At 35.8% G+C, this 144,179-nt stretch overlaps 4 protein-coding genes across 5 annotated transcripts; 3 read left to right on the top strand and 1 right to left on the bottom strand.

Annotated features, from left to right (window-relative positions):
• The first annotated feature begins 1,327 nt into the window (after nucleotides 1-1,327).
• On the top strand, nucleotides 1,328-30,179 carry psmd14 (proteasome 26S subunit, non-ATPase 14). Its single transcript, XM_088930775.1, has 11 exons — nucleotides 1,328-1,456; nucleotides 8,365-8,416; nucleotides 16,533-16,604; nucleotides 17,078-17,197; nucleotides 17,716-17,786; nucleotides 18,425-18,575; nucleotides 25,355-25,462; nucleotides 27,483-27,557; nucleotides 28,373-28,498; nucleotides 29,005-29,067; nucleotides 29,598-30,179. The coding sequence occupies exons 2-11, from the start codon at nucleotides 8,369-8,371 to the stop codon at nucleotides 29,694-29,696; spliced, it is 933 nt and encodes a 310-aa protein (XP_088786901.1). The 5' UTR covers nucleotides 1,328-1,456; nucleotides 8,365-8,368; the 3' UTR covers nucleotides 29,697-30,179.
• Nucleotides 30,180-32,974: 2,795 nt separating this feature from the next.
• On the top strand, nucleotides 32,975-39,660 carry tbr1b (T-box brain transcription factor 1b). The gene is made up of 6 exons (XM_088930154.1): nucleotides 32,975-33,720; nucleotides 34,494-34,648; nucleotides 34,961-35,082; nucleotides 35,408-35,566; nucleotides 35,932-35,993; nucleotides 37,813-39,660. Exons 1-6 carry the CDS (start codon nucleotides 33,029-33,031, stop codon nucleotides 38,654-38,656), a joined length of 2,034 nt encoding a protein of 677 aa, XP_088786280.1. The 5' UTR covers nucleotides 32,975-33,028; the 3' UTR covers nucleotides 38,657-39,660.
• A 12,002-nt stretch (nucleotides 39,661-51,662) lies between these two features.
• On the top strand, nucleotides 51,663-118,139 carry LOC148822045 (sodium-driven chloride bicarbonate exchanger-like). 2 transcript variants are annotated; one of them, XM_088930153.1, is made up of 27 exons: nucleotides 51,663-51,877; nucleotides 57,790-57,819; nucleotides 73,360-73,441; nucleotides 78,293-78,439; nucleotides 79,878-80,016; nucleotides 80,737-80,897; nucleotides 84,860-85,048; nucleotides 87,305-87,393; nucleotides 94,758-94,915; nucleotides 95,976-96,063; nucleotides 98,181-98,327; nucleotides 98,568-98,668; nucleotides 101,129-101,303; nucleotides 101,680-101,813; nucleotides 102,591-102,836; nucleotides 103,121-103,226; nucleotides 104,864-105,025; nucleotides 105,453-105,566; nucleotides 105,957-106,118; nucleotides 108,322-108,573; nucleotides 108,969-109,037; nucleotides 109,302-109,475; nucleotides 109,979-110,101; nucleotides 110,520-110,584; nucleotides 111,015-111,128; nucleotides 112,881-112,919; nucleotides 114,349-118,139. In XM_088930153.1, the coding sequence occupies exons 1-26, from the start codon at nucleotides 51,830-51,832 to the stop codon at nucleotides 112,891-112,893; spliced, it is 3,288 nt and encodes a 1,095-aa protein (XP_088786279.1). In that variant the 5' UTR covers nucleotides 51,663-51,829; the 3' UTR covers nucleotides 112,894-112,919; nucleotides 114,349-118,139. The 2 variants fall into 2 exon arrangements, with proteins under 2 accessions (XP_088786279.1, XP_088786278.1); XM_088930152.1 differs by lacking the exon at nucleotides 112,881-112,919.
• Nucleotides 118,140-118,822: 683 nt separating this feature from the next.
• On the bottom strand, nucleotides 118,823-143,965 carry LOC148822044 (adenylate cyclase type 10-like). Its single transcript, XM_088930546.1, has 32 exons — nucleotides 143,815-143,965; nucleotides 143,034-143,138; nucleotides 141,907-141,945; nucleotides 141,487-141,630; nucleotides 140,632-140,837; nucleotides 139,301-139,391; nucleotides 139,132-139,220; nucleotides 137,881-138,072; nucleotides 137,446-137,567; nucleotides 134,970-135,046; nucleotides 133,767-133,956; nucleotides 133,144-133,199; nucleotides 132,549-132,720; nucleotides 131,511-131,703; nucleotides 131,260-131,346; nucleotides 130,091-130,371; nucleotides 129,624-129,817; nucleotides 129,382-129,516; nucleotides 128,900-129,181; nucleotides 128,184-128,501; nucleotides 127,749-127,812; nucleotides 126,954-127,167; nucleotides 126,727-126,867; nucleotides 126,004-126,170; nucleotides 124,978-125,134; nucleotides 123,965-124,169; nucleotides 123,776-123,872; nucleotides 123,217-123,332; nucleotides 122,794-122,911; nucleotides 122,224-122,419; nucleotides 121,485-121,673; nucleotides 118,823-119,056 (listed from the first exon to the last, which is right to left on the bottom strand). The coding sequence occupies exons 1-32, from the start codon at nucleotides 143,963-143,965 to the stop codon at nucleotides 118,823-118,825; spliced, it is 5,022 nt and encodes a 1,673-aa protein (XP_088786672.1).
• Between the last annotated feature and the right edge of the window lie 214 nt (nucleotides 143,966-144,179).

The raw sequence follows: 144,179 nt of genomic DNA, 5'->3' as shown, positions 1-144,179 counted from the left end.
CTAATTTTGTATTTCATACCGGTATCCTGCACCCCAATAATTTGATGGAGATTATATAAAACATGAATTAATATCTTTGTATCTTAATAAATATCTAGCGGTGTGAGAAGATCTTCAGGCGTTATTTACCTAATATTAAGGTCAGTCTGAAAGATCTTAAAATGAGCACGATTTTCCGGCGTTTTTACAATTTTTTACATGCCTTATGTTTATAGTAGTTGCTAGTATTAATTGGTATGTTGTAAAACACTGCACAAAATAGGTGAGGTCGGATGCACTTTACATTAAAGCATATGTACATTCGTATGCCCTTTTGAGTACAGTACATATGTCATATTCCTAGATATTAATTAAGGCTAGAGAGAAATCCTACCAGATCTGTCAGAAATGTGCCTGATCCTGACACTACGACAAACATCAATTTGCATTCAGAATAGCCCAAGTTACACAGGAATGCCGGCAAGTATTTTAACAGCAACGCGCACACGAATATGTGGAACACACACAAAATAATCCTTTCTACATTGATTTAGAATAACTACTGTGGGGAAATATAACAATGATTTTACGCGACTTATTAATCAATTTTTATTTATAAAATTGCATATTGCTATTTATTTCCATATTAAACATGTTTGGGTCTCTTCATATTCACACTTTTTATACAATACTTTTTGATTAACAAGAATGTTAATTAAACCTATTTTCGAACGAACCTGTTTTTAGGACTAAATGGCTGTTCTTACAATAAAAGGGTTAATAAAATTCCTAATCCAGAAAAGATTCATCCTGAATTATCAAATGATGGTAATGTCATAATTTCTTCGTCATTTAATTAAATTTACAACTTTTTTACTTGTAAGCCACAAAGCTGTTTCCTTATCCCCGTTTAATTATCATTCTTTAAACTTAGATCCACTCTCATCCAATGGAAGCGACGTCAGGAACTGATGAAAAGTAAATTGAATAAATGCGTCCAGCACATTATGTTAAATGTGTGTGCATCTATCGATCGCACAGTGCTTCATTTTTCCTTGTCTCTATGATGCGCACGAAACCGGCGTCTGTTTACAATCTGTTTCATTTATCTTCCATCTATTGGTTTATATCAGTGTGCTTAAATCTGAACTCTTCACAAAAAAAAGCTTTTCTTAAACGAAAACAACATTTTACAGTTCAAACGACAGTACCAGGTTCATCATAATTTACGCGTGCAAAATAAGATGTTACTACGCACAAAAACAAGTATCTAAGTGTGACACTTGGCTCTCAGCCTTCTGTTTATGAAGGCTTAATTTCTTCAACACTTACGGAATCAATAGTAGGTGACCCGGAAGTGTTTCCTGCGCCGGCGAGGTTGTTTTGAATGAAATCCGGCTGATTCATTGCAGACGCTAAACGGGGTTTACACGTTTAGATACCTGAGCGGATTTTGCGTTTTGTTGCCTTTTTACAGGTAATGTATTTTTTTTTATACAACCTGCTTCAGGAGAATATTATATGTGTATAGATTATGACTGTGTAAAATGTGCAGATCCGGGGATAATTGTAGAAATGTTTCGAAGGCCTAGTCGTTACCAAGAGTAAAATGGGCATTTGTAACTACGGCCTACATAAAATCCATTTGAATTCTGTCAAGCTATCCATCAACGAAATGTTTAGAAACGGTGTTCTTAGACGTGCGTGATATAAAAACGGTTGAAATGTATTTGTGTTTGTTGTTACTTATGTTATGCAGGTTGTATTGACAACACTGTTAAGACTGCTGACGATATATATATACACCTGACATCACTTATATTTCAGTTGAAGTATTCTAATACAAAGGGCTGAACCTGTCCATTTATAATGTAAAATTCACAATTTAACGTACCTTATGGATACTTCTAGTGTAACGTGAAGTTAGGGAAATGAGATTAAGTGGTAGTGTCAGGATTTTTCAGTTATTGGTTTCTTCGCAGTATTAACATATAACTTTTGCTGTGTAGTATTTTTACCTCAGTGTTTAGCTGTCATTTAAAACGAATAATAATAGATTGTGAGAGTTTTCTTCTGCCGTTGGTGTCTACGATACACTTCGTTAGTTTAGCTTTGAGGTGACTAAGCAATCTACAGCAAGTATAGGGTCAGTTTTTTTAAAGTAAAATTGCAATAACCTTTAACCCCGCTATAATTTGTATGTTTTGATTTCCATTTCAATTGATAATGTTAAGAATTATAATTTGTGGGTGTCCTTCAATTTGTTGACAATATATAATCTCACACTACACGTAATATTTTTTAAGCCGATAAATCAGTCTTCAGTACTGAAGTAATGTTTAGCTGAGTGCTAAATACTATAGAGCCTGGACAATACGTGTCAGCATTGCAGTGACATTATCATGTAAATATCTAATAATTTTTAGCAAGGTCTGGCATCATTATACAAGGTGAAAATAGTACTTCATCACCAAAATGTAGAAAATACAATATTTTCATTAATTTTTCACATTGACTTATTTCTCCTTGTTTGTATGATTACTTAGGTGTTGTAGACAATTAATAAATGTGTATACATTTGTGATTTTAATTTTGTAATATAGTTGACACATAGTGACACAGCAATATTGCTGCCCTGTTGCATGATCTCATCAAATCCCCAAAACTAAGCAGTGTTTGTCTGGTCATTACTGGGATAGGAGACCTAATGAAACCAGCTTTCTGCTACTATTGTTGCTGGTGGACCAGTAGGTGGCACTCTTCTCTGTAGACCAGAGTTTTTAGACCAATTCTCCAGTATGGTTACAGGAGAGATTGTGCTATGGGTGATTTTGTCCTTTGAAGGAGACCTTAAACCTGACTGCTTGGTCATTATATGTCCCCTAGTGGTGTTTAGATGATGTGGGTTCTAAACTGAGCTGTCGTGGCTAATTCCATTCTGGACTTGTGTAATGTTGCCTCCCTAAATCTCCCTTAATTCAATAAAGTAATTTGTAAGTACTTCACCAGATTTGCTGTGGGGCATCTGTGTTGGGTACTGGTTCTGGACTCATAAGTGGCAATTTGTAGTTTGAAATTCCAGATGCAGTCATGCAGTTTTATCTCGCCCACATTCCTTCACTTGTATTGCTCCAATAAAATGTCCCACTGTATTGGGTACAAATGTTAAGACGTGTTAATAGTAGTGCTGCTCTTCAGTTTTAGCTGAATTGGTTGTGCTTTGGTATCCTTTGAAATAAAAAGCACTATACAAATTCATAATTTATCATGACTTAATATGTCTTGCAGGTTGTGCTATATAGCTTCATGTATTTTTTTTTAATGTGCCATATTTATGCTGCTCTGATTTGAAGACTAACCATGAAGCATGTTTCTTTTTTGTGTGGTAACTCTTAATGGGTTTTATGATATTAAGAAACATGCTTTGGCCTTTCTTGAGTACAGTTAAGGTTTCCTCAAGTTTATTTCCTCAAAATCTGTTCCTTATATTTTGTGCTTGGTACACACTTGTTATTTTATGCAGTGGTCATTGTAATAGTCATGTACAGTTTTTTTTTAAGTTTGTGTCCTGAATTATTTTTATAAATTTACTCTGCTGAAATGCATGTTAGTGGGGATTTCAATAAGGGGTTACTTTTCAACACTTATGTCTTGAAAAGTGACACACCTGGTTGTGGGTTTGTGCCATATTCTGTATATAGTAAGAACAGTACCATAAACTAGTGTTTGATCTTTAGATAGTATTGAGAGAGAAAACTGGGCCTAGATGGTGAGCAAGCATTGCTTTCTCTTATCAGCCTTTGGTATTGTTTCAGTTGTGAAGTACTAATTTATCCCATGTTTCCCTTTTTTGTCCTTAACTTTTTAAACCAGGAGTTAAAACCAATACTCTGGATTATAGTTTCAGGAATTTAAGGGCCTAATCTGGATAGAACAATGATGTAACCTGACAAACACAAAAGATTGTAGGTCTGTAAAACTGTAGGTTTGGGTTTCCTAGCTATTCAGCCAGTGAAAGTGCCCACCCAGAGCTCAACAGTCTGGATATTGCTGTTTCATTAGCCAGTATCAATGACGGTGGCCCCTGTGGCTTGCTTGAGCACCTGTGAGCTTGTAGTGTTATCTGTCCTTCCAGTAGTGCTTCAGCTCTCTTGTTAGTGATGCATGATCACATTGTTTTTAATAAGAGAAGGTTATACATATCAAGCTATGTCTTGGAGAGACTATCTCTGTCTCTCCTTTTTAAGTGCAAGCTATATTTAAGAGCTGCAAATTCTAGATTGTAGAGGGTAAAAAGTTACAAAACTGTCAGAACAAAAATGCAGTTTTTCTATATAAGGCGTACAAATGAGAGAAGGCCCATCTTGTATGACTGTAGCTTATAGAATGCAAGGAATCTATCTGTTTAACCATTTCTTCATGGTTCCCAGGGAATGTTCTTTTTATTGTTAAACTTTGTAAAAAAAATAGAAATAAATGGTGTCTTGATACCTCTCGGTAATGCTGAGATGAACTAGAATAGGGCTTATCAACCATTCAGAAGGGGCCAAGGTATCAAGGGTGAGCCCATTCAGTTATTTTTATGGATTTGTGTGCCATTGATACTTTTTGAATGTCAGGAATACCTCTACTTAAATTTTTAGTAATTAAAACATGATATTAAAATTAATTTATTGATTTTAGATCTTATGTGCATGCCTTACCATTTAGTGTGATCCTTATACTTGCTTTACCTTTCTGAGTTCTCTAAACTTAAGCTTATAGCTTGACACTTTAAAGGGGAACTGTGATGCTATTTTTACATGTTAGGGTTAGAAAGAATCAGCATTGCTGAGTGAATTTCAAACTACAATAAAAGTAAAATGTACATAGTAACTTGTGAAACCTCCAATTTACATCACAAAATAGATACAAATTTCCAGGAATGCACATCACTATTCTCTGCTGTTTAGAACTAGGCAACAAAGCTTCCGGTGACATGCTGCAGCCTTATTACACTGTAAACAAGCAGGCTTGTGAATCCATCTCTGTGAATACAGTAGAAATATTGTTCTCAATTTTGCTGTGATTTTACTAATAAATAGAATTTACTTGTTAACTCTCCATGCAGATCACATTGGAAACTTTCTGTACTGAAATATCTGCTGCTAATACCAGGAATTAAGTAATACCTGTACTTAATTTGCACATTATATCACATTACATTAGTCATTACAGTGACTAGTGAGCAGGAAGGGCCATGTCGCGATTCATGAGAACTCTCCCTCTTTAAATATGAGAGAATGTGGACGTCCATCTCCTTCAGCTTCAAGGCAAACCGAGGAACAGAAAATTTGCTATCTTCACCCCTGTAGTCATTACATTATTGAGATCATAATTTGAAATCTTGGCACAAAGATTTTTTCAATAATAAGATGAAAATTTACTGTGGGATGCCAGTGTGATCCGCAGCGATCTTTGCAAAAACCTTCTATTTTCTCATAGCAAGGGCACTGGCAGTTGTCACAGAAAATATTCCACGACATAATACATACGTGTCTTAGCTCTTTCTCACTCTGTAGTTGTACCTTGCATGGTTTTTAGACATTACAGCTCTTCTCGAATTCCATCTGAGTCACAGAACCTTGCAAGAATTGCTAATTGCGGTACGTCGTTTATATCAATGCACTCATGTGCAACACTAAATACTTCATCTTTTAATGCCAGTGTCTGTTGATTGTTACCATTTTTCAGCCATTTCACTTATGCATCACTCCTCTGATCTAGCAGACATTGGTACGTTTAATAGTCTCCGCCTTGTCTGCACAGCTTAGAGCCCGAACACATGGTCTTGTGTTGAACAAATCCATAATCATCTCTCTAAAAGGGCAGAAATGAGCCAACATCTAACTTTCATAGCAGCTGCCATTTTGTCCAAAATGTTTGTCTTTACACTTAAGTGTAAAAAAATGTATCAGCTGCAATGATTGTGAGCTTTTCTGTGAAAACGATAAGCTTACCCCGTTAAAAACAGTGCAGTAAAATGTCAATTGCATCATTTTTTCTTTACCAAAGAGCCATTATTGGGAACGTCAAGTATTGCTTTATTCATTTTTAACTTACTTTCTTTGTTAATTAGACTTTTATTGCAAGTGCACATTGTTAAAAATCCCTTTGTGAGCCAATAATAGCACGCATGCCTTAGGTTGCTGACTTCTGTCCCAGAGGTTACTAGAGTGATGGAAATCACTGGTGTTTAAGTTTTTAAGGCAAACCTTTCACCAAGCCCATGGAATGTAGAAATGGATTGGAATGTAGAAACGCAGAAAGTAATTTACACCTTCAATTTAATGTCCACTTAGCACACCATCAGTGTTTAGCTAGTGTTAGGAAGAAACCACTCTTCAAAAGTGGGTCTGAAATAAGATTATCATGTCTGTGACTTGACTGCCTTGCTCTATTTTTATACTTTTAATGTGTGTGGATTCAGTTGTGATCACCTGATAATTTCTATAATGTATAATTACTAAAAAAGCATCCTGTGGTGGGGGGACAAAATAGCAATGGGAAGAAAGAAAACAGTACAGCTAAGAGAATGGAAAGATAATAGTTAACGTAACGAGAGAATATGGAAGTGCAGGTACAAAATACAGAAGATAAATGCTGATGTTGACATCCCTGTTTCTTCTTCATATTGTGAACTGTTCATAGATCCGTGCAAAATTAATGTGAATTTTCCACTGCTTAGTCAGTAAAATAAAACCGTACTGAGCCTGACCTGATCAATAAGGCACTAAGAGATTGTGTAATAGTAATTCTGCATGCACTCATATTTTAATACATGATTCTGTTAGTGCCTTTATGTGTTTTTAAGCAGTCAATTCATTAGAGAGTGAAGAACATGATGAGAAGGGTTACATTTGTTCAGCAGATCGTTTGTGCTAAGTACTAGTTCTGGGTACCTCAAAAGGTAATTTCTATCTCTGAGTGAAAAAAATCTTAGTAATCCCTGCTCAAAGAAAATGAGACCCGCCTTCTGCCTCGGTATATGGGGTCTCTAGATGAAGACTGTGTTTGTGAGCTACAGTGGGACAAATACCAAATACCAAAATTACCAAAAAATAAGGTCAAAATAAAAAACACAACATAAGTGCTTATGTTTTTTTTTAAATATAAATCTGTGAATTCTTTGTACATCTCCTGTTTATTTCACTTATCTTTGTTGGCTCAATAACTTTGCCTTCTACAGGGTTATATCGCAACAACTAAATCGTATTAGAACTATCCAGAGCCCCTCCTGGTCATTTTTCAATGGCTGTTCTAAGGACTACAGCAGTATTATGTAGGTCACCGTACATGGTGAAACACTGCTGTCAACATGGTCTGTCAGATACTGGAAGTACTATTGCATCACCATTTAATTCATCCAGTCCACTCCTGGAAAAGCGCACAGCTTTTCCTAGAATTAGTGTGAACACCTCCTCTTATTTTATTCCACTCTGCATCTGAAAAACAGTGCCTGAAGCAGGCTGAAGTTGAACAGAAGGAATGACGATAATGAACGTGACACCTGTGTAATTCACTTTTTCAATTAAAACAGATGGAAGAATGAATTTTCTTAATTAATCTTAATACTGATTTGAAGACAATTATATGAAATTCTCTGAATTTGTGTTACAACAAGCATTCATTTTACTCACTTTTTACTTTAAAATGCACATTTATCCAGAAATCCAAATTTTATGACAAGTGGTAAGCTTGGATTGTGTACTGTTAGGTTTATTTATTAAAAAGTCTTAAAATCAGGGTCTGGTTTGTGATCGATTATTACAGACATCTCTTCTTGAAGCTGCACTGAACTGTTATGGTATCCAGTAGTAACATACATAAAGCTGTGCTTTACATGACGTGAAATACAAATTAAACACTCATTTGTTTAGAGATTTATATCATTTGACACCACATATCACATGAGGTATTGATTATATCTGACAAGCTGCAAGATAATTAACATCAGAGTTACTAATCAAGATTTCTCCCTAATGTGTAGTGAAACCTTATTTTTCACTTAATTTTAAAATAAGAGTTGCCTTAGGTATTCCAAAGCTATTACTTTGGAAGGAGAGGCAGCCTTCAAAAGCATGAAGAGTACAACTCATCTGGTTGAGAAAACTCTATAGGTATAGCCCTGCAGTAAACCAAGGTAACCTTCAAAACAAAGCAAAAAATGATTCTGTTAATTAGCAAGGAAGGCAGATTCTTGAATTAGAATGTGGTGTTAATTAACAGGAAATCTGATGTTGTGTAGTAATTACCACCAATATTTTTGACATTTAAAGATTGAAGGTGAATTACTGTGTTGAAAGTTGCAGGCATAATAACTTTTGCATTTCTCCTCTTTTAAAGAAACATGGACAGACTCCTGAGGCTTGGTGGTGGGATGCCTGGACTGGGTCAGGTGAGGTGTCAGTTTTCCCCCAGCAATTTCCCTTTGCTCTCAAGTTTAAGTGACGTGTGGAATAGTTTCTTTGAAATAAGCAGATGGAAGCTGAACATTACAGTGTAAGAAATAGAATCGACCACAATGTCTTTTGTCCTTGGATATGATACATATTTCACTGAAATAAGCCCATTAATAGTGAAAGTGTGTAGATGTGTCTACAGTTTGTGGCAATGCCATTTTCACAGTTTAGAAGGTCACTTAATGTAGTCTGAAATAACTAGAAACATAAAACGGACAAAACTAGAGTGCCACCTCTCAAACTCAGATGTACAGCAATTTTAAGAGTAACAGTGTGTAATGCATGTGCTGCTTTGCAAGTCATTGAATTGGCAGCAACAGTCTCTGAGGGTGCCATGGGTCGCATTCAAATTGAATCACAACCTATTGATACCTTGTATGGACGGAAAGCAAGGAATTGTCGCTATCCCCTTGTTTGTTTCTGTGGTGATTTTAAAACTCTGATCTTGGAGAGTAATTTTGGCAGATACAGAATGTGATGACAGAGGTAGCGGCGAGATCTCAACAAGAATCCCAAAGGAGATTCTCCAAGTCTGGGGGGGCTGCCTGGATGGCATCTAAACATTATGCCAGACTTGTGAACTGGGTAATTTATGTAAGGCTATTGTGTCATGAGCATGTCCGATAACAGACTGCTTTTTAATTCTGACATTGAATTTCTTTCCACTTATAGCATTCTACAGCCACTTAAAGTGGGATGTTATATAGTTAAGCAAAGCAACAGGTACTGTCAAACTGTTCTATGTCAGCAGTACAGTGAAATAATTTTAAAAAAGTAGGACAATTCTTCCTATTCGCTAAATGTCTTATACAGCCTATATATATATACACATTTTAAATGCAAAACTTTCCTGTTGTGCCTTGTCTTAATTGTCTTCAGAAAAAGAAATGGGACAATTCCAAAAGTGAAATACATTCAAGTGTTAAACAGAGTTTTATATTTATAGTTGATGAGTCTGGAAAAGATTAATTTGAATTTTTTTTTATTATACTTTACTTATGCACTACAATATATTCAAAGTATTTTCAGGTGTTTATCTTTGTTGTGCATTGAGTTTTGATTGTGTAAATGCTGCGTCGGGACATTCTAAGCCAATCTGTAAACTGTTAAGTATGAGTACACTCAACGTTCATCTCTCAGGCTTCACAAATATAAGTGTTGTGGTAGAAGCCTTCTGTTTGTGTGCTTGATCCTGAAATACAAATAAACACAAACACTATAAAAACTGAAGAATTACACCCAGGTGTAAAACTGATCTAAAGGCAGAAACAAAAATGTTACTCCTTAGCTTAGAATAATTTTATCATTTGTAATTAGTATAATTGTATAGTTGCTAGCCTAGAATTAGATTAGATTTTTTGGGGGGAAGAAAAAGGGTTAACATGAGAATCCATTGTAATGTGGTAATGGAAATTATTTTTTATGAAACATTCCATAATTTGAGCACTTTCTTGCTCTGGAATGTATAATGCAATTCTTCAAAGAATGAATATGATATTGTGATTCTTAGTAAATTCAGTTTTTGATTTTTTTTACAATGTTCCAGCTACTGTAGCTATATTTTGAAACAGTGCCTGTTACTGTGGTGCTAAGTGTTAATTGCAGTTTGATCTCCAAAGGTGAATACAAATGCAGCATACTTTTCCATATGTTTTAGTTGATGTATTCAAATCTTAATGAGTTCTCTGAAATGCAGATCTACAGTCAGCTAAGCGAGCTTTAATCAAATAAATGCTTTGAATATATTTAATTGTTGCACTCAGGATTTTAGATTTCACCTGGAATTGTTAACCTGAAATGCAATAAAGTAATGAAAATTATATTGCAGAATTTTTTTGTCTTGACTGCCAGTTATGTTTTGTGCCTATACTTTTATAAAGCTGGAAAGACCTATAGCAAGCCATGCATTTAAAGGGTTAAGACAGCATGAAAGAATTCATTTCCAGTTTAATGACCTAGCCTTGCTGGGCTAGGACGACAGGGAACATGCTCCTGACTTGTACTGAATTTGCCAATTAACACCTCCAATAACAGGTTGCCTCTGAATATCACAGAAGCGGTGAGAGGAGGAATTGGTTTACATGCAGTTTGTTTTCCGCTTTTGCTCTTTGAATATTCAGTACTTTCAAAGATTTAAATCTACTATTATCTTCTGCTTCATGAGAATGAGATGCATTTTGTGTGAACCAGAATTTTGGAAATGTCCTTGTTCCAATCAAATGAAGAGGAGTGTTGATTTGGAAAGGCTGGATTTAGATCTTTATTTTCTTAAAAAGAAAGATGCACTCTGTAGAAAAATAACAAAATGTAAGGCTGTCATGAAACTGTGCAGTAGTTAACTACATGACCGCTATTTTTGATAAATGTCAAACCAGGGAAAAGAACTAGACATATATTTAAAAAAGTAAAAGACATAATAAGATATGTTTAAAACATTTTAGTCTCACCAAAGTAGGAAGACATTACTCTTTCTTTTTCTGGTGGAATATTATATCTCTTACTGATTATTTCCGAGTGGTTTCTTATGCATTTATGTGCTTTTCCGTGTATGTTTGTAACACTGGACTGGTGTGCTAAACAACACTTTAGGCGGGTGTGAATTTTCCAACACACCAGGTGAAAATCACAATGGGCATAGTGTTCCTTTGAGTCCCTTTTACAGGTAGAAGTGCTTAGAGAGGTTAATGATTAAAAAATAGAGCAAATGCAGAAACACCTTTGGAAGTGTGTAATGTGGACATTCCTATTCTGCAACGTCTTGGTATTAATAAAATAATCATTGTATGCTGCTTCATGTGAGTGTAAAGTAAATAGTGCCAGTGACCCAGTCTCACAATAACACCTTGGCTCGCAATTAATCAGCAGGTATTTTATTAAAATATAATAATCAAAGAATGGCTCAATAATTGATACCGGTTCACACCATGGGAAAGGTGGAGTAATCTATCTAATAGCGTTAACAAATTTGCAGAGAAGGACTTTGTGGATAACACTTTGAGGTGCTAGCTTTGTGCTGTTACGATGACAAATGCCTTTTCTTAACACTTTGTCAACAAGAGCAGCTTCAGGCAGTCCAAATACCACATTCTATTTCTAGTGGTTTTACTTAAATATTTAAGAGCAAGATTATCATTTCAACCACTGTTGAAAAAATAAAAAACACACTTTCCAAAATGTATTATGATATCAAATAAAGGCAATTTATCCTTTTGATATATGTAGCTTTTATATATAGATGTGATCTGTATTACTAAGGTTTACCCACAAATCCAGCTATTTAGTAGAGTGTTAATAAACCATCTGGCTGGGGCAAAGTTTAAAGCCATGCTGGCAGACCAGTTTACTGACTGACACTTCCTCACAGTAGTGGGTGGAGGGCTTCATTAATGCCCAAGTTTTTCTCCCAGAATCTGCTAGTATATTTTATGAGCCATGCTGCTTGATCTTGATGATGATGACAATGATTTCTGAAAGAATAAATGATATTCAGTCCTTTTATAAAAAGTGCTACATATTCTGAAGTTATTTTAAGTAAACAATTATTTTGTGAAATTTGAGACGACATTACATTTTTTTTTGCATGGCAGTCAGAGTCATTGTAAATCTGGCTTCATCCGCCTTTCTTGGTGAGAGGAAACATTTTACGTTTCTTAATCCTGAAGCTGTGAAAATGGCATACCATATGTAATGTTGCTGGTTTCTGTTTGTCTAATCAGTCCTCTGGAGATCTATCACTCTTGTGCCAATGAGCATGCTGTTTCTTTGTCTTTGTGGTTTGTGGTTTTATCAAACATTTGAGTTGCATGAGTTGTATATTTTAAAATGTTAATCATTTGCTATTTAATGCTTAGAATAAACAGGTATTTTAATTAGCTTTCTAAATTGATAGCTTTTTTTCTGGTAAAAAGTATGCCTAAATGAAGACCCAAAACAGCAGTTAGTGCTTTAGACCTGAAGCACAAATGTTGTTCTTAATGTGTACTACCTATAAATGTATTAACACTGTTAATAACAAATAATTCTATCTAGCTCGGTATCAGCCTCTGATCTCTTAAACAAGTCTGTCTAGTTTTGTTTAAATCGCATTGACCACCAGTTAACTAGCTGAGAAAAATGCAAGCTTTCCGTATTGAAAATTGAATAAGTATAAGCATTCCATGAGGACACTTTGGCAAGGTGTACAGATAAGGAATTTTATACTTTTCCTCAGTCGGAAAACAATTAGGAAGTATCCTGTGAAATCGTCAGCCAGTTCTAAGGGGATGTGATGGTGAATCACTTCTTCTGCCACATGTATGGTTAGGAAGTCAGAATCGTGACTTTTTGCTTAAATCTAAAACAAGTACATATTAGACTTAATAAATATCTAACTTAAAATGAGCAACATATGTATCATTTAGCGTGAAATCTAAAAAGAGGTTTTTGTAACTTTCTATTTGCCCTGGAAAAGTGCATTAGAGGATGAATTTTCTGTTTATCCACATACATTTGAATAAAGCAGAGCTTTACTGGTTAGGGTGCTAAACATAATATTGAAAAGAATTTGATGTATAACCTTTTGAAGATTAATTTATATGATAAAGTTTTGGGCTCTCTATACCTTGTGGTTTTATTTACTAAAGGTTTTTTAACCTTATAGTAAAAAAGTGATTTGTGTTTTTTGTCACAAGATAGAAGACAAAAATAGAATGTTTAAAAAATTTTAGTGAAATTAGTCAAATAAACATACAACATCTACAAAGCCATTACTGGTTGATATTTAATCAGTATTGTTTGTATCTATTTTAATAGCTAGTCTTCAGAAGTTCTTGGTTTGGTATTAAAATTCCTTTGACTAAAAATTCTCCCGGTCGGTCCAAGCATGTGCAGTGATTAGTCAATGTACAAGACCATTATTTTCTTTTTTTTTTAATTGAATCACCTTTATTTTTATGATACTTTTCCAATCTAAACAAGCCAATTGTGTGTTTTTCCTCAAATTGTTGCCGCAATTTACACAACGGCAGAAAGGAAAATGAGAAAGTGAAGGCAGGCTCTTCTAAGCCGCCTACCAATGAGACATTTGGTTTCTAACACTTCTGACTTGTCATAGCCCAGTAAAGGAGGTACAGCCCTCACCAATAGCACCACATGCGTGTATGCATCTAGGTGGCTACAGTGGTCTCTGTGAATCAAGCGTTCTCACTAATCCCACCTACTTTTGATAATTGTGTACCGCCGATTGCGGGATCGTGCCAGTCGGCTAGTGACGTGACTCAGGCTTGAACCTGTGATCGTCAAGCTCACCCCACACTCAAATGAGCACATTTACGGGTTGAGCGACTTGGGAGGTTTTGCACTTTTTAAATCCTGTGTATACTATGACACTGTAAAGCTGATTATTTTATCATTGAAATGGCTTTCTTCAATGACATTGATTGTTGGTTTTAATCTCTTTAGGCTACTTTGCATTAGCTTGTGTTATTTGTTCAAACGGTTTTGCTCTTAATTAAAACGGAAGAGCTCCTTTGTCTTCCCTTTTCTGTCACACCCTCCTAGTTTGAAGACATTTGTATTTTGGCACCTGAAAAACAGCTGCATTTCATTAATCGCAAGCACATGGCCAATCACAAATTGACGTTGTTTTTACATCTGATTACTTAGTGTCACGGACATTTCCTGGAGTTTATACAGTGATCTCACTGTAATTTCTGACCAGTAAAGGGAAATTTAACTGATTCTTTGAAACTTTGAAAAACTAAGATATGCATTTTAAATAAAAAGTGGTGAAAGCCTATAGGGCTGGGCGATAATTCGATAACGATAATTATCGCGATATAATTTTCCTCGATATAATTTTAACAAAAGTTTGATAAATGTTCGATATATGTTTATGCTTGGCGCATGATATGCGCGTGCGCACAAAATACTGAGCGAGTGTGTGTGCGTGTTGCAGACCAGGCAGCTAACGTGGTCTTGTTTACCCACGCGGTAGTGGTTGACAGGATTGTAGTTAGAGTGGAGAAATGAGCGACACTGAAGCAAATGTAGTGCTGCCCACGACCAGCTCGAAGGACGATGACATCGTCGATAGAAAAGGTCATTCAACTTCGGTAATTTGGAGATATTTTGGCTTTTTACGATCAGACATAAAACAGAGCACTTTAAACTTTGCAGTCTGTCTGAGCCATCTTCTATGTGTGTTTTATCACACTGCAGTATTTAATTTTTCTATTAAGATATATATTTTGACATAAAAAAGACTTGAATACTCTTTACCTCAGATTAATTTAATGTTTCTGCTGTTTGGCAAGTGTTTGTTGTGTTCTTAAAATAAAGAGTTGTTTAATTTACCAATTAACTGTCTGGTTTCTTCAACTTTCACTCAGGAGAAAAAAATCTGCCTTTAAACTTGAAAGAAATAATGATTTGACATTTATTGTGATAATTATCCATATCGAGTGATATGAAAATTTTTATCGTGATAATGTTTTTGGCCATATCGCCCAGCCCTAAAAGCCTATATTATCACGTCACTGTATTTTAAAGATTGTGAAAAAGTGACTCACAATGCATCACAGACATACCCTGCATTGCAGCTATTATGACAAAATAATTAACCTTTTTCTCCAAATGTCAGAAAATTTAAAAACACAAGATTTCATCTGGCATGCATAAGGCTGTGTAGAATTACATATGTACTCTCTGTACACAACCCCACTTAGTACCTGAGCAGATGCTGTCAAGATGGAGAGAAAATGAGGTGTAGACATTTTCAGAATTGAAATGCTAGCTCATATGTACATGTACACATCTAAGGGGAAAAAATCCGACCTAATTTCAAGTTCTTATGCTTAGAGTAGCTACAGTATTCTTCCAAACAACGCCCCCTACTCTTTCCCCTTCTGGCACAAAAAAAGTGCAAAAATGAAACTTTATAATGGAAAAATGTGACAATGTGGCATTTTGTAAAAATTTGGAGGAAAACCTAGCTATGAGACCATAGTGAGCAAAATCAGGTCAAGCTTTACAGTCAGACTTGTTAGAAGACAAAGCAATTCATCTTGGTTTCATTTTTGCCTATATAAAGGACACATTGCATTTGTTAATAAAAGTGGAATAAAAACTTGTGCAAAAACATGTTTAGCAGTGTCTGACAGTGTACTGATGATCTGGAAGAAATTGTGTTAATTTTTTTTAATTTAGCGCAAGACAAATAGCTGTGTATTTTGTTCACAGCTTTTCTACCTGGGGATAGTGAATACAATTCTCTCCTGCTGTACCTGTGGCAGATACCTGCAAAGTGTTCCCAATGCCCTAATCTGCAAGTTATCTTTAGAACTCAAACTGCTAGTGCCAAGAAGATTGTTGTTTGCTGTGTTGATTATTACTCAGCCCAGTGGTGTTTACTTCACACCACCATTAGAATCACACAGATAATTGCTGAATCAAAGACTTTTGACAAAGGGAAAATGACAGTGGTTTACGTCACTAGGCAGGCTGTGTATTAGCTTAGGTGATTAGATACTTTTTGTTTTTAATACTATACCAACACACAGCTTTTAAACCAAGCTTGTCAGTATAACCAGTAATGGCTTGTGATGTGTATGAATATGTTCCGTACTGTACATGAGTGCTATGCAATTAAAACTAGGGGAATCTCACTATCCTATGAATTCATTTCATATTTGTGAATGTGCTAGATACTTAAATTTCATTTTTAAGTACAAGTAAAAAGGTTGATTTACAATATATTTTATTGCCCCTTTTCTATTACTCCTGAAAATTCATTAAAGCTTGCTAGCCTAATGTAACAGTAGTGGAATTAGTTTCTGTTACATGATTGAAATGATACAGGAGTATTACTGTTTTTGAATTCGATACCATATCCAGAGATAGTTCAAGAGGGAAATTGATCTCCCATTATAACCAGAGAAGGAAACCACCATGTATGGGTATATAAGCTGTCCTATGTATCTCAAAACTATAACATTTTAAATCTTGCAGCTTTCTTTCTGTATAAAACAAAAATCCTAGAAATTGTGTAGAAAGTATGCGTTTTTTTTCATTCAGGGTCCTCCAACCGATGCCCCAGCAGTAGATACAGCAGAACAAGTGTACATTTCTTCCCTTGCGTTGCTGAAGGTAAGAAAATGAATATTCATGAAACCCACAAAATAATTAATCAAAACGTTTTTTTTTATTTTGCTTTATTAACTTTGATGCTTCATTTTGTTATGCTTAAGAACTACTAAGTGAAATACTTCAAATCACTGTTGGTTTTGTTTCTTTGTCGCTCACATTGATTATTTTGCCTTTGAAGACCGTGTCATGTCACCTCCGCATTATAGTGATAACTTGTCAGGTTCAAATTATCCTGGAGGCTGCTTTAAAGAAAAAAAGTGCCTGTGACATGTGGCACTAAAAGTCTTTAACTGCTGCTCTGACAACTATTAATGACGTGATGTTGATTGAGAAACAGGTTACTTAATTAACCATTGTTTATAATTACTTGTAGCAAAATTGTAGTAAGGTAAGATGCATTTTCATTGTGTTTGTTTGCTAATGTTTAGAACTCATTTTAAATCTTTCCATTACTGTAATTTTTTATTACACAGATGTTGAAACATGGGCGGGCTGGTGTTCCGATGGAAGTCATGGGTTTGATGCTGGGGGAATTTGTGGATGACTACACCGTCAGAGTGATTGATGTGTTTGCTATGCCTCAATCAGGAACAGTGAGCACTCTTTTTTTATTATATTAATCATTTTTAAAGTAAAAGTGCAGAGGCATTCACAATATCAATCTACAAATTTAAGCTTTTGTCTGTTCATCACACAGTTAAAAAAATCAGCATATGTAGCTGTTTGACATATGTAGCATATGTGCCTTTTTAAAAAAAAATGGGGATATCAAAACACTTATGTGTAGCAGTCATTAGTAACTTTAAAGGTAATTTTTCTTTTAGTTTTAATCTTTTGAGGTGTGCTGTAATTGGTTGCTGTAATTTGCATTTTTATTGCTAAAAAAGCTGTGCCTAATTTAGATGTTTCAATAAAAATCTAAATTGTTAGGCATTTGTGGTGTTATTCACTTCCTTCATTGTGGTATTAAAGTGACACTGTGAAGGAGTCATATACACTATTCTATTCTCATACATATTCGTTTCGCACAGATCTGGGGGACAAGTTTTTGGGGGGAATTTTGTTTTATAGGCTGTTAAAAAAGGACTAATGAAATTGCTTTTTTAAACAGGGAGTCAGTGTTGAAGCAGTAGACCCTGTCTTTCAAGCTAAAATGTTAGATATGCTTAAGCAGACTGGAAGGTAAATATGCATTATTTTTATTGTATATTAGTACAATTTGTTTACATTTTTTGTAGCTGCTAATTTGTGTGCGCGCACTTGGCTGGTAATATGCATTTGTATTTTTTACTATGAAGACATAAGACAGTATTATAGTCATATGTTATACCATTTATGCCCTTCAACAGTTGTCATCTGCTTGCTCAAATACCTTTACTGTGAAAAACTTCAAAATTAATGTGAACAAAAGGCTCAGCAGCCCAGCAACATAGTGCAAATTGCTTCTTGACGGAGTTCTTAGTCCCACTGCTGATTTAATTGATATTTAAAGGGTGGATATTCAGTCTCAAGTGCTGAAAGGGTAAAAACTGGCTCAGAGAAGGTGTGGTAACAGGGTGAAAAATTGAAAGCATGATCTTCCACTGCTAATGCACATCCCCTTAATGATAACACTCCTTTGTCGCACTTTCTTCATTTTCATGTTTTCACTATAGCATGATGAAAGAAGCATTTTTTTACCCATGTTTTTTTTCACACCTGTGTTTCCCTGTACCCTGCCCAATTTATACCCATTTTGTTGAGATCCTCTTTCATTTTGAGTGTGGAGTTCATTCTCTGTACAGTTAAGGCTCTTCCTCTCAATGCCCTGTCTGTTTCAGGCCAGAGATGGTGGTTGGTTGGTACCACAGTCACCCTGGCTTTGGGTGCTGGCTGTCTGGCGTGGATATCAACACTCAGCAGAGCTTTGAAGCCCTGTCAGAGCGGGCTGTTGCTGTAGTAGTGGACCCTATTCAGAGTGTTAAAGGAAAGGTACTGTCAATTTTTATCTGTGCATATTCATGCAAGAAAAGTAAGTTGTTTTAGTCTTTTGTGTGGCATTGTTTGGTGAGTGCATATATTTTATATAGAGGCATTCTGATTTTGGCACTGTTGTGTTTTCAATTTTAATTTCACAACATATACATTTTAAAAAATGTCACTGTACTGTAATGCTGTTTACTAGTTTGAAAAAAAAATGCAAACTGTAATTTTAGTGTATTTAAGTTCATAGTGAAAGGTATCCTGCATGCAGCCTTATTTTATTTCTGAGTAAGGCTTAACATTCTTTTCATTTATAAAATTAATATTATTCTCCAACTCAATAAGGAACACTACTGGATTTAAATAATGTGTGAATGTGTTTTAATTGCTGATGGGTATTCAAAATAGATAGTTTAGGATTTGATATACTGTTTAGGTTTGCAGTAATAACCATACTTCATCTTGATAAAATTCTGGATTATGTTAACCTTTATTTCTTTTTCCCCCTTGTTTGGTCGTCTTTCTTTTCTATTCCTATTTTGGCCCCATATGCCATTTTCCTATTTCCTGCCTCCAGACAGCAGGGAGCAGCTCTATTATCACCTTCACAGAGCTGTCTCTAAATGTGAGAGGCAATTCGATTTTGCTTTGCCATTGGGAGGGTGAATAAGAAAGACTGCAGCACATAAAGAAATTGACTTAGGGCTTTACTGCATTAAACTTCTGCTGGGGCGTGTTGTTCCAGCATGTACCCCTATGGTTTACTATATATTTTTTGAGATATTAATCTAATTTCTACACAAGTATTGGTGAAAACATTTTCTGTATTAAATGTATTTCATGTCTGTACTCAAAAATGATGTATATGATACATCATTAAAGCCTTAGCACAACAGATGTCTGTTTTTAAAGACCTTAAACAGAAAGCTTTTCTTTATTCTCAATTGCTTTATTTTTTGCCTGATTTTTAAATATTTAAAATATTTTTTTACATGGATTCTCTACTGGTCCTTTTCATAATATCACACTACAGATTTTTTTTTATCTGCCACAATTATTTTGGTATTAAACCTGTTTTGCTTGAGAATAAAAAAAGACTGACTGTGTTGCAACTCTATAAATTAAACATGAGTTTGAGCGATAATCCTCAGGCTGCACTTTTCACGCTGCATTTTTAATGACTTTCTCATTCGACTGTGATTTCAGCCTGCTATTTTAATTGAGTCTACGGTTGTAATATGGCAATCAATCTATTGTTCACTCCCTTTTCAGATTCCAAAACAGCATTCTGTGCTGTCCTTAGGTTTTAGACACACTGTTCCACAAGGTCTTTTTTTCATTTCAATAAGCAACAGCTTTTTATACAAAATGATTTATAATTTAATTACTGGTTTAGTGCTTGATTTGCACTGCCTAATTGTCATCATCAGAAATGGCTCAGACAATTTTCAGACATTTTATTTAAACCAGTCAGATGTTGTGTATCATTTAACATTTTGAGATATTAATGCACTATTTACATTATTAATTGCTTTTGATTTGTCCTCTGCTAATAATTGATAAATACATTTTAATTGTAAAATCTTTTTTCAATTACATCTAATTTGCTAAATTGGTTTGCAAATGTGTGCAGTTTGCAAATAAAATCTCAATGCTCTTTTTCTTTCTTTTGGCCTAAGCTTTGCATGCAGATTTCAGGGCTATAGCAATGTCTAAGTTGTGTGAGAAACAGTGTAGCATTTTGACCTCCTTACAGAAGAAATGCTGAATATTGTTGCAATATAGATATTTTCTTTCAGGTTTGAGGCCAAATATGTGGAAAATCTCTAAGGAGACCAAGGAAATGCACACACTTCATGGCATTGCTTTTCTTAAGCTAAAATTGATGTTTTATAAATAATTTCAATGTTACAAACATCAACCCCACAATCACAGCGATCCAGTGATATTCATTTGGCATAAGTCAGTTTCATTTCTGTGCGCTTTTCATCAAAAATGGCATAAAAAGTAAGATTTACCTGAATTTTTTATGCCGTGGGCTTACCAGGGACAGTAGATGATGTTTTTCACTTGTAGATGTCTGACAGTGCATGGCAGCATAAATAACAAAATGGTCGCAAACCCCAGCTGCACTTCCAAGGTCACACGTTTCCCTTAATTATTAAAGAAACCAGCAACAAACTGAACAGTTGATAACAGGTCAGTTGCAGGTGATAAAAGAAGTTTTAGATGGGACATTAGCCCTTTTCTCCACTTTGTGATTTTTGATATAATATCTTTCGATTCGTTTAAAAAAATTCGTACATGTCCCTGGTTTAATAGATATTGTGTGGTACAGATAAACCTGTTGGTGGCCATTAAATGAAAAATGAAATCAATTTTGTGTATTTTTTCAGTTTTTGTTTTTAAGTGTAAATGGTTAGAAACATTATTTCTAAATAATTAAATTGACAATTTCTGAACATCCACTTATTTATACTATTTACATGTTCTGTTTGTTATATTTATAAAATTCTGTTTTAGTGTGCAAAACATTGAAATTTGTATATTACATTAAGCTAACTCCTATTACAGGTGTATTACTAGCATATCAAGTTTCTGGAGTTTCACAGAGTGCTGAAAATACTTTGATTTACCTACAATAGAATTATACTTCATGCAACATCTTTGAATTACATAGTATATTTGACAACATTGATTTTTTGTAGCTGAAAGTGGACTGGAGTTGTTTTATTAACTTTTCACACTTTTCAAGTACCTTAACAATTACATATCCATTACAAAGCAGCCAAGATAATCCTTTAAATGAAAGATTCAAAATAGAAAACGAAAGAAATCATGTAAATACCATAAGGACCTGTTTAAGTTTTCTGTGGTTTTTTGAGTCATACAACAACTAAGGAGGCTTCTGAAGTGTGACTATACAGTACAGGATTAACCTCCATGGGGCTCTGTATACACGGTTCCTGTTGGTTTTCCACTGGCTGTTTTGCTGAGTAGCACGTGATCTAGCCTGTGAAACTCTTGCTTCATAACCCGGCTGGGGGTGGAGTTACTGACATTTCTCGTCGCTTGGCTTCAGCCGGTGCGAAGAAGATGGCTTCTCGCCGTGCTGTAGATTAGAGGAAGACGCATTCAGTCTGGGTCTGGCAAAGTAGCTGAGGTTTGTTTACAATTTAAGAACTGAAAACTTCTATCCAAAATGATAAGGTATGTGCTCAGATTTGTTTTAAAAAAATGGGCATCCCAAGTGTTTCATCAGTAGAGGCGCTCACCCAAGTGCAGATTGAGCTCAATGATTACAGGTTCGGGCCTGGGCCTTTACCTGAGCAACATAGAGAGTAGGATGGCACTAGTCACTCAGAAGTTCTCTGCAAGGCAGTGACCTCTGCGGTTTCCAGGGTACTTACAGGCATGTGGTGCTGTAGCTGAGGGACACGCCTCTCCTACAGCCAGTGATGAACCTCTGGTATGGGGTTGTGTTGCCTTAAAAGATGTGCTAAAAAACGAATGGATTAGAGGTGGGTGGGTCAGAGGAGTCTGCCTAAACTTGCTTCTTCTCCCATGTGTGCAGTCACGGGGTTCAAAGCTAGGAGCGATGAATAAACACACCACTGGCTATTCCAAATAGGGTGGGTGTGTAAAAATAATTGGCAGTTCTAAAGATAAGAAATAATTAATATCCCAATATATTTCTCTTAAGATATATTTCTATATTCAACCTATATTTCTCAGGTTGGTGCTCTCACCAGGAAGCTTTTATTCCATGCTACTCTCCATGTGAAGTTACCATAGCTATCAATATGCAAGTCGTGTAAGACCAGGCTTGGTTCAAAGTTAGCATTGTCTCGGCTCGTGTGTGCCTTGGGAAAGAGGTGTTGAGAACCAAACTGGTAATGAGGCATTTGGTTTCAACTTTACAAAATAAAACTAGATAACAGCCATATATTCTGATATGAAATAGTATAAACATTCTTCCAAACAGACTGCATGTTGCTTTAAGAATTATTTTATCGTTGTACCTTGATTACACTTGTAGACATTTATGATGGAAATGCCATTTCATTGGAGTGCATTATGTTTAGTGTTTGCCTCATTAAGTAGTGAATACAAGAGTTACAAATGCTGCTGAAATCACAGATTTTCCAAATGTGCAGCATCAAATCTGTACTCAATGAGAAGGCCATCGTTGTTTTTTTTTTCCCTTTTGTATTATATTTGCCTCTATGGACAAATGACTAGGTAAAAATATTTCTGTCATAACTGTGTTGACTAGTCCATGATGCACTGGGTTAGTTGTGCTGAATTTCTGTAATACTTAAATGAGTTTTCTTCAACAACACAACAGTTTCTCCACCTGAATTGTTACAGAATCATTAACACCTACTTCACCCTCCCCTCATTAGTACACTGGACATTAATGAGGCATTTTATTTTATTCTCTGCTCCAAAAAAAGCAATTAGTAATACAGAATTCACCGTTAACTATTTTTGTCTTGCATTTGCCAAGTTAATGTGTTCTAACATCAGGTTGTAGGTTAATATTAAACTACATAGAATAAATGAAACAAATCATTCATTTTTATGAAATTAGACTGTTGGCGATAATTTAATTTCTCATTTACTGAGGATTAGTGCAGGTCTTGGATTGCTACACTACATCGATAGATTAAAATGAAATTGTTAGCATGCAGATATTGCATGTGTAAATATTAAGTGGTTGTTGACAGTACTAGGAAATCATTTAGTCCATACATTTTGAATTCTGTGACTGTAATATTTTAGTCACATTGTTCATACCAGATAACAGAAATTTATTTTATATGGTACATGTAAATACGTTATTCTCTGGAAAAATACATGAACAAATGCTCTAAAGAGCAAGATGACAGTATAGTGGTTGTTTAGGTTCTGATGTCTTTAAATGTAATATTCAGCACTAGAGCTTTAGGTGGGGAAAAATTCGGAAATGTTTTGTTTTATGTGATGCTGTTACACAGAAATATAGGAATCCGAAAGAATGCTTCATCATAGCCAGAGTATCTGAGGTTAAATAAAATCTACTACACCACCCAAAAAGTGTCATTGTCAAAGTTCAGAGGAATTCAAGGTTTGTCTAGAAAGTAGGAACAGATGAGTAAACCTGGGGTTCTCTGGCTTAGGTTAATCAATGCACTGCACCTGCTGCTTCTAAATGGGAACCGTTTTATTAAGTCATGCATGTTGTTGTAATCCATTTTCTTCTTTTGCATACATATTCTCAATCTCACCATTTTCTGTACCTTGTACTAAAAATGATCAGTTCTTTCAAAACCCCCAAGTTATTACCAGAATTATTTGCCATTTTGTATATCCTATATGTATCTTACTCTTTGAATACACAATGGAAATTGTGAGGACGAAAACCTGACTTGTCCCATGGTGGATGTTATGTTATGTGTTGCTGCTGCTGTTCTGTGTTTGTTTTTGGTGTTTCCTTAATGTCTTTGTATTGGAGCATACATGCAAATAAGCGTTTCGTTGCATTTGACAATAAACTGAATTGAAGAGAATAAGACATTTGTCCACCTGTCATCACAGAAGGGAGATTTCAGTTTTGTCACTGAAATTGTTGACTGTCAATTACAAAACATGACTCTGTTGATATCAAACTAATGTTGTTTCTAGGCCTCAAATTTTAACATCCTTTTCTTAAAGATGTCCGCTATTAAGCATTAAAAGGTGTAAAATAATGAGAAACAGAAGCTGATCTCTAGGGACAACAAGTACCTTCATCTCGGGAAAGTAAGCTAATAAGGGTTTAAAACCCACAACTGTCCAGGCAGTCCTCTGTAGACCACTGGCTTTCCTTTCCACATTAGAGACTGATCCTTAGTGACAATAGCAAACCAGATTTAGGAAAGAAAAAAGTTCTAGAAATTATTAGTTATTAGTTCATTTCTGCAAATTTGAAATCACCACCTTCTTTAAAGCAAAGATGCAAAAATATATGCTGGATGCTTATTTGCTCTTATTTTGTCATAAATACAAGTTCAAAATAAAGTCTGTAAAAATTTATTTCAATAACATCACATAAATAACTTAGATGCAATCTTAAATGCATTCACATAAAAATTTTAGTGACACTGTAATATAAGCCACTACCTGTCATGAATCGCAAATAACCTTGGCTTTACTCTTCTCTGGGTTTGCAGAGCCCTTATTACAACACTGATGGGTCATGTTTATCCATCAGACATGGAAGAATATTTTATAGTCAGAAAAAGCAATAGCATCTGACTTGAGCAGTATACTAGGGCTGCATTCCTTACTGGCTATAATTTTGTTGTCATTTCGAGTATAGTGATCATGCCTTTGATGTGACAGTACTGGGCATTAGATAAACTCCCTAAGCCAGTGCTCACTTTCAGTCTTTTTCTCTCCTTGTCATTCACATTGATTAAATTAGACCTGGGTGGAAAAACATGTATGGAACAATAAGCTATAGAAATCATTGCTATACAATTTTGCGTCTCATAAAAGCCTACATTGAAAATCATACGTTTTTCTTTTAATATTTAAAACGATGAACAAGGCCTGCACAAAAATTGCCATTAATTGTTGTCAACTTAAATACTAATTTAAATGGCACTTTTCCTATGGTGCGATCAGCAGGAAATTCCTTCTGTTTTAGTTTTTTCATTAAAATTATCTGGAAGATATCCAAAAGCAGATGTGCATGTGTTGTGGATTTTGCCCTTTTGCTTGCAGTTTGTGAACACATTTGACATTACATCTTGTTTTCGTAGGTTGTTATTGATGCCTTCAGACTGATCAATGCCAATATGATGGTTCTGGGACATGAACCAAGGCAAACCACATCAAACCTAGGTCATTTAAACAAGCCATCCATCCAGGTAAGAAAGAAAATTGGAAAGGTTGGATAGAAGCTTTGGTTAATGTTTGGATTGCTATATTTATCATTTCTAAAAAGAAATGCTGAAAAAAATGATTAGACACTCTGGCTTGGTGCTTATACGTAAGTCATCCAGCAGCTCACTGATGTAAACTCTTATGTACTGATACAACTGCCATAAAATTGTGATATGATGAAATGATGAACGTGCAATTTATGTTTTGTATTGTGTAATTGATATTAGCATGGTAAATACAAGCATATCTCTATTTTATTAACAGAATTGAGCAGTGGTTTCCTCTTCTAAAACTTTACAGTAAACCCTGCTTTAAGCAAAAAGGGAGAAGTAGGTGGTGTGTAAATATTGGTAATAATTGGTATTCTATTCCATGCTCAGTGAACCAGCTCTTAAGAGTTAAGCTGTGCCTTAAACCACTCGGCCAAATAATGCGTGTTAATGGTTTATGTAATGCAATAGTAAGTTTGAACTGTTCACATTTGAATGGATGATTTCTGAAACTGAGCAATTATATTTGGGATTATATTTATTGGTTTAATGAATTAATGTTAAAAATTATTTCATCTTAGCCTTAGCATTTGTGTTTTTTATATAATGAGCAAGTTAAATGTAGGAATTTCCAGTAAATATGGGATTTAATTATTATTGATTACAAAGATGTTATTACCAATATAATATGTATTTAGGGAATGATAATTGCAGCTAGTGCTCAATTAAAATGTTCTCTCTAAAAAAGATTGCCAGTTTTGCAAGTAATATAATAAAGTAAAACAAGTAAGGTGTGTCGTTATTAGAATTCAGTAATCTACTGATGTACACAAATAAAGCCAATTTAACATGGTAAGAAAATCTCCACTTTTATTATTGCCCAATGATTTCTATCAAGATTTTTAAAGTTAATGGTTACGTCTACAGTAAAACACATGAGTAAACAAATAGCTGCAACTACCCCCCTCCCCATCCAAAAAGAACCCTGAGGTTTAGATAGCGTTGTCATTAATAATCACAGGTGTTCCTCAGAGTTTCTGGGTTCCGATTCGGTTAGTTGTGTAACTAGCTTAGTCGAATGCAAATAACTTTTAAAAGTAAGACAAATAAACCATCGAACTGAATTGTTCCTTGCCTGCAGTGGGTATAGAAAAAAAACAGTCTTAACTACAGGTCTGCTGTGGATGTTAAAGTGAACCATAATGAGTAGGAAATGGTCTGGCCTCTTGATTGGGCATAGGCAAGTCCATGCTTGTATGTTTCAAGAGAATAGATTACTGGACCTTATTGCACAGCTGTAATGACCTCTCTCGTTAACCTTATAGCTTCAGACCTCTTCATTATTATATAAACAATTTGTGGTTCCACACAGCCTGTGCCGGAATATCATACAAAGAGTTTTGCACATTTAAATGTATCCAATGGAAAAAAAATATATTTTTGTCTTTTCAATTTTAATAAAACAATGTACATTGTCTGAATGAGAGAAGTCATTCTTCTCTTTACCTCTAACACTTCTTTAAAAGATGTTGGCTAATGTAATTGACCTGCAGGGTTTACCCATGTGATTTGAAACCCTACATAGCCTTTGTCACAAACAGTGTGATGCACTTTAAATATAACCACTGTGGTCACTAAGAAGTAACATGTGGTACTTTTAATTGGTATCCTAAAGTAATATTAATTGGTTTGCACTAGGTACTCTAAAAAAAAATTGCAAGCCATTTTTCAAATCAAAATTAAATTCTTACACATTAAAGCAAATTCTTTCCACTCTAAAATCAGTACGCATGGGGTTTCCAATTCATGTTTGAATCTTGATAAAGTAGTTTAAGAATCTAAATAGTACTTTGTAGGGGGCTGAATTGTATCAAAACTTTAATATATTGTAAAATTGAGGATCATGTTAAAAATTTTCCTTTGTAGTCCACAGAACTGTCAACCTTAATGTAATGTTTTTCATAATTGTTTAATCTATCACTGTACATTACTTAAACTTCGGTTTCTTTTGCAGGCTTTAATCCATGGATTGAACAGGCATTATTACTCAATTACCATCAACTACAGGAAAAATGAACTAGAACAGAAGGTTTGTAGTCTTGTCATTGTACTATTTTTAGATTTTGTTAATGTAAGGTTTATTGAGTCTTGAAGATTTAGACAGTGCATCAGGAGACATTTGTGTTCTCTGTACTGATTTTGAATGGGAGTTATTTCTCAAAACTATGGAACAGACAGGAAAATTTTATCAAATGGATTTTTTTTAACAGTCAGAGCCCATATTTATGAATTTTGATGCATTAACACGTCACAACAGAAGATGTTTAGATGTTGAATTAGTTCAATAGGATGCAGTTAAAACAATAAACCTAAGTTTAAACCTAAAATAAGATTATTGTTTGAAGCTTTTAAAGAATATAAAAACATAAAAAGGGTTGCAAACGATAACCATTCAACCCATTAAGCTCTGCTAGCAGCTAATTTACCATTTTGTTTGGTTTCAATTGATGTAATTTTTTGCAAAGGTGGGTCAATTACCATTATCACAGTACTGAAGTTAAAATAAAGCAATTTACTAATCACCTGTAGGCAGTGCTCTTTACTGAATATTATGTATTTTCCCTATAACCTGGTTTTGCCTCTTAAAAACAGATTGTGTTCCAAGTGAAGATATAGGTGCTCTCCAAATGATTAATGTGTACAGACTTGGAGATCTAAATCCTACTCAGACTTGCTCCCAGATTTCCAGAATTACCAAACCCCAAGTAAGCTGGAAGGCCTTACAAAATAAATGGTAGTCTTTGTGGGCATCCTTCAGCACTGCAGCACACAACACTATTTTATAGGTAATATATTTACTTTTAAAATTCATTGTATGCATATGTCTAAAAATATTATTTTTAGATGCTGCTTAATTTACATAAGAAGAGCTGGATGGAAGGACTGACCCTTCAGGATTACAGTGAACACTGTAAGCTTAATGAAACGATTGTGAAGGAGATGCTTGAGTTGGCCAAAAACTACAACAAGGTGATGTAGCAACAGATTTGCTGTTTTCTAACTACAATTAAATTAAGATTTCTTGTTTTTTCCCTTTGCAGCACATCAATAAAGATTTATTTCATGGTAGCAAATTGAATTTTTTAACCTTCAAGATGGTTATTGGGCAAATAGCCTAGTGATTACACTGGAGTTGACTTTATGTTGAGGCTATTCAAAGACTTCATTGTTACAAATCAAGTGAGAAAAAAACTAATGGACAATCAGTATCCACTTCAGAACAGCTTGCGGCTGCTTGCATTGTGATACCACCAAGCCTCAAGTAACACTTCATTTTGTTACAGCTTTAGCTCCTTGATAAAACTAACAGTGCGCTTGCTACCTTAAGCAGAATTTAGATCGTGTTACATGTACAAGAATTAATTAAATTATTGAAATTTCCAAAAATGATTAAAAGATGCTTCTGAGACAGGCTTCCAAAACATCTTTAAATCACTATAAACATAAAAATTAAATATTTTTGTTCCTAATTTTAGGCTGTAGAAGAGGAGGATAAGATGACCCCTGAACAGCTGGCAATAAAAAATGTTGGAAAACAGGCAAGTTATTTGGTTTTTATGAGCATTACTGTTTACTAAGAAGAATCTCAGTATTTTAAATTAAATAAAATACTAAAATGTAAATAATTTCATGGCATACAATAGGTGATGGAATTCCAAGTATAATCTATGAAACTCTAGAGTTCTAAATTCTGTATGCAAAATTGAAATGGTGTTTAAGACATTTTCTTAAATGTAATCAGTTTGCTTTAATATTTTTTAATTGGTAAAACTGAGAAATAAGGATATTTTCATTTCCCTAGGCATACATCTTAGGTTTTTTTTTTTACAGATGTGGGCTTTTTGTATGTGTGATTTTTAAGCTAATTTTTTTATCTTAATTTCCTCTTTTGGGAGTGTATATGATGTTCACCTGAACAGTTATGTATTGGATTTTTTAATTATATCCAAAGATGTAAAGGTGCTTTTCCATGTTTAAAAATAAAAATGTTTTGTTACAACAAATGAACGATCTTAGTTGCCTTTGGCAACTAAAATGTTTAACAAATTAAATTTTTCTTTCTTCACAGGATCCAAAACGTCATTTAGAAGAACATGTTGACGTTCTGATGACATCAAATATTGTGCAGTGCTTAGCTGCCATGTTGGACACAGTGGTCTTTCAGTAGTGCAGCCTTTGTCTAAAAGTCGTACTTATTCTTTACTTTTTACTTCAGTTTTTTTAAAAAAACAATAACTTGTATAACATGTTTATGAACATATTGCCGCTAATTAATTCCCTCAGAATAAATGTCTGGCCCCATCACTGATGTTGCACAAAACGTCAGTTAATGTACAGTTTGTCAGTTTTACATGCTAGGAATGCAAGGAATGCTTTTTGTTTTTTGGTTCAGGTGCAGGAGAATACTACTTTGTCATGGTTTTCTTAAAATATCAGGTGCAGGTGAATGCTACTTTGCAATTTTCTTGAAATATCTGTAAAGATCAGGATTTATTTGTATGTAGTGATATTTATCACCTCTTAAAAATAAAGACAAAGAAGATGACAAATTCAGAACCTTGATCTTTAACTGCCAATGCTTAATGTTGACTGGTTATTTCTTTGAACATAAAACATTGAGAATTTTAAAATAAAGTAATCCCATTTTTGATTATTTTTCAAAATTGTTTTCTGTTTTCTGCATTATCAGTGTGAAATGTTTTAAAAGAGACGTTTGATTTTTCAGATGCGAGACTATATAGAAACAGCTTTGTTCAGGAGCTTAGAATGATAAAAGTGAACTATATTTAAAATCTATTTCTGAAACAAAGGCTTGGGATGTCAGAATACTTATGCATGTTAATGAGACTCTAAGCAGTTGCAAAAAAAATGTTGGATGTTGTATAATAAAAAGGTGAGGAACCCTTTCACATTCTTGTTCCACCTTCTTGAGGGCTTGAAGTCCTTCCTGAGTCCACCCACAGATAGCTAATTAGTTGCTGAAATAAAGAGGAAGGTGGTTTGAATCATTTGCCTTACACCTTGCATTTCCTCAAATGTAGTGTTTCTCACTGGACAATCCATAGTTGATTGCATGTGTGCATGGCAACAGTGTCATTTTAAGGAAAAAAAACGAATCCTTTACAGTGCCAGCTAAGGTAGACATCCTCAAGTGCACTACTGGCTTTGATTCTGGAATGGGGTGCTTTCTGTGTGGAGTTTGCATGTTTTGTCCAGGTGTTCTGGGTTGCACCCAGTTTTTAAAGACCCGTTGTTCTAGGTTAACGGCAGCCTATGATTAGTCCAGCGTGTGTGTTTGCCGTGTGCCAGACTGCTGTCCAGTCAAGGACATAGTCCTGCCTTTACACCTTTTGTCTGACAGTTATGGCTTTGACAGATTTTTTACATTGCTGCATAGAATGTTATAATGGAATTGTTAATGTAACATTAGTTCCCCTTGTAAATACCATTTAAAAATAGAAAAACGTTTCTTACATTTTCGTTTTAGTTTGCAATATACATATTTCATCATCAGTATTGATACCTATGGTTAGTTGTAATGTTTAAGTACACAGTCACTGTACACTGTGCTGTTCTTTTCCTGACTAAATTCTGAATGTTTAGGTGCTGATACAATGGATGTGGTATACCAGAAGAATCTTTATCAACGAAATCGTGTAAGAAACCTTTTGCTCTGCAAGCCCGGGTATCACTGACTTGAGCCATCCGATTGTAGTTACCCTGCGGTTATGTATTAAGATGTGCAAAGTCTAGATTATGTTTTGCATTTGCTAGATGCAGAAATCAACACTTTTTCCTGAGTTAATTTAGCGTTCAGCCTCAAACCTTGGCCGGTCCGCTATCTGTTTTGCTCCAGTTTTGGCAAGAAACGCTGTCACAGTCCTCCACATCAAGAAGTCTCTCACACAGAAAAATAATTGGTCCAGTTCCTGCTGAGAAGATGAAATTCGCTGGGGAATATTTTTTTTCCTCAGGAAAACTGAACTACCTATTCGCTGTTCACCGGATTGTAATTCTTTGTTAAAAATGTTTTTTTCTTGATTTTTACGCGAAATGTACCGAGTATAGCGAGAGTGAATATAATTGACCACAAGCTTTATTCTTGTCTTTTTCTTACCATATGAAACGGCACTTTTAAATTATTTTTGAGTGCTTGTGGGTCTAATTAATGTATTAGATGTCTACTCTTCATAAACTTTCATCTGAAGCTTGATTTCAGATGTTTGTAATGTATAGGCCTGCTTCGTAGACAGTTTCAAAAATCAAAATTTTGTTGTTTTAAGATTCAGCGGTTGCGGAAATTGATTTTTTAAATACATATATGTCATTATACGAATTCTGGCAAGGAAGGAGGTACATCAACATCGAACGGAATGCTCTAACGCATTAAAGTTGTATTGCTTCACCACGGTCGGCTTAACAGTCTATGACTATAGTAGGCTAACTGCGACCTTCATATATATACACATACGCATATATATGTGAAGTTCATATATATATATACAGAGAGCGAATTTAATGATATAATGTCAAAAAATACCTTGGAAGCCAAGAGGTATTTAACGCTTTTCATTTGGTGAATGCATTTTCTATTAGGTGACTTCTGCGTTTTGATTCATATCGAGTCCTAAGTACCAACATAAAATATTCATTTGCTACGGGACCGGTAAACACATCTTTAAAGGTACTGAATCATTTCACGCTATATCACCAACATTTTAAGGCATGAAGTGTGCTGTCATCTTCTGTATTTTAATAATAAATTGTTTCACTCATAAACATACTTTGCTACTCTTGCTACGGTAATGGGTAAATATTGTTCACATTTCCCTCTATAATGTGTCACCTATAAATTGTTTTTTTTTCCCTTTTAACAGATTAAATGCACTAGAAAAAATGGTTCGCTTTTGCTCTTGGGGAAACCGATGCGCTATCTACCATTTTCAAATTAAAAATTCTAGTAAAATAAACCGAAAAATATGTATTTCATGCACATTTATGTAAAAGCTTTATGTGTGCATTTATGTTTATATTTCATTTTTTGCGTGGGTGATAATATCACAAATGGATAAATAGCACAAGCCTAATTTAAAATGCTTTGAAATATTTGGGTCCACTTTCTAAGATCGAATTGTCCAAAACAAAGAGAACTATCTATGATAGTCACAGAGAGACCCCGTATCGCGTCTGTGTGCATCTCTCGCTATTTGCTATCTTTGCGATTAGGACCCAGATGATTATCGTAATTAATGTCTGTCTAATTAAATTACTGTCAGCAACGAACCAATAGCAAAAGTCGTTTCATTAGCATTGCTGGCAGAAGGATCAAAAGCAACCTTGTCTGATTACAGCATAGTGTCAATTGGCTAATCGGCTGTCTAACAAAAACTAGATCAAACCACGGGAAGGCGTTTTCTTTCAAACTAGATTTTTGGGGCGTTAAGTTAACCGAGGAGAGGTTTCACAAAGGTTGCGTGAATCGCTTTTGTTTAAAGAGCTATGCAGCTGGAGCATTGCCTCTCACCATCTATCATGCTCTCCAAGAAATTTCTAAATGTGAGCAGCAGTTACCCAAACTCAGGCGGATCTGAGCTTGCCTTGCAGGACCATCCTATTATATCCTCCACTGACAACCTGGAGAGAAGTTCACCTCTGAAAAAAATTTCCAGGGGGATGACGAATCAGTCAGAGGCAGACAATTTTCCTGACTCCAAGGACGCACCGGGGGACGTCCAGAGAAGCAAACTCTCTCCTGTTCTGGACGGGGTCTCTGAAATTCGTCATAATTTCGATGGATCTGCGGCAGAAAGGTATCTGCTGTCTCAATCTAGCCAACCCCAGCCTGCCTCCGCTGCACCTAGTGCAATGTTCCCTTACCCAAGTCAGCATGGACCAACGCATCCAGCCTTTTCTATTGGAAGTCCGAGCCGATACATGGCTCATCACCCAGTGATTACCAATGGAGCATACAACAGCCTTCTGTCTAACACCTCTCCGCAAGGCTACCCAACTGCTGGATACCCTTACGCCCAGCAGTATGGCCATTCCTACCAAGGAGGACCGTTCTACCAGTTTTCTTCCGCACAGCCTGGGCTAGTTCCTGGTAAAGCCCAGGTCTATTTGTGCAACAGGGCACTGTGGCTCAAGTTCCACAGGCATCAAACCGAGATGATTATAACCAAGCAAGGAAGGTAGGTGACCATTATTTTGTGTTTCCCGATTTAAGACGGTCGAGCGTTCGATGAAGACGAACACGATATAGACAAGAGAAAAACACGGTATGTTGTTAAAGTTGAATATGCTAAATGCGAAGGTTTTAAACCATCTTCCGATAGAGACGACCAAACTGTGAAACAACCTACGTACTAGATTTAGTTTACCCATTCGGGTTGGATGCATAACTTTATTTTAAATCTGCTTTCTACAATTGAAAACAACGGCATGATGAACCAAATGCAGCTCACTTAAAATATTTAGAGATGCACTGAGAAAATGATCAAATTTATAATAAAATCAAACTCCAGTTGTACTTGCTCAGTATTTCTACACTAGGATTATTATTATTATTATTATTAACGAGGTTTTGACCTTATGATTTACGCCAGGTCTGTATGGGTCACATGTTTTGGTTAAAACGTAAACATCATTATTAACTGCTGTGATGGAGAGAAATATCTGACTGATATTTCAGTGCCTAGTGACTTTTCTTGTTTACGATTTTTTACTTCTTTAATGTAACTTTCTCATATTGAAGCAATGTCTTAGAGAACAGTTTCCTATTTGTCATTCATCTGTTTTGTTGAAGCGTTGAAGCGTTATAAATGTATTGCAACTATATTGTTGTAAGAGGCGAATAACCTTGAATTTCCCCGTTTTTACACATAGAGAAATAAAATTCAAACAAGGCTTATCGTTTTAATAATAAATGGTCACTATTCATTAAAATTCTTCTTGTTATTTCCAGACGGATGTTTCCATTTTTGAGTTTTAATATTTCTGGACTTGACCCGACGGCGCATTATAATATATTCGTGGATGTGATTTTGGCCGACCCCAACCATTGGAGATTCCAAGGAGGAAAATGGGTTCCGTGTGGCAAAGCGGACACAAATGTGCAAGGCAAGTCCTTCCAATTAACACTCTCATAACAGACATAGGTGAGAATTATTAATTAAAAAATCATGGACTCAACAGGGACCATATTGACTGTTCAATATCAAAAATCGAGGTCAAGCTGCGTAGCCAAAATCGCCACACTGCAGAGCTGCCGGCGAAATATAACTGACAGCATGCGCGTAGCCTATCGAAACGTATTTAGCAGAAATACCTTCTAACACTACAAATGTTGTTGTGAATATGCAGTAATAATGAGATCGACGATTTGTATCTGTTTGTTTATTTGTATAATTATTCATTCCTTCACTTATGCAGGAAACCGGGTATATATGCATCCAGATTCTCCTAACACGGGAGCTCACTGGATGCGGCAGGAAATTTCCTTTGGGAAACTCAAGTTAACAAATAATAAAGGAGCCTCTAACAACACGGGTCAGGTAAGCTCCAGTTCCTACTTTTTGTTTTACTCGTATAGTAATAACAGTCACATGAATTATTTCAAATAATGACTTGTTTTTTTCTTAATGACTAAATTACGCTTATGAAACTTCACAAATGATTCGCGTACAATAAGGAAGATATCGGATTTTTTCATTTATACTCGAATGATAAAGTCTGACAAAATACTACTCTACAGGCTAACATTCTGAGTTTTTTTTTTGATTTGGCGAATGTAATTGTAGTGTCGAAAAGAAACTGACAGTGCATATAATACCTTCGTTTTTTCACCCTGTCCCTTCGATTTTGATTTCTCTTCTTTAGATGGTGGTTTTGCAGTCGCTACACAAATACCAGCCTAGACTGCATGTAGTGGAAGTGAATGAGGATGGAACAGAGGACACCAGCCAGCCGGGAAGAGTGCAGACCTTCACTTTCCCGGAGACACAATTCATCGCTGTAACGGCTTATCAGAACACCGATGTAAGATCATCCCTTTTCCACCTGTAACAGCGCAGTAGCCTAATACAAGTGTGTTTTTTAAAATAAGCATATCTGAATCATAATCATCTAGGTTCTCCAACACATCGGGGAGGCAGAGGGTAAAAACAAAGAATGAGACTGTTTATTGCGTTTAAATGCAAAATTACCGAAAACACAAAACGATACTCGGCCTACTGACAGACCACAGTTTAGCAACTATGCTTTTTTCCCCCCCAAATATTAAAAGTGAATTATTATGACACAACTAAAATTAAAAAAATGGTCATTTGAATGCTCGTTGTTTTAACAGTTGAATTTTACGAGAAATAGATCAAATCTGAAGAAACTAATCTTTTTTTTTTCAGATTACGCAACTGAAAATCGACCACAATCCGTTTGCAAAAGGATTTCGGGACAACTACGACACGTGAGAATATATTAATTTTGTTGTTGTGTAGCATAACGTTATTTTTAAATTATACAAATATAGCCTATATTTTGCTTGAAAACATTTCACGATATTATCTAGTGAGATTTCAAATTCTTCAGTCGATTAATGTCAGGTTTGTGATAACCATTAAGAACAAATTAAATTGACAGAATTTCACAAGTGTTTTTATAAGTTCTATATTGGGCGTATACAAATATATTGGGAGAAATTTAACATATCTACACAGTAAAACTATATAAAACATTTTGATTATATATATATTACTGTACTTTTGTATTTTTGTGCATGTTAAATATCCGTAAGCACTCGCATACAAATATACCTGTTTGCATTAACGTATTTAAGGTTAAAAATAAAACGATCTTCTGTGAATAATGATTATTCAGAGATTTATGATTATGAGTATCATTAGTCTTTAGTGTTATTTTATCGACTGATAATAATAATGTTTACTGCTTAAGTGTTCATTAACCTGCATATTGTTATACCGGGGAGTTGCGTCATCGCGCGAGATTCAACTAAATTGAAATAAATAATGAATAGTATTAAAATAGATTAAAATAGAGATCCATTTAAACTACTTTAGGTTACAGGCCTAATACCATAGCAAATTTAAGACAGGAAACTTTCGGAAATTTTAAATTATACTAATTATTGAACCGCATCGCATCTTTGTACAGCCTGTCTGATTGCACTTAACTGTTGTTAGAAGTAGGGTGTAGAGCCCTGTGTTTATTAAATTTTATGAGACCAAAATGTGATACGGTTTTGTGTTTGAAACACAAAATGACACCCATAACGCGGGGAAACAAATGATGTTAAAACGTCCACAGTTTTTCAAAAAAATGTTTTTAGTTTGTCAACGTGTTTTTAAAATATTATAGGGAAGGGCGTTGCATTTTACTGTTGCCTCCGGTTATATAGTTTCAGTGCAACTTGTTTTAAAGACCTATCATAAACACAGAGGAAGCGAAAACTTCCTACTCGCCAGTTCTTCGCATTTCGCGTGTAAAGTTAAAGTGAGTGCTGAGCTATGTAATATTGGAATTGGAAAAAAATCATTCTTGCACCCCCGTTAATCAACGGAAAACGCAAAAGTGAATTCGAAGGAAGTAATTTCAAATATCCATTTTGTATGCATTCATATATCGCTTGTGTGATAATACATAGGATAAGAACAAATGAAGACGATATTTAAATCATGTCGACGCAACAATTGTATGTTTGCAAAGTACATTGTTCCAAAATGTTTTTTAAATCTTTGAAATATTTGTTGACTGTTTTATAGGGGGGAAGTAACTTGAGGTTTTCTCGAGATTTCGGTATAAGTAGTTGGTAATACAATAACTTATTTATAGAGCGCTTTTCATGCTTGCTGTCAAACTCCCTGTCACAGAGTTAAAACAGAGTAGTTAAAAACAAATCTCAAAGAGAATGATTAATGGGGAAAAAATGCTCGTCGGTCACACTTTATATTGTAACGCTACAATCTAGTCTAACAGGAATTGGCTCATTTTGCAAAACATAAGTGCCATCAGTCTTATCCGTTTTTGTACATGCTGTATGAAATGCATACAGTTTAAATGGACAAAGAAAATGGACAAGAAAACTTTTTTAAGTTGAAGAAGCAGGTGCACTCCAAAACCGAATCACACGAAATGTAGACCTGTCAATTTTGGCTTGCCAATTGCTTTGTTAATTTTGAAAGGACAATAAATGATTAAATGTCTTGTCGGGGGCCGTTTTTTCCTGTTTACGCTGCGATTTTCACGACGTCTTCGTGTTCTGTCTTCAGGATCTACACGGGCTGCGACATAGACCGTTTGACACCGTCGCCAAGTGACTCTCCTCGCTCCCAGATAGTGCCGGGTGCTAGATACGCCATGGCGGGCTCTTTCCTGCAGGACCAATTTGTCAGCAGTTATGCCAAATCCCGCTTCCACCCTGGCGCTGGGACTGGTCCAGGCACGGACCGCAGCGTCCCACACAGCAACAGCTTGCTATCCCCGCAGCAAGCAGAGGAGACCGCAGCGGCTTCCCCGCAGCGATGGTTTGTCACCCCTGCCAACAACCGACTGGACTTTGCCGCCTCGGCATACGACGCTGCCGCCGCCGCTGATTTTGCTGGCAACGCAGCCACTCTTCTGTCTTACGCAGCTGCCGGAGTTAAGGCTCTACCGTTGCCGACGGCGGGCTGCTCAGGTAGACCCCTGGGTTATTACACAGACCCCTCGGGCTGGGGGGCGCGCACTCCACCGCAGTACTGCAGTAAATCGAGCTCCGTTCTTTCCTGCTGGCCCACCAACAGCACAGGCAGCAGGACTGGCGCCTCAAACTCATATCTTGGGGAAGAAGGGGACAGCCTTGCAACTGAACGCTCTCCGCTAGGGGGGTCCGAAGACACCAAACCCAAAGACCTGTCGGAATCAAGCTGGATAGAGACTCCTTCTTCCATTAAGTCCATCGACTCCAGCGATTCGGGAATTTTTGAGCAGGCAAAACGGAGGCGGATTTCACCTTCTGCCACGCCGGTTTCTGAAACTGCCTCCCCACTGAAAAGCGAGGTGTTAACGCCAAGGGAATGTGAGAAGAACTGTGCAAAGGACATTGGTTACTATAGTTTCTACTCGCATAGCTAGAAGCTGAAACAGGAGGAAAAAAAACTGTTTTAAGAATAGCAGTACTGGCTGAAACAAATCAGGAAACATCAAAACCTTGCTAAGTGTGAATTGTGAAACCTACAAGCTTGATTTTTTATTTTTCGTTTCCTGGGACCATATTTATCAAGCTGTATAGTTATAATTAGCATTTTACTAACAAAATAAGGCCTGGTATAGCATTAGACCGAAGTGTTTGGCTGTAGAAACGTTGCTGAATCTGGATTTGCCCGATTGTCACGCAGTTAACACTGTTTTGAAGTCACAGGACCATGTGACAACACGGGAACTTGATACATCGTCTTAATGCAGTAGATTTCATATTTTGAATTGTATCCAATACAGTGCCAAATAGGAATGTTTTAAAGAAAATGCCAAAATACTGCTGACCTGCAAGTGTTTCCCAGTCGAGCTCTTTTTTTAAAAATGTGTATGTCATTGTAATTATGAGAAGAAATGTACAGACATATGTAGCTGTTAGTGATATTGTATCGTGTGGAAGTATGTACATTTTACTGTATTGCATTTTGATATTTCAAAATGAGCATTATAACGACCAATTGCTACTCAGCAATTGTCTATGGTCACAAGAGTGATGTGCATTGGTTTTCCTGTTAAATGAACTGTACAAGGTCGTAAGAGTATTTAGACTTCCTAGTAGCAAACCGCATTTTTAAAGTCTATTTATGCCCTAATTTAATAGGCTCATTTTCTTTTTAAAACGTTAAATGTTTGTTAGATTATTAGGGTGGGGAAGGTAGTGTGTAATTATAAGCGATATTTCACAGTTGTTCTTGGTTGTACAATAATTTGACAATACCTTGAACTTGTCTTCATATTTTATTAACTCATCAAGTCTGTGAAGTATACATTTTGTACTTCCCAATATTTACTTTTGTGTACATGTTTGTTTATTGGTAAACTGTTGTATATGTTGTTATGGTGAAAACTTGTAAATTTTTACTCAATTAAAAAATCTTTAAATGTAATGTGTGACGTTTCGGGGTCATGTAGCCTTTGCAGGTAAGATATTTCGCATTATCAGGTGATAAAAATAATTACAATCACAAAACCCCATCGAAATGCTATTGATTTTTTTAAATTGCCTCTTACACGCCTTTTAATTCTAAAACATCTAAATCGCGATGATTTGCAATTACAGAGGCTTGTTAAGAATTCTGTTAGCATTTTACTTGAACTACAGTAAATGTAATCGCAACATCATGAAAAAAGAATTATGACAGCAGCTAACATTTTAGACCACAAACTTTAAAATTTTATAAGTAGGACTAGATACATATTTCTTGCAAATGACCTATTGCGTATTTATTGCTGGTACAGTATGGCTAATCAATCTAAAAAAACGGATGTTAGATGTCTTCGCGTCACTGCCAACGTGTAGCAAGCTAGATGATAAAATGGCCTTCTTATTATTAATCATTTTATGGTCTTAATATCTGTATTTAAAGGGAAGTTCGTTTTCTTATCGTGCTATGTTACGGAAGAAACGGAAAATATTTTCGTCCTTAATGCTTTTTTAAACTAGACATGTAAATTGTGCTATGCATTCTACGAATTATGTCTGAATCTATTTTATACCAGTTTAATCTAAAATTGTATAGAGGGAAGACAACATTTCAGTAGAGGAAAGATACATGCGCCAATAAAATGGGTTGATAAAACTAAACTCACTGGAATTCCTCAAACTAAATTTTTAAATAAAAGGAGAAGAAAATATTACCAACTGGAGGAGTTGGTATTACACGAAACTCAATATTCTCAAAATAATCCCTTGTCCGTGCCACAGACCTTTAATGTCCAAACATTAGCAGCCTATTTAAGACTATTCTGCTGCGCAGTTCTTATGTTATCACCACGAAATCGTTTTTAATGCGTATTTTATGAGATGGAGACTGTATTTTAGCTATCTATGTTTAAATTGTTTCACACGTTTTATAACAGCGGGCACAATTCTCTGTGGGCATCTTATGTTTTTTATCCCTGCTGTTGTTAACTTTGTTCCAGTTCCTGTTAATTTAAAAAATTAAAATTGTGTTTCCATGTTGTCACATTTTGATAAATGAAAAGTTGTTTCGCTACTGACCTCTCCTCTAGGTAGCTTGTAGTTAAACTGTTACATAATTGCGAGTTGTGGACGCTGTTGAATGAGTTGTACTGTAGGTGTTCATGCACATTGATTGCTCTTCATTGTATTTGCCAAGGTACGTCTTTTGTCTGGTTTCTATTGCTCGGACTCCAGAAAATCCTAAATGGAAATGCTCTCGTATATTTGGGTCTTGGTACAGGAAATTCTCCATAAAGGCGAAGTGATTCATTTTAAGGATAATATAAAACAATTTCTTCAAACCCATGGCCACAAATATCAGTCGAAATCCACCTTTTGTAAACTCTACATTGAATATCAATGCTGTTCAATTAAAGCTAAATGTTGAGTTTGGGACTTTAAAACCAGTAATTCAAAGAAATACAAATCACAACACAATTTTGAAAAGTTATACTGTATTTCATTATACATCACATTACAGTGTGGTATTTTTAATATACAAGTTGAAAAATGTTGGCTTACAGAAAACAAAAATGCAAGAAATTGGCGATCATACTGGAACAAAATAATTTGTATTAAACTTAGACGAAACAAGAATAAGTGGTTATGGTTTTGGTAGTGCAGTTCTGTGCAATTCACGCATCGCTGTGTCATAGAATCAAAAGGGTGCATGATGAGTTCGCCTTGCAATTGTTTTTTTCTGTTTAAGCACCAATCTGTTGTTTCGAAGAATTTTTTTGGAGTGTATTTCTAATGAATTTAGATTTGATGTATTTTTAAGTAGGAAATTTGGAATTGACACAAAAGCATTAATTGTACTACCTGCTCTGTCCATTCAGCATTAACTGCACCTGTTAAATAGACTGATCTTAAACTGCGTTAACCCGTAAGTTTGTATTCCCAACATTACAAAGTGCCGTTTTAACACACGCTTGTTTTGTCTTTGAACCTATGATATGTTTTACGTAAGAAATTTTAAGATGGGTATACTCTCCGAATTACTCTAGGGCTGACATCAACTTATTTAATACTTTAATATTTTCTAAACGTTTATCGTTATGAGTATTTAAAACCATTACATTTTAGAGGGATTGTTCGAATAATATAAAATAGTAAGCCTTGACCTCTATCAGTAATAACTGAACCGCTATTTTCATGGTTTTTACCCCAGAAACGTTTTTTACACCTGCAACTATGTCAAGCAGTGACAATAAACCCTTGTATATAATTTCTTTCCGGTGTGATTTCTAGATATAGTCACATATTTTCTGTGACCTACGTGCGTATGAAACAGAGATTTAGGAGAGGTTACAAAACTCGCAACGTAGCTTTGGAAATCGTTTCGCATTGTTAATTGCAGTTGGATATGCACCGATGAAAGAAAAACAGATTTGGCCATGGACAGTCCTACAATGAATTCAACGTCAATGTAAAATTATAACAACATACTTTGTTCCCAAAGAATTAGTTAATGATTAGTTTATATTAATTATCAGTGCGATATGTAAACTGCAGTGCTGCATGAGTGTATGAGTATCCATTTATGTAGAATAACCAATTAATTGATTATTTTTCATCACTGCTTTCAACAAGGCTATTCAACAGATAGTGCCTTTAGATTGCTTATCATTCCCCCCAAAAAACAAATAATAAGAAATTCACCGTTGAGAAACAAACGAAATTCTTTATTGCTGTTTTTATTATCTGAAATGCTCATTTGACTGAAACGGCGGTGTTATATAGGTGTCCGTCTGGGCTTTATACCTTCTTCAGCTTGTGCCAGAACACAGATAGCGATTCCTAGTGGAATCCGGTTCCTTGTTTTTTTCTAGTACTGCACGGAGTGCGGGACATACGTAAACGTGCGCTGAAGATTAAAGAAATCCTGCAGATAAAATATGGAGCTAAAAAATGAAATAAGAGCAACAATTACCTTATACCATGAAGGACCGAGAAAAAAAATCTGAGAATCTGAGATTGCACTGCAGCTCGAAGATTAGACAGGTATCGTTATCTTGAAAAGAAATTAGACTCGTTTGAAAGCACAGTGCAAGCATCCCGATTTGGGAATCTCCCAGGAATAATTTTCAAGTAGACTGAAACTGCTACTTTTTAATCTTCATTTCATTACATTGGCAAAAGCAGGAAGGGGGGAATCAAAGTCGCCTAGTTTAGTGGCAATATCCAAATATTTACTATATAAAATACTGACGGTATTCGTTCCTTCCCTTTCTCTCTCTTCTGAGTTAGTTACGATGTTGAGGTGATTTGAGTGGCCCCTTTGCATCCAGAATCCCACAATTAACACAATTTATTCGGGAGACGGTGAAGTAGTTGTGCTATCTGTATGAGTCTATTTACTGTTAGTAGAACCCTGAATGAACCAATTTCTAATAAGGTGAGAAAACTCTGTCCACCCCTTAGGGCATGCCAGTCGGTTTGTAACAATCATATGTGTCTGTTTTCTCCACACACTTAAAATATTACATATTATTTTTTTTCCTTTTTTGTATCGCAAGACGTACGTTTGATACTTTATCCTGATAAGGTCTGTCTTAGTTTTTCTACAACTTATGTGTTTGTACACTGCGTTCCCCATTATTAGCGTTTTTAACTCTTTTTAGAATTGTGTTTTTTTTACCACAGTATCTGTGGTATATAAATGCTTAAAATTAAATGAAGAAACAAACCAATACGTTACAATTGAAATAGATTCAAAACCTACCTGCTCCTGCCCTAATCTACTGTCTCTTCGCATTGTGCACATCTTGTGTATTTTTTGTTGTTGTCGTTCTGTAAAGCGCTTTGAGAAGCCACCTTTAAAGGCGCCACATAAAAATAGTTTCTTCTTCTTCTTAAAACGCAACCGTGATTAATCTGTACAACACGCTTATACACTATATTACTTAAAATATTAAGGCAACAGAAACAATAACAAACGACAGTATATCGCAATATATTTAATAGATTGGAAGTCCAGCCTTAGCCTTAATAACTATTGCACCTCTAGAAATACGTTTTCACTACATTTTTTTAAAATGGCCAGAAGACAAACACCTTTGCAGAACTTTGTAATACACAGAGAGACAGAGATCTCTGCAGTCTCTTACTGGTTCAACATATCGTTTCATATCGGTATTGTTCTATTGCGTTTCTCATCAGAATGTTAAGCCGTGTATGAAATGTTTTAGATATGCTTATCTTGAGTTACTTTACCAGTATTTTGGTGTGGTCTGTTGTCATGTTAGAATTAATACAGTACTGTCTTTCACCATTAAGGTTCATGCTTATAGTGAGCTGCTGGTTAAAGTATTTTTGTGCCTTACACAAAAAGTCATATCTCTAGTTTTAATTGTGAGACACACACTGCCACATCAACACAACATGTGGCAATGTATTGTGAGCATTCTGGAGCATTCTTCTCCAGAAAGCTGCTCTGTCCAAGCAAACAATGAGTAGCAAGACTGATTACATGTGTGTATAAATATAGTTCTAGACCCCATTTTCTGTAGGCTTGGGGCAGCTGTTATGTCTATGCATCCACACATGTGATTACTGGCTTCATACTGAATTCCGAACATACTGTGGACACTTTTACCAACACACCTACACAACTGTGATATTCAGAGCAGAAACCTTCAGGCCAGACATTCGGTTTTGAGCACTTGTTTCAGTTTGCTTTATTTGGTGTAGAACACATTGCTTTTTTCTTCTAGGGTTGAGTTCCTCGTTGACACATCCCACATCCCGGTTTACCACTTCTTCTGGAACGTTTTCCACAGCAGACATCAGGAAATATGAAGTCTCCACTATGTAATGGACAGTCAAAGATGCAATATGGCATCCACCTACTAATCTAGTCACTTTTTTCCACATCTTAGATGGAATTGTTACTACTATGTTTAGGTACATGTTCACAAAACAATACAATCCAGCAGTAGCTCCCCAGAATATTGACCCAATTATGAAGGAGGTAATAAATTTGAAAGTACGTTTTTGTGTGTATTAAGACACGCTTTTACTTAAAACCCCTTACTTTAGGTGAGTAACCCAACAGAAATTGTACTGTGCTGACCTCGTGTGGTTATTTTTATTTGCGCATTCAACGAGATACCTTATTTAAAGAGACCTTATTAAACCTTAACTTTTCATTATTCAATTTTTATTGTACATGTTTTTGCCCCAAAATATTTATACCTTTATTTTATGTTATTGTTTCGACTATTCAATTAGTTCTGCCTCTTTTGGCTAATAAACAAGACTAAAGTTGACAGGGGTTAATTAATTTTAAGCCTGAAGTACTTGGAGTTGCTTGGGAAAAATCAAATTATTATTGGTAGTACGAAATGTCATTAACATTTAATGTTATAACCGTTTCTTGATTCAAGATCTATTAGTATTATTATTGTAACTTGCTTTAAAAGTGGAAATATCAACAAACAAGGAAACATATTACAGTACAGACTTTAAAAATAGACCTTCATTTTCGTTATCTCTCTAAAAACTAAGGGGATATTAACTGTAAGGGAATGTCCTAACGTGATGTCATGTTACAGGTGTACAATGTCATCCTACCACAGTCTTATTGTTCTGCTGCCCTCTGTCGGGAAAAAAAATCTACTATTCTCTCATGTAGTATTTCGCTTAGCATGGATTAAACAAAGACCTCCTTCCTTTCCCGAATTGTTTTGAGAGCTATCAGGTCTGTTGTCTGATATGTGTCTTTGGCATCTGTGATGAATATAGCAAGCCGTCTGTAATTAGTAAGAGTCTCACCTCTTTAAATCTAGAGATAGGCCATTTTGTTACGCTTCAGTTCTCTTTCTACAGGTGTACGCGCTTCATGCGAGGCGTATCGACACATGCATAAGCTATATATCGCAATGGTGATGTTTCTTTTTTTTATTATTCCTGCTTTATATAGCGCGTCCCAACGACCCACTACCCACCCCATCTCCACAAAAAATGAAGGATGCTCGGAAGAATGCTGACTGACGAGCACAGTTGGTAGTAGTCTGCACTGTTGTTGTGCCTTCGAACGAGGTACTTCTCTCACATTATTTCAGTAAAATCCCCAGCTGTTTTAAATGGGTGCAAATGCCGTGTTTGGCATTTGGATAAAAACCTCAAGAAAGAGCAGCAAGCATAGAAGTGCTTGACGTCTCTTTAATTAAATTACTATAAGTACTATGAGTATTAGGATTCCATCCTACTCGGCGTCTCTTAATTTCATGAACACTTATACATAAGTAACATTTTAACCTTTTTTTCTGAAAATATAATATCCATTAACTGCTTAATGCACCGAAAGGGTGTAGTCTTTTGTTACACCACCGCAATTCTTTTTTCAAACACTAGAGAGCTGTGTTGTCCCACAATTTCTCCAATAGACGGCTGTGTAGCAAACGCTTTTATCGGAATGCTTTGTATCGCTGATGATTGCTTCTATCGGTAAAATCATAACAAATGGATTGCTGTAATACATTGAATTACATTGGATTTTAAAAATCTCTTCTTGAATTTATGTCCCAGATTTTGTTTCGGGGGTATTGTGTCTCACGTAATTGAAAAGCTCTCTTGACCCCATTTCATATATACTGTAACTCCGTGTACGCCTTTAATTCTCTGTGATATTTAATTATGTATTCTAGCAATACCTGTTATATTTTTCACAAAATGAATTCAAGCAGACAGAAAATGTATGCTGCTGTAAAAAGGTGACAAGCATATTGTATATGTTATGAAGAAAAGCTGTAAGTATGAGACTCAGACAATTGTGTTCTTCATGAGCATTTTGCTTCGTTTATATATGAGGTGTCACTTCACGGAATAATGAGTAAAATCTAATTAATACCGAAGTGGGTCAAGGCACTCTAGTGACTTGCTGACTCCATCAAAGCCAACTCACAGAAAAAAGCCTTGTTAAAGGGATTTTTGCCAAGTCTCCAAAAATAAAGATTCATATAAATATCTATCTTATTTTCTGTTTATCTGTGTTAATATTTTTTACTTCTGGAGGCAAGTTTACAAGGTATCCTTACATAGAACCAGAGAAGCTGTGTGTGAGGACAAGCCTTTAAAGGGATGTTCTGGTACTTGTATTGATTAATTAACCCTCATTTATTCATGGCACTATAATATGATAATGTCCATCCCTGAAGCATGTGGCAGTTGTGACTAGTGTTTTTGGAGGTGCTCTTTATTAGCTGGGTTGGTGTGCTTGTGCTTGACCTGGGCCTCGGGGATTGTCATTCAGTAGAAATTTAGAAATGCCAGGACCCCTATACATAGGAATAGATACATACACTCCATCCATCCATTTTCAAACTGCTTTATCCAATTCAGGGTTGTAATGGAGCCAGGACCTACCCCAGAAGCCCTCACACTAGGGCCAATTTTCCCAGAAGCTAATTAACCTACCAATATGTCTTTGGATTGTGGGAGAAATTCAGAGCAGCTGAAGGAAACCCACATGAACATGGAGACAACATATAAACTCAACGCAGAGAGCACCCCAGGTCAAGAATTGAACCTTAGGCCTCAGCACTGTGAGACAGCGATGTTAAACACTGCTCCACTGTTTCCCCCATACATACAGTATACTGTATATTCGCTTATTACATCATTCAGAACGGCATTTAGAAGATCTTTGTCTAATGCTAGGTCTAGGGAGGTAATTCATTCCTCACTAGTCAGTCAGAAAGTGCAGATTTTTTCAAACAGCTATTTCAGTTACACAGACTTCCAGAACAGAGTGTCCTTGCTATTCAAAGTACATCTTATTACTCATGCTGTTTTTCTAAAGCTCATGGATCTTAAAGGCTTTAACTATAAACAATTAAAAAATCCTTAGTTCTAAATTTTTGTTTAGAGCTTCTAGACATTAAACATTAATGTTATATACACAGTGACCATGGGGATCCTTAAAAGAAAACAAAATGGGCTTAGCAGAAAAACAAGGAAAAGTCATTTAATTATACCTATAATTAATTTACATTTTTTTTAAGTTCAGAATGAAAAACCTCAGGAGTACTGCTCTTTAACTCCAAGAATTCAATCCATCCTTTCTCTAATCACTTCCTCCAACTCAGGGGAGCTGGAGCCTGTCCCGGCAAGCAGGGGTACACCCTGGATGGGACACCAGTCCATCACAGAGCAGGGAGACACAAACACAGACACGCACACACTTACACCAGGGCCAAATTTCCTTGAAGCCAAGTAACCTACTAGTATGTTTTTTGGACTGTGGGAGGAAACTCAGAAGAAACCCATACAAAAACAAGGAGAACACACAAACTCCAGACCGACAGCACCCCAGGTCTGGAATTGAAACCAGGGTCCCAGCATTGCGAGGTAGCAATGTTAATCACTGTGTCACCCGCTGGGGTATGTAACACTCAAAATACTTATTGGATACCATTGAATGTTCTGTAAATTGGGATGACTAAGTCTTGTCTTTGGCCACATGCCTTGGTCCTCTTGAAAAATACTTTGTTTCTTGTGATAATTGTGTATGGCTTAGGAGCAGTTATTTGTCATTGACCTCATGCAAACTACAGACATTACAAGCACAAACTAAATTTTTAACCAGTGATTTTAAAGTTTGGCACATGAATGAAGCATATCACTATTGTTCTCCTATCCTTTCTCTTTGAAAAAGTACCTGACTTAAATGTAAGTTGAATAGTAAAACACAACATTATTGAAGCTTTAGGAGATTAAAACAGAAGATTATGCAGATCTCTGTGAAGGGATGGCAAAACAGTAAAATACTTAAAACATTGATGTAAGAAAATGATTGAGCTTTAGGCCACTATAGACAAAGACTCAGATCTGGTTTCCATGACAACACCCAGAGAAATACAAGATCAAGTACATGTAAACTTGGGAGACTAGTTGAAGTATTAGGCTAATTTAACAGATAGTCCACTACATTATTCAAAAACAGGCAACATTCCAAACAGTAGCTGGAGCTTTAATTTAACTTTCCTTGACTATTTGTAGCTCAACAGTAAAACACAGGGGGAAATTAAAAGGAAATGCAATTTAAACTGAAAATACAGGGTGCTGCTTAACACAGAATCTGAAAATATTTGTCCAGTCAAGTTGATGATGCCAGTGGTCTGGAATCCTTCAAGGAGAAATCAGATTAAATTTTGTGATCAATTTAGCAGCTAGCTAAATGAAAAATTTGTGAACCTTCTAACATTTTCCAGTTCCATTGTATCCATTATTCATTCGAATCACTTACTTTATGGATGAGATCTTATATTGTTTGCAAAGGTATAGTGCCCTTAAAATGAGTTTACATTTGTAATTCAACTAAATGGGACATTAATGGAATGTGAATACTTTTGGAAGGTACTTTATACCTTAGCTGCAGTACCTGTACAGTCATGGCATGCATTAGTTTATTTTTTTGACCCATAAAATAACAATGATAAAAGTGAGAGGCTGTCTACAAATATTTCGGCTTTGCATGATCCCACATATAGAGTATGAACTAGATTATAGATATTTAACCTCAGCCTGTTGAAAGGACACCCAGTGATGAGTGGAATTACTGTGACTTTAATCCCACCAGGTATTTATCCTGAGTCATAGCTGAGATTCATTGCTTCAGATTCTGGCCAGTTTACTTTTCATGTGGAGCTCAGTTTTCAGATGTCTAGAAATATGCAAAATTGTCTGTGTGCAGCAATATTCTCTCATGTTGTTTTCTATTAATCCATCAGACAAGAGAAGCTCAAATGTATCACAGATTTTATAACATAAATGAATGGAGCCCCGGACACCAGATGCATATTTCTGGGTAGGCTACTCCTTGCTCTTCCTGATACATGGAAATTCTAATTATTCTGTGGCTTGTGTTCTTCTGCTTACTGCAAGTTCAATGAGCACTTACCATTTAGTGTTTACCTTATATTCTTCTTCTGTAGTTTGCAGGGTCATACTAGTGTTTCTACCCAAGATGCACCTCAGCTTGCAATGACTCTTTCAGGTCAGTAACATTACTGCCAGTCAAGCTTTAGATAAGAAGTTACTACAACAAAATGCATGCTCACATTTGGTGTTTTTTATTTCAAATGTTCTAGCTTTTTCTGAACCCCACCTCCCTTTCAATCTTGCAAGTTTTACATATTTTAGCTCAATGTTTCATCTCTCACAACAGGTGAACAGGAGGGCTAAAGATAACTTGCAGAGTGTCCTCCGAAACCTTCCCTGTCAGACCTGCTTCTTTTCCCAGCTATAGTGTCAATAGCAGAGCTGAGGCTTCAGATAGAGGACTGATGCATTTCCTTTTATCTCTGTGGACTACAGAGGAACTATTTCATGGTAAGCTGACCTAACACTGCTTAACATCACACTTGTGCTAATTATTGTATATCCCATTCATTCTAGGATCCCAGTCACAGCTCTCTAATATCATATTCCAGGTCCAAACAATCTATGAATGTTAAGTACACCCTGCCTCTGCATAGAGTTCTGAACTGGTTGAGCACAAGTTACATATTTATAAGCCCTTAAAAACCAAGTCCGTATTCTCCCTATAGTCTAGATATCTCCAGTTTGAGGTTGGGTGATCAGTACTTGAGTCACTGCTTGTGTCACTTCTTTCTGAAGTTTTGCTGAATTTTTAGAGCACCACCTGGGTAAGGTGGGAAAAACCTGACCAAAGCTTTCCCAGCTTTCAGAGAAACAGGGACTCCTGATACTTTTTAAGAGCCTGCAGACCTGCAGTGAGATCATTGAGAGAAATGCGGTTCCTCCTGGAACTCCTCCTTGGCAACTGTCATGTAAGGTACTGACGATAATCCATCAATCCATCAATCAATCCATCAATCAATCAAGCATGTTTGCAAGTCCAGCAGTTAATATATTAAGTCAAATCCTCAAACCCTATATATAAGAAAATAATAACATATTACAGGTCAAACTGAAGCACTGAAGAACGGAGAGAAATCATTGATTTAATTCTCGGATTTTACTTCCTTAGCCAAATTTAAACCAATGATCAGGTGTTTTTCACAACATTATGCAGTCCTTTCGTCTCCTGATTTTGCGGCTTTTCCTCCACTTTGAACCTTTTGCATTTGAATGAGTTCAAACCAAAGATTTCATTTTCTGAGAAAATGGCTGACATCACAGCAGATGACAAGAGGAGCTAGTGGGCCAAATTTATAAAATAATCCTGAACAACTTTTCAGTAAATTCTAAGTTTACTGGAATTTAGGAGATAGCAATGAAGCAGAATGCATACATTTTAGTATAATGATAAATTTTCATTTCAAAACGTGGTTATAATGAATTCTCTACGAAAAAGGAAGCAAGAGGCCATTTCCACTATGGTAGGTAAAATGGTACAAACTTCATTTAGGAAAGTAGAATAATGTGCAATTGTAGTAAATAGATTTTGGGACGCATTTCTCTAAAACATATATTCGATTAGTAACTATTTCGCCGTTTCTATCGGCACTACATTCACATAAATCTCAAAGTAGAGTTATCCATTTTTATCTTCAGGACTAAATAGTATGAAAATACATCTACTGTACATGCCTATGGTATTCTAAATGTATTTAGCAATTTATCTTTAATCACCATGTTGTACAGAAGATTATTACTGATTAACAGCGGTTGAGTGAAATATTATTGCAATCCTTCCATTTTATCTTGTATTGACGGCATGCAGTGCGTTTCTTTAATTAGTGAATAAAATAGATGTATTATTCTTATTATTAATCCTTATTAGTATTTCCACCGAATTAATATTATGGAGAATAATACAGAGGTGAGTCGCTCTTCGTTGTACATTTTGAGGTGCGGAATTGCTTTATTTTTTTTTGCGCAGGCTCATCATAATAACGCAGTTTCCATGCTAGTGGCATGAACGCTTCAATCTGTTCACAACCGAGTAATAATGTGGGCAGTCTCTCAAGGCTGTGTACGCCATGTGACCATTTCGAGTTGGTTTGTGTGGAATTTTGTCCTGCTTCACAGACACCTGATAGGAATACTAAAAAGAGAAAGAGTACAGGTATACGGACATAGATACGAAGATCGAAAGAGTGCACACGGATTCCTAAAACATGGACATTAAAGACCAAGGAGCCCAAATGGAGCCTTTGCTGCCGACGGTAAGCACTCCTATTTGAGCAGTACGCTGCATTTTATTGCATTGCGTTAGCGGTCCACATCTTTGGCTTTGTGCTTAAGGAAATTCAAGACGCAGTATTCAGTTGCTGGGTGGAAAGGGATTTTCTATCTTTCACTGAAACGTGACAATTGACACATTGCATCCATTAGTGAGCCACGGCACTATTATTATTATTATTAAATGACCGTTCAAATTAAAATATATAATTTTTGAAATCGCAGAGAATTACACAGGTTGAGATCAATGCACATTTCATTTATGTCAGACAACAAAATCTCAAATTGTTCAATGTAAAAAATTAACAAGATATTTATATAACCAATAAATCAGTACTGTACGCATTATGTAAATACATATTAAGCGATTTGAATAATAATACGACATTCATTCATAAAGCTGGCTGGCACGAAAGAATGGTTAAATATTCAGATACCTTTGTGCATATACAGTGCATGTATATTTTATAAAAGCAGTTCTCTTTATTTGAGCCCTCTGAGATAAAGATTGATAAAATCTGTCCCCCAAATTAATGATAAACGCTTGGTCAATTGTGAAGATCATCTGATCTAGTCAGTTTTCGAGTTTCTGCCTTAATGCTGTGTAACTCTTAAACATATGAGTAAATAATGGTATGAAGGAATATAATTTGGAGGCAAGTGGTGAAAGATGACGTTTTTGGCTTTATCTCAGTCAACACTCACTGGCCATGCAACCCTTAAAAATCTAAATTTTTAATGAGGTAATTGAACTTCAGATTGTTAGTATTTACACTACATATCCTGTACATCCCAAATGAAACCCCAGATTCATACAGATTGAAGAGTTGGTAAGGTTTAGAACATCTTCAAATCTGCATTAAATTCACTACAGAAAGCAATGACTGAATGCACAGCATGAGAAATTGTACCAGTGCCCAATTCAGTCAACATTTATTATACACATGTTCGAAGTGCTGGGTATAAAGGAATACTTCTTCAAGAAAAGAATGTCTAATTTTACAAAACAGGTTTTGAATATAAGACAAGTTTTGAGTGTGAGAGACAGAAGTTTGTCCATTTCTGTAATGCAGAGAACAGTTGGTATGATGGAAGCAGGCCATTATTTAGGTACGTGTTCCTCAAAAACGGTCCCTGAAGGCCAAGGCATCTTCCAGTTTTCATTCTTCTTGAGCTCTTCATAAGGTAATTTTACTCATTATTCACTTAAGGGATGAATTGGACTCTTCCCCCCCAGGACAAAAGCAGGTAATGTTATAAAGAGGCCAGTAAATCCTATGGGACTTTTACTCTCAAGGACCAGGACAGAGGAACACTGTCATAGATCTCTGTCATCCCTGTCCATGTGATGTGACACCAAGATAAAATGTGATCCACGAACATTTTGAGTGATTCACTGTCAACCAGAGCATTAGATAACAGATTGATGTCCCCTTCTCTTATATGGAACAGCTGGATGACCTCCGCTGAGATGTATTAGAATCTGTAGCAGCCACTGCAAGGTCTGTTTCCAGACAGTCGATTAGGAATTGACTGCACAAACGTGGACCTGATAGCAGATGACTTAGTACTTGTGTCTTTACAGAGAGAGCTTTGGACCACTGGTGATGTGTTTTTTTCACTCATGAGTCAGTATTTAGTCTGCAGAGCAGCTCATGATGCATGTTTAGATACAGAACATTTCAGACCTTCTAAGTTTTCAGCAGCTGTTAATCCTACCTTTGAGACTGACAAAACAATTTTCACTCTTTGTTAACTATGATACCATGTAACTTCTTCAGAGATAAAGGAAGAGTTCAGGTGGCCTGCAAGAGAACCCTATGCTACTTCTTTTGAAACTGTCCCAGTGAAAGCAATGTTGCGCCCCAAAAAACATCCTTTCATAAATATTGTGCAGCTACATACAGAAATAAGAATAAAATTGAAAGAAGTCCCACAAGATTCTATTGTGTTATTATGGCAGATGACCAGATTGTGGACATCAAATAACACACTGAGATGTGTTCAGATACCTGATTTGAATAAAATGTGCGGCTGTTCCGTCGCCCACAATAGACAGTGATTCACGTTTCTTTCAAAGTCACAATTTTCTGTTAACACTCGATATCCTCTGCTTCTTGTAGTTGAGCAGTTTTCACATCCCACTAAAATATAACACAGAGGCTTTTCATGTCACCTTTAATTTCGGTGACCTTTACATTTTTTGGATGTGTCTCAGTGTTTCTAGTTGTAAAGATGGTAAAAGGTTTTTGTGAGTGGTGTTATTTTAAACCAACTTGAGGCACTGCAAAGATAAGGTTTTATCTATACACTCCTTGGAAACTTAAATTGCAGTTCTTTAATAAGTTAAAGTATATAAATGCTGTAAAGTAAAAATGCTGAGCAACCTGAATTTTAATGAAGAAATCTTAAGGTGACTATAATAACTATAGCATGAAGTATATGAAAACAAATTGCCTAACTGTGAAATCTGGAATCTTAAGTGATATGTCTTTCTCTTGCATATATTTTAAAGTAGTATAGAAAAAAATGATGGCTTCCTTTATAGCATTAAGTGGAGCATGTAGTTACTCAAGTTATATGAAAAAATAACATTATTCTACCTGTCCAGTTCCCCAATTAACCTTTCAGATTTACCTTTGAGAAACATAAGTCAGATTCATTTTTTGGCTGAAAAGCTTACATGAAATTATTTTGTATGAAAAACGTGTTTAGGATTAATGTGTTGGCATGATCTGCTAATAACACTAATTTTATGGACAAACACCCTTTTCTCAAGCAAGGTATTGAAGGCTTTAATATAACTCTGTAGGTACAGATGAATAAACAAATGATCTAGAGCTGTTAATCCAAGTGTGAGACATTCAACAGAATGCTCACTTCCATGTAACTGTGCTGATCTGTTACCTCATCAAGATGCAGAGATTAGCCAGACGTCCCTCAGATCCACCTGATTCCATGTCAGGTAGCTATTTTAATTAATTGTCTTAAAAATTCTGAATGCAAGGACAAGACCAAGAGATGGAATTTGAAAGCAATAATCAAAAACTCATAATACTTTCTACACTGCATTGCAAAGCATTGCAATGATACAACTGGTAGATTATACTGTAACATAAAAGGAACTGCAAATTCCATTTATAAATCTTATACAATATGTAATAGCTTAACTGAACATTCATAGCATGTTAATAACCTTGAACAAACTGACCTTACTTATGATTGTATTGTTAATCACAAGACCAGATTGTTCATGTATGTGTATAATTTATTATAAACAATACTTTATTCTTATCTTTTCTTCTATAATGCATACAAAAGCAAATGTATGATTAGTAAAAGCACACATCCTGATTCAAAGTGGCTTCTTAGGTTTTAGGAATGAATCAGAACATGATGAGTAAATTAAATATCTCTCTTTTTGCACATGATTGCTTTAAATGTGAAGAAATATGAGTTACAAAACTAAATAATTTAGTTAGTGTGAAATGAGTGTCGTCCAAATGTCATGCCATAGAGCCAAACACTGTTTGGGATACTTTTAATATGTTATGTAATCCAGTATTGGTTTAATCCTTAATTAATTTTTAGTTTTATCTTCTAAATCCAAAATTCTGTAATTCCTTTCCAAGTATTATTTGTTTTGGTGCCACTAAGTATACTAACGACTTGTCCCCATTGCATTAAAAATCTATTAACGGCATAGGTGAATTGTATTAGGCTATTTGACAAAATGCATTAAAAGTGAATGACATTTTCCACACAACATTTTGATTACCCTTTCTCTCATTTGCCTTTGGACAGGTTTAGCATTGCAGATCAGCATTCACACACAGAGATACTCATCCACAAACTCCTTTTGAATAAATTGTAAATTGCATAACCTGAACTATTTGTTCTGAATCTCCTATAATGTTTCCACTTTGTCTGTAAGATAATTAAATATGCATTAAGTGCAGTTTGGAGAAGAATATGTATTTTGGAATCGAAGAAAAGCTTTAAAATTTCATAATTATGAGAAGCAATGTAGAAATGTGTTAAATTGTAATAAACAGAGCTAGCAAGATGACCACTTTCTCCACTAGTTCATATTTTTAGTACAACACCCCCAGCCTTCCCACACAGGAAAACTAGTGACCTTAATTGAATGTGATTCATACTCTGTTGAACAAAATGTCGTCATATTCACATTAAGTAGCTTTAAAAGCCTATTGCATTTCCAAAAATCCTCTTCGAATTTTAAATTGTGAAAAAAGGCAAAGACATGGTCTGTATCCCATGCTTGTCCCAGACACACAGCCTGTTTTTAATCCTGTTATTAACTGTTAGTTTATGTAATGGATGTAAATCCTTGACCTATGTTTATTTCAGGCTAAGAGCACAAGAAAGACAGAACAAGAGTGGAACTGATTATTTTTAGCAAGCAGATTACAAGTGAAGAAAACTTAATTTCCAGTTCAAGGAATTGTAGTGCCAGGTGTCACAGCGGTTAGCATTGCTGCTTCGCATCTATAGAATCCTGGGTTCCATTCCTGGGGTGCTGTCTGTGAGGAGTTTGTATGTTCTTCCCATGTTCACATGGGTTTCCTCCCCCAGTCCAAAGACATACTGCCAGGTTAATTGGCTTCTGGGAAAATTGGTCCTGGTGTGAGTGTGTGTGTCTGCATTTGTTTCTGTGTCTGCCCTGTGATGGACTGGCCCCTGTCTTGCACCCATTGCTTGTTAGGATAGGATTCAGCTCCCCCAAGACCTTGTTTTGTATAAAATATTTAAAAAATGGATGTAATCATACTGTCTAACCTGTACAACTTAACTCTTCCATGAATTTGGAGAAGTATTCTTTTAAAGAAAGAGAAAATTGTAAATTGTACATACGCTTGAAAGCGTAGCTGCTAAATGGAAGAATATAAATTGGGCTTGTGCACTGCATATTCACGAAGTAAATCAGGAGTCTCTCATTGTGCATAACTGCTATAGGCACATGAATATTCTAAGATGTACAATCTCATTAAAATGAGTCCTAAATTATCTCAGATCATGTATAATACTTGCTTTGTATTATTGAATTAGTACTAGTTATACACTTACTGTTGGTGAGTGATATTTTCACAGATTTAAATGGAACAATGATTTGATATTAAAACTAAAGGCTTAAAACACATGCTTTCCGCAATACTTGAATATCAGGTGGAGGTAAAATATTTGTGGTAATAATCTATACATATAGCTAGAAAAGCATTAGATAGCTCTTCTCAACTTAAATGTCAGCCCTTAAATGCAAATAGCATTGTACAGTTCCAATCAACATAACACAACTTGATATTAACAAATCTTTGATAAATAGGCTAGGTTTGGAGTAAATATTTTTGATCTTCGTTCACATTTTTGGTCTAGAAAAAAAGAAGACATCCAAATCTACATTCTAACTGCCAGTATTCAAAATATAGTGACATATAAATCGGACATGTTGTATTTTTGTAATTAAACTAAATGGAACAACTTATTTTATTCACCTACTTTTTAATAAAAAAAATTATAAAGGAAGGACAACTTCAGAATAACTAAGTTGGGTAGCCTTTTGCCTGAAGTATCTTACTCAGGAAAGTTGCCCAATACCCAAGATGCACAGCCTACTTTTCTAGTTAGATATCTAAGTGTGACTCACACCTCAGTCAGTGTTGCAGTTAGTCATTTTAAGTGTAACATTCAGGGCCTGATACTCTTGTGGCAATTGCATATGAAGGCTGTTTGTATTTATGCTCATTTTGGAAAGCTTTTCATTTTATGTCTCATTGCATGTTTTACTAGGTAAACACTTGTCTTAATTATTGTACTTGCATTGTTTATTGATCACATTTTCAGTGCATTTGGGTTGACAGTGTTATAACCTTTGCAGGTACTTACCACTAGTGGAAACAAGAGTGTGGTGAGTTGAACATCAACATTTTTATTTGTGCATGCAAAATATATCTAATTGTAATAAAATGTAACTGTCTTTGAGTTCCCTGGTTTTATATAAACTAAAAAAATATATTTTATCTGAAACAGGACATTTTCTGCCTGCCTGCTAAGCTAACATTTTTTATTGGTTCAGTTTTAGACACTTCAGTTGTTTTCAATTTGGAGCATAGCTTTGTCCCTTTTTCTGCATAATAGTTATGCATCTTAACATAACTTTTCAAAAACATTTGTATGTTTACATCAGTAAAAAATTTGTTAGCAGAAAGCAGCCACTATTTTTGGGAGCTAGCTGAGACAAGCCACTGTTTTCAGTTTTTATTCTGCTTTTCAAATTCAGTGCCAAAATAATCTTCTTACAATTGCATGCTTAATATGGAACCTGTGCTTTTGTGTATTGAATGAGTTGCTCACATAGGTTTTATAGAATATACTATAGATGGTGAAGCTTGCCTTATCACAGCACATACTGGGTAAGTTTTCGCAATCATGAATTGGCCTTGATTTTGGTCTGCTACCCACAAAACCAGTCCTGTAATTTACTGAGTGCCTGCAGTAAGAAAATGCACCCACTTGACAGCCTCTCATCATTCTATTTTTCCTGGTTCCCTCTTTCTCTGACAAGTGTTGCATTTCTGCTTAAATAAAACAGCTCATTTTAGCAGGAACATTCTGTGCTCTTGATAAGGACAAAGCTGAGCATTGGACTCACTGATTTCCTTTAGTCACAGTTGGAATGTAGTGTACCTAGTTTGTACTTAATGTGTTTCAGGTACAATGCAAGCTTTGTTTGTCGCATTTTGAAGGTATAAAGTTTCACTGAATTAGTGCAGTTTGCATACCACACATACCCATATTGAAATAAGGGACTCCACTTGGTATTTTTTTTGTTTTGTAGATTAATGTGTAGTTCATTTTGTTTAACATTCTTTTATTCTTAAATTTGGTGGTTGATTCAGTTGTTTCGAAGATAGTGAAGATTTTGGGGGGTAGAGTCTGATGCCTTACTTAAGTATGTATCACCAGGTTCTCATGTGGAATTTTCAAAGGGTGCTGGTGTTTCACATTCTTCTTTATTTCTGATGCTTAGAATCTCCTGAGTGAGATTGCCATGGTGTAGCATCTTGAAAAACTGGACAAAAATCTGACACTCTTCTAGAAAACCTATGTATTTTGATAATCTATTATTTGATGGTTCAAAGTTCCAATAACAATGAAACAAGCCAATGACTATGCAGGGATAGTGTGCTTTCGCATTAACTTGCCTGGTTGAGGAAATGAGAGCACTGTCACAGCCCCCCTTACTTATGAGGATTGACCCAGGGAGCTGTTCCATGGGTGCAGCTGGGGTAGAGGGAGGGGGACTAAAAACGATATGTGCAGAGTTGCAAGTAGCCAGCAAGTTCGTATTTGTAGGAGAGCTATAGAATGTGTTTGACCACCTCCCAGACTTCTGTTAAAAAACACCATTTTTTGCATGGAACTGAAATGTATCATGAATGTTTCTACAGTTTGTTACCACTAAGGTAGACATCCCTGTATGCACAGGTGTCCTTTTCTATGAGTTGTGTTTCTGATTGTCCATCTGTTCTCTACATAGTTTAAAGCTCTTAAAACTTTCTATGGAAAAAGTAAACATTTGAGTTGTGATTCTGTGTCAGGGGAAATTAATTTGGGTCAGGTCTAACATATCCTATGACTGTGCCAGTACCATGCATGTTTGTTTAAAGACACATCACAAGTAAAGCTACCATACCCTATCTTGAGGGCTAACTGGAACATAGTAACAGGTGCCAGTTATTAAATCATCATAATCATTATAATAATATATTATGCTTTTTAAAACTTTTTTTTTAACACTCTCAGAGGCTTTGCTTTTGCTTTGATATTTTCTCGTTGTTTCTTGGCATCTTTTCAAATGTAAAACCCAGAGGCCATTAATTTTTAATTTTTAATTGTCAATTTGCAACTTGACACTGATTGAATACATCAAATCCATAGTCAACACAGACACACAAACAGCACAGAAAATCAACGTTCACTGGGATAGGCGTGTAAACAGTTAACACTTTTGAAGAAAAGCAAAGGGCTGCCCCCTTAAAAATCTGGAGAAATCTTGCTTTTGTGTAGCTTTCACATACTGTAGTTGGTTGAGTTAGAGGAGGCAGGAAATTGGGGGGGGGGCAGTGATTTTAGATGGAAAGTTATATGAAAGGACACACAGACCGTGATAAGAGACTTAAAAGAATGCAAGGAGTCAAAATGCCTTTTGCTTCACAAAGGCAGTACACTTTTTCTGTCTGAATTCCTCTGGCTGTTATTTCAAAAAACTTTTCAAGAAACTCTAACTCCATCCTACCCTGCTGTAGATTGCTGTATATTGACTTGCTGATTTATTTTCTTCAAATAATTTGCAATTTGGTCTAGAGGGTAGACCTCCAGTTTAACCAGCTTTCTCTGGTATAGACTGACTGGACCAGGACATGCTCTAAAGTAACTTTTGGTACGCTGTGATGTACAGAGTTTAATCTTTCTGTGTTCTATGGTACTGTGGGTCATTACACACCTTCGTAAACAGTCCTGGAAACAAAATCTAAATTAAGTAGCATTTTAGAATGCAAGTCATTACATGATGATAAAACTATGCCTACTAGCTGCTCTTGTTCCTTAGTGGCGATATGGTTCTTCTTCTGCAAGACAATTAAATCATGAAGATTTGATATAATCATATACAAACAGGGAAATGCTGTTATTAGATTAGATTATAATATAGATTAATAGAAGGTTTTCTGACTAAATATGTTCATTACCCTGCTTTTCCTGATTTCCAATATAAAGATATGTGTTCTGAGGAGTCTTCCTTGTGCATGTATTCACATTGGACCAAAGTGCTCTATTTTGGTAAAATTAATACAGAGATTCACAAATGTTCCTTCTACATTCAACGTCTTATTTAGACATGTTTAAAAACCAAAGCTTCCTTTCTTCCTTAGTCTGTTTACCTTTAAAACTTGCAGTCATGTATGTGTTAAACTGATAAACTTTAAACAATTCATAGTAAGATGCATTTTATTTCTTAATGTTCCAGCTTTAAAGATTGTTGTTGAAAACAAACACATACTGTAAATAAAACCAGTTGTTGAAAAAAAATCTTAATTACCAACAAAATAATTCAGCTTTTGCTCAATTAATCTGTATCTTGCTAGTATTTTCTTCTCCGAATGAAAACCAAGAAAATCACTAAAGAGGATTTGCAAGTAGTCACATTGTGGATGACTGCAGAAAGGTGGTTTATGTTAATTGTAAAAGAAAAGGAGAGAATCCAAGTAGCCCTGTGGTTTATATAAAACATCAAAAACCTCTATAAATTCTTAATACCACTGTCGTGGCAGTAAACAAAAACAGTGCAGCAAAAAAAAAACAAAGAACAAAGTGATCAATGCAGCATATTTTAACTTACAAAGCTAAACCAGGGTTTTAATTAGATAACGTAACATTTATTATATGTAATTGTGCTCTGATAAAGAAAGAACCATCCTTGCAATATGATACAGAATGCTCATTATTTGAAGAAAAAAAGGTTAATTATTTAATTAATTATGATTAATGTGAAGAAATAAACATTTTTTTTTGTTGAAGGTGTTGATTGCTGTCATTTGTTCTTTTTGTCATTATTAATAGCAGTATGTTTGTAGGATGTATTACCCACAGGGGGTCCATTTAGGTTTCAGATGGAGAGGAACAGTGGTTAACATTGCTGCCCTGCAGCACTGGAGCCTGGGTTCAATTCTGGACATGGGGTACTGTCTGCGTGGAGTTTCTTAGTTCTGTCTGCATTGGTATGGGTTTTCTCTGGCTGCTTTGGTTTCCTCTCACAGTCTAAGGACATACTGGTAGGTTAATTGGCTTCTGGGAAAACTGGCCCTGGTGTCAGGGTGTGACCTGTGATGGACTGGCGTACTGCCCGAAGTTTATCCTGCCTTGAGCCCATTGATTGCTGTGATTGGGTCTGCCTCCTCCGTGGCACTCGTGGTTAGGAAATGGATGGATGGTTTCAGGTAGAGATTAGTAGTTCAGGAGAAGGGCATTTGAGAGTGTGTGCATTCTCTAGGGAAGAACACAATAGTGTTGTCTGCTTCCAATTTAATAAATAGTTTAGAGTGTATATTTAAACAGACATACATGCATATAGTGTCTGTGTTTGCATATATACAGTATATATTCACACATTGTGAGTGATGATGCCTGTTCGTTTATGAAATAGCAAATACAGAAAAAAATAATATATTATGGAACAAGACCTTGCACACCACACAAATACTGGTTTGCTTGTTTCAAATAACAAGTAGTGTCTTGTGGGAGCCTAGTATTGGTTTCTAAATGGCATTGAACAGTATGTGTATTGCTGCATATTTCTCAAGGCAGTGTAGGTGCTCTATTTTAAATGAGAAACACATCTCTATTTTTGAACACATTGTCAGGGGAGGTTGAAATATCTTTGAGGTTCTATTCCAGTATCCTCTGACACACACACTGTTCTCTGTTTTCACTCTGGGAAGGAAATTTCACACCCAGTGCTGCCTTTTAAGACCCAGTAGTTATGTCCCGTGAAATCTTTCAGCATTGTGCTAGAAAATGTCGTTAACCAGCTGGGGAGCTTGCTGTGACTGTGGGTAAAGCTGTGTGAACCTGATTTTCAACAGATCAAATTCATGTTTATATTCATTGTGATGTCCTGAACAGGAATAATTCACAGTATTAGAATGGATAACAATTCCATCTGAAATATGTATTTATAGTGAATATCAATGTAATAGTAATCTTCCTTTACCTGTTTTTTTCCTCAGTGAGAGTTTTTATAAATAGTGTCTGAAATCTAAAGTCTTCAAGTATTTAGCCTTTTATTACATTTCTTGCATTTCTCCTGTCCTTTGCTACGCAGAAGAAAAGGTCAGCTGTCTCCAATGTCCTGACTGCTCAGCTGCTGATATTAGAATACTACCAGTATTGCTCAGGACACTGTAGTGCAGGACAGGAGCTGGAGAGATGCTCTAGGGCTTTAGCCTTAAAACAACATGAAAGGGGGACACTCAAGCTTAGCTCTGGCTCTTCTGAGATAAGCAGCGACAGCATCAGTGATGTCACTCTTTTAATCTCACATGGGATTGGTTGGTTGTAACTGCACAGTTGTCGAAAATATGAAGGTTCTGTGGATCAACACAGTGCTTATATGTGCTTTCTGGCATGATGACTAGCTCTACTGCTGTGTAGCAAGGCTGTCCCAACGGATCACTGCTAGATGGCTCTGAGCTTCCTCATTTGTTTGTCATAGAAAAAGGGAAATTTGGGGCTTTTTGAGAAAGGGGTCATGCATTCTGGGATCGTGGACCCAAGCAGTAACATAAATCGTCAGGTACGAATTTTTTTTAAATAATTTATTCTTCTTGATGGTATGATTGACCAGATTTAGTATCTGTGGATAATGTAAACAGTACACAGATGCTAATATTTTCATGTTTCTTGTTTAACTATGTCTTTTACCGTGTGATTACTGGGAAAATGGGAAATTAAATATCAGTGGGATAACTAATAATGTGAAAGGATGGTTTTAGGAAGTTGAACTTAGTCAGAATCTGTCAATTCTGCAAACATTTTCCAGTTTTCTAGATCACAAGTGTTACCAAAGAAATTCAGGACTGGTAAATATTGCACATTTGGAAGTATTTAAGTCATCCTCTGGGAACATGATAAAATACACAGAAGCTGACTTGTGATTTATATTGGTAAATAACTTGCGAATCAAGAAAGGTGATAAAATTGCAATTTATAAAAACAATATATTAAAGCTTTATCTGAAAAATGTGTCAAAATTGTATTTTATGTAATTTTAACATTTTAACTTGCAGCCCTAAAGTATAAAATCTTTTTTTATAGATAGGTTTGCGATTTTTTGATTGCAGTGTATTGTTCACTTTCACTGAAGACTCTCTAATGATAAGCAATGCCTTTCTCTTATCAAAAGGTCTTTGAGATTTGTGTGACAGATGGGTTGTGGTACTCCCCAGATGAGAGCTTGTCCTACTCAAGTTAACAATTTATGAGACTGGCAGACTAGTAAAAACGAACATATGGCTTAATATATTACTGTATTAAATAGGTGTGTGTGGGAGGGGATGGAGAGAGGAGGTTTAATCATTATGTACTGTATTCATAAATTTACACTTTAGATGAGTTTCACAAGAATATTAAAAAACCCTGAAGAACATGGTAGAAATATGCAAAATTGTACTGTGTGTTTTAGTAATGTGTGAAGATATCGGTTTATGTGCTGTCCTGGCTGTTATTGCTGTGACTTTTGCCATCTGTGATCAGCTCTGCCATCATAAAGGCCGAGTCATTGAATTTATTTCACCATTGTGAAACTTTGCTGGTTTTCAGATGACTTTTAAGCCTGACTCCAAACTGCATGTTGTGATTCATTCAGTACACAAAGATAACAATGTAGCAAGTCTCAAGCTACATCTGCATCATAGTTGTTTCCAGCTTGTTTTCCTGTACATGCTATACATAAACAGTAGTGCCACAAAATGATTGTTATGGAATCAGAAAAGACATAATAAAAATAATGCAAAATAATTTATCAGTATTTATACCAAGGCGAAATAGAAATTTAATGAGTGCTGTTTATGCATTATGTTTAACATAGTTGATGCTACAGATGACTTAAAGAATATTTTGCAAAAATGATTTAGATAAGTAATGCTGGGCATGTAAAACCCAAATGTTTAACATTTGATTCTATGACAGAATCCAACCACTGCCAAATGAATTTAGTACCAGATTGCAGCTCATCTTCCAACCCAGAAAGTAAACAACTGTAGGCTTCTGTGTCCTAAAGTTGGTAAAATGCTGTATTTTGTAGTTGGTGATGTTCAAAACTCTGACAGAAAAGCTTAAGGCAAGATTAGAATAAAATAAAACCAGGCACACAAAAATAAATGCTAAGGTTTACCACGTCAAATACTGTATATCTAGATGGTTAGATTATCTTAGTGATCTGTTTTTTGGAGCTTTTCCCTAATTGATTCTCACAAAGCATCTCATTCTTTTTTGCTGTGAATGATATCATACAGTGCTCTGCATCGAGCAGGATTTTAATTAATGCACTTTGTTTTATACTTCCATAGTTGTTTTTCGCCTAGCAAAGGACAAGGAAACTTAATACTCTTGACAAAAGGATTTCATCATCACATAATCAATTCTACCCTTGAGTATGAACATATGAAATGAAGGTATTCTAAAACAATTTGAATTCTTGGGCCAAAACAGGTTTATCAATGTAGGTTTTATTTTCTCATAAGTTTCTCATTATTATAAATGTAATAATAATATTAATAATAATAATAATAATAATAGTAGGTTTTGCTCCTGTAATCGAGTAGCTGATACTGTACGTGTGGCGTGTGAAGAAAAACATAAACATGTTATAGTTTTCATCCTTCATAGAATGTTATTTTTAAACTGGAATAATTGGTTTTGAGGCTTAAGCTTCTTCTTTTTTTATATAAAACTAGTAATTTTAAGCCGAATTAAAAGACATAGTGAGAATAGCATTATATATACAGTATATGTTCTCAAGAGATGCATGTGAATTTGTAAATATTCTGGTGAATAGTATTCTTGATAGCCTCCCTAATACAAATGTTTGCGTGACACTATTAATTCTGAATTTAAAACCACATTTTATAATTTGCTGAGCCACAGCAGGGTTCCAAACAAATCCGGCTGTTCATGGCAAAGTACGATTGCTATATTTCATGATTACAGCTATAATTAGATTTTCATGCACATAACAACAATTTATACATACGGGACATACCAAGAAATTGCAGTCACATGATCTCCTGTACTCAGTAGTTTTTCAACCTTTTTTGAAATAGAAGACATACATTGAAGATATGTCTCCTTTTCACTTAAAAATAGTGATCTGTCAATCATCTGTCATTAAAAGTAAAAAAAAAAACTAGTTGAAAAAAGATACAGAATACAGTATTGAAAAAATACAATAATTAGCTAATGTAGAAAGTGAAAGTAAGTTTAAGTATAGTAAGCCCTGTCTGTGTGTATATTATACCTTAGTGATCACAGTTGCAATTTGTTGTTGGATTAAACCACGCTAAACTAATAGTTTCTGTTTTAATCTGTCAAAAATAGGTACTAGTGTCTGTCTATAAACCTAGGATGCTCTAGAAACGTTTTTTTCTGTTTAAGATTAAATTGTTGACTAAACCATAAATCATTGCTTAGAAAAAGCATTGTCTAGCAAGACAAACTGTTCTTTTCATGATAGGAGTTCCTCTTAATCATATAGTCTTATCATGAATGAAAACATAGTTAACCTGATAGGCTGCAATCTTTCCAGCAAAATGCATGATTATAATAATAGGATGAGTCAAATTTCAGAACCATGGACAGTGCAATTACAGGCTTTAACAGCGTTCTTCTGCTTGGAAGATGACTTGTTTGGCAATCTTTTAAATTATCTATTAAATGTGTAATTCTCATGAAAGTTTTAAAATTCATGTGCTAACTTTTTGTTTGGGAAAAACTCTTTTCTGAATTTCACATAAAAGAGCCACTTTACAGTTTAAGTAAATGCAGAAGATTAACAACTTCACATTTAATGAAGCACAGCAAGAGACTGGAGCTAGGTGATCAAGTGGAAAGAATTTTAAGTGAAGACTGGGGGGTGGGGGGATGTATAATAGACAAGAGAACATTCTTCCATGAGAATCTTACTAGGAAAAAAGGCGGTAGATTTATAGGTTGACAGTACTTACTGTGTACAGTGGACGACTCTGGCAAGAATCTCCGAACCTCAGTATGCAGCTCCGCGTTTCCAAGGTTAATAAAAGCTGTATCCGAAGCAATATACACTAAGCAGCAACTAAGAAACAAGAAATCCTAAAAAAATAATATAACAGACTTTATAACAGTGGTGTCCTTTTTAAGATGAAGTCTGTATTCACCCTTTGGTCTCTCTTTATCCCACTCAAATTTGCAATCGTGTGGTACTCAGCTTGGCTTCCTGCCATGACCCCTGTACCATCACAGGGTGGATGAGTCCCATGGCTGCTTCCTTCCAGGAACATGCACTTGTGAATGATGTCGGCCAATTTGTACACTGCCAAGACACACAGTGTCTGTTTAGGGGAGTTTGTATCCACTGTAGGAAAGATGGAGCTCTCCCTAACGACAGGCTGAACTCAGACGTACCCAGCAGGTGCTAGAGTTTAGAAGAAGAAGATCACTTTATTAGCCACATACAATTTCTTGTATTAGGAATTTGTCTTTTCGCATACCCCAGCTTGCTGAGACACACAGGCACACAGACAGGGAGAGAGAAGCTTGGGATCAGAGTGCAAGGGCAGCCATTTACTGTATATGGCACCCCTGGAGCAGTTGGGGCTAAGGGCCTTGCTTAGGGGCCCAACGGAGTAGGATTCCTTTGCTGGCCATGGGATTTGAACCAGCAACCTTCCAGTCACAGGCACAGATCCTTAGCCACAGAGCCACTGCCCTGCTACCTGTAGAGTACCCGTTTGCAGCAGGCAAAGAATACACTGGTCCACTCAAGCCCAGGCCCACACTAACCTCCTCCACTGGCAATCAGCTAGTTGTGCACCACAGCTTGAGGAATCGCAGTCACTGTCAGCTATTTCCATAACCTAGACTCAAAGTAAAGATGTCTGTTGGACTCGACTAGTGCTCTGAAAGACCACTTTTACTGTCTTGAGCCCCTAGCAAAGTCCTGTATCAGCACTGTACGGTAGGCTACTGTTTGCTGCCAGAACTAGCTTTTTAATTCCACAGCACTACACAAGCAAGCAAGCCTGGAAATATATACATATATAAATTTCCAATGTCAGTACCCATTCTGTTGCTTTTTTGTCAACTACACATCTTCCTGAAGGCGTACGCCGAGAACAGCTGTGTGCAGACATTTTTTTTTCTGATTTAGATAGGCTGTAGGACAAATAGACATAACTGAGGCTCTTTGAAATGTCCTTGCATATCCTTCTTGATAATGAGTGACTCATCTTGAACTGCAGGAGCAAATAATGTTTCACATCATTGTGAACAGCTCATGAAAAACACAACATAAAAAACTAGAACACTGAGTAATGAATCTTTGCTCTTTAATATATAGAGTATAAATATGGAGCATATTGGCTGTCATATTTTTGTCTGTTTTTTATTTAATAAAGGGTTTGTGGGGAAATCATTTATATATATATATTAGGAGACTGTTTATCTATCTTTTAATATCTATTATTATTGTTATTTGTTTGGTTCCATTAGCCAAAGAAAAATGATCATTTTGTTGAAGTAGTTTTGAGTGAAGTACTTGTTCAGTGGTACAGGAGCAGTGCCCCACCATGGAATTGAACTATTGACCTTTGTTTCTTTGTCTTCTGACCAGAGACCTAACTACTACTTCAGACTGCAATTTTGTGAGGTATAATCTCTAACTTGCTGTGTATCCTCACTATGTGGGTCCTCTATAATTGTCTTTTGTGCTTTTCTGCATAGGTGGAAAATTAACCATCCTAATTAACCATTCCAGAAAAAAGAAGTCCTTCAACTTAAAAATACCTAAATGTTTTTCCAGAAACCAATTGCACAGGAATGTACGGGCTAAACAAGAGAGTCTTTATTATCTCCAAGGGGCTATGTCACTATGTGCTTTTTTGAATCATTGTCAAAGTCTTGTGCACAACACCTGCACAGTTCCCTGTCTTTGCTGTTGGAATACATATATCAAAGAGAATACCAATCACTGTATAGTTCAGATGCTTTAAATCTCTTATGTATTGAGGAATATAATCACACCCTCCTAGTCTGTCTGATGATACTACAAGAAACTGTTTTGCTAAAAGTGCCAATAGTCTTCATTGCAGCTAATGATAAGTTTTCTATTTATTAACTTAACAAATATTTTTGGTTTGAAAAAGTCTGAAAAGATTCCAGAGACAAATTCATTCTAAAGACCTCGGCTACAAAAAATATGGAACATAGTTTGTGTTTTATCGGAATATCACACAGACAATATTTCCAATATTGGCTTTGGATTACACAGTTTTTGGAGCGCAATAGCTGCTTATTTCTTTTCTGTTGTTGTTTTTGCCTGCAAGTAAAGAGTGTCCAAGCCCACACAGTGCTGCACTGCCCACATACTGCTATAGAAGGCCAAACTTTAGCAGTACCCATCTGACTCTGGACCAATCAGTGTATAGAAAACCTCTGTGTTGTTCTTTGGAATATGTTTTGAACATACTGGGAAGTGTTTACCGTAGTTTCACAGCCAAAGAAATTATATTTCATTTTTTTCTGAATCGAAATCCATCAAAGCCTGCGTTTCAGAAAATCACAGGTTGCGGTTTCAAAGAAAGTGCAGCATTTCTAAAGCAGCTGATCATTAAATGGTCATTGATACGTCTTTGAATAAACTCAAGCATGAAAAATGGCATTTGCTTTTCATAGACATGCAGAAACTTTGTAGGTTAATATAGCGTCTGATAATTTCCTGACCTACTTTATGAATTATCTTTTTGTTACTGGGAGTAAAATCTCTTGTTAGTGTAGAACTCAGTACTGTCCTCTTAAGGTGCCCTTGAGCTGATTCATTTTTTCTAGAATTGATTCAGTGCTCTGTAACAGCGCATGCTCCTGCCTGGATTAAATACTCTGCTGCTTTCTCACGGGAGCAGGAACGTGCCGAGATGGGCTTAGTGCAAAGAGGGTCACCTGAATACATTTAATCTCACTCTTATATTCATGGGCATGCTACCAGAGTGGGTTTTCATCAAATCTGATGTAAACATGGCATATTACTGTAGATGTATGTCCTTAAATAGACATTTGATGATTTAACGTCACTGCTAGGCTGCCCTGCAGTAAAAGTATAATATATAGCAGGATGATTTATAAATAGATCAACCCACAAAGACTGGAGTCAGATTTTACTTTTTATGTGGTGTTCTTTATGTCTTTGCTGTCGTCTGTTAAGACACTAGCTCCTTAACCTCTGAAGCACTTTAGTCTTTCAGGATATTCTAAATGTCTGTTTTAGAAGGCGATATATCTAGTTAATGTTTTCTCTCTGTAGTTCCGTTATGAATTTTGCATCTGGGAAGCCTTTTGAACGTATTCTTGTTGAATAAGACATATGTGTTTCAGAAGGATCGGAAAGTGAACTGCTGATACGACAAATAATTTTTTAGTGACCTCGGATTCTTTGTAAATTAAAGTCAGGGAGATTAGTATTTTATAATTTTGCTTTCTTTTCCAAAATCGTTTTCCTGGTTTCAACCTAGGATCAGCTCGTAGGCTGTGTGATTGCTGGTGTGGAACCCACATCAAAGAAAACTGAATGACAGATTCATCGTGAAATGTTTGTGAGGGGTTATTCAAGTGTGGATGACACACATCCATTGGGATCCCCATTGAATTTTACCCTCAAATGAAGGAGGCATTGCTGGCTCATGTAAAGGAATTACATGATTAAATTCAGACCTAGTTTCAGAAATTGATGAGAGAAAATTGAGAGCAGGTTTTTTAAAACATTTTTGCATGATTTGTGACAAAATAAATGATAAACCGTGAGATTGGGAGACAGTTGACTAGGAAGAAGTTACAACAGTAAATGTTAATCTGCTCAGATTAAATATCTGTATTAGTAAGGTTTATTCCTTGCAAATACTCAGCTGTAATTTATAGGGATCCTGCTTCTATTCTTCACCCAGCTCCAGTCAAACATCTGCTTGGATCTCTGTTTTTCCCAGCTATCTTTCATATGTTTTGACATGTGTATGTCCAGAAGCAGTGAATTGCTCTAATCTTTAGGATTTCCTCATCTAATTCAAAACTGCACAATCAGAAAGTGTTTTAATTGTTTGGTTATATTCCTTATGGTGCCCTAACTGTCTGGGTGGAACTTCAAGGATTTACAGTATGTCTGAAAGCCTTTCTTGAGTAAAAATGTTCTGCAAAATACTGGGTGTTATCTCCCATCTTGTGAATTAGAAATAAATGTTAGCCACAATTCATCCAATGCAAAAAGCTTTTGATATCAGACCAAAACTACTTAAGAGCCTAATGTCATTGAAGAGCTTTCCTTTGAAAATAAGAAACCAGAGAAATCTTAAAGCTGCAATGAGATTTTTGCAAGATCCTTATATAAATCTTTATTTTTATGTGGTTTTAAATCATTTGTATGTGATTTGTTCAGAAATACTGTATTACAAAAATATGCACAAAAAAGAACATAGTACATAAGGACATAAGAAAGGTTACAAATGAGAGGAGTGGAGGGCCCATCTAGCCCATTTGGTAAAAGCAAGTGAACTACTACTGATGGAGGAGAGTATAGAATAATCAAGCTTGTAGTCACTGTAGGATGAAGAACCTTAGTCTGAGTTTTTCAGCAAATTTCATCGCTTTCTTTCAGCATGAAATATTGGAAAGAGACGGTTTACGAGTCATTTTGTCATAACATTATCTGTGACGAAAACATCCTACCGTTGGCATGGTTTAGAAAAAGTAAGCCCCAAACCTAATGTAAACAGGAGGTTCTTTTTTCATATCTCTGTTCTGTTTTGTTACATTCTAAATGGTTACCAGAGTGAAAAGGCTGTCACTTCCATTAAGAAATCTAACTCGCAGCTTTTTCATTAAGAGCTCATTTCTAGCTCCCAGCAACTAGGTTATAATGAGAACCATCTCTGTAATGTTTGAACAACAATTGAGTTTCAATGGAATTAATAACAATTACATAATAAACTTCCGTAACAGAATGTAAGTCATAATTACTCATTTGTATTTAAACCCGATGTGACAAAAGGGTTTAAGACGTTACACTAAGGTCCTGACTATTAGGTCATTAGACATCCCTGTTCATATAATTAAGTGTGTTAACCCTGGTGTCCTTGCTAAATTCTAATGTATTTGCACAATCTAGGCTACCTGAATTTCTCCTTTAATTCATTTTGTTGATCTGCTGTATAATGGTGCTACTTGTGCTAATCCACTACTGTGTGTCACACAGGAGGGTTAAGGTTAAGGTGGTTAACTTGGGTTGTCTCCAATATACGTGAAGCACATTAAGATCCCCTGGGATGAAAAGAGCTATAAAAATGAAAGTACTACTAGTGCTACTACTATTAATTAGCATTATCTTAATAATTTTATCATAAATAATAATATGTGTGTGGTACAGTGGTTAGCATTGCTGCCTCGCAACACTGGGTTCATTTTCGGACCTGGGGTGCTGTCTGTGTGGAATATGTATGATCTGCTCATGTTCATATGGGTTTCCTCCGGGTTCTCCAAATTCCCACTAAAACACACTGTACTTGTAAGTTGATTGGCTTCTGGGAAAATCGGCCCTTGTATGAGATTGTGAGTGTCTACGTATGTGTCTGTGTGTGTCATCCCTGCAATATGCTGGCGTCCCATCCAGGGTGTATCCTGCCTTGAGCCTGTTGCTTGCAGGGATAGGCTCTGGCTCCCCTGTGACCCTGAATTAGAAGAAGTTAGGAAATGGATTAGAAAATGGATGGATAATAATGTGCTTTGGGTGTAATTTTAGTTGAATTTCACATGAGACACTATAACCAAAGTAATCAGGGCAGAATTTATTAAAATGGGCTTTTCAATTTGATTTTGAAATGGGTTTAAGTACTTTGAAAGAGCTTGATGCTGTTACAGGGTTTTTAATCATCTGGATTTTAGACATAATACACAAACATACATATTTGCATAATTATTTTTAGAGAAAATTATTACATACATTTACATATATTTCAAGGTAAAATACAATTAATTTTACTTCTGAGGTGTTCTTCACACAGAAAAGAGCTGTCATTGATTTCTACACTGTAATATTCAAATAGAAGTGTATATTGAGTTTCAGTCAATATGCAGATGAGTATGCTCGAAATCCTATTACCTTTGCAACAAAACATTTCCTCTGCATAACACCTTCTTAATTAGCAATTAAGAAGGGTTGGGGTGGGTTATATATGCACCCACTCCTTGGGTTACAGGAGGGTTCAGTTCCTCAAGTCTTTACCTAACCTGAATCTTAAGTAAGGTGGAGGTAACCCTTTATCGGCCATTGCATGAAACAATAGAGAATGACCACTCATGATATTGCAGCGATCTTCCTCTATTATTATAATTTAGCTGCATCTGCCAGTGGGGAAGGAGGGACAAGAGAACAGAATCGCAGGCTCACCAGGGTTTATTGTTCTCAAATGGTTAACAGGTAAGTGTGCCCTAATCACGAACCGGGTAGAGAGTAAGAGAGAGAATAGACCAGCAGCCAGAAGTCCATGAAGTAGAGAGAGAGAAAGGAAACTTAATGAAGTGTCAGGTTTTATGGTAGTTAGAACCACTACTTCCTTAGGGTCTCTAAACTTGGTGAAATATTAATTTTATTTTTCAGAGAAATGATGAAGAAGCTGTTGTGGACAGAGGTGGAACTCGCTCCATCCTGAAAACTCACTTTGAAAAGGAAGAATTGGAAGGTATTTTTTGTTCTTATTACTAAAAGTGATTTTGTGTTTAGGGCTTACAAAAGCCCTACTGCAAGGCTTAATGGAATATTTTTGTTCCTGTCTCACCTCGCTGAGAATGTACATGACATGTAATCCAAGGGTATGTTGAGTCAAAACTAATCGAATTGAGGGAAAATGTAATAAATAGCAACTGGACAACTTATATATTCAAATAAGGGAATGACTGTAAAGACTAGAGAAAGGAGGTTGATGATGAAGTCAATGTGATTTCTTAAAGTGTTTTGACTGAACGATAGAGCTCAGATTAAATATCTGTATTAGTAAGGTTTATTCCTTGCAAATACTCAGCTGTAATTTATAGGGATCCTGCTTCTATTCTTCACCCAGCTCCAGTCAAACATCTGCTTGGATCTCTGTTTTTCCCAGCTATCTTTCACATGTTTTGACATGTGTATGTCCAGAAGCAGTGAATTGCTCTAATCTTTAGGATTTCCTCATCTAATTCAAAACTGCACAATCAGAAAGTGTTTTAATTGTTTGGTTATATTCCTTATGGTGCCCTAACTGTCTGGGTGGAACTTCAAGGATTTACAGTATGTCTGAAAGCCTTTCTTGAGTAAAAATGTTCTGCAAAATACTGGGTGTTATCTCCCATCTTGTGAATTAGAAATAAATGTTAGCCACAATTCATCCAATGCAAAAAGCTTTTGATATCAGACCAAAACTACTTAAGAGCCTAATGTCATTGAAGAGCTTTCCTTTGAAAATAAGAAACCAGAGAAATCTTAAGAAAGGTCCTAAACACACTAAACACAGATGCTTTTACAGAAAGGATTTCAAAACTCTTTGTAAATTAAGGAATTTCTTGTACAGAAGTTTTTGTCAGTCTTTAACAATATTTAGGTGAATAATGATTTAAGAAAAGATACTTCGAAAACACTTCATACAAAAGATGCTTGTATGGCAGGCTGTGATGGTTGCAGTCAACAATGACAGAGAGACAACACTTGAAAAATATTTAAGGAAAACAATATTTGAGCACTACAGTCTGATAATGTTATCTTTTAAATGCTGATAAGTTGTATTTTTAAAATAATGGTAACTACTGTTTTGCAACTGTTTCTTAAAATTCATTTGATTCAAATACAAATCTGTGTTTTACCAACTAGTTAACTTGTACGTTTTGAAAATGAGTCACTTTCTAACAGGAGAGATTTTGTCTGTAGCAACAGCTTGCCTCGTTGCACATTTCACATTTACTGTGCTCAGCAATCATGCGAAGATTTAGGATGATATTTTCTTGGGAGTGGCTTCTGTAGCATGTTGTTGAAATTGGCTATTTAAACAGTTTTAATGCATCGGCTACAAAGCAGCTTTCTTAGAGCCTTTTTGCTGTGTTAGCACTTATCTGCTAGTTTGTGTTTTGCCTCCATTGAGCGTTTGTCAGCATTGAGCTCCTTTGATGTGCAGTGACAGATGATTCCATGCTTTGCTGCCTGTCTGTGCTGGAGTCAGTGCAGAATGGTGGCTTATTCACTGCAGCTGCTTTTCAATGCACCTGTGCTCTCTATGAGATGTGATGTATGGGCTGCTTTGGCACTGTCTCAGCAGTCATTAACGTAGCATTTATTTTCTTGAAATGAGTGGTAGTAATGTTCACTTCACACATAAAGATGATATACAGTCAGGATATTTCTCACAGGACAAAGAATGGCCTGATATTATGGAGGAGTTACTTACCAATAATGCATCATTTATGGGTGATCTAATTATTTAGCTATGTTTGTTTAAATTGGCCCCAAAAGGTTTTTGCACAGATAACTAGTGGCATTACATTGCTGGTTTTGCAGAACACACAGAAGAAGCCTATCTGATGCTTTATATATCACTCCCACAGGCCAAAAAGGATTAAGACTACTTCAAATTGCTAATCATCCCCTGGTTTCACAAAAAAGGCAACAGATAGTGAAATGGGATTTCACTGGTTTTTGGATTGAAATAATGAATATGGGTAGATACAGAGATGATGAATTATTAACTTCAATACGCATATTACATTAGTAACTTTGTACTGAAAAAAATACAGCAGGACAAGAAGTGAAATAAATACTTGTATCTTTATATTAATTAACAAACTTATTGGACTGAAAGCTTTGAATTATATTTTGAGTTTAAAAGATAAACAGATTTCTTCAACATGAAAACTCAGACAGTAGTGCAAATTATTTGTATACTTCGTACTTATAAAACATGCACTATAAGAACATAAGAGGGCAGCACAGTGGTTAGCATCACTGTCTTACTGTGTTTTGGCCCTGGGTTCAATTCCTGGGGCGCTGTCTGTTTTTGAATGTTCTTCCCATACTCATTTGGGTTTACTCTGTGCTGTGGTTTCCTCCCACAGTCCAAAGTCATACTGGTAGGCTAGTTGGCTTCTGAAAAAAAAAAAACTATCCCTGCTGTCACTGTCTGTGGGAGATCTGACGTCACGTCCAAAGTATATTCTATCTTGAGATCGTGGCTTGTCAGGATGGGCTCTGGCTCCCTCTTGACCCTGTATTGAAGAAAGTGGTTAGAAAATGGATGGATGGAAGAACATAAGAGCATAATAATGGTATAAGTGAGAGGAGGCTATTTGGCCAATCTAATCTATTTGGTAGACAGTAGCTTTTTGAACCAAAGATCTCATCCAGGGTATCAGCTTCAACAACACTGCCAGGTAGCTTGTTTCACGCGCACAACAATTTCTGTAAAGGAAGCCCTCCTAGTCTCAGTTTTACATGTACAGTATTTCTGGAGTTTCCACTTTTGTCCTCTGTTTTTTTTTCAGTGTGGAATATTAGAAGAAATGATAACTTCTAAACGTAATTTGAACCATGCTAATAAGAAAGTGATATGTGTGGAATTAAGATATACACGCATTGGACTGAAGATCAAGAGATCATTGGTGATGCAATGACATTTTCTTGTCACTGAGCTGATTCACCTTTGTAAGATGAGACTGAGTTAATAGGAAATCGAACTTAAGAGAATTTAAATTAGCAATAAAAAACACTATAGTAAGACTGTACAACACATTAAAAAAACTCACATAAAAACATATAGCAAAATAAAATTTCACAGAAACATACCAGCACCATTGAGCTGCACCTGCAGAAAGTACCTGATGGTGTCTTCCACTTACTTTCACCTGAATTCTCTCTACCTGGAGTCCTGTTCTTAGCTTTCGACTGAAACTATTTCTTGTCTTTTGAAGAATTGCATGTCTGTAATTTTCACAGTTGGTACAATGTTGTTGTATCATGTTACGTACTGTTCATGAAGGAGTAATTGTGTGTTCTAGCCTCAGTCACTTACAGTGTTGCCATGAAGGAATGCCTGTCAAAGCAGTGCTCCAGTTCCAACTAATCGACCATATTTTAATGCTGTGGCAGATGTCTCCTGGCCTGGTTTAGGACTTAACCAAATTCCTAGAAGCTGTGTCTGCGACCATGCTTTTAAAAGAATGGGTAAATGAAAAAGGGATCATGTCAAGGATTTTGGGAAGCCATTCATTTCATTTCAGGGAAAAGTGCTATTAAGTGCTGTTCACTAATATTTCTGAAATAAATATAAGTGCTGAGTGATTTTTTTTAAAAAGCAGCCATGTTTTTGCTACTCAGAGAATAACATTTCAGCTATATAAAAATGTATCTGGTACACATGAAATATTGAATACCTGCTACCAATAAATCCCTTTTCGTAAACAAATTAGAGTTTGTAATATTTGATACTACTTAAAGAAACTAAAGACCCTGAATGAAAAAGAATAAGGTGGTCCACTTTTAATGATTTATTTGCATCCCCAGAGGTACATTTTGATTACATATGAAATGAAAATATATATATACAATATAGAAGTCTATTTGTGCTCATTGATGAGGAGGTTTTTTGACAGCAAAAATACCACATAAAACATTTAATTTTACATTTCATTTGTCAACCAATGCCTGCAGGATACTCCAAAACCTGTCATAATATACGATGCGTTCATTATTAGTTTATTTTAGTAGTCCAGCTTCTTTTTGTTGCATGTGAATAGAGATGTTTGCAATATAAGAAGGTAAATGCTGTGAATACCACTAAAATTATTTTTTTAACACAAAATAACGTTAATGATAATGTTGCTTTATTAGCCCTATACAATTTCTTGCATTAGGAATTCATCTTTTCACATCCCCAGCTTGCTCTCCATGAGACACAGACAGGGAGAGAGAAGCTTGGGGTCAGAGCGCAGGGTCAGCCATTTATACAGCACCCCTGGAGCAGTTGGGGTTAAGGGCCTTGCTCAGGGGCCCAATGGAGTAGGATTCCTCTGCCAACTGCAGGATTTGAACCAGCAACTTTCCAGTCACAGGCGCAGATCCTTAGCCACAGAGCCACCGGTCTGCCCCAACACAACATCACTTTATTAGCCCTTTACAATTTCTTGCATTAGGAATTCATCTTTTTAGACACACAGACAGGTCAGAAGCTTGGGGTCAGATTGCAGGAGCCACTGGGGGTTAAGGGCCTTGCTCAGGGGCCCAACAGAGTAGGATTCCTCTGCCAGCTGCAGGGTTTGAACCGGCAACCTCCCAGCCACAGGCACAGATCCTTAGCCACAGTGCCACTGCTCCACCTGATTCTATTTTATAACCATAGCTCTGGTAATGGATTAACATTACCAGAGCTATGGTTATAAAATAGAATCAGGAAATGAGACAATATGTAGACAGTACTGCTACTAGTAATATGTCTAATAATGAAGTAGAACACTTGCAATGGGGGTAAGTAATTTGCTCATTTCCATTGTATTTTATCCTGCTTTTTTCTTCCAAGGTCACCGCACATTGTATATTGGTGTGCATGTACCACTGGGAGGAAGAAAAAGCCACAGAAGACACAGGCATCGTGGGCACAAGCACAGGAAGAGAGACAGAGAGCGTGATTCGGGTGTAGAGGATGGCAGAGAGTCTCCAACATATGGTAATTTCAAGCAGCAGGTCTTTAATTACCCTTTTCAGATTTCTGTAGTTCAGGAGCTGTGAAACTCTCGAATGGTGGGCAGTAAAATCTGCTTCAAATAATAATGGGAAGTTTTCAGATTTTCAGTAGCAGAGAAATTCACAGAGAACCAATTATTTTACTTAGGTCACTTTCTGTTTTGTTTCTGTACTGTGAGAATGTTTGCCAATTTCATACTCAGAAATTAGCAGACTTACTAAATTACTTTCTCAGTCCATTTACTTAAATTCAGCTGTTTAAGATTTAATTACTTCAACCTGAATTCGTTTATTTTAGTACATATACGGAAGTACCATATTTTCTGCATTTGCTTAGCTTTGTAAATCACTGTTTACTATAATGATGGGTTGACTGGCTTGTATTTTGAATACCATGATTCTTAAGGTTTGGTTCCTATGTTTAAGCTGTCTTAACCTAGTTTGCTGTGGGAAAAGCAGACATAGCGTATGTGACAAAGGGCTGACAAGACAAAAAGTGTTAATTAATTCTGTGGGATTTATGCTATGAGTCATTAGAAATTTTCTTGTGGGAAAGAAGGAAAAACGTAGTTAACATTTCACAGAGGCTGTCAAATCGAGAGTGCATAAAAAAGTTACAGTGTACTCCTGAATGTGTTGCACTGACTTTGTAGGAATCAAGGATTGATACCTTTTCACAGGGAACACTCACTGGATGTATCTGGATTTCGGCTTTGTTTTTGTTTGCTATTTTTACAGTTCAGTATTTATGGATGGAAGTAAATGCTCAAATATTAATTTCAGAGCTACTGTGTGTATTGCAATTCACCATCATTAACCAATGTGGGTGAGTTATGTATATCAATTCTGCAGTGAACTCATTCAAGCCTATGGGCCACCTCACTGTAGAACTGTAGTGTCAGGAAGAAAAGTGATTTAAGAGGCTTTTCTGCCCACTTGCATTGACTTACAGTAAATGTTGAATAATATGTATGAACGTAACCCAATAAGTGCAGCAGTGCTTGGGGCACAGCAGTTTACTTACTGAGCATTCCAGCCATTATCCTTCACATCCACATTATTTGCAACACCAGTGTAGTCATGATCCAATATTTTCTTTTGTATTATCTTGAAACTGGAGAACATTTTCAGGAGTGGAAATCAATAGGTTTTGCTATGCTTAGCAGAATCTCTTGTTTGTTTAGTTTAGTACAGACTGCAGACTCTTGTTTAGTACAGACACCTGCTAGGCACTACCTAGTACAGGAACTATGAAGTCTATAAATAAAGTTAAGCACAGTAATCTTTTATATTGTCTTATAAGTTAGCATTGTCAAATGTCAGTTGCCAAATTAGCAACTTTTGAAGTTTAAAGAAGTTTATCTCACTTCCTGTCTAGTCATGACAAGAGCTAACTTGCTGTTTGTCTCTGTTTCTTTCAGATACTCCTTCCCAGCGAGTGCAGTTTATTCTGGGCACCGAGGACGATGATGAGGAGCACATTCCTCATGACCTTTTCACAGAACTTGATGAGATCTGCGTGAGGGATGGCGAGGAGGCAGAATGGAGAGAGACAGCAAGGTGATTTAGTTCTATCTCTGGATAAGACTTTTTATAAAGCAAAACAAGAGGCATTCTAAGGAATATGTTTTTGTTCATGTATATATTTCAGTTGCTTCTATCCTGATCACCTCGTTATGAAGTTTGCTAGAAGTAGCTTTGTAATATTTTAGCAAAGCTTTTCCATTATCTTGGTTTCATATTAATATGATTGCTTAATTGGAATCCATGTGTGGAATGATAAAATATAGATTGTTGCATATTAGTAATAGATAAAAATATACAATATACAATGTACTGTTCTTTTTAGAATACATTTAACAATTGAAGCCATGATGTGGTGTTTACTTGAAAAAGTTAAGATTCTTTAAATGGAGATTGTATTGTGTAATAATTAATGCAAAATAAAGCTTGTACTTAAAAGGGCACATTTAATAGTGATAAAGAAAATGCATGATATCTGGCATGCAGGATATCTGGCAATGGGGGGGAGTGTGGCTGGAAGGTTGCTGGTTCGATTCCCGTGGCCGGCAGAGGAATCCTACTCTGTTAGGCCCTTAACCCCAACTGCTCCAGGGGTGCTGTATAAATTTCCTTTGAGTGTCAGAGTGCTGTTTAACGGGGGGGACCAGCAAAGAGATGCGTTGACTGAAACATGTAAAGGGAACTGCCCTAAAACTGCATGGTCCTGGATGATTATTGCTTGAAGACTGATGAACCTCTGTTTCTGTGTCTGTGTAGATGGCTGAAGTTTGAGGAGGACGTGGAGGATGGAGGGGAGCGCTGGAGTAAGCCTTATGTTGCTACTCTATCACTCCACAGTCTGTTTGAGCTAAGAAGCTGCATCCTCAATGGCATTGTGCTGCTGGACATGAGAGCAAACATGCTGGAGGAGATTGCAGGTATGGCATTCAACACCACTGTAACCCACGCAGAAACTACTCAAGCACGCCCTGTATTTGTTTTCAGAAACAGAATCGGCAGTAGCAGACAATGCAGATGCAAACATTTTAGAAGCAGTCACACGTACTGATGAGATGTCTTCAAGCCGCTTGGCTTGGAAAGAGAACAGTCTGGGCAAGGTACGAGGCAGAGTGAATCCGCTCTAGAGGTAACAAGAAGAATTCCACACGCTGAGGTAACACATTCGATTCATGTAAATTGATAAAAAAGGCAGGGCATGAGACTGATGTTAGATATCAATACTAATACAGTTGTGACAGAGGCAGAACAGTTACAGATATTAAGCAACGGTAGATCTTTTCCTGCCTGGTTTGAGGCCTGTCTTGGCTGTGAGGATGAAGCAGCTGGAATGCTGCCAGCAACAGAGGAGATGCTGCGGTGCTGATGTGAAGTGAGTGGATGGGGGGAGGGGTGTTAGAGCTGTGGATTCTGGGATAGATTGGAATAAAGACCCGTATATGGTGTTTAACAGAAGTCTGGTTGAAGGTCAAATTATAATGTCCTTCTATTCTCCTACAGTATGTATAAATGCTCCCTGGCTGCACACAACTCTGTACACATCTTTTCTAGGACCCCTTCCTTACCCCCGAACATCACAACTGTAGCATTTTCTCCTTGGCTTATCTTTCATAAGTGAGGGGTTCATTCCCTCAGCCAGGCTTGTTAACACCGAAGTATGTAGTATGCTATCACTTTATATTTGTTGGCTTGTTTTACTGTTATTGGAATTTGCCCGGACCTCTGAAATTTGCCTTAGTAAACAGAACTTCCAGAAGTGGGATACTTGTCTTTTGCATGACTTTTCATATTTCATGCAGTGTGGTGTTTATGAAAAGTCTTAACAACCCCACAACCCTTGATTGAATAAAGCAGTTAGAAAATTGATGGATTGAGGAAGTCTTAAGGATAAAACAACCACAGTCTATAGTCATAATTGTGACACAATTCAACAAAAATTGCAATAAAACTAAAAACTATAACTTTATAATAAAAACTTCAATAATAAAATAATATACATATTAATATAAACTACAGTATATAATAAAAACTAATAATCCAATGTTTTTTCACCCTAAATCTTTACTGTCTGAACTAAGGGTAGTTACTTATTTATAAGTATTTAGTAAATGGTTTCATAGTAAATTAACTTTTAAAACAAATATGGACAAAGTTTAATTGTTAACAATTGATACCAGCCTTGTTTAAATGGTTTTGGTTTTATTTAGGGTTCATTATTGTTTATCATTTTTTGTTTACAGTCTAGGTTTTAAAAGCCTGCTGAATTTAAAGATCTTACATGATTAGGCTGTAATATCTGAGTCTTGTGCTTCTTCTGGAACTAGAACACCACCTTGACCTGCATAGGTCACTTGTCACTCATGGTGTTATGCTGAAATTGTATTGTTCAACTTTTATAGCATGATCAGCTTTTGCATTGATCATTGTAATCAAATTTTTGTTGTTTTTCTGTGAACCAGTACTTTATGGATTTCTTTGGAATGCTTTATTGTAATTCGTGCTGTGGAGAAAGCTCATTAGGCATGCTATCATTAGAAATGCCAAGCTGGTCTCATTTAACTTGCCTGATTAATTTAAGGTATTTAGTGATGGTCAGTTTGGAATTTGGGTAAGGTTATATAATCCTCCTTGATGAGTGGTATGCTGTTGATCAATGTCTTAACGAGCCATTAAAGTTTTTATCTAATCTATAAATGACTCTCGGAAGTGCTTTTTAACTTCCCAGAGTCTTAGCACTGGATGTGTTTCTGCAATACATTAATAAACCACACAAGACCCCTTGTTTTTCCGGTGTACTGCCTCCTTTGAGTTATTTCATGTTTATAAAGGCAGCAGTGGGAATTGTAAGTTATTGTTCTGAGATCTTTACTGGTTCAATTTGTGGATTTGTGGATGCTGGTGGATTGTGGGTTTTTATTAATATTACACAGAATTGGTTTTATATTTATTCATGAAGTGCTGTATGGAATGTAAGTGTTGTGCCTAAATCTACCCACTGCAGTATATCAGTTACAGACATGGTGTATGGACTAGTAGTTTTCAAGTAGTTCGACACGTGAAATGTGGTTGACCCTTGAAGTGGCTGATAATGCTGTAAGCTATACATCTCTGATAAGCTGTATTTTCCATTGCTGACAGAATGATGTTGCTGTGCTTGGATTTGCAGATAAGGCTATTGGAACCTTTTAAAACAGTGTACATTCTCAAAGCAAAAACCAAAAGATTAGCTTGCCTTACAGACTGATGGAACTAACATTGTAGTTGGGTTTTTATTACATTGTAGGTCTTGAACTTCACCTAGTCAGTGTTTATGGAACTGATGTGTGCAGTGATAAAGCTATTAAAAGGTGTAATTTGAAAAGATACAGAAAAGGTTGTAACATGGTGCTCTTATCCTTTAGTGCACATTTGTTCAATTGTTTTTCAAATGCAGTATGAAATATCTGATAGACCCCTGGAGCTTTTCAACTTCTTAAGCTATCCATGCAGAGTGCAGATTCAGAATCAAAGTTGTCACTAACTTGGTGTTTCTGATGTTCACCAAGCAGAACCACACCTGGCTGACCACGGTATTCTTAACTCATCATGCTGTACTGAGCCCTGTGTGAGCTCCTCCCTCCTATATTCGAATGCTCTTATTTTGCACTGTGGCCTGCAAGAGTGAGAAGAACATTACTTTCAAAGTGCAACTTTCAGAGGACAGTTGTAGAGGCTTCACCCATCCTGTGGGGTTGAAGCATGTATGAGCTGATTATGAATTTGTATATGTCATAATGGGTGTAGAGAAAAGCTAGCAATTATAAATTCAAAAGAATTTGTGAGAGGATTCCAGTCTTTTGAAGTCAGTTTTGATTTTGCAACTTGAAATAATGTAAAAAAATCAGTTCAAGTTGATTACTGCAGAAAAATACAGTGACATTTGATTTACACAATAATAAGCAGAGGAGATCTAAAGTGAGGCAGTGCTTGGCCTTGCATGTGTCAGAACCTTTTTGAAGAAGATGGTAATAAAAATAAGTCACTCAAAGAGTACACAAGAAAGGTTATGAGCACAGAAAGGCCAGTCAGGTGTGCTTTTTGTGATAAGTCTTGTTTTCTCCTCAGACCTTTAAAGGTCAGTGTTCTTTAAATGCACTAGATGTCAAATCCTGAAATATGACAGTTTAAAAGCTACAAGAAAATTATTCTTATTTTGCCCTAATACTGACCTGTATCTTTAATGCTCCATTTTAACATAAAACACTTATCTAAAGCAGTTCTCCTCTGTTATTTCTGTTACATTTATTATTTTGTTAATCGTCAATCTACGAACAATGCATTTTGAATTTAATTGACTTTGCAGTTGATAAGGAAAAATATTTTGGTTTGTAATAAACAATTTCAAAGTAAAAAATGTGAGTTTTTATTTTATGGCACACTTTCTTTTGAATGAATAGCCATCTTAAAAAGCCACAGTACAATCAGGTTTAAATAATTAAAAATAAGAATTCATTATACATATATAGCACTTTTCATTCCAAATGTTCCCAAAGAGCTTTAAACAGAGCACACACTTGTGACGCACACACAAGCCCTCCTTGTTTATCAGCCTTCTTACTGTTTGTTTCAAGAACATTGAGAGGAGGCTGTGTGTTTATCCTGACATCTCTGGTTCTAGCTATCTCTTTAGCCCCTGTCTTATCTGAGAAATATGTGTAGAGATTCCAATTTATTATCATATTTTTTTTTACAATGTACTTGTAAGGTGCTTATATTTTTTGCATTCAGGATTGCAAAATCATTTGACTTTTTGGGGGCAAAGGCAGTGTCCAAAAATCAACGAAATGCAGAGAAACTGAAAACTGTTTGAATCTTCACTGGTGTTGTCTTGTTCTTTTCCCAGACATGATCTTGGATCAGCAGGAGTCTCTGGGGCAGCTGTCTGACGATGTGCGCAAGAAGGTGCGACACGCTCTTTTGAAGCAGCACCACCACCAGAACCAGAAGAAACTCAGCAATCGGATTCCCATTGTTCGCTCATTTGCAGATATTGGCAAAAAACAATCTGAGCCCCATTCCATGGATAAAAATGGTGAGCTTTTCTGACAAGCCGGGGAAATGTGCTTCAGTTCACATTCTGCCTAATTATTGTGAATTGCCTAGGTTTCAGATTTCCGGAAAGAAGACTTTGGATTTTGTTTCTCAAAGCAGGGAACACATTTTATACAAAGATGAAATATTGTTGTTTTTTTGTTGGGGGGGGGGGGGGAGGTCAATTAATAGAATTCAGTTGTCTGTTATTAATAAGCTTGAGCCCCTTTTCTTGTTCACCTATGTTTTTTTATTAAATGCAAAACAGGATTTATTAAATAGGCAATGCTGAACATGATATATAAACTCGTTATAATTTCACTTGTCTATATATGTATCCTGCAAATTGAAACTATAGTATAGTTCTGGTATTTTCAATTATGCTATTCATTTATTTTTTATTATGTCCACATGCCTGTGTACTGTACATGTATGTGTTGTGTATAAGCACATGGAGTCTTTATTTAGCTGAAGTATCGCAATGTCCTCTTTTCTTGGCTGTTTATGACTTTGTTCTGTCTTTACGCATTAACCATTTCATTTCAATGTATTTCATCTTTTTCAGTCAACTGCTCTGTCTCCTCTTTTGTCTCGGTGTCTGTCTCCACTAGGCTCAGCTCTGTGCACTGCTCTAATGTCCCACCTGTGGGGCTCAGTTAAAGGTGGTGATAGGAGTGGCAGTCAGGTTAAGTCCTGTTTTCCATGGCCTGTGTGTTGCTCTCAGTGTATCATCATCTCTTCATCACACCAGTTACCATCCTCTGCTCACCTCTCTTCTGCTAAACTGCTGCACAAGCAGCAGATAAACAAACTCAGGCTAAAGCCTACGGAAATACCTGATATGCAGCCTGTGGATGGGGAAGAGGATCCGGATGCAGGCAACTTAATTTGGCAGACTTTTTCCCTATGCCTTCCTCAAACATAATTGATTAAAGCGGTATTCTGAAATTGCATTTTTGTGTTGGTGATCAGTGGCCTTTACTTCTTAAAATAAGTTTTCAGAAAGTGAGAAAAAAAACGTCAGAAAAGATTTTGTCCAGCCTTCCTAACTTCCTGAATGAATATGAATTTGTCTTGTAAAAGATAAAACAAGTCCCAATATGACTGATTGGAATGTATTTCTAACCTAATGGTTAAATGTGTAGGTATAGTCGAGATCCCAAAACATGGTACCTGTAGTTATTTTTTGTATATTGTATATTTGCATTTTTGCCACTATACCACTATAAAAATAATCAAGGTAAGTTATTTCTTCCTATTGTTTAACTTTTGCTATATTCCTGATCAATTCAGGTTTTCATGTTGTAAGAGAATACATATTTCATATTTAAAATAATAAAACATTTTTCTTATCGGATCGTTTTGGATCTGTGCATTTCGAATAAAAATGATTTTGAATACCTTTCGCAGGAATTATGTTTAGGAAGCAAGTATACAAGCATTAATATACTGGTATTAATGGAGCATGAAATCTGCACTGAATGATGTCCATTCATGTACTGTATATAATAACCTTGAATTTGTAATGTACACAGAACACTTTACCTAACCTGCTTTCAATTTTGTTGTTTCTTTATTGTTGGCAAGTGGTTGTTTAGATTGCTTCTAAAGTGCTGTCACCGATTTCAAGTGGACTGCTTGGATTGCATTTGCAGTTTTAACTGGCAGACATTATGCAGGGTGCTAATATATTCCTTATGCTCCTCGTGAAATTTTGTGACAGTTGCCACTTGCAAATGCACAAATCAGATGTTGAGATTAGTGCAGGTGAATGGCTGGCATACTAAATACTAATCTTTTCTCCTGTGATCACACTGCCATCCTTGGGCTAATTTCATATTTGTATCAATCTTGGACTTTCAATCTAGTAAACTGAACCAGAATGCTGGATTCGCAATCAGCACACTCTTAATCGCTTTGACATCACATTGCGAACATTTTAAGCTATTCTCCACAGCCATACAACATATGTTAACCATCCTGGAGCTTACAAAATGTTCAATGTGTGAATCCAACATACAGTAGTTCTTTTAAAATGAAGCTGCCAAAATAGGCAATACCGCATTTCAGCAATGCGGTATTGTGATCAGTGATAGATATGCATTTGACACAGCATTAATTAAAAAAGATCTTTCTCCAAAATAAAGTTTGACAAAATTGGCAGCCTAGTTAGATGCTTGCTACGACATAATCTCAGATGTGCATGCATTTCTGGAGTGAACGAGAATACATTTTTTCATTTCTTAAATGCAAACAGGTCAGATGTTTTCCCCACAATCTATGCCCACCAACACGGAGGGGAAAGGTGATGTCAGCCGAGAAAACAGCACTGTTGATTTTAGTAAGGTAAGAACAAATCTGCTCACTGAGTTTGGCCCTTGTAGTTCCATTGAGAGGAACCATCATTATTCAAATAATTCTCTTATTGAACTATTTGCACTAGTCCTTGTATTGTTTGTCTGTGAAACAGTTTCCAAATAATGGATGGCTAAGAGACTTGCTCTAATGACCTGTAAAAGGAGAAATCTAAATTACCTGTAAAAGGAGAAATCTCCTCTCTGCTATGTAAGTAATTAAACTCCATTCAAAGATAGGCTAGGTCCCCTTTTCAAGCCATAAAGGCCCATGGGGGAATGGGGGGCAAATGCCACCATTTTTTTCCCTCAACCATCCAACACTAGAGGTGGAGGTGTTGTGGTCAGCATCACGCTCTGGCCGGCCTATTACCCCCAGAAGGATTAACCCCCGGTACTCATTTGGAAACCAGGCTGAGTGGACCTGGGAGCCATCTGGAAGGAATTAGAGCAAGCTACATCACTTGCCCCTACCTGGGATTAACCCCGGGACCTTCCAGGCAGGAGCCAGATGCCCTTGCCGTCTGAGCTACCACAACTCCTGCATTACAAGATGGTATGCATCAATTCTAATGTTGTGCTTAACACTCCTGTTATGTTTTGGGGCTTTTTGACCCAACACTAGTTTATAATTAGTTCTAGTTGTACTTGTCTTTATCTGTATAGCATTTGTGACTTTTTAAAAGATTTTTCCTGTTTTGGAGTTGTGAACTGCAAAACAGAATACAGTAACTTTGACGTGTTTGATATTGGGTTGTTACTGTATACAGATCCAAAGGAATAACCGCTCTGAATCTTTAAGATACAGAAACTGTTAGGCATTTGACAAGCATTTTACCATGCTTGTCATGCCAGATCATGTGAAAGAGACAAATTAACTGCTTTTAGGAAAGTACAGGACACTATCTTTAGGGAGTATTTACCTAAATATGACAGAAATATAAGGGCATGATCCAGCTATACATTGCATAAACAAGACTGTGGAGCTGTCTTAGCATGAGAGTTGCAAAGGGACAATTACAGATGATTTTTTCACTGAAAAACAATATGAAAAAACAATGTTTTAGCTGAGGATCCTTCTTCGCATGTGTGGAGGAATACTTCTGGAGATTAACAGATTGGAGAAGCTCCTGAAAAACCTTAGGGGATGTGGAAAATTGTATAAATAAATGAAGGTCTCCAAGGTTATAATGTGAAGATGCACTTCTGAAAAATCTTATCTAGGCACATCCTAAAGTGGACCATAGTCCAAAAAGTTGCAACTCTAGACCCTACATTGCAACTCTACTAGACTGCAACTCTTGCGAATGAGTTGACAAAATGCATAAGCTGACACAAAACCTATACCTGCCAACACTTAAATTCCTGATGGCCATTGGCCATCTTCTACAACTCAGTTGTACTGTAGAAGTGCTGACAAGCAATGCATTGGTTCTTTTTGATCGTAGACTGATTGAAAAGATTTCAGATTTAAACTCAGATTTAAAGGTATACAGGTCATATGTATTTGTGGAGCTGTGTTGTTCTTTTTTTTCCCCTCATAAGAACCTGAGCTTGCTCCAGCGTTTTTAGTTTACATAATTTAAAATGTAATGCTGGCAAACTGTATCAAAGCCTACTTTTCCTGGAAATGCTGGGCAAGACACTAGTCACCACCTCATCCAATAGCAATCCTCATCCAATTGCTCTTTTTTCATTATTTTTCATGCAGGCAAGCTTCTTTTTCTGCACCAACTGGCATTAGAAAGAAATATGCGAGATTATTTTCTACACTTTATGCAGTAGCAGAAGCAGCTGTACTTAATGTGAAACAAAAAGAGCACCTGTGCAAACAACACGTGTTGTTTCTGCCCAGGATGTGCTGTGTAACCTCAGTTACAGTATGTTCTCTCAATTTGCAATGAGAATTGTTCTTCAAATAACCAGAGTGCAAGAACAATTAATATACTGTACAATACTGTATGTATCTTATTGGGGACAAATCGTGTTAAAGAATTTTATAAGGAATTAAAGAAACTTTTAGGAACACTTTGTTTCCATGATTATTAATCCACATTTATTGGCCATGTAAGAAATGTGATTGGCAGTGAACCTAGAATGTTCTGATAGTTGTAATCAGTAGTGAATGAAGTCAGTCACATGAATACTGTTGCACATTTTCATTATTGTACTCACAGACTGCTCATATAAACAGCCTCATTTTATGAGACTCGGGGGTTTATTTTTTGTTAAAACATATCCTTACATGTATCACATTGTGATGCAATTAAATGTATCATTTAATCCCTGTAATAGGATTTTCTGTTTATTTAAAACATGTAGCCTGTACCCTTGAGGAAAGCTGTGCAAATAAAACATTTAATTAATTCAACCCCCCCAGTTTCACTGTGTTTGAGATGACAAAAGACAAAAGAGATGTACCCAACCTCTGAACCTAGAGGGAGGATTGAATAAATCGGTGAAGTTAATGTGATGCAGTTCAATACACTGTAAGTGACACAAACTAGACTACAAGCAAGGAGAGAACATTTGTGCCCCCTTGCCTCTTATACTGCACCTGATTCAAGAATGTTGTCAAACGACAATAAATGCTGACACTTGTGAACATGGTAAGTAATGGTTATGATGTGTCATTCATATGAAATAAGAACAAACATGTTCCTTAATTGTTGGAATTATCACTGCCACAGTGTTTTTTAATAAACTCAAATAAGTGAACTCTGGGGTTCAGAAAGCCATTAGGTAATAAGAATGTAGTTTCAGAGTTACACAAACATCCCAATGTAGCAGTACAAAATACTTCCTAGTGAATTGTTAAGTGGAAAAAAATGCTACGAGTTTTGTTTGCAGGCATTTGTACCATTGATTGTCGACTTTCTCAACTAGATACTGCAGTTGACATTTGATATGTAACTATACAGTTGTTGTTAATTCTTAATAACATGAAGTACAGTCACTCTATAACTTAAAGCAAGTGCTCCTCCTCTTAAAAACATAATCAGAGAATTTAGAGTTAATTTCACTAACTACAGTTTTATCTGTTAGGTATGTAGCATTATAATAAAAAAAATGCAACAGCACATTGCATGTTTTGTAAGCTGCAAAACAGTGACTAAAGAAGAGCCATAGATCAGGTATACAGGACGTCTGTATCTGTGGAACTGTGATGTTCTTTTTTCCCATGAGAACCTGAACTTGCCCCAGCGATTTTAGTTTTAAGTCTTTAAGAAATTGTTGGAAATGCACATGTGAATTCACATTGCAGAGCTAGCAAATATGAAAGGGGATATGAATGGTGTTAATTGTGATAGAATTAACAGATTTAGCCTGCAGGATTATACTAAGTCTATTGATACAGGCTATGTTGAAGTGTTATAGGGCTTTATCTCAAAGACCTGAAAGTTGATCTGAGAGCAAAATAATGTACTAACATGCTGTTAAATTCCGGCCTGCCCCATGAAGGAAAATAACTGGAATGGCACTGACATGTTAAAACTGATAGGGTTCAGTGAATGTATGCTTTGTTTTATAGAGGAAATAAATTAAGGCAGGTTATGGGTTTGTATATACTATTGTATTTACGATTTTTACTTTTATTCTTTAGTACCTTTACATGTTACTTCTTGATCAGATTATTTACCATGTTGGGCTGTGCTGATAACATTCAGGTTTACTTTCAGACCAAGTCTGATGCTGCTACTGCTGTTTCACATGTGCCCACAACATGGATTCTTAATCTGCACTGTGACAAGACTGAGGTTTTGCACTTACTCTTACCACATCACTTTTGAAAACTTGGTGACTTCGGTATGTTGTTGACAGTGCCCTTGATGGAAGTCAGAAAGCTTGGTTTTACTTTTGATCATGTGCTGTCGTTTGAAGAGCAGATTAGAAATGTTCCAGGGGTGTCTTTCTTCCACCTACATAACATGGCTCAGTTAAAGATTCTTGCTATGTGTATTTGATATAGGAATATTGATACTTGCCTATTTCTCATCGTGATTAGACTACTGTAATGCCTTACACACGGGGTTATCTTCTTTGGTTCTAAATTGCCTTCAGCATAGCAACAACTTTGAGCCACATTTGATCACTAAAAGTGCTCATCAGCAGCAACAGCTGACGTCCTCTGTAAATTATATTTGCTCTCTGTGAATTTTGGAACAAATGTTAAGGTTCTTTTGCTCACATATAAGACATCGACTGATCTCTTTACAGGCTACTTAAGGGCTTATTGCAAAAGGGCTGTACCTCTTCATCTGTGATTTGCTGAGTCAGGACTTCTGATTTTGCTGCACACCTGGCTTCTCACAATGGGCAACAGAGCCTTCTTTATGTGCTGCATCACATCTGTGGAACTCACAGCCCAGATGCATCAGAAACATGCATCATGATTTGTTGCCAAAGAATGTCAGGAAACCATCCCAGGTCACAGTAAAAGAGATCTTGAGATTTTTATAGGCATAGATAATTTTTGAATCAATTTAATGGAAATCTCATTAGTGATCACATTACTTGGTTTCTTACTTTTTTAATGGTCTGTGCAGCCATGTGCAAAGTAAAACCATTTTTGCGACAGGAGAAACAGAGCAAAGAAGTACAGTTTTGTCATACAGAAATTCATTGATTTGCTTCCCCTTCTTGAGTGGTTCTGTAGGTATAGACTCCTGTTTGGAGAGCAGCCTGGGCTTTTATACACCTGATGTCATGCTTCTATATCTGGGCTAATCCACTAGCTGAGTGTGACGGGGATTACACAAACCTCAGCACACCATCTCTTTAATTTCTGCCAGGCAGTGGGCAGTGCTATTCTTTGTGCACCAGCTAGCTGAAAACTCTACTTTCGTCTTCTGAGAAAAGCATAATATGTGTCTGAAAGCTAACCAGCGTGTGAAATGCTGTCTGACCTATTTGACAGTAGTGGTTGGAATCCAGTTACTAATGTTGGCCGAGGACAGCAGTATTCATGTGTTATTTGTCATTTCTGTGGGAGTATTTGTCTCATCATGGAGCGGCAAGAAGTGAAAACACCTAATTAAGCTCTTTTAGGGGCACCGCAGCCTCAGTAACTACATATTCAGATTCAGTTTCCTAGCAAGGTTGCTGGGTAAAAAGAAGATAAAGCACAGGAATGAAATCAGAAGCTCCTCATTATTAGTTACAGTGTCTTTGTCAAATTTAGAACCGTACTAAAGAGAAAAAAGGGGTGAAAGAATGAATACATTTACTGATCATTACATTTAAAGTAAAATAATATGTCAATTCATATTTAGTAATAATAGGTTACTGATGCACCATAAAACACTTTATGAAACATTTCACAAAATAAAAAGACTTAGAAAATAAGTTCTTTCTGCATGTTGTTGAACTAATCAGAGGCAATAATTAATATTTTTGTCCTACAACAGTAAACAATGACCTGTAATAATAGGTCATTATTTATACCTAAATAACAAACTGTACATAGGTCTTCAGTGACCTTTAATAGAGTGCTTCTGTTACATAGGTTCACATGTTATTTCGATTTTTATGTTTACTCTGTAGGATATGATTTTGCTTATGAAGGTGCTTTCTGTTTGTATTTGCATAATCTTCCCTATTGTCTGGACAGAAAATAGCTGGACGGACGATTAGATCATGTAATGTGGTGAAAATATAGGGATTAAAATAGTGTTATGTAATCCATATGCATGTTCCATAACTTCTTCCCCATGATTGAAAACGTAATTGACAGACTAATAGTGTTTTACTCTCCTAGTATAAAGAAACAGATCTGTTCTCTTCAAATGTCAGGCAGTGTGCTATTAGAGAGGCAATCAGATTCTGCGCTCTGCTGTTCTGCCTGCCACTCTATAGCAAGCTATTAGTTTTGACGCAGTGCAGATCCACGTGAGGCAGGAGCAGAATACAAATCAGATAAGGGAGCTGCAGTCTAGGATGTGTTTCCTCGAGGAGGTGCATATTTTAAAAAGATCATAGTAAACCATTATAATATTTTTAGATATTGTGCACTCAGCGCTTCTCCCCGTTGTATAGTGTTTTCATGATATTTCCCAAACACATCGCCTAATGATATTTTTGGGTATAATTTTATTCCCACTTTACTCTCTTGACATTTAATTTGAAGGCCCAGCCTCTACATTTTCCCCATCAATGAAGGATTAATTATGTAAAGGATTTTCTTGTTGAAATCCACATTTAATTTTAAGATGGGTTCTCTAATCCCAGATCCTGAAAGTTTGATTCCAGTTACTCTTACAGCTCACCTGTTTTTTTAAAACTTGTGAGCATCTGTAAATGATTGATGAATAAAGCAAGAAATCTGTTCAGTTCAAATATATCTGGTACTTGAGAGCTGAAGAGTACTTAATTTCAATCCTAAAATCTCTAAATTATTGATTTTATCAAGTCACGTGTTTAATTGATGATGATGAAATTGTTCTATAGCTTTAAAAACTGGGGATTTAATGGTGATCTGGATTGCTGGATTGGGCTATCTAGGACCAGGGTTGGAGATTTCTGAGTGTTATTTTCTGGATATGGTTAAATCTGTAAAGTGTATTTTCACCAGTGGCCTTTTAAGCATATCGGTGATACATTATGTATTTCAGCAGACCCTCAGACTAATAGAGCAGAAGATATGTTCAATGAATCACAAATTGGGCATATTTTCAGCCCACAAACACACTATAATAAAATAATAAAATACAGATAAATGTACTATACAATATTGCATATATATATGCTTTCTGGATCTTTTGACTTTTTTTTTTCAATTGCAATCAACAAAGTCAATAAAAATTGTTCCTGTTCCTTTTTTCTCATATACAAGCCCTTTATTTCATGTGTTGTAAAAATATACTGTATAAAATTCTCTAAAGCAACAAAACAACCACACCTACACCGATTGGTCTACCCCTATAGGGCTCTATTGATTCCTGTTCCTATTCCTGAAATTTACACTTATTTAATATTAATTTTTACTTTGTTTTATTGGTTGTGAATTTTTTCATTATTGCGGGGAAAGTTCAGTCTTTTTGATTTTACAAAATTCCACTTTAGTAGATTTCAGTCCAAAGTCTGGTAAAGCGAACTGTTAAACCAAGGGTTTATTGTGTTACATATGTGAAATACCTGAAATTGCATAGTTTCAATCCTGCCAATGGAATGAGTATATATTGTATATTGTATATTACGTAGAACTGACGTTGTGCTTTAAGCAACACCTGTTGTATTCTGGTTGTGAGACTTACATTTGATTACTGTGATTGTAATCTCCCCACTGTTCTAGGAAAGTTCAGCATTGACTTTTGTGAAAAGGTGACAGTAATATTTGTTCCATTTCTGTACAATTAGGTGGACCTGCACTTTATGAAAAAGATTCCACCCGGAGCCGAAGCTTCTAATATTTTGGTTGGTGAACTAGAATTTCTTGATCGGCCTGTGGTGGCCTTTGTACGCCTGTCACCTGCAGTTCTGCTGACAGGCCTGGCTGAAGTCCCAATCCCAACCAGGTGAGCTCTGATTTTCTGGATACTGGGTGCTGGTGCTCCTCTGTTAAAGGATCATGCACTCAGTTTTTGTATGTGAGACTTATTCATTGAAAACTTACACCCACTCACAAAAGAAAAATACTTTAAAAAAAATAGGTCTGTTTTGCTCATTTTGTTGTAACTAATTGATGCTAGAATTTCATCAGGTAGTGAACTGAGAAATTACTCCTTGCAAATTTAAGGAAAACATATCCATGACACAGACATTATCATGAGATCTTTAATGACCACATAATCAGGAGTTTAGTTTAATGTCTCATCTGAAAGACAGCCCTTTCTACAACACAGCGTTCCCAGTAACTACACTGGAATATTGATTTGAAAATTCCAGTCTCGAGGAAAGAGCACCACTTCTTGGTCCAGTAACACCACTAACAATATTAAATTTAATTCTAGTAGTTACAATGCCCACATGTGCTCAGGCTACACTGCTGATTCTTATACACATTTATTTATAGTATAGGAATTAGTTGTGACAACATTTGTGTTTGCAATGATACCTTTATATAGTAGGTTATCAAAGTATGTAAACAGAGAAGCCAAGCATGGAAAGCACATAATGCATACAAACTATTCTTATATTTTTAACTGGGGCTGTTGTTTTTCACAGCACAACACAAATACTAGTAGCAATTTAACGACATGCTCAGTTTATTACCTACTCAACAAGGTTCCTTAGTGTTCAGCAATGTAACTGATCACAAAAGTGAAATGCCCTGCAGTAAACACAGGCCTTAGGCATTGTCCATCACTAGGACATACAGGAGAAATATTAAATTGATAAATTTAAGTGTCTGTGGTGGCTTGTCAAGAACTCATCTATTTATTCTGTCTGTCAATTTGTGCAGTTGTTCAAATTTGTAATCCTACGAAAGTGTAGGAGAGGGCTGAATAAGTAAACTTCACTAGGTTATAGTAAAACAAAAGACAAGCTGAAATGAAGGTGCCAGATTCTATAATAAGCATTCTAGAAAGTAACACATTTTTATACCTTCCTTCCTTACTCTCTGGCCTGTTTAAGATTCCTGTTTATCCTTTTGGGGCCCCTTGGGAAGCTTCAACAGTACCATGAGATTGGCAGATCAATTGCAACTCTAATGACAGATGAGGTAAGCACACCTTAATCAGAAAACCTTAATGTGAAAATCTTTGCTTATGTGAGGCATTTTGTAGGAAGTCCTCAGATATTCCTTATCACTGCTTGTCCTCCCTCAGTAACAAAAGCACATTCTCTTCCATTTGAACAGTCTTGAACAGAGGAGAGCTTTGTATTTCTTTCTCAAAAGGTTGAAAGGCGGGTTACATTACATTAGCCTGCATGAGACTACTAACCTTGTTAAAGAGGGACATCCGATTAATGTTTCTAAAGAAAGCATTTCTTCCACATGAAATTTAAGAAAGTAAATACTAAATAATACCGATTACCTGCGTTTTATGCATAAGTGTTAATGTTTGTATTTCTTTGGCATTTTTATAATTGATGTTTTGTAATTGTTAGAAAATGTTATGAAATTCTGTTCACTCATCATAAAAAATACATGTGAGCTTGATATGATTGTTTTGGAGTTTTCAAATTGCAATGAAGCTACTCAAGAAGGTCTTCAAATGTATTTGCAATGAAATTTAAGATTTCTTCATAAGAAATTACATCATGCGATAAAGAAAATGCATTTAGGAATGTTTCTTGAGGAGTTGGGGATAAGAAACTTTGGCTTAACCCACTTAGCTGAGTGCCAACTGCCTGGCCATAGGATGAAGATGATTATACGGAGGAGAGAGGAGTTAACCAAGGGGGAACTGCAAAAGTGGAAATGAGGTGAAGGAGAGATGGAGAAAGATGTTGTGAGCAACAGAGAGGGGGACTGTGGTCCTCACAGTTTTTCAGGAAGTGATGTTATGGAGAATTATGAGTTTAAGCAGCAACGATGAGGGAGACCTTGATTGCTTTTATCCCTTTAAAAACGTTTGTTTTTAAACTCCATGAGAGCAAAGCAAAACTGTAAAACAAGTCAAAAACTGATGCCCACTAATGTGATATGTACAGTAGTAAAGCATACTTATGGAAAGTGAATCTTGGAAATTTGGAACTTCATTCAAGTCATATTGTATTAGGCTCCCTCTGTGAACTGTTTTTGAGCAAAGGACTCATTGAAGGTAAAGGCATTTCACCATAGACTTTTAAGATTTCACAGTATTCAGTATTTGCCCTGCTTGAGTAAATACTGTGCACTTCGTTTTTGGGAATATCATAATTGTTTTTACAAATCTATGATGCTCATCTTGGATTTGATTTTTGATCTACAGTAAGTAAACACAGAACTTATGCATGCAGCAAATCTTGGTACACTGTGCACAGATGTGTGGCATCATTGCTCATCCTTTGAAAGATCTCAAGAAAATGTTGAAAGGCACTTTTGTATTCATTTGTTGAGAAATGCTGCACAGCAGACGCTTGTTCCTTGATTATAATTATATAATTTAACATAACACAATAATTTGAGCAAATATCCAAATCTGCAGCCTTGATATGCTGCCAGTGTGAAGATGGGGTTAAACAAACATACTTAATATGAGCAAGACTGGTAGGACTGCAAAACAATAGAACAGACAGTGTTCAGACATGTGCTTCTTCCGGACAGTCTCAGTGTTGCATTTGAAGCGATGAACAGACGGTGTGTTCACACATAGCTGAGGCAATGGGGCCCAATTATAAGACAGGGCAAAACAAAGCATTGAAACTTCAGCTTTCTGGGGACAAAGCCAGCTGAGCTTCCTTCATTGTCCAAATGTACTCGCCACTTAACCATTTCTGTTCTGTTCTGTGTTCCGCTTATCAACCAAGTTTATTTGCATCCCACTGACTGGTCTGTGAATATACAGTACACACTGAAATGATTGATTTTCATAATTACTCTTTTATTCAAAGTTCTTAGTTATGAATTTTAAAGACTTTTTTTTTAGAACATAAAATGTTAAGCTGGATTTTTGCTCTTCTCATTTTATTTATTGACACCCGAAGAAGGCTCCACAGCCGAGACATTGTGTTTCTTTTCTTCTCTTTTCAGCATGGAACCAACCTTTACTTGTTCATTTTATTTATACTTTTAGGAATTTTGTTCTGTCAGTTCCCAGCATAGTAATTAATTAATATAAGAAGTGTAAGAACATTCATTGTAACCATTGTAACCAACAATGCATTGTTTTTTTTTGTTCTTCTGAATCCCAGATTTTCCACGACGTGGCTTACAAAGCAAAAGATCGTAATGACTTGGTTGCTGGGATCGACGAATTTCTTGACCAAGTGACAGTGCTGCCTCCTGGGGAGTGGGATCCATCCATCAGAATTGAGCCACCAAAAAACGTGCCCTCTCAGGTATTACTGATTTGATTGTACCCACACTGCTCTGCACCAATCCTATAAACCAGCCTTGTTCGTGAATTTCAGTCTGGTCATGGATATCACCACCCCTAACCCACTTGAAGACACAAGTACATACTTCCACAGAGAAGAAATAAAAACAAATCTCAGCAATTTAGCACACACTAGTACAGCTTTTAGAGTACTCCTGTAACCATAGATACAGAACCCACAATAATGTATTTTGTAAAACAGGAGAAACGTAAGATGCCTGCAGTGCCTAATGGCACAGCTGCGCTTGGGGAACCTGAGGAACATGGGGGTCACGGCGGTCCTGAGCTACAGCGCACTGGAAGGTGGGTGACAATTGAAAGTATCTTCCCTCTGGTCAGTTGATTCCGTAGTTAGAAGTGCACTTTGCCTTCCCTGAACTCCTTATCCTGAATTATTTTTATCTGCGTTCCCCTTTGCAGGAAACTGTTATATGTCATATGCAGCACAAGTGTGTGCTCCGATACAAAGACGTTAAGGAATCACTGAAACATAAACACAGAATAGCAGCAGCAGCCACAACAAGTTACATAACATACAACTTAAAAAAAACAAGTCAGACAAGCAGTGTGAGAAGAGAAAAAAAACACATCAGTGTGAATATTAATGTAGGTGTAGTAATGTGAGTTTAGTCAGTCGGGACTAAACTCCGACATCAGTAATCCGACATCTTGTGGGAAGAAACTGTCTCTGAATCTGGAGGTTTTTTATCCCTTTATACTCCTATAACGCTTACCAGAGGGAAGGGGGGAGAAAAGTGAGAAAGGTAAAAGAACAAGGCACTACAAAATCGGAGAAACTGGAGGAAGGCACAAATTGTATTGCCTGGGGGAAGGAAAGGACAATGAAATACTCACTGCTTTAGAAATGAAATAGATACAGAGGATAAAATTAAAGAAGTCAATACGAAGTGGAAGGAGGAAGGGTAAAATTAGAATACGTTAATGGGAGCCGAGGACACAAAAAGCTTGATATTCTGGTAAGGCTAGAGAATTAGAACTCACTATAAAGCAATAGTAAGTGGAGTCCAACCCTACTCTGGGGCAGCCTCAGTCCAGCAGGTCTTGTATGTTACCCTTGAATCAATTTGAAAAGCCTTGGAACATGTGTTTTGATCAAATTACTAAAGGAATTGATTTAATTAAGACTGGAATGGCCATCTGTGATTCTTGAAATCTGTAGGGTATACAAATTTCCATTTCCAATGATCTCTAGTTAAGTACTTAACTGTACTAGTCTCCTGCTTAAGTGGTCAAAGAAGCGTTCCAAGCCTTCAGAAACTGATGTGCTGGTGAACAAGGATGAGACTGTGGATGGCCACTTCTGCAGCCATTAGTTCTAGTTAATTGGACTGAGCTGTTTATGTCTTTAAGACTAAAAAGGAAAGAGTACAGTTCAAGGAATAATACCTCTAATTCCACGAAGTTTCATGTTTTAAATTTAATTGAAACGGTGAATGAGAATTTCTTGCTCTTAAAATAATATAAAGAATATAAAATGTTCATTTTAAATGGTAATTAAATGAAGACCTTTTACATCTTTTTTAGTCTCACAACCAGGAAATTGCCCTTTGATTTCATTGTCAGCGCTGAAAATTATGGAGATGTTCTAGAAATTTTTTTGCATTGTTTTTTGCATTCATTTTGTGGGATCTGAGAGTGCTTTTGCATGTGCTGAAATAATTTAAATTTTAAGCAGAACCTGTTTTCATTAATTTACATTATATTGAATGTAACTTGAATGACTTGGATTACAAAAAACTGAATAATTCAAAGATTTAAAAAAAATGTGATAGTTGATTGACCTGGTTTAATTTTGTCATTCTGATCAAGGTCATGGTGAAGAATGTCCTGGCAGACCACACATTTCTTGGCTTTCAGTTATTTCAGACTATCAGAGAAAACAGTTGACCTTTATCCTAGTATGCCATTCATCCTTGGCAAGTCTAATTCCACAATTGAACAGTCAATTATATCCAACAACACCTCTCAGCTATAGCTAGTGAATTTGATGAAATCTTTTTGCAATATTGCAGTTGTGCTAATATAAGTCATCTTCTGTCCTTTACTGTTAACTTTATAACCTTGGAGATTCTGTCTTGCATTGTAGTCAGAGTCTTAACTCAGGAAAACTCTGCATGTATCATGAGGTCACCTATTTCTTCCCAGTTCTTCACACTGTACCTAAAGGTTCATTTAGGATATTTACATTTAAGATTCCATGCATTGTGTTGATTTCTTCTTCTAAAATAGTGTATTTTCTTTCTCATATCAAGAGGTTATTCTTTGGATCCATGTATATGGTGAAATGCTGTGCAGATAAAGAGTACAGTATAAATAATTAGCAGATTATTAGTAAAACCTTTTCTGAAGATAAAGTAGACTTTAACTACTCTCATTTAATGAATTCCCTTTGTGCTGATCAGCTGTCTTTTGGAAAAGCTAGAAGTGAATATGTCATTCAGCTCACAGTAATGTAATTATAATGTAATATCCATTTCCAGGACGCAGGTTTCTGGATTTCTAAATCTGGGTGAAATCAGATGCAGCAGATTCTGATTTCATCCAGTAAGCTGGATCAGCCTGGGCTGCAGTTACTGCGTCAACCTCTTCTGGATTGTAAAAAATGTCTGTGTTTTTTTGCCAGTCGGTCTAATTCTTTCATGCATAGGTAGTTCTATTTATGATCCCATCCGATTAACATGGATGGACGGAGGCTGATTAAACTGTGGTCTGTTCTTTCAAAGCCTTGTCTTTTTTTTGTAGGCTCTTTGGTGGTTTGATAATGGATATCAAAAGAAAAGCTCCACATTACTTGTCTGACTACACTGATGCCGTCAGTCTGCAGTGCTTGGCATCATTCCTTTTCCTGTATTGTGCATGCATGTCACCTGTGATCACATTTGGAGGCCTGCTAGGAGAGGCAACTGAAGGCCGTATAGTAAGAACCTTTTCTTATATGCATATATGATTTTGTATCTCATTTAATTTTAAATGAGGGATCAAATCTGGATAATGTGAATTTCACTGTTTAGATCAGGTACCTATGAAGACAGAGATATTTCATCACCTAAAATTACATTTTTGATCTGCAACCTAAAAAGACAACAAATAATAAAAGTATTGGGTTTCTCTATTGTGTCTTTTTTGAATGGGCTGCTATTTAGACTGGAATACCACAGTGTTGTACATCATAGTATATTTGTCTGTGAATAACAGGAGTGGTGACGGGTAGATTTTGATACTTGGTGTATGATTTCGGTTTATTTCCTCTCTCAGTACACAGAAGATATACAGTATTGCTCTTTTTTTTCCAGAGTGCAATCGAATCCCTCTTTGGAGCCTCAATGACAGGAATAGCCTATTCTTTGTTTGCAGGGCAGCCACTCACAATACTGGGTAGCACAGGGCCAGTCCTGGTATTTGAAAAGATATTGTACAAATTCTGCAGGTAAGTCTGGGCCACAAGAGTTTTTTGAAGAATGACTTTGTTTTATCAATAACCCTGTATCTTCCTTTTCGTAAGTCTTCACTGAACAAATACAACACTTAAAAGAATCATTTACAGAGTTTTATTCCCAGCTGATGTCTTTTTTGACATGGTAACAAGTGTAAACATACAAAAAAGCTTGTAAATACAAAAAAAGTCAGTTTCTGAATGAACACCTGCATGTACCCTTTTTCAAAAATTGTTTCAAAATCTTACATTAATGAAGGTCATCTTGTATTGTTTTCTTTTGAAATGTAGAGTTGTTATACCCTCCCAATTTCATATAGCCAGTTTTGTGCTTCTCATGTCTCAGGTTGCATCTCTGAAGCCTGACATCGCACACGGGGGAACTGTAGACAGACACTTCCTACCTGACTGCCCATCTTTTAACTAGCCACTGGCAACACAGCTCCACACTGGAGGCACAAAAGCCTGCCAGTGCCCATAGGCAGCAGGAGTCGCTGTAGAGTACAGAGAACAGTGGCTGACGAATTCCACATAACCCTTGGCTGCCCTTGGCAAATTTCACAACTGCCTGTTGGAGAATCCTAATCACAGCTAGTGACGTGACCCAGGCTCAAACCCTCTGTGGCAAAGCTGAACCGGTGCTTGGGCTAGCACATTTAGTAGGTGAACCACTAGGGAGTCTCCTAATGAAAGTGTTTCACACCCATACTAGGTATTTACAGGGTATTTGTATACTTTTCATATGATGCTATTGTTCTTGCCTTTTTCCAGGGAATATGGATTATCCTACCTCTCATTAAGAGCGTGTATAGGACTCTGGACAGCATTCCTGTGTATTGTCCTAGTGGCAACAGATGCCAGTTCCCTCGTTTGCTACATTACTCGTTTCACTGAAGAAGCGTTCGCTGCCCTTATCTGTATTATTTTTATATATGAGGCCTTGGAAAAGTTAATTCACCTTGGCGAAACCTACCCAATCAACATGAACAATAACCTGGAAAAGCTCACTCAGTATTCGTGAGTAAATGTTTCATCTCGATTTTGATTGGTGCGATTGTCCAGATATTGGAAGATTAAAGAAGGCATTGCAGAGTGCTGGGAAATATGAAAAGTTAAAATGTACAGTATGTATATTATGTGCATATCACATACTAGTATTATATACGTATGATATACAGATATTTTTAAAGGAAAGCAGTAGTGTCCAGGCGAAGCTAATGCCATTTGGTTACACTTTACTCTTATTGCTTCAAAAACCAGCTTGCCTCTTGCCCAGCGCGCCTCTGCTTTCATTTATTCAGGTGTGTTTGTGTGGAGCCACCCGATCCAAGTAATGCAACCTTGACATTTTGGGATGAACATAACATTACTGCATCTGAAATCTACTGGGAGGGCTTGGAAGTACATGTAAGCATAAATTGTGTGGATACTGACAAGACTTTTTTTGGTTAGAGATAAGTGCAAGCCTGGGATATAGATTTGTGTTGTGTTGGCATCTGGAGTTGACACTTTATGTTTCTGGTTATGGTGGAACCTTTGGGTTAAAGTGGATGTTAGATAAACAGATTAATGCATTAAGAGCGCAGAGGTTTGTTAGACATGTGATTAATTTGGTTCCATTTGTATTATATTTATGAATGTATGGATTTGGAGCCATAATACAGAGTTGCTATCTGTTTAAGATAAAGTAACTGAACTGTTATCTCGGACTCTTCATTTCTCTTAAGAAATAAGGAACAGAGTAATTTAATCCATAGTCCAAGAAGCCATCTACTCCTCTGTTATCTTAAGGAAGTAATTAAAATGAATATAAATGAATAAAAACAAAATACTTAATGAGAATACTACCTTAACATAAGGGATGTCCCCTTGTTCCAATACTCATTTGTTGCATTTTTAATACCTCTCAGTATTTGCTATCTGTCGGGGCTGGCAACACGCTACAACAAATCTTATCCTACCTGGTGATGTAATGAACATCAAATAAAATTAAGATAAAGAAAATCCAGGTATAATAAACTAATAGATCAGTTTTAGAGAGGCTATGGTGGTGCCCTAAAAAATCCGAAATGGGAATGACAATGACAAAAATATATTCATACCACTTTTGTCATTGTTTGAAGTGTTTGAATGCATGAGGTTTTTTGAGGGAAAACCTTGAGTTGTTGCTAAACAGCATGCACTCCCAGATGGAGTCTAACCAAGAGAAGAGATTATGGGGCATGTGGGCTGGATTACGCTGGATTAGCAATGCAAAATCACCATAAAAGCACATTTTCATATAATAAATTTTCTCTTAGGTGGTTTGTGGGCCCTTAATAATAACTACAGTACTGTATATGTACATTTAAAGGCTTGCTCGGTCTTACACGAGAACAGATGTTTTCCTAACTATAGAGACAGGCTGACATGTACCAAAACCTTTGGAGATTTTTAAAGAAATGTAGTATGTCTGATTCTCTTTAATCTTCATTGTAGGCTTCTCGGAGTATGTAAGGAGTTCACTTCAAATTCAGTTCACTGAACTCATAAGTCATCATGTTACGAGAAGACATGTTATTAGTCATATATCATGTTTCCTTAATGACGTGCACAGGTTCCTGCAGATCTCTTGTTGGTTTGACATTTGTAAATCTTTTTTGCTAAAACTACTTTATGGGTCGAAGGTGATAGTGTTTCGTTAATCTAAATTGAGAACATGCAAACTTTTTATAATCCAATTGTCTATTAATGTATAAAATTGAAGAATGATCATACATACTGTACTATTGATTCACCCAATGTATTCAGAAACCTACCTGGAATAGTTTGTTTTAAATCTCTATAACCTTCTGTGTAAAAAAAAAAGCACCTCCGTCCTACATTTTAATATATGATTCCACGTGCTGTAGTTTCCTCTGAGAACAGGAGGTGAGGAAAGTAATGCTCTGTCTTTTCCCCTTTAAATACATTTTCTTTTTCTCTCCCTTTTTTATTTGTCCCTTGTTCCTCCCCTCTTTTTCCATATCCGTCTCTCCCCTTTGCATTCCTCCCTCTCTCCTCAGGACTGCATAGAGAAACATGGGGAGTTTGTGGGAAGGGCTTGCGGGCCCCATGGCCCATATGTCCCTGACGTTCTCTTTTGGTCCGTTGTCCTTTTCTTCTCAACAGTGACAATGTCCTCTTTCCTGAAGGAATTCAAGACCAGCCGCTATTTTCCCACTAAGGTAAGCCAGAATCACCAAACACAGTTTACCGCTGTAAAAAGTGCCTAGGCGTAACGGGTAATAATTTATCTCCTTTTCCGTTTCAGTTTTGAATAGGGTAAAATAATTCTGTTTATTTCCTGAAATATTATTTGTCCTGACCCCTTTGTCATTGATTGTGTCAGACTGTCAGGAAAACTAATTTCCCGTTGGGATTAATGTGAAAGTTTGAACTGACGTTAATTGAATTGAACTGGAATCAGGGTTACAGAATGAATTCATGGAATGCCGGTGCCCTCTAGTGGCTATTTTCAGGTTTTGACTGCTGAGACTCTGAGACTTATCTAAGACAGTGAAGTGCTACACTGAGTACTGTGGATAAAATTGATTCATTCAGTACTAACAAAACAGTTGTGTACACTCTTTCACTGGTGATGTTCATTTCCAGGTTCGGGCGATAATCAGTGACTTTGCAGTGTTCCTCACCATTCTTACTATGGTGTTGATTGATTATGCCTTAGGAATACCATCTCCAAAACTTCAAGTTCCCAATGAGTTTAAGGTAAAAAAAAATATTTTAAAACAAGCCATTAAATATTTATGAGAAATGTTGTGTTTGTTATTAGATAAGTTAATCAAAACGTTTTCTATTCATGGCCTAAATTTACAAAAATCCTTCTGTATTTTTTCAAAGAAAATAAGTACAAAAGTGACTTTTTTAATGAGAATCCTTAATGGTGTTGTTGCAATGTATTTTTGGTTTTTGCCATTCACAACAAACTTTAACAGTAGCATCATCCTTTTTTTACTGAATAACTCAAAACAAAAATTTATTTTAATTTATGATAGTTCCAAGTGTTTATTGTGGAAGAATGCATGACGTGTGCTCTAAGATGCTTACGGTTCATCATATATTGTGAATATGTTTTTTTCAAATGTTGCCATTTTCCAGCCCACCAGGGATGATCGAGGCTGGCTGGTTAACCCATTGGGTCCCAATCCATGGTGGACCACCATAGTGACTGTGTTCCCTGCCCTGCTGTGCACTATTCTGATCTTCATGGACCAGCAGATCACAGCAGTTATCATCAACAGGAAGGAACACAAGCTCAAGGTGCCGATTTCAGTGAATTGAGTTAATTTCATAATCAGAGAGACTTTATCAGCATCTTCTGCTTTTATCAGTCTAGTGCCGAACGAAGACCTTCCCAAGATTTTTTTACAAACCTTTGCCTTCAGTTTTTTCTCATCCAGCTTGTGCCTGCAAACATATTGATTACATCTTTCCCTCTCCACAGGAGGTCTTCTTGATTGTTTTTCATTCCTTGGATTCCATTCCAGTATTTTCCTGGAACGATGATCCATTTTTTTCTTGCTGTGTCTGGCTTATTGCCATTTTAGTCTCTTTACTCTTACAATGATATCATCTATTCATGTTAGGGCTCCAACCTACTTTCAGTGCTTAGCTGAAACCCTGTTCTAATAAACGGACATTTGTCTGCATTTACTGGAATGTTTGTCATTGAAATGCCAATAGTAAACCTTTGCTGAACAAGAAGCTTTACAATTGTTACCTCTCATTCTGAGGCAGGCATTTAGTCTCCATAATTTGAATTTCATGTTTCATTTCGCTAGATCTGAATGAATCTAATCCATCCATCCATTTTCTAACAGCTTCTTCCAATTCAGGGTTGCAGGGGAGCTGGAGCCTATCCCAGCAAGCAATGGGTGCATGGCAGGGTACACCCTGGACCGCCCATCACATTAATCATTAAGATTAAATTTTCTTCAGTATGGTCATATGGAGGCATGGCAGATACTTCTGTTTCCTCATATCGTTTGGGTCTTGGGTTCAGTTCTAGCCTGCGGTGACTTTTTAGCGTGTTCTCCAGATGTTTGCATAGCTTTTCACTGGTGATACAGTTCAAAGACATGCTATCTAGTTTAATTAACACCTGTAAATTGCTTTCTCTATGCGTGTTCATGATATTCCCAGCTAGGGTGTAGCCCTGCCTGCCTGGTTAGGCTCAGTCTCACTGTGACCCGTTAAGCACAAAGCAGTTACTAAAAAATGGATGGATGTTTCATTCTAATCAGTAAACCTCACATTCAATATTATTCTCCCTGTCTTGTTTTACATGTGTTGTTATTTTAGGATAACAAATTGCAGGCTTTTTTTTTTACCAATAAACATATCTCTCTACTGCACTGAGTTTATCAACAGAATTGTTTCTTTAAATGTAAAAAAGAACTGTTTTTATGTTTTATTCTGCTCGCACTTTTCTCTGACACCCATGAGGGTCGTAGGTCATTTTCCATGCTGTGAGTTAGCATTCAGTAGAGCAGCAGTGTGGGTCTGACTGACAAGGCATTGCGAGCATGAAAGCACCTGGTACCTTACAGAGTTCACTATTGCATGGCAAGTTGAGGCCAGCTGTAGCCCATCCATCTATGACAGTATTTGGCTTGGAGCAGAAAATGAGAAAGCTTGTTGGTAAATTTTCTCAGCCAATCACATTGTGCCATTTAGACAGTCGCCTACATTGGGCCATAATTCACCTCTCACACAAGTAAAATGCTTTCACACTCTCCATTTTTCCTCTCACATACACACACAAAACGCTCTCACATTCATTAGTTTTACCTCTCACGTACACATAAAATGCACTCACATTCACTAGTTTTGTCTCTCACATTCACATTGTGAAGGATTGTTTTATGTGTACAGTATGTGCGAGGTAAAACTAGTGAATTTGAGAGCATTTTGTGTGTACTGTATGTGAGAGGTAAAACTAGTGAATGTGAGAGCGTTTTGTGTGTATGCAAGAGGTAAAATGGAGAGTTTGAGAGCATTTTGGGTGTATGTGAGAGGTAAAATGGAGAGTTTGAGAGAGGTAAAGTTTGAATAATGGCCTAAATGGGACCTCATATGAAACAGTGGTACTCAACCCTCACTGTCTTTACTTCTTGAGCAACTGGTTGGGTTGTAATGTTTTATTTTATGACTGTTAATCACACATTTACAGAAATACTTGTCATGCAAATATTAACAGACATGTATTAATCAAATACATTCCTTTCACTTGTTTTTTTTAACATTTTAAATTGATTCAGAACCATTGCATAATTCCAGTATGGTAATCCAGGGTACAGGTATGTGTTGGCATGGTTCACCTTGTGCCTGACAAAACATTGCAAAATCCTACAGTATACACTGAGCTGTTGGCATATTGCTTAATTCTGTTTTCTCAGATAGAAACAACATTTCCATTGCAAATTGTAAAATTAATTCCATACCATGTTTTTCTGGCCAACAGAAAGGATGTGGGTACCACCTGGATCTGTTCATGGTGGGCGTCATGCTGGGAGTCTGCTCCATAATGGGATTGCCGTGGTTTGTAGCAGCCACTGTCCTCTCCATCTCTCATGTGAACAGCCTCAAGCTGGAGTCGGAGTGCTCTGCTCCAGGGGAGCAACCCAAATTCCTCGGAATCAGAGAGCAGAGGTTCACAGGGCTCATGATCTTTTTACTGATGGGTTGTTCTGTCTTCATGACCTCAGTGCTGAAGGTAAGATTTGTGCTATGAAAAAAGTTTATTTTTATTATGCTTTGAAGCAACATTAAACCGTGAAGCTAATAATTAATAATACTACCATTCCAGTATGTCTGCAGCTGTAGCTGCATGTTTTTGTCAGTTGTTCCAAGGTTTTGCCAAATGGCATTTTTTGTGTTGTGGAATTGTGATGCCCCCTGTGGCTGATGAGACTTACAGCTAATGTACTGTATTTAACAAGATTTAAACAAATGCTCAGTATAAATGTACATACTGTGCTATATACTGTAAATGGAAGACTGCACTGTTCTGTTTACTAAGTGAAGGCACATCCAAGTAGTATGTTGATGCTTGTGTGAGTAAAATGAACATGATTTTCTCCTGTTCTCTCCATGTTATCTGTTTTATAGTTCATTCCAATGCCTGTGTTGTATGGAGTTTTCCTTTACATGGGAGGATCATCGCTGAAAGGCATTCAGGTAGATAAAAATGTGCAGCTACAGGTACTACAGTACGTGAATATTTTTGTTAAGATTTGTGTTAGGAAGATATCAACTAGCATTCTTGTCCATCATGAACCGATGCCACCTATGAGCAAATAGAAATGTTACACATTGAAGGGTGTTAGGCCTTTACTTTTTGCAATCTGCGAAAAATCATATTCAGTTCACATAATATCTTCCTTTTATTACTTTTTCGTATTTCTTAATGACTATCTGTATCTTTAAATCCTTGTTTTGCAGCTCTTCGATCGTTTTAAACTTTTTGGGATGCCAGCTAAGCACCAACCTGATTTTATTTATCTGCGGCATGTCCCACTGAGGAAAGTTCATCTGTTCACGGTCATCCAGCTGAGCTGCCTGGTCCTGCTGTGGGTAATAAAGACTTCGCGGGCGGCCATTGTATTCCCCATGATGGTACGAAGCAGAGTTCTTTCACCTAATCCAGTTAGAGTTGGTACATGAGAAAAAAAAACCCTTAGTGACTTACAGTATGATTTTATGTTCTAATTGATAAAAATGTAACATTATCGTGGTGTGGCTCTTAGCTCTGGTGCCCCATTACAGCTCTTGGGGTCTGGGTTCAATTCCAGACTGATCCACTCCTGTGTGCATTTTGTGTGTTCTCCCTGTGTCTTCATGGGATTTCTCCCAAACACTTTCCCTTTGGAAAGTTTCCTCTCCAAAGACAATTTGTTACTGTTTATCCTGTGATGGACTGGAATCCTACGTAAAGTGTATCCCAGTCTTGTGCCCTATTATGTGTACAGAATAGATTCCAGATTGCTGCAGACCTTACTCAGAATAAACAGCTTTTTGTTGATGGATAAAGTAATGGTATGGTTTTCACTTAATGCAGAACACTAGCATCAAATTTTCAGAATAGTGATATCTCCTCTGCTTTTTATTTTCTTGTGAAGGTTTTAGCACTTGTGTTCATTCGGAAGGTGTTGGATTTCTTATTCACAAAGAGAGAACTAAGTTGGTTGGATGATTTAATGCCAGAAAGTAAGAAAAAGAAACTGGAGGATGCTCAGGAAGAGGTAACTTCATTCTTGAAATGAATGTATATTTCTATGAAATCAGTATATTCTTTTTAATTTTTAAGTTGTGTTGAAAAAAACTTGAAGCTATTATCTCACTTCTAGACAATGTAAAATAGAACAAATCTGCTGTATTCAAAATGTTCAGATTGTTTTAAAATGTCAGAGGTTTTACAGACCCTAGTAATGCAAATTTTAGTTGACATACAGTATCACTGACAATAAAAGTAGATTTCATGTGAAGTTAAATATGGAAGAAGACTTGTCTAGAGGAATTAACCTTAGCTTGTTACTTTGCAGCTCAGATACAGACTTAGTTTCGTAGTCAAATTATTTTACACCACCAGTATGTCATCAATTATAGGTTTGAATAATATAATTTGTACAAAATATCACTAGGTTTTCATTTCTTCTTCAGGAAGAACAAAGTATGCTGGGAGAGGAAGAGGGAATAGTACACCTGCCTTTGGAAGGAAATTACAAGTAAGATGCAGTACTTGATTAGGAAAGAAATGTATGGACACCTGCCTATATGTCTGTCTACAAACATTATACTTGCTCTTCTGAGTGTAAAATGGTACAATGCAGACGGACATTATTACTTCAAATATGTGATATATACTGTATATAGTGTGGGAAATTATTATCAGTACTGTGTAATGTTCAATTAAAATGCTAAAATTAAAACACAAGACGTATCTACCTGAACTTTTGTTCAGAAAGAAAATTTGCAGAACTGAAAACTTTCCTGATAAATGTTTCTTTTTAGAAATATACAATTGCATTGCAGTTGCAAAAAAAATTAGTAAGGCTGGTAATTGAGTTGAACTTCTTATGTTCTTATTACATTTTTATCTCAAAACAATTCTGGCACTTTGTCATACATGTATTTAATTTTATTTGCTTCTTTTAGGGATGATCCTTCAACAGTTAACATATCTGATGAAATGGCGAAAACTTCAGTTTGGAAGACCCTCACCATGAATACGGAAAACTCCAAAAAAGATTCCTGCATACCCTCAAAAAGGTTTTGAATTTCCAGTTTAATTTGATAAAAAGTGCCTCCCTTATCCAACTCAGTTAATAATTTGCACATATATTTGAGAAAAAAAACCCAAAATGTTTAATGATATGATTAAAAGGATAAAGTTAGAGGTTTTAAAATCATGTTATTTGATAAACTCATTTAGAAAATGGAGATCACATATGTTTTCGTATAATATGTCTGCAGTTCATATCTAGCTTATATGATTATAACATTGCAATAGTTTTAACCTGTATTAAAAATAGAAGAACACATTTAACACAGTAGGTCTGAGTTAACATTAACAAAAAATGTTATTTTTTATTCTGAAATGTATATATTTGCAATAATTCAGGATGTTACATTATATTTGTTTCTTGAAATACACTCATAAATTAAATTATATTATTATTTTTGATTGTAAGTTTGAAACCCTAAAGGTCTGCTGATCACAGATAAATGGAAATACAGCTTTACATTTTTCAGATCACATCTTTATAAAAATGAAAAGCCAGTCAAATATCTAATTCAATAAATACATCAGTTACAGCATCAAAATGTAAAGCTTGAGGCTTATGTTAGAATGGACTCTCCATTTAAATTTAATAGGTGGGTGAAGGTCCCTGAAGTGGCATTTTGAAGTACAGTACTGTACCTAATCACTCCAGCAACAGGTCTTAAGTTGTAGACTGTGCTAGGGTTCTCACAGGGGTGACTTTCTTTGTGTGAATGACTTGGCAGAAGAAACGTCAGACCACAGGGCACAGGGTGCAAGAGCTTGGTGCAGAACTTTGTGGTATCCCCTAGTAACCTTAACAGTGCACAATTCTTCCATTTCAGGTGACTCCATCCCAATCTATCTACCTGTATCTAAGGGGTGATACTGTGTCTGTGAGCTGTCCTCCTTCTCCAGGCATTATTGAATTCAGACATTAAGACATGTCATTATTGACACCTAGAGAGGGACTGCATTTTGTATTTATAAATCATTAAATATTACCCTTCAGAATATAGAAAACCAAACTTTTTACTAAATAGAGAAAAACAGTCAAAAATGAAATGCAGAGGTTTAAAAATTATATTTGTGACTGTTTTGCTGTATATTTTTATGTATATAGCTAAACCGTCAAAAAATAAAATGCAGGGGTTTAAAAATATTTTTGTTTTATTTTAAAGTCTAATGGCTTTTAAAATCTGAAGTATTTAATTGAATTTAAAGATCTTAGAGTAACTACAACTTAATATAACAATATTTGAAAAATATACTAAAAATGAATTTGGGATATCTTCCTAAGTCACCTTCCTGATTACGCTGAAAAAACAATGTGCCTTTCTAATGCTTTGTTTTGAAAACTGACCTTTGACGTTCATGGTCCAAATGACATTTTCCATTAAAAAAATGTTTCTTTTGCTACATTAATTGTATTTCTGTCACATTGTGACGCTTGATTTTTAAAACGGTGCATATTCAAAAAACCCATCAAACGTCTTTGGGGCTTGCTTATGCATATCTTTTTTTAAAAATCAAGGCTTCATTTTATAGTAGACTTCCTTTTGAGTGACAGTTTTAGTACTAGTGTAAATCAATACTTCTATGGAATTGATTTTTATAGATATTACATGTAATTCTTTATTCTGACGCATTTTAGTAGCTTTCTATTGTATCTTATCTGGGCTGTTCTCCCCTTCCTTGTCGTAGGGCTGATAAAGTTAACACATTTCTTCTCTTAATTTTCATTCCATTTCTATCATAAGCTCCCTTTCCTAACCTCTATAGAAGCTGATTTCCCAAAGGTAAGACCCTGTTCCCTGTACATTCTTGTCTTCTCATGTCAATTCACTATTGTGCCCTATCAATGACCATACGTCTGCTTGATAAATGTGGTTAATCTTTGCCTGATATAAAGCAAATTTGTAATAGAATACTCAGATCTCCTAAAATTGTCCTTTGTGAATGCTTTTAAATTTTAGACGCAATGTAAAAGGTGCTCTAGATCTTTTTATGGACAAAAGTTTATTCACTTTCCAGTCATTCAAATCAAAATTCTTCAATTTAATTTATTCTGGTATTATTGTGACTTTTAAAAAGAGAGTGTGTGTGCTAAATATAAAAAAAATATTCTCAAAACCTGTAATTTTCAGTTACATTGAGCATTGTGCAACGTGTCCAAATTTGAAGTTGTGCAGAAAAAATGAAAAAGTAGAATTACATTTTATATTTGTCTTCATTTGAGTAGAAGCACATACTGTAGGTTTTGTGTAATCTTCAAAGTAGAAAATATGTTTTTAAAAAAATACCTTGTGTGTTTGTTTCATAATTTCAAATCTGGACATTTTACATAAAACTGGTATTAGAAAATTACATGTATTGAGAAAATTGTAAAATTATATACTGTACATTTGATGTCCATCAGACAAAGATGAAAACCATTCGAAATATTGTAGATTTTAGAGGGTCAGTTTTGTCCCTCCACATTTTTAAAGTGCGTTACCCATTAACTGTTAGGAGAAAAAAAAACGACTTGTTTTCTGTTTTATTTTGATTCCAACAGGAAATGGTTAACACATTTTTTTCTTTTATTTTAACCAAAGATGTTGATGCAGATAATAATGCATGGGTATTAAAATAGTGATGTGAGGCAGGAAACAGGTACGACTCCAGACAAAGCTCCTCTGTGCATGATTCTGTTTTTTCTGTCACAGTTTATCTGCATGCTACTCCTGTACACTTCAGCAATGGATGTGAAAATGACAGTTCTGTAAAGGTTGACATGTCCTGTTGTTATTGGTGACAAAAACTAGTTGAAGTGAAGCATCTGTATTTTACCTGTAAGCCCTTTTTTTACATTGAATCCTTTTTTACAAGTAGAACAGAACTGTTTTATCACAGGCATTGCCTGAGGCTTATGTAACCTTCTCCATCCTAACCAACCTTTCAGCTTTCTATACAATACATGAAGGAGGACTTCTCCATCCCAAATGTGAACCAAAGTCCAATTAGGTACATAACCTCACTTTGTTCTGCTATAGCTACTATGAGACCGCCAGTTTTTAAAATTGACCATTTCAACAAATTTGATTTCAACTTTGTTTCTTAATCTGGCATCAACGACAAACCTTACCTCATTATTGTGGGTAGCTGAAATGTGCTTTCTCCATCTATGAAAATGAAGGCATTTTTAAGAATGATCAAGTAATGAGTGATATTTGGCATTTTTTTTAGCTTTTCCAATAGCAGCGACAGAAGACGAGAGAAGAGGGTCGATTTGGAGAGGAACATTGACAGGGAGACATGTCTATGACTTTTCCTTGGTTACTGTGCTTTTAAAAAATGAAAAAAGTGTGCCACAGTATACAATTGTATAGACCACTTCTGAACGTTTTGTCACGTTAAGTCTCTATGTACATTGTGTAAAACTGTTTTCTTCTTAATGCCTCTAAATCTGTACCTTTCTTACAAAAACCATACAAGCAACATGTTTCTTTTTCTTGTGTATGTAAATGTAAAGTAAAACCAACACTGCAACAGATGTACAAGTGCAGGGAAAAAAGCTTTTCTGACAATTATTCAGAATATTTGAGTCTGTGATGGATTTAGATGTTACAAGGTTTTTAAATTTACTCTTCTTTGAAACTAAATAGTATGTATTTTGTATGTTTTGTATTTATTTTTTTTCTAAAGATGGTAATACAAATCATTCTCCTGTATTGTTTAAAAAGTCTTGATTTTCAACCATAAAAATGAAGTAATTAAAATTACGAAAGCATAAATAGGGGAAATTGAAGGAAAGCAATTTGCAATCTTCCAATTAAATTACAGCCCATTGAAAGTTTTAAGCTTGTGTCATCTAACATAAATGAAACCTAATAATAGATGTTCAAATAACATTGTAAAATGAATGATAAATATCATTGATCTTCAAATATACAGTGCTGAAAATGTTCTAGAAAGATTATATTATTTATCATTTTGTGTAAATGGGGCTATAAGGTGTTTATAATGCAATAATATAATGACAGGTTAGATAGGTTAACCATATTTGTACATTTCATAGTTTCACATCTTGTACTCCCATCTAGAGTGACTGTGTAAATTTATAACATCCTAGATGAAAAACAGTACGACGGATGGTACATTTATTATTTTAAATCATGCTTTCATTTATTTCAATGCACCAAAAATGGTAATACCTTTAAACTTAATAGTCTGCTGTGCTTTGATTTGTGCAAAGTGCACAAAACTGTCTGAAATTCATCACCATCTCATGGATGTATATGGATCCTATTCCATCTTATGGAAAATGTGCAGGGGTAGGGCAGTGTCTTCAATAACTGCAGGATATACTGTACTTTCTAGATGTTTTAAATGTTTTTTCAAGCTTTAATTTTTCTTTCTTGAAGTAGACATGTTCTTTGAGTACTGATTGCTGGTATAATCAAGCAAGACTTTTTTTCTCTAATAACATAGTAATTGTTTTGGCAGGTACTGTTAAAAACCTGCAAAGAACTAACCCTCCAAGATTAAATTGTAGTGACTCATGCATACAGGTACCTCTGTTGGTATTCGAGTAAAGGGACTGTTCAGGGTTTTTACTCTATGAAGACTCGGCTGTCACACCAGTATTATTTTGAAACATAATCATGGTTTCTCAGCAAATCACATAGGCAGTTTATGAATCTTACAAAAATGATTTTTAAGGAGTATGATTTTGTTGTGTACATCTCTAAATTTTCCTGTGTAACTTATCAGCACATGAATGTTAACATTTATGCGTCTGCATTTGTCTTGGTTGGAAGTGTGAGAAATATTTGTTTATATATACAGTATTTTTTGAGCTAAGACTGAACTCTTAAAACTGATCATGTTGTTTATTTTGAAACAGGAAATTATCTGAATAGCTGTTCATTTCAGATCTTTGACATTTTATAACATTTTAAGCCAAAAGCTCCAACAAAATATGTTGTTTTTTAGAGTTAATAGGGTAAATATTTTGGAAAATAAATTCACAACAAATTAAAATACAAAAAAATAAAGAAAAATATTACTCTTTGGTTTAATCAATTACAATGACATTATTGTGTTACTTTATTTTTTAAAAGAAGCCAGTTTTTACTATTTAGTTATTGAACCAAAACTATAAGAAACCTACACTTTTAGTAATTCACCTATGAAGCTTATATTGATTAAAATATTAATAGAAGTGTTGGGAAATCTTTGGTCTACACGCAGTAGGAAGAGTTCAGCTAATATATTTTAAAAAAATCATGTACTGTATGATGTCAACAGCTGGTGTATTCCATGTACTTCTTAATCATAAATGGATTTTAATCCTGCTGTTTTTAGGAAGAGTCTCCTGCTACTGAAAAATGCTAAGGCCATTAGAAGAGATTAATACAATTCAGTTTTTGACTAGTTGTATGTCTATTATTTGGCAAGCAAAAGGCTCAGATTTGCCCACTCAATAAATAATTGTTTTAAACCAAAATTTAATCTTCCTGTTTAGTTGTCTAATCAATCTATAGATTTGTTTGTGTTCTTGTACTTCAGGCGCACAATCACAAGATGGCAGATTCATCTCCATAGCAATAAGATCATTTGAAGGTATTCATGGAAAAATAATCCTATTGATGATAAAAACAATAATAATATTTCAGTTTCTACAATCTATATATTAACTGATCAATAAACAGAATTCAAGTGTTTACTGTGATGTCTCATCACTCCCGACATACTTAGCAAGTATATTTTATTCTGCTTTCAGAGAATTATATGAATAGTTATAATAACCTTGCAGTTTTTTAGAAATATTATGGCTTTCATTCAGCTGTATTTCAGATGACTACTTTGCGGAACTTGGAGTCAAGCCGAGCTGAAACGTTAAATTTTGTACATCCTTCACTAAATTGCAAGGGCTAAAAGTAGCTAATATACAGGGTCTACAGGTAAAATGTTTTGAATTTGGAAACATACATTATTGTAAAAATTGTTAAATTTACTTGAATAATCAGGCAGAAAACCAGCTTATTTTAAACTTCATTTTACAATGTTCATGCTTTGTGCTGAAGAATTGCTTGCAGCCATTCCCAGAGGCTTGGATTATGTCAGTTTTTCAGGGTGATGCTATCACATACTGTACAGATGCCTCTTTCAAATTGAAAAAGACTCTGTTTTCAATGTTCTATCCAGTGATTATAACTTATTGTGCTTTCATTATGCTGTTCATCAGTAGTGCTGTTTCATCAGAGATATTAGACAGGCATCTGAAGGATTTGTATATTTTTTATGTGAATAATTTCTCTAATCTGTTACTTTTAAAGTATGAACTAACCATGACACTCTTAACTAATCACAGCTTTCTGTGAAAATGGGCTGAATGGTTATGGTACCGTTCTGCATTAATACAAAATCCTCAGAACTGTAGTGGCACTAATTATAAGACTAATCTAAGAAGTTTAAAATGCCATGTATACGTTACTGTATATAAAATAGCCAATTTCATGAGAATAACCCCAGATTTGATCACAGTAACTTTGAATCTTTGAATGGGACATTGTCCTTTAAAAAGAATTATACTTAACTGTTAAAGCCATGATTTAAGATAAGGTAAGATCACTTTATTGGTCATATACAATCTCTTGTATTAGGAATTTGTCTTTTTGCATACCCCAGCTTGCTCTCCATGAGACACACAGACAGGGAGAGAAGCTCAGGCAATGCTTAAAGAAGCTGCTTATATGAAATGTCTTTGTTACAGGAGTCAAAATGATTTAGGAAAAGATGCAATAGTTCTTTTATTAGTAGGACAATATTCAGAGAATATTTGTTGTATTAACTGAGAAAAATAGATTTCTAGAATTTCTTTGTATAATGAAAAATGATATAATCAGATGTTTTCTTTTTCAAATATGACAGATTACACCTTGATCATATTTTTCCTGAGCAATCTCTTTAAATGTATTTAACTTTCATGTTTTCACAAGTATGAGTCAATAAAATACACTGTATATTGAAAATCAATTGTTGTAGTATGTTTTACATCATGTGTTGCACTTCTTTTATTTCCTGAGATTTTGAAGGAACACAAAACCCTTCCTGGATTTATCAGTTTTTAATTGCAATAAATTGAGCTTAACTTTCCTGAAACTGTCCATATGATTGAATACTTAATTTGACTTCATTTATACCTCCTAATAAAAACAGTGACAATATTTTGGGAATCTAATTAAATGATTGTAAAAAATAATAATCTCAGAGAAGTTCCAAGTTCATTACAGATCAAAGGACAGAGGGTGAAAAAGAATTCTAAGAACAGATTACAACATTTTACTGAGAATTACGTTTGAGAAATTATTCAGCCTTTTTACAAAACAGTTGTAACTAAATGTTATGGAAATCCTACAAAAAGAGCACAACTATTTTGTACATGATTTTTGTTTGTAAGTATTTATTTGTTGCCTAATTCTAATTAGATATACATCACTTTCTCAACTTTATGAGCCTGAAAGTTAACATTAAAAAGTCCTTCAAAGACATACAGTAAATACAATATAAGAAACATAAAAGAGAAAAACATAAATATATATATCCTATTTTTAGTTTTAAAAACATTACTGATCATATGCAAAATATTTAGCTTTATCACATACCAGATAAGTATTTGGTTTAATGATAATTCATGGATGAGTAGAGAATTTAGTTATATGTCATTGGACAGCAACTTTGCATCTGTTTTTTCAAGAGGAAGAAACACAGTTGAGCCTTCATGTGCAGGGCCAAGATCAGAGGCTTTATTTTCAATGCCTGTCAGAAGATACCTGGCTTTGGACAATTCATCCATTTCCATTTGCGCTGCTTCTTTCCAATCTGGAATTTTCTTTGTTGTTTTTAACCACTGGTCTGTAGGTTGTCTTAATTGTCCAAACCATGTGTCCTTAAATGGTACAAATACAGAAATTATTACATTTTTATTAACTTCAAGTCTTTCAAACTTACTATGATTTGATCTGCTATAAAAGGTTTATTTGATACATTAAGTAAAGACTTTTTCCAAATTAAAAAGATTACACAATAGTATAAATAAAATGTTTTACTGTCCCATAATATGCAAATTGATGACCAAGCTCTCAAGTAGCAAATGCATTAGACTGGGTAAGATTAGACATCCTCCGTATTAAGAGTACTAATTTTTTATCTTTACTGATATTTAAATATTTGAAATGCTGCATCTTATAAATCAAAGAGCAGACTTCTCCCAAATTGCACGTAGCTTTTCACATTTTGTTTCTTCAAAGTATACTTTGTTCCTAATTTTCTTTCTGTTCAGTAATTTGGTAAAACCACAATTAAGTCAGAATACAGACATAATTGAGATCAGATTGATTTACTGTCTTAACGTTCCTGGCTGACAGAGTGATAACCTGATGATGGGACCCCCCCCCCCCCACCCCATACACACCTTCTTAAGTGGGATAAGCCAAGGACCAAGTAATAGGTTTATTCCGTGCTGAAAAAAAGAAGAAAGAAAGCACAACGTTTTGGCCATGGAGCCTTCTTCAGGTGGCCTGAAGAAGGCTCCACGGCCGAAACGTTGTGTTTTCTTTCTTCTTTTTTTCAGCATGGAATAAACCTATTACTTGGTCCTTTGCAGCCTACTCATGCTGACGCAGCTCCCTACAAGATTAGAGTTTAACCTCTTTTTAAAACTAAATTTAAGTAGGTTGGTCAAACCCTACTTAAGACAGAACACAGGCATAAATTAGGTTGATTTATTGACTTATCTTGGCTGAGCCAAGAATCATTTAACCTTAAGAACCTGCCAAATAATTAGGCCCCCATAACACTGATACAGAATTCTTAATTTACAAAGTTTCACATAGGATATGAAAAGAATATAGTTGATAGAAAATACAAATATAAGGGAATATGACAGATCCAGTGGAAGCCTTAGTATTGTTTAATGGCCAACCAGTGAGAGTAAAGAGGTTGGGGCACTGTGCTGTGAATAATATTGTTTTGAGTGAGGAAGAGATGAACAGGGAGTCAGCATTTGCATTGTACCACTTCTGCCACTAAATCACTAAAGAACACCCAGAAAATGATGAGGATAATAAAACATAAATCACAAAGTGCTGACAAGGAATCATAAATGGGAATTGGAGATCAGGAATTTTGCAAGGCTGGGGTGGGGGTGAAAGCCACACAGAATGTACAGAGAACACATTTTTAGGCAGTGCCTGGCAGCCTTCGGAAGACCCGCATTTTAGACATTTTAGTTTTTGGACGGGGAATCTTCAATTAGCAGCAGAGGATGCTGCACCAATTCAGAACCAATGTGTTTGGCACTACACCAACTTTTGTGGAAACTGCTGGCATGGAACTACAGGTATTTTCCAGTTCTTGTTGATTAACAGACTTTTGGATGGGAGGAAAGAGATAAGCATAATAAATATGTCTGGAAGGACTGATTGCTGAGTCTAATTTACAGTAATGCATGAATGTGCTTGGCCCAGGCTGGTCAGTGTTCTTCATTTGAGAGGACAGATGGCGTGGAGAAACAGGGCTGTCAGGACTATTGATAAGAGGGGAGTGTTGGCTGATTCAGAATGGTCCCACAGCAGGTAAAAATTTGATGGCAGATAGCTAGCATGTGAATGGCTTTCAGCTTTTGATGGCCTGTGGAGGTCTGGTTTGCGGATATGAAAGATGAAGTAGGAATTACGGTTTACAGTGAATGGAAGAATGGAGGCTGAATAAGAACTTTGAACACAAGAGTAAGTCAGCAAAATGGTTTGAGTACCCAGGAGTATGAATTAGTTGCAGGTGGAAAATGGTTGAGGCATCTCTGAAGGACATTTTGGACTCTTGGGTGCAATGCTAACATAGTATCTGAATGGATGAAGTCAGATTTCTGGCTCAAGTACAGAACCAAAAAGAGAAGAAATAATGATGAGACATTTCGCAACACACTGCAGAGGAATCTGAAAAGGGAATTTGAGAAAAATTACATGGTAAGGTCTCTTTCTCAAGAGGATGAGTGCTTTCTCGTATTGTGCAAAATTAAGTGTGAAAATGGCTTGATCATGATATTTATACATAAGTATGTAGAAGTGGCCGAGGTTAAGGTTTGACTTCCTCCCAAAGTCCATTTAAATTTAATTTAAATTCCATTAAATTATTGTGAAAGTATGAATAAATTCTGAAACAAAATTCTAAACAAAATAAGAAATGAACATACTAAAAATAAAATACAATAATAGTATTATGCATTATGTTAATAGGAGTTTTTAAAATGGAAAATAGAAAAGCTTTTTTAAGTCTACATTTTTGTCTTTTCTATGAACAACACCAACAGTACTGACCTCACTTTGCTTTATCCAGCTCTCTTCTAACTTATTTCCATGCTTCTGACTCAGTTCTGAACCTTTTTTCAAAAGGTCTTTTGCAATGCTCGGTTGTCCAGACATAAGGTATACATACGCTTTTAGATGCAAAAGCCTGGGAAAGTACACTTTGCTGGTTGTGTACCTTGCCTTGAAATCATGAAAGAGCTGGAAATAGGGAACAAAAAGCATTAGAAAAAGACTTTAGCAGTTTTCTAGTTATTATTTAGAAATATGAAATCTAAATGTTAAATGTCATTAAAAGTCATGCTACCAACAGATGAGTATCCTTTGTTTTGTTTGTAAAAATATAATCCCCAATTAATTTCTTGTTTTTGAAATTATATATTTGTAAAGGAACTCACACAGAGATACTGTACTCCAAGGCATGTACTATTAGGCCAACTATATTTGTCTCATTCTGCCCTTTGGGGAATAACAGTGTTATTACTTGGTTACTTTGTATAATCATCTGAAATATTTTACTGAAACCGTTTAGGGTTCTTGCTGATTCAAGGATTGTTTTGACTTACATTTTTTTCTCCAAATCTTACTCAATCGAATCTACATTTAGAGATAGGGATCCCAGTATCACAATAGTGGGTTGTACAATGGGGACCTGTGGATGTTCTGCAAGCAAAAGCCTATCTCTATTGTACTAGTACTTTAAAGATTATCTGGTTACAGTATTAAAGAGCTTTTATTTCAGGAAAGTCACCTTTTGTGTCTTTTGGTAAATCTTCATCACATGTTTATTTTGTTCAAATAGAGCCTTCTTGAACACCAAAACATGACACTCCAGAAACTTCACATGTCCATTTATGGATTGTAGAGATGATGGAGCTTGACAAGCTAGTCCTCTGGCTTTCACATAGAAGAAACAGACTCTATCCCATTCGCAAATCCTTGCATACCTGTTGCAAATACAAACTGAAGTAAATTAGAATACTTGGCTGGCAAATGTTGGAACACATTTTTAAAATATGACATGTAGTTCATAGGTCATTACTATAATATAGAGAGCAGCTATATCACTCTGCAACTCACAACTAGCAACCCACTGAAGCTAACAAGGTGTGAGCCTGGCCAGTACCTAGATGGGAGACCTTTTGGGAAAGCTAAGGTTGCTACTGGATGTTAGTTGGACCAATAAGGAGTTCTAACCCTGCAGTCTGTGTGGGTCCTAATGCCCTTAGTTTAGTGACATAACATATAGCATATGTTTTTAACTATATTAAGCAATAAATAAATCCTGCTTGAATTGACGGTCACTAACAACTGTACGTACCACAGTGCAACAGATGAGTACAGGCCCAACATTAAGCTTTTGTCTGCGACAAGAGTCGGGTCAGAATCGGCCTCTTCAACAAAGTTCAAACACTCATCAAAGGATTTTAAAACAAATCCTAGAAAGACAGTACACATGTATTTCAAAAGTTGCCAAAAGCAGTTGAGCATTTTTCAAAATCTGACATTTTCTAGAGAAAACAAAAGACGACTGAATTAATTCCTAAAATTCTGATGTTTCCTTTGGTTTTCAATGTGATTACTCAATTATTTGTGGCCTTCACATAAAATGAATAAAGCAGAACATCCTAATATCCTATATGTGAAAATGATGTAGTTTATTCACAGTATTTAAGAAACAATGACTGACTATAGTACAGAATAAAATATTACTTTAATTAAGCTTGTAGCCTAATATGCTTACCTGCATAAAGCAGAATATCAAAACATGCTGTATAGAACCAGCCTTTGGCTGTACTGTTGAGATTTGAATTTGCCAGGTATTCCAAGGTTTGAAGCAAACTAACACACTCAGGGAACCTACAAGCATGCAAGGAGAAGTTATTTCAAAAACAAGAAAACTTCAACATTTATCATTATATTTATCTTGTTGAATGGTATCTTATTTACATATGGTAGGATTCAGAAATCTCTGATATTTTTTTTTACTTTTGTGTACTGTATAGGTTATCTGGGGGCATCCGTGTGGAGCAATGGTTAGGATTCTGGAAGATTGAGGATTCAAGACCCAAGTGAAACATTATGAAGGTGTTTCAACCAAATTGCTCTGGTAAAACTCCCTGCTGTAATACAAATGTAAGTTACCGTACGTCACCAGCATCACCCAAAAAAGTAATATTTTTTCCTCCATTTTGTTCTAAATCAAATTTCACAAGGTTAAAGTCATATTGCAAGTCCTTATAATAAATTGTACTGATTGTAATAACAGAACACAACAATATATACTTCATAGATGGAAAAACCTGTAGGTCAGTAGCAGAGGTGTATACATAAAGGAGATAGTACACATATCCAGTCCTGGTTTGTTGAGCAATTTTGCAGTTTTACAGGCCCGAAAACCTGTGAAAAAAAAAAAGAAGATGAAACCTAATATTACAGTGTTACTGAAATTGTATCTCTGAAAAGTTTTGTTATGGTTCAGCAGTATTTACCATATTCAATTGATTCACTTAGTTCTCCTGAAAATAGTTTGACAGCACAAAGTGTTCGCACAAAATAGCTAATTAGCACTACTCCTTCCATTGTATTTGGTAATTCAGCACATTTTGCATACAGGAGATTTTCATATCGTTTGCGCTCATCTTCCAGTCCCATAATCTGACAGTAGTGAAAGTAATCAACAGAGGAATGAATGATCTGAAAAAAAAACATCAATAAAGAGAAAAGAGAGATATCAATCATGCCATTAAATAAACTTGCTTGATAAATAAACTTGCTTGATACCATCTTTAATTAATTTCTTGTTTTTGAAATTATATATTTGTAAAGGAACTCACACAGAGATACTGTACTCCAAGGCATGTACTATTAGGCCAACTATATTTGTCTCATTCTGCCCTTTGGGGAATAACAGTGTTATTACTTGGTTACTTTGTATAATCATCTGAAATATTTTACTGAAACCGTTTAGGGTTCTTAAACTATGCAGACTCTGAGGTCTGCATATTACTATAATACAGTGAACTACACATAATATGTTGTACATTGCTTTACATAAATAAATAAGGTATATATAGGAGATACACATATAATCTGAAGCAGTGGGAATGCAACCCAATTTATTATGTACTATTAAGTAATAGAAGAGCAGGACTTCTCCCCATTGTGCTACGCTATAGGAAAGAGGTCTAATGTACTTGACCTCACAAATGCTGCAACTGTTGGGAGAATATTCCACTGGCTTTGCTGAAGGCTGCAGCAAACATAACTAATGTGTCTCAAAGTTGGAACATTGCAGCAGATACAGTTAACTGCTCATCACATCATATGCAGAGCTGTATTAACTTTTGGCTAAGTGCTCACATACTGTATCTCCATGAACATTGGAACTGACATTCTACTAAAAGTGGACTGACCCACCACAATTTATTCTCCAATTTTCCTGGTAGGGCAGTATACCTACCAGCTCCTTGTTGTCAACAGAGAGGAAAGAGGTTTGACAAACCTTGTGTTCTTCTGCACTGCGTTTAGCAGAATTAACTTCCATCACAATGGCAAGTGAAGCAGATACAGTGTATTTTGGTATTTTTGCCATGCAGCTTATTTGCCAGATATAGGACAAACAACAAATTTGTTCATGCAAAACAGCTAGATTTTTCTCCCTGTTGAGAAATGCACAAATGTTAATATAAAGAGTAGAATACAAATACAAAACTGCAAAATAATTGTAGTTCCTTTTGGTATTACTTTAATTTCTAATGGCTCAGTATACATTCCATATCGGTTTTGTGTTACGAAAAGTTTTGAGAGATTGAGGCCATGTGTTGTCTTTTTCTGTAGCATGAATGTGTTTTTAGGATCACCATACTAAAAAGCATTCCATAGGGTATTAAATGATGTAGAAAATTTGAAAGACCAAAGTGTACTGTTATTTTATGTTTTTACTCAATATTCCGATAGTGCCAAAATTATCATCAGACAATATTCATGAATTGTCTTCCCACATACAATTTTCTGTTCAGCTGAAAAACTAAAATATGGATTTATCTGTCTGTAATCTTTCCAATTGTTCCTTTCATTACTCTTCATTATTTTATTCCAATTTGTGATGTCATCTTCTTGTGTGTGAGCTGCAGGTCTGTTGCACAGCACTTTCAAACTTCTTCTTTCCTGAATCATTTCATAAAGAGAGGTTTAATGTGGAATTTTAATCAGTAGTGGTAGTCTCTGAATAGAGTACCCAGACAATGGAACAATCAGATTGAAAATAACCTTTCCATTTTGTGCCTCAAACTGTTTCATTTTGCTTGGTAACTAACTTTAGTTATGTGTGGAGAGTAAAACACACCCACTATTGTATTCTCCTTTTAATTTGCTAATAATTGGTTAAGAAAATAATTTATTTCAAATCTAGTTTTATTATTGGGATTTCACGAACATGTCCAGTTGTTTTCAAATGCTGACCACCATAAAAAATATTTGGCAGCAGCTTTATTTATTTGTATTTATATATATTAATAATGACCCTTACACTGGTGTTTCAATGTGCTTTGATTGATAGTGGAAACTCTTGATTTTCTCAGTGATGCACTTCAGTGACACAAGAATTCTGTTCTTTGGGAGTCTCCTGTTTAGCAGCTTCAAAGCATTCAAGAACATCTCTTGAGCTTCTTTGATTTGCCCAGTGTTGAACATCACCTGAGGAACGCAAGTGTGAAAAGTCTGTTACCAATGTAACATGGTACCCCATGAGAAGACTGCAATGTCCATAAGGCTGCCACTAGAGGCCGCCATGCACACAATCTGTAGCAATCAATTTGGACTATGTAAAGTACTGTATATAGTACACCCGTGAACACAAATTCATTTATTAGAATACAAGAATTTCCACATGGGTTTTAGTTTTCTAAAAGGGTTTGTCTGAGTTAGAGTATTCAGAAATATTTATTAATCATTAGCTAGATTTAGTTTTTCCTTTTTTTTGCTTTAATTAATCACAATATGAATAAAGCCTGGATAATCAAATTACATCTGTGCTGAAGTGCCGTTTTCAAAGGTAACTGGATGATAATGGCAACTAGAAAAGGAAGTATTTATCTACATGAAAATGTCAAAAAGCTGTCAATCCAGTAAATTAATGTATAGCATTTGTTTCTTCAAATTATTCTACAGAGAAAAATATGAATGATCTACCGTGCTATAGAAAAAGGCTCTTCGATTTTTTTTGCCACTGAGTTCAGACACAATACAGTACCTCTCCTTTAAGACGATATACACATGCCTTCTCAAAGTTTGTGATTTTTATTTTCCGTTTTGTCTCTGCTGTTTCAAAAGGAGCTGTCCCAGCTTTCAGCAGGTCCAGAATAATTGTGGCTTCATTTAAATATGACAAGGCCTGTTGAATGTCAAGTTCATTTGATAAAAGATTAATTAAAAGCCAAGATTTTTTTAGAAAGTTCAAATTAAAAAAATGAAACACACCTTCAGATTGTTGGATAAAAATGATGCTGCAGCAGCTGTCTCTAGCAGATAATAAAATGTCTTTGGAACATCGCCCACGCCCATCCAGTGTCGTACCATGGGAGATAACACACATTCCATGATCTCTGCACATCTGCAGTGTTTACAGCTCTCCTCCACTATTTTACAGTCATCCAGCTTGCTGTCTAATTTGGTCAAGAAACTGCTCTCACAACTGCAGGGAAAATGGCGTGCAAAATGTATTTTTAAAGTTAATCGTAAATTAAATAGTATAAAAGACAGGAGATAATGTATTCTGTTTGTTTTACAAAGGAGAGTTGCAATTACGTACAAAAAATCATTTGACAATGAAAAAAGAACCAGAATATTGTTAAGATGGGAGGAATTTAGCAATTTAATTGTGCTTTATACTGGTAGTACAAGCTTAGAAGTCTAACTTTTTGAAAATGTCCAATTTAAACAGTTCATGTTCTGATCTATGGATGGGACTTGTAAGAAAAGGGTTCTTTTAACATGCACATAAAGTGTTAAGTGTTGCTTTATATGATATACATTATTGGCCAAATCCAGCCCACTCAGTCCCAGCAGAGTTGGGCCAATTCTGCACCACCACCTGAGCATTCCTAGTCATAGTCTGCAGTGTGTGTACTATAGAGCCTTAACTGCACTCCAAACAAATGCCTTTAGCACTTGAACCATATGGAAGCCCCCATCTGTTAAGTTTTTTAAAACATTTGGTAAAAATCATAGCATGTCTGAACCCAGGTTGAGCCTGGCACAGGATTTGTTGCCTACCTGCTAGACTGCATAGGGGAAACTCTGTTGTTTGTCAAGGATGGACCAAATATCCCAGAACTCTCTAAGTAAAATAGGCAACATGAGCTTTTAAATACAAATATTCATTTCATGTCAAGGTCTGCTTTTCATTTGGTGCTTGTCATTTCAAGCATAAGTACCAGATGGTATAGAATATAAAGCTACACTTTTACTCAATATAATGTGGTTAAAATAGAGGTACTGTATCTGTTATAATATTGGTTAAATATACAGTAATACCTTAGTTAAGGGTGCTTATTTACTAAAGAAAAAATGTACAATGTTTAGAGAGCAGGTGCTTTCACTTAAATATATATTTTTTTAAATAATGTTGTTTAACTGGAATTAGAAATAAGTAACAGCAAAGTCTGCTCTAGGGAAAATACCCTTCCTTATTATTTTTGTGTTGCTTACCCCTCTGATATCTCTGATGCACCTGTTGTGATGCAAAATTGTAATCTTCTGCCTGTTGCTTGTTTAAGACATCAGGGCTGATTTCAATGATAGTTGACCCTGTAGCTGCCTTATGTCCAAATATAAACTCATCCCCCCCACAGCTATTACATCTATGGGCTTGTTTCAAAAGGTACCCAGCACATTTCCAGTGAATTTCTTTTTTCTGATCTTTAAGCCACAATTCATATGCTGTTTCCTTCACAAGAGCTGTGCAAAATCTCATTATTTTGCATTTCCACCCAGAGTCACTTGGATCACAAGCCTTACTGGGGTGCTCTGGTTAAAAGAAAAAAATATATTAATCAATATATTTTGCAAAGGAATGTTTTATTCTGCTTTCAAAGCTATTAATTGTACTCCGTGTTATACTGTACACACAGCATAGCACAGCATATTTTATGTCTCACTTTCAAACTTTCAATATACAGATACAGACAAATTCTGTAAACATTTGACCATATAATATTTTGGAATGGAGTGAAACAATGTTTGGTCAGGGGCAGTGTGAAATATTTCGAGTGATTGTTTAACATTTCCTTTACCTGACCAAACTATTGTGAATGTTCATTTCTCCAAAGTAATCAATATGTAATGCCAGATTTTATTGTTGCACATGCTACATTGTAGTTTCTCTCCTGTAAGGTTTATATGGTATGTATGAAGTGGTGACTTACCCTTCTCATCTTTTATGTCATCCAGTGGACAAAAGCAGTCTAACATATCTGAATGCTCAGTTTCTTCTGCAAATGGATGCCAGGTTTCAGTATGTCTGGAGGCACATTCAAAAATGTGTGACCTGAAAAGTGAAACTAGGGACTGCTTTAACTTTTGATCCACCACCTCAGGCAATATGTATTGAAGCATCTGAGTGGTAAATGTGTGCCCAATTATTGCTGCAAACTTAACAACCATTTGCTCTGCAGGCAGCATGTGATCAAGCTGAGCCAGAGCCATGCCTGCAGTACACAAAAAAGTAAAAAGAATGGAATAGTATAAAACTAATTTCGAGAATAATATAATTCTTGCACTTTAGGTGAATTACATCAGCGGTTCCAAAGTGCTTTCAGTAAAATTCTGAAATATGACATATGAAAGAACAATTCATATTGAGTTTTATTGATATTTAAATGTTTCAATATCAAATGTTTAGTGATACCTTTCAGTGCAAGAGGAATTGGGATTTCGTGCAGCTTTGCTGCTTCTCCAATGTGACAGACAAATTTGCGGTCAGAGGGAGCTTTATCAAGGGCTTTGACCTTACGGGTTTTTAATAGCTCTGTCTTTGCAGAACCTATGAAGAAAGCATAGCAAATAAGCATATTAGTAGAACTGGTAGTAGGTTATCAGTTTGCTTTCAAAAACATCTCCTGACAATTCTGTTAAAATAGCTTTTTATACCTTCTTCAGGATTCCAAATCTGACTGACTTTGGATTTTTTAATGACTATTTGTGGTTCCGGAAACAACATATCTATATCATCATCTTCCTCTTCATCATCCATTTCTTCCAACACAATCATAGAACTTAAATAGAGGCTCTTTAACAATTCTTCACAGTAGTATGGAACTCCATGACTTCGTTCCACCAGAAATCTAAATTCAATTTTGTAGGAAAGAAGTTTATTTGAAAAGCAATGCAAATAATAGATTAGGAAAATGTGTACAGTATATCTAGAAATTCCTATAAGCATCATAGAGTGTGATACTGATGCTTTCTTTCAGTTCAATTGCAAATTACTGTAACTCTAATTACTGTAACTCACTAAAAAGAAACCAAAGTTAAGGGTACACATCTTTTATTCCTAGACCATTGTAATAACTCAGAACAATATTATTCTAAGGGGAAAACAAATGTATTCAACTTACATTTCCACCTCTCTTGGAATTCTGATGACCCCCAGTATTTGACAAGCTAGCTGTGCAATTACAGATGCCTCCAGCCCGGACAATTTCACATACAGTGTTCTGGGATTTCTTATCACTTTGTTAGCTGCTGGAGAAAGTGAATTCTGGAGGGGCAAAAGACGCAGTGCCATACTCATGAAGACCGGAGTTTTCTCACATGCTTCCTTAATGAATTCCCATGAAACTGGATCAATAAAATGTGCCTCATCAATAACACACAGGCATGGTTCCTCTTCAACAATCTATTAGAAATGGAAATTATAGCAGAACATACAGTACATGCATATGGAGTATGCCACATTATAAATTAGAAGAGGTGGCTGAAACAGGACACAGTGTTAATGAAATTCTGATAGTATCTGAACACACGTTAATGAAATTCTGAAATTTTCCGAACAAGGTCATACAGTATGCTGAGAAATTCTCAGGTCCGTGACCTGGATTTGTCTCTGTCCTCCAAAGATGGGCCATCAAAGGGGAAATCTGGTGAAGATAAAGTAAAGCATACTGGTGCACAAGATTTTGTATTGGCAAATCAGCCTGTTTGATACAGACATAAGCACTAGTGATGCGCGGGCTGACTCACACTCGCGGGCGGGTGCGGGATTACCCACGGGTCGGGCGGGCTCCGGTCACAGAAAAGTCGACTCGCGCATCACTACTGTTCGGTGTAATTTCTAATGGGGCGGGTTCGGGTCAGTACTTTTATCATTTCAAAACGGGTTGCTCAGGTGGGAGTTCGTTTCTCACAAAAAAAAGCAGAGCAGCAAGAGTTTAAAATCACTGATATCTGGGATTAATTTTTTATCATCACTGTGAGGAGGGATGTGCAGTAAGGGTGTTTGAAATGTTCAACGTTTTCAGCATATTATAATGCCAATTCAATCATAAAGCCAATTATAATGGGAAGAAGGAAAGATAACACACAAGGAATATTAAGGCTATAATCAAAATTGACAAAAATGACAGAATGACAATGGATGTGTTAGGATCATTTATCCTTTGTGTGTGTTACAAAAGCTCTACATTATACAGTATGTCTCAGCAATTAACAATCTCATTTCTGGTTTGCACTCTACTGCCTTCATCACCACTCCTTTCCCTTCTGAGTTATAAGAAAAGATACTGACCATGTGAAATACATTAATAAAGAATGTCTTCATTTGCTGAGCTTTATCCTTTCCTTCCAGGAGAGAGACTTTTTTTGAAAGCGGAAACTAAAATGAAAAAAAAAGAAATATACAGTAGCGAATGTTCAAATATTTTAAAAATTGAATTTTTAAAAATGGAATTTAAAACTTTTGATTGTAAGACATACATTGGAAAATAATATCAAACAATCTTGGAGCATTTACCATACTGCAGATACAATTTACAACACCTTAACAAGAAGGAGATCATTGAAGAAGCAAAGGTAGTCTTGCTGGTCGGGCTGCCTGATCTTGCTAACTAAAACCTTTTCACGTTCAACAGAGCTCTTGCAGTTCGACACAGACAGTAGATGTGCCATTAGGGTTTGAACTGTGTAGAATGGCTGTTTGATGTCTGTCTTTGCAAGCTCAAAAGAAATAACTCTGTGAAAAAAGCAAACATGTTTCCTTACTTTATTACAAAATGTAGCACCAATGGTTTGAAATTGACAGTTGATACAGTCTTGTTCGAAACGATTCTGGTAATTGTTTAAAAGAAATATCGAATGTTAGGAATGCCAGGGCTAGCTGTTTGTGACATGTTTGTGGAGATCCTTGTCTGCTTCCATATAAACAGATCTTCTAGGCCCAGTTATTTGGTAGCATGTAAAGTGTAGTCTCGTATAGTTTCATTGTTTTTGGATTTAATGTTTTAACAAGCTTCTGCAACACGTATTGTAGTAGTACCACTCCCTGTGATTCTGTAATGAGTACTTTACAGAGTATTTCATAAAGCAGACATACTGTAGTTAATATGGACAGCATACAGCATAGATTTACAAATATTTTCAATTTTTGTTTCTCAAGAAATCAAGCAGCAGGGGAAGATATTAGTCGTATTATATTGGTATTAAGGTATTATATTATTGGGATTAAGGTATTATTCTATCAAGCAGTGGTTAGCATTGCTGTCTCACAGTTCTGGGGCCCTGGGTTCACTATCTCTGTGGAGTTCTCCCTGTGTTCATGTAGGCTTCCTCTGGGTGCTCCAGTTTCCTCTCGAAGTCCAAAGAAACATTCAGTGAGGTTAATTGGCTTCTGGGGAAAGTGGCCCTAGATGTGCGTGTGCACAGATCTGTGTGTCTGCCCTGTGACGGACTGGTGTCCCAGGGTATACCCTGCCTTGAGCACGTTCCTTTCTGGGATAGGCTACTGCTTCCCCCGTGACCCGGAATTGGAAGAAGGAGTTATAAAATTTATGGACATATCAAACAGAATGTAGCACACACCTCAATCCTTCTTTAGCTGCTTTGAAAACAATTTCAGCCAGGAGACGGCTTTTTCCATAACCAACAGCTGCCTCATACATAACCACATTGTGGTAGTCTTTGGAACCTGACTTTCTGCATTGCAAAAAAAGCTTCAACGCATTGGAAAAGACTTCCATTTCTTTTTCTCGCCCTAGTGGGAAACATGCATGTAAAGTATTGAAATGATTACCAAATGTCTTAAATATTAAAAAGGCCATTCTGAATCAGATATTGTTCTGAGAAAACATATTGTTTAATTGCATTCAGCCCATTTATAATCCTTATGGTTGAATGACAAAGGGGATTAGGAATTAAAAACAAATTTATGATTAGATAAATTCCAACCTGAAAGTAATTAACCTTAGGAATGGAAAGTTATGTTCTACTTGAAAAAAATACCATAGCACCATATAGTCCTAATTGTTTAACTTTCACTCATTAATTTTACAGTCTGAACACTTTGTCTTTGTCAAAAAAACACTACCTCTTAAAAAGGTATAGTATACTGTACCTGTAGCTTGATAAACAGAAAGTTCTGTTGTCATTTTTGTTTAAACAATACAGTATAACTCACCTAAAAGGGGATAGTTCTCCTCTTTTTCAAGTGACATAAGTGCTTTACCAACAGTTCTGAAAAATGTTTTTTTAAGAAATTTGAAAAAATCCTTAAAGAAAAACAATACTGAACATGTGCAAGCAAAAATATACATTGTATATCCACTGTGCACTCACTGTATTTAAATAATTCTTAAAATAACTCACACTAGGTCATTTTATTTTTGATCAATAATGGATGAGTGCAAGCCTGTTTAAATATCAACTTCTCACCATGAAGCAGTAGGGTTCTCCCACTTCACTGCTTAAAATTAAAGAACCAAACCTGTAATAACATACTATAGGTCATGTGGATAATGACTTTACAGAGTCCCTTTGCAAAACAATGATATTGATATTGTTCTAATACTCATATCACATATCTTTGCAGAAATATTGTTAATATTAAATAGAACCAAATTACCAGAATTAAAATATATTATGTTGAAGACATTTTTTAAAAATTATTCAGGTCATAACGCATCCTGCAGCAGAATATTTTGTTATGTTTAAAGCTCTATAAAGGATTGTGTAAAATTCTAAAAAAAGTGCATCGAGTATGTTGTCGTTAAGGTTAATTAAAAACTTTATATGTTGACTTACTTTTGATGTTTCCTGGCTAAGTATTGATAGATGATCCCAGGGTTCTGCACACCTTTCATGGCTTTTTTTGGTAGTTCATTGAAGTAGAAAGATGGAAGTTTTGAATAACAGTATGTCTCTCTGTCACAGGAGACTACTCCAGGGTAGTTCATCATTAACCGAGCTGCCAAGTTCACCTTTCGACCAATAACTGAAAGATAATTATTGAAATCCAGTTCACAGATTGTTTAGGCAGCAGTTGGAGTAGTTGTTAGTGCCATTAGTGGAACTTGACTAACCAGGGTACTGGTCTACAGTGTATATATTTTTATGGGCTCCCCCTCCCCTGACATCACACTCTAGCAATATCAGAATAAAGTACCCTTTTATTATTTTGAAATTCATTCTCTGACACTAAACTTCCTTTGATGCCCAGTTTCTACAGTCATTATTAATGCAACGGATGCCCAGACTTAAAGTTTAGTTCAATCACTACCTCAAACTACTCTCTTTTGATTGTTCATTGGAGAGCACACCTTTTATGCTTTTGTGGAATACATAATGTAGAATCTCTTTAGGTACCATGGTGGTGACCCATGGCATCTGTTAAAAATTGACACAGACCTCCATTTTTATTCTTTCTGTTCTTTTCCCCACAAAACTTTCATTTGTAATTAGCATATTAAGATTTTAATTAAATGTTATATCCATACACCCACCCCAGATTTAGCCCTGGTCTTACCTGGATATTTTATTATCAAGCAAAGGGTGAGAGAATCTTTAGATCATTTTATATAAATCTTTAACAGGTTTGATAGGATAATAAGAATCTTTCTAAACATGTAATGTTTATTTCATTAAGCCTCATACTGCTACTAAGCATTTGCACTTTCTTACAAATGGGTATACATTTTGCTGGTTTGGATAAAAGCATAAGCAAAATAAATAAAATAATATTAAAATGATAATAAAGTTCTAAATCTAAATTCATAATTAAAATGAATATGTTTTTTTCCTATTGCACATGTCCAAGGCACTTACATTCTTAACAGGCACTATAATTTTAAACTTAGTATCTGGAACGTAGATGAAACAAAATAGACTTTGAAATGCTATGAATTCTGTTTAACAATATCACAATTAAAAGCAAAGTAATAACCAGCGTTTGAAATAATATACATATTTTATTACATAAAAGTAAAGAAAAGTATTAAAGAAATGTACCTGTATATTCATGACGTACAGGATGTCCAACAACACCACAGAACACAGGGCCACTTGTCACACCAACAGATGCTGTGCTGTTCCAGAAGTGACATCAAATTATTTTGCATAATTGTAAAATTATTATTTATCTTAGATGTGTGTTATAACCCGGTGTAGACATGTGTATTGTTCATTAATGCTTAGTTATTAAAACAATACAGCCTTCTATCTATTAAAACTGTAAATAACGTCTTACCTTTTGAGACATTGGAAATAAGGCTGTTTGCCCCGGGTGATAATTTTATTCAACTCCTTATATCTATAAGCTGTTGTGTAATGTTTCAATGAAGGGAACACTGATATTGAAGGACTGAAGGATAATTTGTTTTTTGTTCTAACTAAGCTCTCAGTTACCTGTTTAATTGATCAGAATTAAATTTTTGCTGAATTTAGAAATGGACAAAATCTACCTGCTAAACCTACAGACTGTGGAGTTTGTCTTAATAGTTACTACGCAAAGCAATATAGTATGCCAGGCAAAACAGGTAATGTACATCTGTTTGTGTGCCTATTCCTGCACTGCTTGTAAAGTGGAACAAAAAACAACTTTCTTTAAAGAATAAGTGTCCACATAAATTAATGTTTTAAATTTTTGTACACCTCTCATTAATTTAATTAGTTTATTACTCTCTGTTTTACTGCAGTTAAAAGTGTCACATCAGCCACATCAAATGGTAAATAAAAACCTTATGAAATATTTCAGTTACTGCATGCAAGATGATTCTTTGGAGACACATTCATTGAAAGATTAGGAAATCCATGTGAGTTTTGTCATTTAGCAAATTGGGTGGGTTTGAAGACCTCCAACATTGGAATCTGAGGGTCTTTAGTAAAGATCTCCACTTAGTCTTATATTCTTATATACATAGTTCAGGTGGGGAGCTGCGTGGGCTGCAAAGGAACAAGCAATAGGTTTATTCCATGCTGAAAAGAGAAGAAAGAAAACACAACGTTTCGACCATGGAGCCTTCTTCAGGTGACACCTATTACTTGTTCTTATATATATATTCCCTGCTTTTAAAAGTTTAGCAGCATTTGCAATTTATTAATTAAACAAGTAATTTGTTCAATTCAGAGAACTCTCGGACCTTGGCTGAATTTTTTTTTCAAATCACCTTTCAAATTTTTATCCCAAATGATCTCTCAATTGTGTGACACAGTGGTTAGCTTTGCAGCCTCACAGCACTGGTGCCCTGGGTTTAGTTCCTGGGCAGATATCAGCATGTTCTGTTGTTTTATTTTCTTGACTTGTTCATGTGGGTTTCTGCTGGCCAACTGGATTTTCTCTTATGGTTAAAAAACATACTTGTAGGTTAACTGGCTTCTGGAAAAACTGGTCCTGGTGACAGTGTGTGCATGTTTGTGTCTGTGTGTGCCCCGTGATGGACTAGCATCCTAAGCAGAGTGTATACTGCCTTATGCCTGCTGCTTACCGGGATAGGATCCAGCTCCCCCATAACCCTGTGTTGGATATAGCAATTAGAAAATGGATGGATGATCCATAAATAAATTAATTAATTTGTTTCAGGTCTTTAGACATGTATTTTTTACGGGCTATCTATAAAACCTGTTGGATATGGGGTTTCTAAATGGGTTAATACATTTTATCTTCAAGAATTAAGTTCTCAACAGTAACTTTGGGCATCCTAGGATATTGGACTGCATCACACAGCATTGACAGCCTGACTTCATTTCTTGTTCTGTGGGTTTAATGATCATTGAATTGGAATTGAAACCTTTTACAAGCATTTTAATATGCCTTGTATTTTAATATGTTTTAATAAAAATTAACCTGAGATAATAATAAAATAGTTTGGCAGGAAGAACCCCATTCCTGTTTCATCCTTTTTAATGTAGTACTAAGCAAAGTATAATATTATGCCAACCACCCCAAAATAAGGTAGAGCATAGGTAATAAAAACACAATTGGACTAGCTACAACTGAATAACAATAAATGACTAATCATACCTAATTTAATCACTGTATGAAATAGAATGCTGGCTTTTTGCAATTCTACTCCTAAAGTATATCCAACATACAGTATATAGCTTATTCACTTAAAGAAACATACTGTATGTGGTAGTCATATACAGTATAGACTGTATAAAGTCATATACAGTATGTGAAAAATTTGTTAGATATATAAATAAAAAATAAAGTTTTCTTATTAACAGTATGCTTCCAGATTAACGGTAATGTAAGGGTTTTTAGTTCAAATCATGCTTTTCCATTTTTTATTTTAACATAGAAAATACTATGATGGAATCAGAATTAACTTCAGAACAGACCACAAATGCTTGGCAGATAGATACGTATCATGAAAAATACCTTGTGTTATTTATCTGAGTTAAAAAAATAGAGCAGGTGAAATTGCTATACTCCTGCTCTTAATTATGTGGAAAACGTTCTGAAAGATAAAAAAGGTCACTATACCTTACTTCCCTTATTTCCTTTGAACAAAACTCATGTATACCAAAAGCTGACTGTAAAGCATGAGAACTCTCATCTTCTCGCTTATCACCAGGAAGGCCAAAGACACACAGAAAGGTGCAGCCCTGTAACAGTCAGGATACAGGCTTGTCAAACAGCAGTCAGCACTACCTGAAAAAATATATCTGATCCACATAAACATTTTTGTCACTAGAACAGAAGACACAGAACTTGTTTAATAAATTAGCTATGGTAAAAGATGAAAGTGGCATTATTTCATAAAACTATACATTAATTTTCAATATATATTTAGCCATGTGCAGAGTCATAATTTTAGAAATACTCAGCAAATATAAAACCTTAAATATAACATTGGCTTTGCTTTTTTTAGGTATTCCTCTCATAAATGTAATTTCAAGTCATTGTACTACTACCTACCTTGTCAAACATAAATACTTTATTTATTCTTCCTTGATGCTTAACCATCTGATGGCCAATTCCATCTGTTGCTTGTTGTATAGCAAAACACTGAGCTGATTCAGTTACATCATGCCTGAATTGTAGGTTAACAAAGACAATTGTTGCTGGTCTCATTTCAGATAAATACTCAAGAGGCTGATCATCATCAATCTAGTGTTGAAAGAAAGAAACAAACAAAATAATCTATCATCACTTAGACCTAATGCAGGCTTAGAATGTACACTTGAGATGCACAGCCTTGTCCTACATCTCTTTTAACACTGGGTATAGAATTGCAGGTCATACTGTATCTTTTTTTAATTGCAGACAACTCTACAGTTCTCTAGACAGCTATTGAGGGAGACATACTGTAGATACTGTAGTTATCATGAGGCATTTTTAACAAAATGCTTAAGCTTTCTCCATTTTCATCTGCTCAATTGGATAAAACCATCACTTCCACAGTACTGTATACTGTATGTACAGTTGGTAACCTGTGGCATACTCTCTTTATATTTTTTAGGAACCTGGTGTAACAAAAGTTGTCCATAAAAGCACTGAGACTCATCAAGATAGTGATACCAAAGTGCTTACATCACATTATCTGGATACCGAACAAAAGACTTGCAGGGTCTTGTTTAATGTACCTGACTGTGCCCTATTTTTTTCAATTCTGGACTGATTTAATATACATTGGTTTGTTCTTTATAACAGAATAGACAAAATAAACCTTAAAAATGTATATTTAACATATTACTTTATATGGTGGCTAAGTGATTAGCATTGGTGCCTTGCAGTACTGGAGCCCTAGCTTTAATTCCAGACCTTTGGTACTACCTGTGTGAAGGTTTAAGTTCTCCCTGTGTTTCCATGGGTTTACTTCAAGTGCTCCAGTTTCTCCCAATAGTTCAAAGAGATACTGGTAGATTAATTGGCCCTGGTGTGAGAGTGTTTGTGTCTCTGTGTGCCCTGTGATGGACTGGTGTCCTGTCCAGGGTGTATCCTGCCTTGCAGCCAATGCTTTGCAGAATGGGCTCTGGGCCACTGTGACCCTGAATTGTACTGTATAAGCAGTTATTGAAAGTAATAATGATCATATTACTATGTATGGCAAAATTTCATTAAGAATCTAAACAATCTTACACAGAATTAATAATGCATTTTTCTATAAGAAAAACGCTTTCTGTTTAAAGCTTTTATGGTTTGGCTTAGGTTTTCCTTTACACTTACTTTCTGCAAAACAGTTTGCATAACATATTTCCGTAGGTTTTTCTCAAGGTCTGCACTTGGCATCAATCTTGAAGCTTTCCTCACAACACCTAAAGAAGAGTAGATTAAGCAGTGTGAGTTATATTTTATTTACAGTACTATATATCAAATACATTTAAAAAATACTTACCTTTTATAATATTCTCATGGGCAAGGTGTTTTCCTTTTGATTGTATATACTCCTCAACAGAAAAATTTGGTTCTTGCTTTATATATCTGACCTGTAAAAGTTACAGAATGAAGCTTGTGGGCAAAGTAAAAGACTTCTTTTGCTTTGACAGTCTCAGTTTTCCTATTATTTTACCATAACAGTACTATGCTTTTATTTTGTTATGCCACGGTTTCTTGCCATTTCTGTTTTTGATGTACTATACCACAATGTTATTTTACTACATTTCAAAGTGAACAAAGATGCAATCTATTTATGAGCACTTTTCAAGAACCCAATCAAGAATCCGAGTTGACACTAGCACATACCTGTATATAACACACATCAGAAGCTATGCAAAAGTGATAAAAGCACAGGAGTACAAAAAACAAGAGTAAAATTAAATTCTACATTAAAATTACATTTTGCACAAGAGATCTTTAAGATAATTTAGAAAACATTAACAGTTTTAGAGTCAGTATAGAACTTAGGAAATGTGTCACAAAGAAGCCTACATCAGTCATCACTTCAAACCAAGCAGCTGGGTGAGGAGGAAACTGGTTAGTGAAACAATGCTGAGGCCAACAATGACTTTGAAATACCTACTGTTTCACGGTTACTATCAGTACCCAGTGAAATGGAGTTTGGAGAAAAAGACCAAGAATCAACAATATTCCGGTCACTCCACTAGGTGGGCTTATATGGAACTGAGAAAAAAACATCTCAGATCACACATAGCATTTGCAACAAAGCACCTAAGTGATACAGCAGACATGTGGAAAAAGATTTTATGGTGAGACAAGACAGAATTGGAACTTTTTAATCTAAATGCAAAGCTTTGAACCAAATTTAACATACACTAATCACACTGTCATACTGTAAGTATGGTGGATGCAGCATTACTTTATAGTTCTGCATCTCATGACACTTAAAGAGTGTCAAGACTGATAGAGCAAAGAACATGCAAATCTTAGAGGAAAACCTGCTTCAGACCTAAAACAGGAACAAACATTCACCTTACTGTATGATACTGACCCAAAGCACGAGGCCAAAGCTATGACAAATAAAGTGAATGTTCTTGAGTGGCCCGGTCAAAGTCCTGACTTAAGTCCTATTGAGAATTTGTAGAAAAACTTGCTATCCACAAGCAATTGTCAAGCAAAGTGAGAGAGCCTAAACAAATCAGCTTAAAGAAGAATAGGCAATGGGCAGGATTTCACAAAATGGGACATCAAAGAAAGGATCAGGATACTTTCGCAAGGCACTGTATTCTGAACCCTGAAAACAAGTACCATGTATGTGATAAATCATACCTTAACTGCCCTTTCATTTTCTATGGGATCAGTTGCTATGTTGTCTCTGTCACACAGTTCCCAAGCATTTGGTGACAATATGATTGTGCTAGCCACTGCTAATCCTTCAGCAAGTCGAACTTCATCCACTGCTCGTCCAATCACAACAAAGTATTCACTTACTTTATCTCCCATAATAACTTTAGATAGTTTTCCTGCTGAAATACCTGAAAGAAGCACAGACGAAAAAGCTCAGGAAAAAAAAAGCTAAAAAACGTAAGCTCTGTTTCTGAAATTTTAAGTTTTAAGTTTGCTTATGGTTAATGAAACCATTAATACTAAGACGCTGTATTAAATACTAATAGTAAATACTAGTGTGACTAGTCTCAATCTCCTATTTGTAAAATTGATTATGTAAATTAAGACTAAGTAGTCCAGGTTTTATGGTAATTGATAATGAGAACCTGGAAGAAAACACAGGAATATGTAATAAGCAATAATCATAATATATTGTTTTAGATGCCAGCTGATACATACCAACTAATTCTACAGCACATCAGTATTTACAATTTAGGTATAGATATTATAAATCTTACTGTTTTTGTGGAAATTATGATTTAAGGACATAAGAAAACAACTAAATTGGCAAAGAGAGTAGACCACTTGACTCATCTAGCACAAGTGGTTTTCAGTAGCTTATTGATTAGATAGATAAGTGATCTGAGGATCCTACAGTAGCCATTTCTTGAAAGAAAAGGGGTTTTGGCATTGACAAAAAAGTGCCTCTTATTCTTGGTTTTGAAAGCACTTCCTCAAACAGTAGTCAAGTAGTTGTACTGCTGCACAGCCCCACAGCCTCTCCTCATAAATACCAACCTATTTTCACCCTGAGTTGGCAGCCTACTTCAGTTTCTCGAATGCCACATTGATCTTGAATATTGAGACTGCATTTCACTGCCAAGGATATCACATCACTCAGCTGCATTCTCTCCACTTTCCAAAGTGCTAGAATGGCATCACCTGTACATAGAAGAGGAAGTCCATGATTCCAGAAATGGAGGTCATTTTGGATTAACTAAGAATGCACACTTGAAAATGAGAGTTAAGAATAGAATGTTGCAAATGTGGCAGTAAGGTAATCATGGGCAAACACATGAATGAGTCCCACAGTAAATTGAGGTGTCTTCCACAGTGAATGAACACTACAGTCATCTAGTAGATGATTACAGTATATAAACTGTTATGGCTGTATTATGCAAAATGACCTTTTTCTGTTTTTAACAATCAGTAGTTTACCTGCATAGTTCAGAATGTCTCCTCCAGCAGCAAGAATATCTGTAACAGAATAAAGTCCTGTTTATCATGCTTTCTCCACATGTGGTTTGTCTCCAAGACTTAATACATGAAGTATACTGCACTGTTACTGTACTGTTACTGTATACTGTTTAACAAAAAGTAAAAACACTACTATTGGGGTCGGGTTTTATTTTGCTGATAGAAAATCACACATCTTTTCCATGAATTGCACCACTAAAGTATTTCCTTCATAGATCTACAGTATGTATCACTATCTATGTGGGAATTATTTACTTAACAGTCACACAACAGCCTTAACTCTAGCCTTGCACTGTATTACTATAAAATACAACAAATGCAATATTTTAGCTAACTAGTATCCTTAAACTCCTAGTATTATCCACTTAGAAAGCGATATGTGACATAATGTGACTTTTTTACAAGCAATTTGTTCAGATTTAATTTGCAGTATCACTCCAACACCAAGGTAACATAAAGATTTATGAGGATCCTTGTCAGTGTAAAGAGTCTTTTGGGTTGGGTCTACAGTTTCATAACCAAAATGATGCCACAGAACATAAGAACAAAATTCTATTGTGATAATTATGATACTTTTCACCACTGTTTTGTTTTCATTTTCACAAATCAATGTGCTATCTAATGTATCTTTGACTAAGATTAATAAGGTGTTTTAAGTTTAATATGAATAAGTCGTTTTCAGTTTAAATAATTAGATTAGATACAGATCAAACTTGTAATATATATTTTTGCTTCTCTAGGGTTTGTAAGATGTTTGTTTTTAGACTTATATACAGTTCTAGTTTTATAACAAATTGAGGACAAAGTCCATCCGAATAGCATGGACATTGTGAAAGAACAGCTATTGTATAGTCTAATTCTTGTCTATATTTTTATATAGCCTTTCTGTGACTGAAAGAAGAAAAAAAACATTTATTTGAATACTAAATTGAGTCACACCCAAAACACTAATAATTTTACATCAGTTTAAAGAAATCCTGAAATTACCTAATAACATATTTCTGAATTAAAAATTGTTCAGGATTTTTTTTACTATAATATACCTTTGCCTCTACTGTACAGATAAATAACAAGCAAAACAAACTTACGAGTCACTATCTCTCCAATATAGCTGTTCAGAGTCCTAGTTAATTGATCTGCCCCATAACCTTTCTTACTACTCATGCTGAATTTCTCAGTGAGGGCTGTAAACCCTGAAAATGGGGAACACAGAGAGTTACCCATTAAGCCAGAGCATTCTTCATCCAAAAGCAATGAAAGTAAACATGTACAGTAGATTAAAACATTAAAAGATGGAATGATGCTTCACAGTCACTGACCATTTTATCACAGCGACTAATATGATATCTTCTACTGTTAAGAACTGATATGATATCCCTTTTCATTGCATTATCTTACATAAAAGTTGTACATTTTTAACTTGACTATCTTAAAAGGTCAGGTGCAGTCTAATTAATGATTTTTTTTCTTTTTGGCACTACTGCAAGCTTCTTAATTACTCCCCAAACGTTTGGGGTGGGACCCTTTTATTGGAAGTGGCCACACTGGCATACTTTCAAAGCAAAACAAAAATTAAACACATCGTCATTTTTTTGTGTAAAAGTGTTTCAATTTGAATGAAAACTACTGGAAATAAAATCAAAATCAAACAGAAAGGTTAAGTATTATAAAAAAAATAGATTGATATTTAATTCCACAAACAATTGCAGCTCGTCTGCCAATTAACAGAGGCTTGGTGCGTCTTTCCAATCAAACGCAGTCTTTCAAGCAGGTGCATAGTTTGCACGTGGTGCAGTATCGAAATTGTGATGAACAAATTTGTGATTTAACTGTGTTTTAATGTGTGTTATGCAAATCTCTCTTCCTTACCCGAAATATCGGCGAATAGAAGGACCCCATGGAAGTTCTCTGCGTAAGGTATTTCCTTGGAAAGATCTCCGTATACAACTACATCAGGAACGTGGGATGCTATACTGTTTATTTTATGAGCAGCCTTTGATTCAGGTTTAATTCTTCCCATTTTAGGACATATACGCGGGGTACATTTTCCTCGAAACCAAAAATCACAACCAACCGTTCCTGAATATTTAAACGTTTTCAGTTTCAACGGCTTACAGTATGGTTCTAGACTTTTTAGAACGTACAGTGAGTGAATACCCGGATTGCAAAACCTACAGTTTATATAAGGATTTTCTTAATGGACCAAAGATTGCCGTTATTTGAGCTGTATACTG

The sequence above is a fragment of the Atractosteus spatula genome, chromosome 13 (assembly GCF_055471065.1).
Source record: "Atractosteus spatula isolate fAtrSpa1 chromosome 13, fAtrSpa1.hap1, whole genome shotgun sequence".
Lineage (NCBI taxonomy): Eukaryota > Metazoa > Chordata > Actinopteri > Semionotiformes > Lepisosteidae > Atractosteus > Atractosteus spatula.
Note: the sequence above shows the minus strand (reverse complement) of the source record. Positions and strands in the feature narration are given on the sequence as shown.

Excerpts from the sequence above, each read along its gene's own strand:
- LOC148822044 (XM_088930546.1), bottom strand. The coding sequence starts at position 143,965 with ATGGGAAGAATTAAACCTGAATCAAAGGCTGCTCATAAAATAAACAGT. Across the intron at positions 141,946-143,033 it reads TATTGGAGAGATAGTGACTC|ATATTCTTGCTGCTGGAGGA; the intron begins GTAAGTTTGTTT and ends ATTCTGTTACAG. Across the intron at positions 123,873-123,964 it reads AAGTGAATCAATTGAATATG|GTTTTCGGGCCTGTAAAACT; the intron begins GTAAATACTGCT and ends TTTTTTTCACAG.
- psmd14 (XM_088930775.1), top strand. The coding sequence starts at position 8,369 with ATGGACAGACTCCTGAGGCTTGGTGGTGGGATGCCTGGACTGGGTCAG. Across the intron at positions 16,605-17,077 it reads CTTCCCTTGCGTTGCTGAAG|ATGTTGAAACATGGGCGGGC; the intron begins GTAAGAAAATGA and ends TTTATTACACAG. Across the intron at positions 29,068-29,597 it reads TAAAAAATGTTGGAAAACAG|GATCCAAAACGTCATTTAGA; the intron begins GCAAGTTATTTG and ends CTTTCTTCACAG.
- LOC148822045 (XM_088930152.1), top strand. The coding sequence starts at position 51,830 with ATGGACATTAAAGACCAAGGAGCCCAAATGGAGCCTTTGCTGCCGACG. Across the intron at positions 101,814-102,590 it reads ATATTGTACAAATTCTGCAG|GGAATATGGATTATCCTACC; the intron begins GTAAGTCTGGGC and ends GCCTTTTTCCAG. Across the intron at positions 109,038-109,301 it reads CATCGCTGAAAGGCATTCAG|CTCTTCGATCGTTTTAAACT; the intron begins GTAGATAAAAAT and ends CTTGTTTTGCAG.
- tbr1b (XM_088930154.1), top strand. The coding sequence starts at position 33,029 with ATGCAGCTGGAGCATTGCCTCTCACCATCTATCATGCTCTCCAAGAAA. Across the intron at positions 34,649-34,960 it reads AGCGGACACAAATGTGCAAG|GAAACCGGGTATATATGCAT; the intron begins GCAAGTCCTTCC and ends TCACTTATGCAG. Across the intron at positions 35,567-35,931 it reads CGGCTTATCAGAACACCGAT|ATTACGCAACTGAAAATCGA; the intron begins GTAAGATCATCC and ends TTTTTTTTTCAG.